Below are 144,179 nucleotides of genomic sequence, written 5' to 3'. Positions count from 1 at the left end.
GCCGGTTTAACAAAGAAAGACGCAAGGCGATTGGAGAAGAGGTAGCCAGGCTCTTAGCAGCTGGTTTTATTATTGAAGTTTTTCACCCTGAGTGGCTTGCCAATCCGGTGCTAGTCCTTAAGAAAAATGGCACCTGGCGCATGTGTGTGGATTACAAAGATCTTAATAAAGCTTGTCCAGCAGATCCTTTTGCCCTCCCCCGTATTGATCAAATCATTGATGCTACGGCGGGTTGTGAGCATTTAAGTTTTTTGGATGCATATTCTGGCTATCATCAGATCAAAATGGCAGTTAAGGACCAGGAGAAGACGGCATTCATAACTCCCTTTGGAGCCTTCTGCTATGTGTCTATGCCCTTTGGGCTACAAAGTGCCCAGGCAACTTATCAACGGTGTGTACAAAATTTTCTTCACAAGCAGATTGGCCGTAATGTACATGCTTACGTGGATGATATCGTGGTTAAGTCCAGGGAGAAGGAGACTCTGGTTGATGATTTGAAGGAAACCTTTGATAACCTAAGGACGTACAAGATGATGCTTAATCCGGACAAGTGTGTCTTTGGTGTACCGGCGGGCAAGTTATTGGGTTTTCTGGTGTCCAACAGGGGAATTGAGGCTAATCCGGAGAAGATCACAGCCATCACCTCCCTGGCTAAACCGAAGTGTATCAATGATGTTCAATGCGTGGCAGGCCGGATTGCCGCGTTAAGCCGGTTTATCAGCCGCCTTGGTGAGAAGGCAATCCCTTTGTATCAGATGTTAAAGAAGACGGATCAGTTCGTCTGGAGTTCTGCTGCTGATGAAGCATTTGAGGACTTGAAGCGGCAATTGGCCAATCCACCTGTGCTTGCCGCTCCCATTGACAAGGAGCCATTACTGCTATATGTTGCTGCTAATGCTCGTGCGGTCAGCGTGGCTATTGTGGTGGAGCGAAAGGAGGCAGGTAAGGAGCATCCGGTTCAACGTCCGGTCTATTATATCAGCGAGGTACTCATTGAGTCCAAGCAAAGGTATCCGCATTGGCAGAAGCTGGTGTACGAAGTTTTTATGGCAAGCCAGAAGCTTAAGCAATACTTCCATGGGCACCCAATTATGGTGGTCAGTTCTGCTCCTTTGGGGGATATCATCCAGAACCGGGAAGCGACTGGCCGGATTGCCAAGTGGGCTATAGAGCTTGGGCCGCACGGATTGAAGTATGTGCCTCGGACAGCGGTGAAGTCTCAAGCACTGGTTGATTTCATCAATGATTGGACGGAAATGCAAGCACCTGAGGAAAAGCCGGATCACACATATTGGACCATCCATTTTTACGGATCCAGGCAATTGGAAGGCTCGGGGGCTGGAGTCGTATTAACTTCCCCACGAGGTGATAAGTTTTGTTACATTCTCTGCTTAATGTTTCCTTGTACTAACAATGCAGCTGAATAGCCTTGCTCCATGTTCTCTGGATGGCTAAGGAGATGAACCTAAGTCGACTTAAGTGCTTCGGTGACTCGTACCTCGTGGCTCAACAAGTGTCTGGCACTTGGGACTCCAAGGACCCACTCATGGCAGCATATCGTGGTGAGGTGGATATTGTTGCAGGTCATTTTAAAGGATATCAGGTGGACCACGTGGACCGGCGGAAGAATGAAGCAGCGAACGCTTTAAGCCGGCTGGGCTCTCAGCGCAAACCGGTCCCGCCCAATGTTTTTCTGGATGTGCTGCACAACCCGTCGGTCAAGCTCCCTGGTGAAGCGGATTTGGCTATTCCTGATCCGGAGGCTCAATTGGTGGCAGCTCTTCATGTCATTCCGGATTGGACGCTTCCTACCTGGCGTACATGAACCGGGGCGAGTTACCAGAGGATGAGAGTCTGGCCCGACAGATAGTCCGGCGGTCCAAGTCCATGACTATTGTCAATGGCGAGTTGCATCATTGTAGTATATCAGGGGTGTTTCAACGCTGTGTGTCTCCTGAAGAAGGCTGAGAAATTTTGCATGAGATCCACGAAGGAGATTGTGGTCACCACGCTGGTTCAAAATCTTTGGTAGCTAAAGCATTTCGCCATGGCTTCTATTGGTTAACTGCTCATGCTGATGCGGAGGATCTGGTCAGATGATGTGACGGTTGCCAAAAGTTTTCAAGACGTGCTCATGTGCCGGCTCAAGAATTGAGAATGATTCCAATTACTTGGCTGTTTGCGACTTGGGGGCTGGATATGGTTGGGCCTTTCAAAAGGTCCAAAGATAAGAAGACCCACCTCCTGGTGGCGGTTGACAAGTTCACAAAGTGGGTGGAGGCAGAACCGGTTAGCAAGTGTGATGCGGCCACGGCGGTTCAGTTTATCAAAAAAGTGATTTTCCGGTTTGGCTTTCCACACAGTATCATCACAGATAATGGTACCAATTTGTCCAAGGGTGCCATGAAGGAGTTCTGCGAACGGGAGCACATCCGGCTTGACGTTTCATCAGTGGCACACCCACAGTCCAATGGTCAAGCAGAAAGGGCTAATCAAGAGATCTTGAGAGGCATCAAGCCCCGGCTCATGGTTCCTTTGCAGAGAACGTCGGGTTGTTGGGTAGAAGAATTACCATCTGTGTTATGGAGCATCAATACCACACCCAACAGATCAACAGGATACACACCGTTCTTCATGGTTTACGGAGCGGAGGCGGTTCTCCCCAGTGATATCCGTCATGATTCACCTCGTGTGACGGCTTATGTTGAAGCGGACAACGAGACAGCACGGCAAGATGCTTTGGACCGGTTGGATGAAGAGCGTGACATAGCAGCCGCCCGATCAGCGATTTACCAACAGGATCTTCGTCGTTATCACAGTCGCCGAGTCAGAACTAGAACCTTTCAGGAAGGAGATTTGGTGCTTCGGCTCATCCAAGATCAGACTGATATGCATAAGCTATCCCCACCTTGGGAGGGGCCTTTCATGGTCAACAAGAATCTGCACAATGGGTCGTACTATCTGATCGATATTCGAGAGAATAAAGACTCACGTACATCAGAGGAGGAGACCAACAGGCCATGGAACATAGCTCATCTTCGGCCTTACAATACCTGAGCCATTGGCTCTACTTATGTACATATTACGATGATGTATATATTATGATTAAATATAATAAACCGGAACCTCAGCTAAAGCGGGGTATCTGTTCTTTTACATCATGTGTGGTTACACGAAGTTGTTCTAAAGCAGCCTCCGGTTTACCTCTTGAGTCAGCTTTTCAAAAGCATCATATTATATCACTTGGGGGCTTGGTCATGTCTGAACCAATGCAATACCTCTTGATAGGCGAGAGCCACCAGATCACTTGGGGACTTGGTCACGTCTGAACCAGTCATGCCTCTTGATCGGCCTAAGGCCACAAAATCACTTGGGGGCTTGGTCGAACCCGAACCATTGTCATGCCACTTGATCGGCATAAATGCCATGGTTTCATTTGGGGACCTGGCTGACTTGAACCATAGCTACACCTATCGGGAGCTTGGTCATGTTCGACCATGGTAACGCCATCTGAGCAGCTCAAATAAGCCTCTTTTTGCAAACGGTTTTGTCATTGCCTTTGCTTTACACTTTTCTTTGAAAGATATTTCTTTCTTTTTATTGCGTTTTTAAACTGACAAAATTTTAAACCGGTTCACACTGTCTATTGACGGTACACGGTCCATTTTAATCCGGAGACTATTTGCTCGGTTTGATTTTTTGTTAACATCCTATTACGGAGTAACACGGTGTTTATTATAACCCGGCACAGTTTACATGGTAAACCGGCATCATATATATACAGGAGCTTCCATCTCCTCCAACAGTGTGGGTTTATAAAACTCTGCTTCAAGATTGGCCATGCCAACTTCACGTCCAATGATGGCAGGTATTATGTATCTCGAAATTTGGTCATATACTTAAATTTTTTGGATGTTTTGATTTCATGTATGCAGACATCATATTCCGCCTGACGGTACAACCGCGGTGGCACTTTAAGATTTTTATTGCAGAAAGTACTTTGGAAAGTTCATCACCCAAAGGAAGAGCAAGTTGCAGTAATTATGCACGAAGGCATATCAGCATCAAAAGTATCAGCTAGCCTATTACAAGGCAACACGGTGCCCACAATAAGATCATTGTTTTTCGCAAGGGAGAAGCAGTTTTAAACCGGCTTCCGGTTCAAGCTTGGTCACCAGCCCGGCCTGATGGTTTTGGGTCATCCCGCGCCGCTTCAGCTTCAGTTTCTCTACCCAGCGGCTGGAAATCAACAGTTGTCCAGTCGATTCCCATTAATGCTTGAAAGACAACTTCATCATGGATCAGCAACGACGGGTCAATATCAGGAGCATAAGTATGCTTACGGATTGGAAGGATAAGATTTTCCGCTTCATGAATTGGTGCAGCTACTCGCTTGTTTTGATTGTCATATTGGGCTTGATAATGAGACAAGTCTGCTTCTTCAGCCAATTGACAAGCTAGCGGACGCACCTCCCGGTTTATTGCTCGTAGATCCGCTTCACTAAACTCTGACCCGTCTTCCTTCAAGCTGGGATAGCCCTGAGCCGCTTCAATAGGGTCAAAATCCGGCACCCAAGCTTTTGCTCGAATTAAGGCATTGATCGCACCGGTTCGAGCAACAGATTTCTTCAGCTCTTCAACCCAGGCAGGAAGCACCGACAGTTTCATTAGAGTGTCCTAAATCAAAGTGGGCGCCGGCTTGTTGTGGGATGCAGTACAGATGATTCGTTGTGCACCAGTGTACAGTTGTTCCATCAACGTGTAGGCGGCTTTCAGTTTCTTCCGCACATCTGACCCCAAGTGACCAATATGTGTCCCTGAAATATCACCAAGGGTTAACAAACCGGTAGCTCTGTAACACGGCAGAATCAATTTAGAAGTCAAAGCGGCTTACCAAAGATAGCAGTGGTCATGGCATGCACGTGCCGCTTTATGCTGGTCAGTTCATCCGCCACCGGTTTTAGTGGAGCCTCGGCATCTTCGGCTCGTTTGATTAAAGAGGATTTTTCAGTGGCCCAATCCACCCGCTTCTTCTTGAAGATCTCCTTAAGTTGTTCCATGGCGCTTAAAGTGCTGGTTAATTCCTCTTTTGCTTTGGAGGTTTCAGCTTGTTGGGATTTCAGATTTTCTTGGAGATCGGCGACTTGGATTTCTTTCGTCTTCAGCTCAGCCTGCATGCAGACAGTTATATGATTCAGCAAAACGGTACAAGGATTGAAGTACCAACCACATAACAAGTTATGCACTTGGCACTTGGGGGCTAATGCATATTCGATCTTCATCTTTCAATTGCTTACAAAGTCCCAAGATCAATACAAGTATTCAACTTGGCACTTGGGGGCTAATGGCTATTTGCTCGTATATATTCTGATGCGGCGATCTCAATTACTTAAAGTCCCGGTTTAGCTATGCTAAGTTGAACCGGCCCTTGGGGACTACATCAACGAATTTCAAAGCATTAAGATTTATATTAGTAAGTCCCGGTTTGAAAGAAGATTACAAACCGGCCCTCGGGGGCTAGGAGCGTCAACAAGAATTGAAATATACAAGCAGGAAAGAGCATATGGAAGTTACCTCATATTTATCTTTCATCATGTTAACCAGACCGGCTTCATAGTCACGACTGGTATACAGCCGGTTCAGGTAGCCGGAATGGATATCTTGGGCGTTCAGAGCAGCGTAAGTCGCCAGATCAGCATTCCACTTGCCTTTGCCAAAGGCAGCAAATTCTTCCTTGGCAGTATGTTTGGACAAAGCGACAGGATTGCTTGGTTCTGTATGGCCAATGCCAGTAATGACAACCTCATCATCCTTGGCATCGCCGGTTTGCACTGGGGCTGTTGGCTTGTCAGTAGGCTTTGTCGGACCGGTGGATTTCTCAATCCGGATGGAGCTTGTGGGCTGATTGACAGGACTTGAGGTATCAATAGGTCTCTCTTCAGCAATAAGATCGTCGTCTTGCTGCGGTGGATCATTGGGTATATCCTCAGGAATAGCCGCCTCAAGATCTGGTGTTTTGCCCGGTTCAAGGACGGCATCCTCTTCGGCCGCTTTGTCCAGGCGAGCCTTCTTGCTTGGCCTAGGCTTGGCCCTGAAAGGAATAACAAAATCAAATACAGCATATGTTCCAAGGTGATGTACTACAAATATTATGATAAGTATAGCTTACCCAAGCACCGTTTTGAGCGGTGGCAGCTGAGTAGCCGATGACTCGCCAGAGGATGAGTGGGAAGTAACCTGGTAATCGGAGTCAGATGGATTAAGAGGTTGACGAAAGCAGCCCGCTTTAGGACAAGCACTAACAAGCAAATTAGAGACCTCTGAACGGCGTTTCCGAACCGGACTGTTCGGTAAACCGGCGGAGGTAACTACCTGGCCGCTGTGCCGGGTTGTGCAACGAGCTTCGTGCTGTTGGGTCTTCATAAGAAATTTGGGATCCAAATAATTAAGAGGATGAGAAAATTTAACTTTCCGGTTTGCCTGACGGATTTTTAGTGAAGGCAAAGGTTCTGAATCGGAGGAGAGAATAATTACCTCTGCAGCATCAGCATGGCTGGCTTCGGCATCATCCTAACAAATATCATCATCAATAAGACGCATGAAAAATAAGCCAAGTGAGTCAAGCCCTACCTCAAGGTACGGATTATCCACATCATCATCAGGGGCCGGATTAGAGGATGCAGTGGTTCTTTTCTTGTGGGCAGTCTTCTTCACAGCTTTAGTCTTTTGCCGGATTGCTCTTTCCGGTTTGTCTGGTTTTTCTGGTTTCTCCTGCGGCAGTTTCTTGCTCCAAAACGGATCATTGCCCTGGTTACATAGACACTGATATTAAACAATGACCAGATATATCAATAACAGATTCAGCAAAAAGAAAAATCAAACTCTTACAGCTGGCGGTTTGTTGGTGGCACAGAAGGGAAGCAGGCCGGTTTTAGCACAGATGTGTTCCGATTCATTCAACATCTTATTCACAGCCTCTGTGATTTCTTCATCGGTGAGCTGGATGTTGGCATGTCGCAGTGGGTCATCAACACTGCCAGTATACTCGCACATCAAACCGGAGCGCTGACTAAGGGGTAGTATGCTCCATGATATCCAACAGCGAGCGAGATCAACCCCTATTAAAACGTTGGCCATAAAGGCTCTGAGCTTGGACAGTTGAGGAGCGTATTTGCTTCTCTCTTTGGCAGTCAACCTTTGCAGAAAGGGGTGTGTATTGCTAAGCCGCTCCGGACGAAAGCCAGGCAAAGGATTTTCACCAACAGGTGAGGTGTCTTTGCAATAGAACCATGTTTGATTCCACTCTTTGGGGTGGCTATGCAGCTTGGCATGAGGGTATGTGACCTCTTTCCTTTTCTGAATCGCCACACCGCCCAATTCCGTATTGGAACCATCAGAAAACTCAGTACGGCAGTTTAGATGGAAACAGTCTCTGAACAACTCCACTGTGGGCTCCTCTTGAAAGAATGCCTCACAGAGCACTTGGAAGTGACACATGTTGGTAACAGAGTTGGGACTAGTGTCTTGTGGGTGGAGTTGAAAATCGGCTAAAACGTCCCGGTAAAATTTAGAACCGGGCGGCTTAAAGCCCCGGGCTAAGTGATCTACGAAAATGATGACCTCTCCTTCTTGAGGTGTGGGAGGGCATTCTTTGCCAGGAGCCCTCCAATGGATGGTATCTTTGCTGCCTAAGGCGCCGATCATGACTAAATCGTCCAGTTGAGCCTCTGTGACACGAGAAGGAACCCAGTTACACTCATATACTTGCTTGGCCATGATGAAATCTAGAAGGTGATGATCCCGGTTAAAAAATGCATTGATTAAGGTACATTGGTATGTGCAATGTTAAACCGGAGACAGATCTATCTAAAACGGAGTTTTATGAAGCAACAACATCTGGCGGTTCAACAAGGGGACTAATGGTATATACCGGTTTGGCAATTTTTTCTACAAAGTTAAACCGCCTGGTCTAACATTGAAGCAGATGAGTAAGTTTACAGAAACAGATTTCATAAGACTTCTCTACAGCGACGGATCTGAAGCAAGTTCAAAAAATAAGGAAAATATTCAAGGTTCAAAAAAGAACAGTACTGAATCAATGGGCAGAGATACATATAGATCTATGGTCTTGAGGCATGAAACTGAAGGCGGATGCTAAAAGCTACCGCTACATAGAGTAAGGATTCACAGATGCATCTAGGAGTTATCGTATGAACACAAAACAGGCGATGAACACTAGAAGAACATGAAACCCTAGAGCAGATCTGTGTTGAAAAGAACAGAAGACTTACTGGATTTGAGAAAGATGCGGAAGGTTGCCGTGGTGCTCTGGTGCGCCCAGGTTGATGCAGTGGCCAAGGTTGATGCAGAGGTTGACGGTGGCGGCGGAGCTCCGAAGCTAGGCAACGCGAGGAAGGCGGAGCACAAGGGCACGGAGGGGAAAAAGAAATGACCCTTCAGTCCTATTTATAAGGCAAGGGACAGGAGTCAGGCGTGAAAATCAAGGGACCATGGGTTTGGAAACGAAGATGTCGCCTTAATTGTCGCAGACCTATTAAGGTCCTTTATAACAGGTGACGTCATGCCGGTTTACAACGACCAGAGAAGATGACATCACGGCGGTTCAACAAACTACAAGAAGATATTGAAGATGAGGATTTTTGCTAAAGGATTGACATGAACATGTTCAAATCAATCTGGGGCCTAATGTTGGGGATATCACTACTGGGCGTAAACCGGCCTATCTGGGCCGGGTTAACTTCGTCAGTAGTTAAGTATGTTAAAGCCCAAGAAGGCAGATGAGGGTTCAAGGCCCATAGTCGGTTCAAGGCCTGTAGCCGTAAACCGGCGTTGGTATTTAACTTGTATTGTAAGTTAGGAATAAGTAGAGACCAAACCGGACACATCTATGAGCCGGTATTGGGACTCTGTGAACCGACGGGCGTCACCCATGTATATAAGGGGACGACCTGGCAGCGGTTCAAGGACAACAGACAACAACTCGAGACATAGGTGAAGCTTGTTTGCTCCCTGGTCATCGAAACCCCATCAATTCCATCACAACTAGACGTAGGCTTTTACCTTCATCGAAGGGGCCGAACTAGTATAAACTCTCTTGCGTCCATGTGTCCGCTTTAACCCCTTCAAGCTAACCCGTCGCGATGGCTCCACGACTAAGTCCTTTCTCTAGGACATCTGCCATGACAAAACCACGACAGCCTGTGTGACAGATACCGTGAGGGCATCAAACACAGCCAAAGACGAAGCACCGCCGAGCACGTCCGGTGCGGGAGCCGGTGCGGGAGCAGGTGCAAGAGCCGGTGCGGGAGCAGGTGCAGCTGCAACGCTAGTCGAGCTGCTCCCGAAGAAGTCAGCAAGGGGAAAGTTTGCAGCATTTTTTTTTCTGGATTTTGCCTGCTCCAATTGAAAACGGCTGGAACCAAGGTAGTAGACATATCTATAAGCACCTGTTTTGCGGTAGCTACAGCTGTTGTGACTGTCTCACATGATTTCTTCTCAACTACAATCTCAACCTTCCTGTCGATGTTTTCTTCAGTTAACCTCCGTCTTTCCTTTCTCTCCTCTGTGGTCTCACGGTAGTACTTCTTCCATGTGGCGCCGTCTCCGACACCGTGCACGCGTCCATACGACGGTTGAGTCTCCACCAGGAGTCCTTTCAATATGTTCAATGCTCGGTTGAATGGAGTGTCCCACTTGGGCCTCGCCAATGCCTCAGACGGCGAGTCACTTTTGGCCGCAATCCTGTGCTGCTCTCTGCAAAAGGCACAAGGATCATTTACAAGTATCACTAATGTGCAGTCGAATTGATCAGAAACTAAAATTACCAGCAGTCTCATGAACTCCATCGTGACCGTGTTCGTCTCGAAAACCTTCTTCACTGGGTCCCAATGCTGTCGGGCCCTGAGGACATCACGCTCCTGTGGGACGGTGAACTCCGCCAAGGGGTCTGGGATGCCCAGACTCGTGGCTTTTGCGTCCTCCTTGGCCCATATGGACCTCTTCCTGCCGTAACCACGGCTTCCGAGGTGGTGGCACCCAATGTTCCTCTATTGAAGCCCCTTCATGTACTTCAACTTTTTTTGGCAGCTTCGGCCTCGCAAGCCGCCTTGAATATTTGAAAGTGCTCTGCCATGATTGTCGGATTATCCTTTACAATCTCGGAGTAGGGTTCCTTTTTGTTGACGATCCGATATTTCACCCTTGATTTCCAAGCGGCCAACGCGTTGCTAAACTTGGTCATGGCGTGTTTGTTTATCTTCTTCATTGCCGGGTCCTTATCTGGATCCTTATAATCCTTTTCATTCCGGCCCGGGAACAAGAATATCTGGTGCAGCTTCTTTACGAGAGGGAGGGACTCATATTATCTATCTTCTTTAGTTTCTCATCATTGATGGTGGCGGTTGTCCGTATGATGCAGCCTATTTGATTGCCATAGCACGCGCACGCTTCCTCGGGCGCGTTTGGCTCAAAATTGTCGCCGTCCACCTCCGTGACCACCAGTCTAGTAGTCCTGAGCTTGTTAGGAAGCCGTTGCCTCTTTGCTTTCGGTTCTATACCGGCTCCGCTAGTCTCAGCGCCGGTCTCGATGCCGGTCTCACTCTCAGTGTCGGTCTCAGTCTCAGCGCCGGTCTCGATGTCGGTCTCAATCTCTGATGTGACAGGTGGACCCAGCAACATCAACTCTTGATCGTCGACTTCCCTCAAAAATTCTTCTGCCGCCAGGTAGACGTTGTCGCAGTCACCAGAACTCTGTCCTTCATCATTGCTATCCATGTTTCCTACGATTAAATCTAGTCAATTAGTTCTAGACCTAATAAAATGAATAATGACATGAAAAAGACTGATGCTTTGCAGGAACGTTGACTCCTTCCCGGTGCGGCAAACCCCAGGCACTCGATATGTCCTAGTTTGTAGCACAAGTCATGCCGAAATTCACGGAAAATTTCGGCATGACTTTTGCTAAGAAGTGGACAAATTGAGAACCTGAATTTTGCCAGAACAGAAATGAATCAACATTCCGGCAAAACATATACCACTCGACTTCATTCCATGGAAACAACAAAGCCACTTGGGCACAATCGAACCACTACAATGAAAAGATATAACATGAGCAAACACTATTGAGGAATTTGCATATAACATGGGCACTTCAATGAAAAGATATAATCAACAATAATGGAATATGCAAATGAACATCAATGACATATATCATATAACAACAATCTTGTTTTTTGTTTGCATAGCAACAATTAGTTTAACCAAGGTTTTGAAAAGAAAAACAATTCTGTTTTTTTATTTATAGCTAAATGCCATAGCTACTGTTTTTTATTTATAGCTAAATACTTTTGTTTTTTGTCTAAAGCTAAAAGTCTAGGAACTCCATTTTCTCTAACCCTTCTGACCTCACCAAAATTTCCACAGCAAGACCTTAGTACCTACACCCAATTTCTTCAAAAATATTCAGGTCCATAGTCCAAATAATTCAAATTTCATTTGAATGAAATTTGGAACAGATTCAGGTCCATAGACCAAATAATTTTTTATAGCTAAGTGTTTTTTTGTTTATAGCCTCTATTAATTTAAATCTAAATGCTACTATTATTTACATACCCTCTAATAATTTAAAGCTAAATGGAATTACTGTTTAGGCATTTTCATAAAAAAAATTCCCTAGCTAATTTCCTAAAAAAATTGCTAATCATTTTTCCTAAATGCTAAAAAATACCTACTGCCCTAAACAAATCTAGGGTTCATATGAACACCTAGGGTTCATATGAACATCAACACAGCATCAACATATATATGAATTGCCCTAGCAGAGAGAGAGAGGAGGGTAGGGGAGAGGAGAGGCAGAGCCTTACGGCCGGCGGCAAGGGCAGGCTCTGGCTCGGGCGGCGGAGGTCCTGGGCGGGCTCGGGTGGCGGTGGTGAGGTCGAGGGTGGCGGCGGTGAGCTCGAGGGAGGCGATGGTGAGGTCGACGACGGCCTCAGGCGGCGGCTATGAGGTCGAGGGCGGCTTCGGGCGGCGGCGGTGTGGTCGAAGGCGGCAGGGCGATGGCGACGATGGAGCAGTTGGGGAGAGGGAGGAGTTGAGGGGGAAGGACTTAGCGAAATTTTGAGCCCACGCGGCCAGGGGTTAAGTCAAACTAGTAGTAGCGCTTTTTGCCGAAACGCGCTATAGCTAAGTTAGCTATAGCGTTTTCCAGCGAAACGCGCTACATCTATTCCTTTCTGTTTTATTTTTCTTTTGTTTTCTCTACATTTTCTTTTACATTTCTCCTTTTTCTATTTCTTTCATTTTCATTTACTTTGCTACTTATTTTTCTATTTATTTTCTTTTTCATAGCAGTAGCGCTCTACAGCATAAACGCGCTGCTACAAAGTTATTAGCAGTAGCGTGCTTTTGGAAGAACCACTACTACTATTCCTAGCCTACCGGCACCAGCGAGGGAATTATAGTAGTAGCACTTTTCCGCGCAGACGCACTACTGCTACAACAATGGTTGTAGCGTGCTTTTGTAACAAGCGCTACTAATAAGTAGCAATAGCGTCGTGTTTTGACCAGCGCTACTGCTATACCTCTCTGTATAAGGTTTTCCCTAGTAGTGTCTCCTCAGGATGCTGTTCTTCCCTTGTAATTGTTCATCCTCAGCCCGAGAGGCAATCCACCACACCACACTGGAGTATGGTATTACACCACATCGATGGCCCGAACCAGTATAAACTCTTGTGTCTCTTGTTCTTTGGGTTCGTCGAGCTAGGTCGTGAGATCATGATGTGCACGAGCTAGCGGGGGGAGAGATCTTCACGCGCACCCCAGTGTTCGAACCTTGCTAGCTCTTGAGCACTTGCGTTAGTTTTCCCTTGAAGAGGAAAGGGTGATGCGGCAAAGTAGCATAAGTATTTCCCTCAGTTTTTGAGAACCAAGGTATCAATCCAGTAGGAGGCTACGCGCGAGTCCCTCGCACCTACACAAAACAAATAAGGGGTTGTCAATCCCTACACGGTCACTTACGAGAGTGAGATCTGATAGATATGATAAGATAATATTTTTGGTATTTTTATGATAAAGATGCAAAGTAAAATAAAAGCAATGAAAATAACAAAGTATTGGAAGATTTAATATGATGAAGATAGACCCGGGGGCCATAGGTTTCACTAGTGGCTTCTCTCAAGAGCATAAGTATTTTACGGTGGGTGAACAAATTACTGTTGAGCAATTGACAGAATTGAGGATAGTTATGAGAATATGTAGGTATGATCATGTATATAGGCATCACGTCCGAGACAAGTAGACCGACTCCTGCCTGCATCTACTACTATTACTCCACACATCAACCGCTATCCAGCATGCATCTAGAGTATTAAGTTCATAAGAACAGAGTAACGCTTTAAGCAAGATGACTTGATGTAGAGGGATAAACTCATGCAATATGATGAAAACCCCATCTTGTTATCCTCGATGGCAATAATACAATATGTGCCTTGCTGCCCCTACTGTCACTGGGAAAGGACACCGCAAGATTGAACCCAAAGCTAAACACTTCTCCCATTGCAAGAAAGATCAATCTAGTAGGCCAAACCAAACGGATAATTCGAAGAGACTTGGAAAGATAACCAATCATACATAAAAGAATTCAGAGAAGACTCAAATATTGTTCATAGATAAACTTGATCATAAACCCACAATTCATCGGTCTCAACAAACACACCGCAAAAGAAGATTACATCGAATAGATCTCCACAAGAGAGGGGAAGAACTTTGTATTGAGATCCAAAAAGAGAGAAGAAGCCATCTAGCTAATAACTATGGACCCGAAAGTCTGAGGTAAACTACTCACACTTCATCGGAGAGGCTATGGTATTGATGTAGAAGACCTCCGTGATCGATGCCCCCTCCGGCGGAGCTCCGGAACAGGCCCCAAGATGGGATCTCATGGATACATAAAGTTACGGCGGTGGAATTAGGGTTTTGGCTCCGTATCTGGTAGTTTGGGTGTACGTAGGTATATATAGGAGGAAGGAGTACGTTGGTGGAGCAACAGGGGGCCCACGAGGGTGGAGGGCACGCCCAGGGGGTAGGCGCGCCCACCTACCTCGTGCCCTCCTTGTTGATTGCTTGATGTGGGGTCCTAATCCTGTGGATCATGTTCGTTCCAAAAATCACGTTCCCGAAGGTTTCATTCTGTTTGGACTCCGTTTGATATTCTTTTTCTGCGAAACCCTAAAATAGGCAAAAACAGCAACTCTGGACTGGGCCTCCGGTTAATAGGTTAGTCCCGAAAACAATATAAAAGTGGAAAATAAAGCCCAATAATGTCCAAAACAGAATATAATATAGCATGGAACAATCAAAAATTATAGATACGTTGGAGACGTATCAAGCATCCCAAGCTTAATTCCTGCTCGTCCTCGAGTAGGTAAATGATAAAAACAGAATTTTTGATGTGGAATGCTACTTGGCATAATTTCAATGTAATTCTTCTTAATTGTGGTATGAATATTCAGATCTGAAAGATTCAAGACAAAAGTTCAATATTGACATAGAAATAATAATACTTCAAGCATACTAACTAAGCAATTATGTCTCTTCAAAATAACATGGCCAAAGAAAGTTATCCCTACAAAATCATATACTTTGTCTATGCTCTATGTTCACCACACATAGTATTTAAATCATGCACCACCCCGATGACAAGCCAAGAAATTGTTTCATACTTTTGGTGTTCTCAAACTTTTTCAATCTTCATGCAATACATGAGCGTGATCCATGGACATAGCACTTTAGGTGGAATAGAGTGGTGGTTGTGGAGGAGACAAAAAAAGGGGAAAGATAGTCTCACATCAACTAGGCGTATCAACGGGCTATGGAGATGCCCATCAATAAATATCAATGTGAGTGAGTTGGGATTGCCATGCAACGGATGCACTAGAGCTAGAAGTATATGAAAGCTCAACAAAAGAAACTAAGTGGGTGTGCATCCAACTCGCTTGCTCACGAAGACCTAGGTCATTTTGAGGAAGCCCATCATTGGAATATACAAGCCAAGTTCTATAATGAAAAATTCCCACTAGTATATGAAAGTGATAACATAGGAGACTCTCTATTATGAAGATCATGGTGCTACTTTGAAGCACAAGTGTGGTAAAAGAATAGTAGCATTGTCCCTTCTCTCTTTTTCTCTCATATTTTTTTTTATTTGGGCCTTTTTTATGGCCTCTTTTTTTTCGTCCGGAGTCTCATCCCGACTTGTGGAGGAATCATAGTCTCCATCATCCTTTCCTCACTGGGACAATGCTCTAATAATGATGATCATCACACTTTTATTTTCTTACAACTCAAGAATTACAACTCGATACTTAGAACAAAATATGACTCTATGTGAATGCCTCCGGTGGTGTATCGGGATATGCAATGACTCATGAGTGACATGTATGAAATAATTATGAACGGTGGCTTTGCCATAAATACAATGTCAACTACATGATCATGCAAAGCAATATGACAATGATGAAGTGTGTCATAATAAGCGGAACAGTGGAAAGTTGCATGGCAATATATCTCGGAATGGCTATGGAAATGCCATGATAGGTAGGTATGGTGGCTGTTTTGAGGAAGGTATATGGTGGGTGTATGATACCGGCGAAAGGTGCGCGGTATTAGAGAGGCTAGCAATGGTGGAAGGGTGAGAGTGCGTATAGTCCATGGACTCAACATTAGTCATAAAGAACTCATATACTTATTGCAAAAATCTACAAGTTATCAAAGCAAAGTATTACGTGCATGCTCCTAGGGGGATATATTGGTAGGAAAAGACCATCGCTCGTCCCCGACCACCACTCATAAGGAAGACAATCAATAAATAAATCATGCTCCGACTTCATCACATAACGGTTCACCATACGTGCATGCTACGGGAATCACAAACTTTAACACAAGTATTTCTCAAATTCACAACTACTCAACTAGCATGAGTCTAATATCACCATCTCCATATCTCAAAACAATTATCAAGTATCCAACTTCTCATAGTATTCAACACACTCATAAGAGAATTTTATTATTAATCTTGTATACCTAGCATATTAGGATTATTTAAGAAAATTACCATGCTATTTAAGACTCTCAAAATAATCTAAGTGAAGCATGAGAGATCAATAGTTTCTATAAAATAAATCCACCACCGTGCTCTAAAAGATATAAGTGAAGTACTAGAGCAAAACTATATAACTCAAAAGATATAAGTGAAGCACATAGAGTATTCTAATAATTTCCGAATCATGTGTGTCTCTCTCAAAAGGTGTGTACATCAAAGATGATTGTGGTAAACTAAAAAGCAAAGACTCAAATAATACAAGACGCTCCAAGTGAAACACATATCATGTGGTGAATAAAAATATAGCTCCAAGTAAAGTTACCGATGGAAGTAGACGAAAGAGGTGATGCCTTCCGGGGCATCCCCAAGCTTTGGCTTTTAGGTGTCCTTAGATTATCTTGCGAGTGCCATGGGCATCCCCGATCTTAGGCTCTTGCCACTCCTTGTTCCATAATCCATCAAATCTTTACCCAAAACTTGAAAACTTCACAACACAAAACTTAAAGTAGAAAATCTCGTGAGCTCCGTTAGCGAAAGGAAACAAAAGACCACTTCAAGGTACTGTAATGAACTCATTCTTTATTTATATTGGTGTTAAACCTACTGTATTCCAACTTCTCTATGGTTTTTAAACTATTTTATTAGCCATAGATTCATCAAAATAAGCAAACAACACACGAAAAACAGAATCTGTCAAAAACAGAACAGTCTGTAGTAATCTGTAGCTAGCGCAAGATCTGGAACCCCAAAAATTCTAAAATAAATTTTTGTACGTGAGGAATTTATCTATTAATCATCTTCAAAACAAATTAACTAAATATCACTTTCCAACTAAAAATGGCAGCAGTTCTCGTGAGCGCTAAAGTTTCTGTTTTTTACAGCAAGATTAACAAGACTCCCCCCAAGTCTTCCCAACGGTTCTACTTGGCACAAACATTAATTAAAAACAAAAACACAACCAAAACATAGGCTAGATAAATTATTTATTACTAAACAGGATCAAAAAGAAAGGAATAAAAATAAAATTGGGTTGCCTCACAACAAGCGCTATCGTTTAACGCCCCTAGCTAGGCATAAAAAGCAAGGATAGATCTGGGTATTGCCATCTTTGGTAGGAAATCCATAAGTGGCTCTCATAATAGATTAATAAGGTAATTTAATTTTATTTCTAGGAAAGTGTTCCATGCCTTTCCTTAATGGAAATTTGAATCTAATATATCCTTCCTTCATATCAATAATTGCACCAATCGTTCTAAGGAAAGGTCTACCAAGAATAATAGGACATGAAGGATTGCAATCTATATCAAGAACGATAAAATCTACGGGCACATAATTCCTATTTGCAACAATAATAACATCATTAATTCTTCCCATAGGTTTCTTAATTGTGGAATCCGCAAGGTGCAAGTTTAAAGAGCAATCATCAAAATCACGGAAACCTAACAAATGACACAAAGTCTTTGGAATCGTGGAAACACTAGCACCCAAATCACACAAAGCATAGCATTCATTATCTTTAGTTTTAATTTTAATAGTTGGTTCCCACTCATCATAAAGTTTTCTAGGGATATAAACTTCCAACTCAAGTTTTTCTTCATAAGATTGCATCAAAGCATCAACGATATATTTGGTAAAAGCTTTATTTTGACTATAAGCATGAAGAGAATTTAGCACGGATTGCAACAAGGAAATACAATCTATCAAAGAGAAATTATCATAATTAAATTCCTTGAAATCCAAAATAGTAGGTTCATTACTATTTAAAGTTTTGATTTCTTCAATCCCACTTTTATCAAATTTAGCATCAAGATCTAAAAACTCCGAATTTTTGGAACGCCTTCTAGGTAAAGGTGGATCATATTCAGTCCCATCATTATCAAGATTCATATTGCAAAACAAAGATTTAATAGGGGACACATCAATAACTTTTAGATCTTCATCTTTATTATCATGGTCTTTCGGTTTAGTGGCCATCTTATTAACTAAGGTAGCCTGCTTATCCGAAACTTCAACAATTAACTTCTCAAGACAAGCAATTTGGGATCTCAAACCATCAAATTCTTTAGACATATCATCGAGCTCTTTATTCATATAACTCATAAAGCTTTTTTGTTCTTTAAGCTCATTTCTAAAGAAACTATTATGCTCAAATTGCAAGACCATAAAACTCCTAATGTTGCTTTCGATTTCTTCCAACCTTTTAAGGTGAAGATCACCAAATTGGGGAAGAGCCATCGAGACAAGCAAGAAATCCAACACACAAGCAAACAAGCAATGGGCAAAAAGAGGCAAAAAGAGAAAGAGAGGGAGGATAGAGAGAGAGGGCGAATAAAACGGCAAGGGTGAAGTGGGGGGAGAGGAAAACGAGAGGCAAATGGAAAATAATGTAATGCGGGAGATAAGGGTTTGTGATGGGTACTTGGTATGTTGACTTTTGTGTAGACCTCCCCAGCAACGGCGCCAAAAATCCTTCTTGCTACCTCTTGAGCACTTGCATTGGTTTTCCCTTGAAGAGGAAAGGGTGGTGCAGCAAAGTAGCGTAAGTATTTCCCTCAGTTTTTGAGAACCAAGGTATCAATCCAGTAGGAGGCTACGCGCGAGTCCCTCGCACCTACACAAAATAAATAAATCCTAGCAACCAACGCGATAAGGGGTTGTCAATCCCTACATGGTCACTTACGAGAGTGAGATCTGATAGATATGATAAGATAATATTTTTGGTATTTTTATGATAAAGATGCAAAGTAAAAATAAAAGCAATGAAAATAACTAAGTATTGGAAGATTTAATATGATGAAGATAGACCCGGGGCCATAGGTTTCACTAGTGGCTTCTCTCAAGAGCATAAGTATTTTACGGTGGGTGAAAAAATTACTGTTGAGCAATTGACAGAATTGAGCATATTATGAGAATATCTAGGTAAGATCATGTATATAGGCATCACGTCCGAGACAAGTAGACCAACTCCTGCCTGCATCTACTACTAGTACTCCACACATCGACCGCTATCCAGCATGCATCTAGAGTATTAAGTTCATAAAAACAGAGTAACGCTCTAAGCAAGATGACATGATGTAGATGGATAAACTCGTGCAATATGATGAAAACCCCATCTTGTTATCCTCGATGGCAACAATACAATACGTGCCTTGCTGCCCCTACTGTCACTGGGAAAGGACACCGCAAGATTGAACCCAAAGCTAAACACTTCTCCCATTACAAGAAAGATCAATCTAGTAGGCCAAACCAAACTGATAATTCTAAGAGACTTGCAAAGATAACCAATCATACATAAAAGAATTCAGAGAAGATTCAAATATTGTTCATAGATAAAATTTGATCATAAACCCACAATTCATCGGTCTCAACAAACACACCACAAAAGAAGATTACATCGAATATATCTCCACAAGAGAGGGGGAGAACTTTGTATTGAGATTCAAAAAGAGAGAAGAAGACATCTAGCTAATAACTATGGACCCGAAGGTCTGAGGTAAACTACTCACACTTCATCGGAGAGGCTATGGTGTTGATGTAGAAGCCCTCTGTGATCGATGCCCCCTCCGGCGGAGCTCCGGAACAGGCCCCAAGATGGGATCTCGTGGATACAGAAAGTTACGTTGGTGGAATTAGGGTTTTGGCTCCGTATCTGGTAGTTTGGGGGTATGTAGGTATATATAGGAGGAATGAGTACGTCGGTGGAGCAACAGGGGGCCAACGAGGGTGGAAGGCGCGCCCCCCTACCTCGTGCCCTCCTCGTTGATTGCTTGACATAGGGTCCAAGTCCTTTGGATCATGTTCGTTCCAAAAATCACGTTCCCGAAGGTTTCATTCCGTTTGGACTCTGTTTGATATTCTTTTTCTGCGAAACCCTAAAATAGGCAAAAAAAACAGCAATTCTGGGTTGGGCCTTTGGTTAATAGGTTAGTCCCAAAAATAATATAAAAGTGTATAATAAAACCCAATAATGTCCAAAACAGAATATAATATAGCATGGAACAATAAAAAATTATAGATAAGTTGGAGACGTATCAAACCTCAAGGGTTTTGCCGGAACTCGAAATTCGACAGATACAGCCCGAGGGTTTTGTTGATCAGACTAGCACTAGTAAAGTATGCAAGCTCAAGAGATCCATTTATGGGTTGAGGCAAGCATCTCGGAGTTGGAACATTCATTTTGATGAGGTCGTCACTGGTCTCGGTTTCATCAAAAGCGATGAGGACGCTTGTTTATACACGCAGTTAAGTGGGAGCTCGATTGTGTTTTTGATCTTGTATGTAGATGACATACTACTGATCGGAAATGATGTTTCGATGCTGAACTCGGTTAAGGAATCATTGAATGGCAAGTTTTCAATGAAGGACCTTGGTGAGGCAGTTTACATTTTAGAAATCAAGATCTATAGAGATAGATCGAGGAGGCTGCTTGGCTTGAGCCAAAGCACGTACATAGATAAAGTGTTGAAGCGGTTCAACATGAGTGAGGCCAAGAAAGGGTTCTTGCCTGTCTCACATGGTATAAGGCTAAGCGATACTTAGAGTCCTAAGACATCTGATGAGCGAAGCAGGATGAGTCGAATTTTGTATGCCTCGGAAATTGGATCCATCATGTATGCCATGATATCTACATGACCTGATGTTGCTTTTGCAACAAGCCTAACAAGTAGATACCAGGCCAACCCAGGTGAGAGTCACTGGGCAACGGTAAATACTATTTTGAAGTATCTGAAAAGGACTAAAGAGATGTTCCTAGATTATGGAGGTGAGGAAAAGCTCGTTGTAAGGGGTTATTCCAATGCTAGTTTCCAAACCGACATAGATGATTGTCAATCACAATCCGGATTCGTGTATGTCAGGAACGAAGGAGCAGTGAGCTCGATGAGTTCCAAGCAAGATACGGTGGCCGATTCTACCACAGAAGCCGAATACATTGCAGCTTGTGAAGCTGCAAATGAAGGTGTTTGGATCCGGAACTTTCTGGATGATCTTGGTATTTTCCCAGCCTCGGTAAACCGTTGGACCTTTATTGTGATAATTCTAGTGCCATCGCACAAGCCAAGGAGCCGAGGGATCACCACAAGACCATACACATAGATCGGAAATATCACCTGATACGAAAGATCGTAAGGAATGGTGATGTTGAGTTATGCAAAATTCACACGGATGCAAATGTTGCAGATCCGTTGACTAAGCCGCTTCCACAAACCAAGCATCAGGGGCACGTTAGAGCTATGGGCATTCGATGTCTATTTGATTGACTCTAGTGCAAGTGGGAGACTGTTGGAGATATGCCCTAAAGGTAATCATGTATGATGGTATTTCCTATGTATTTATGAATAAAGATAGTCCTTGGACATTATCAATGATGTGTATTAGCAAGTACGTGACTTGTTTGTGGGACTATGCGTTGTATGATGAATGTCCTAAAAGGTCCCTAGTCGAAAGGGCTGTGTGGACGCGCGGCCGACTAGACTAGCATATGACACGGTCGATGGCTTGGTCTCACTAGCCATGGGGCATTGGATGCTAACCAGATAATATGGACATGGAAGGATCTGGTCGGATTTGACGCAGTCGGATCTGAGTCGAGATAAGGTCCGAGTCAGACAGATGTAACATCCCAAATTTCCAATTTGGAATGTTATACATAGGTCATCATATGCATATCATATTTCATTTGCATTTTTGCTTTGTGATCCCAAAATCCTAAGCAACACAAAGACCCACTGAGAGAGTTGGGGATTTTATTGTTTTCATTTTGAATTCTCTCAAATATTGAAAAGTGGATCATTTTGGTTTTAATTATTTTTCTCTCCAAATAATATTTCTAATCTTAAAAATATATGAGAGGAGATAATACGACTTCTCCAAAATAAATGAAATATTGGAGGAAAATTATTAAAACCAAATAAATTATTTTATTTGGTTTTTATTGCTATTTTATTTGCATTAGAAAAATATGCATTTTCAAAATTGCATTTTAGGCCAAGAAAATGTTCACTTTGTTCTAAATATTTTATTTAGATGGTGAAAATTTGTTTTGGCATTTTTAGATTTTATTTTTATTTTATTTAGGATTTTTCTCAGTAAAATCTATTTTAAAAAAATGTTCCGGACCGACTCGTCCGAAGCCCAGCCGGCCCACTCCCGCGCCGCCATCCCCGTCGTCCTCGAGACGGAATCCTGAAGGAGTCCGACGCCGCTACGCCGCCGCCCGCCCCCTCCCGCACACCAGCCCCCCTCTCGGGCCTTTAAAGGACAGAGTCGCCGCCCCTCCGCCCCACAACGCCCCACCACCTGGCCCGCACCGTGTCGTCGCCTTGCGCCGCACACCGCGCCGCCGCTGCCGCATCCCGGTGCCGTGCCCCACGCCGCCTGTCCGCCGGAATCGAGCCGCCGAAGCCTCCGGATCCGTCGCTGTTTTTTTGGTTTCGGTAAAAACCGCCCGATTTTTCTTCAAAACCCTAGATTGGTTTTTATTTAGATCGGTTCGGTTTTTCTTCAGTTTATGTTTTTAGGGGACGCTCGTCCGTTCGTTCATTTTAACGAATGTTGTTCGCCGGTTAGGTTCAGACAACAAACGTTCGTTTGTTAGTCCTTTCTTTTTTTTCGGCCAGGGACCTATCCATGATTATTTTTATCGTAGATTAGCCCCTGATCTTCAAACCCTCGTCGTTTCTTAACTCTTTGTCCAAATCCAGTGAAACCAATGCCAAAATCTTCTTCTCGAACCCCTCTTTCTGTTTAATCAACTTGAACAAGGTTTTCACAATTTAAAATTTGGTTCCAAGCAGATTTCTATTCGAAGTTCTTTTGACCGTAGTTTCAGTTCCGTACCTCCGTTTTGATCATTTCTTTTTGCAAATCGAACCTTTTCAGTTGAACTTTCAGTTTGGATCTTCTTATTTGAAGTTTTACCCTTGCATATTTGCTTGAGTGCTTATGTATGTTATTGTTCGTTTGCGATAGAATTCCTGGAGTCCGTAGCGTGCTACTACGAGTCACTAGGTTTTGCAGATCATCAGCAAGGCAAGTAACACATTGATCATACCCCTTTATTACCCAGTTTTTATGCATTAGTTACAACCCTCAGACATTGCATGACTAGGATCTCTTAACAAGTGGGTTTTGGGAAGTAGATGATGAGGTAGAACCTATTGCCCTTTTATTATCAAACCCTTGGGAGTTACTTCTATGTTATGCTTATACTGCCATGCTATGCTCGTAGACATAGATTGGGTTTGAGTGATCCATGACAGATGTGAGATTGTTAATTAATGGTTAACTTAAGGTCGATACTTAAATACACATCTGGGTGGATTGGTTGCGGGCACCTGGAGAATCTAGTGTTGTCCTAGGATATCCCGGAGTACCCGTGTGATCATCCTATGGTTCGCCACCCAGGCTCAAAGGGATCATAAGATTATTCATGCTAGAAACTTCCGTGTGCAGCCACAAGCTATTATGGGCTCTAGCATAGTTGAGTACGTTGCCTGACCTCTTTCAGTGGTGGGCTAGCAGATGTAGGGGAAAGTAGGTGCAACTGTCGACCCAGAGTAAAGAGTTAATGTTTCTGAAAGACTGTGTCTCGGTCATGCATTTATCAAACACCATGTAGTGCGAGAAATGCAACAGAGGAGATTGAGTCTTGTGGGGAAAAGTGTGCAAACCTCTGCACAGTGTACAAACTAATCATGGTTAGCCGTGTCCCCGGTTATGGACATCTTGAGTATCTGGTTCTTGGATTATCATGTTGATCTCATCACTCTAAATTAATTTGTTGGGTTGTTAATACTGCTTAATGGGGATTGCGTTGGAGGAACCTTCTCAATGTTTAACAACTACCATGATGGTTAAATAAAATATATTCCTTTGTTGTAGGGAAAAATTGGCTTTTCGCAAAAACACTGTAACCATAGAGCCTCCACCATCCATATATGCATGTAGTGATAGCTTTTATTCTGTTCATTACTTTACTGTGTTACATTGCCAGCATATTCCATGTGCTGACCCGTTTTCGAGCTGCAACGTATCATGTTGTGGACTTTTCAGATAAAGAGTAAGGTGCGCTAGGTCGTTGTCGAGCACTCAGTTATGCCGTTGGAGTTGATGGACTCACTTTATCTTCCAAGCCTTCCGTTGTTATCATAATTAGATAGCCTTAAGCCATATTTATTGTATTAAGTTCTCTCCTGAGACTATCGATGTAATAAGTGTGTGATTGCTACTCTGTTATAAATCCTTCGAAGTACATTGTGTGTCAGCATTACCGATCCAGGGACGACACTTATGCACAGAGATTCGACCGTTTGAGGTTGGATCGCTACAAGATGGTATCAGAGCACACGCTGATTGTAGGACACGACCACTAAGATGAGCCATAGGTCACTCTAATCTACTCATTTATGACTTCTCTCCATCTTCTACTCTATAGGATGGCGGACACAAGGAACAAGTTTGCACAGCCGGATGAAGACACATCTTTTGGATGACACTTGAAGGAAGTCACTAGGTACCTGAACATTAGAATACCAAGCTTCACCGGGACCTACACCGCCACTTTACCAGAAGAGGAGCGTTGGATGATTCGAGTTCAAGTTCCAGGAAGGACATTCACTCCAGTAACTGAGCCCATAGAATTTTCCTTTGATGCACCAACTTGGAGCCTAGGAAAGAGCATGGCAGCCCACATCGCTATAGGACGCATCGGCGAAGTCTATCACAAGGATCTTAAGGACACCATCTACCAGATATGTGGGCTCCGAGATGAGCAATGGGAGATGATCAGCACCAGGAAAGGCAGGTCCATTGCAGCTTACATCCAGGAGTTAAACCAGCACATTCATCGCCAGGAGAACCAGATGTGCACTAGCATGATAGACCTGAAGAAGTTGATGACTAGGTACATGGAGCTGGAAGAGGAACTCAAGTCTACCCATGATGGATACAAGGAGGAAATCACCGTACTAGTGAAGATGAATGACAACCTGACAAGGAAGCTACGAGTATTCATGGGAGACCCTGCGCCAGGAGGAGATGACGACCATCCCAAGGACTACATCATCATCGACGACATCGACTCCGGTCCCGATAGTAGTGATGATGATTATGAAGACAAAGACAAAGCTGGAGCAGATATCATGGAGTCTTCTACCGATCAAATTTTTTAGTAGACCACCATATTATTAGTAGTACCCCCCCCATGTATATATTAGTAGTCCGAGCACTGTAACGATAGTTAGATCGATTTTATGCCCTTGCTTGAAATTGATTTGGTGTGATATGATTGTGTTTGTCTCATGTTCATATGGGTAGTACTTTCTCACTAGACCTCATTCTATTCTAACCTATCCCCTCTATACCCATGTTCATATGGGTAGTACTCCGAGACGTGACCCCGGATTTGTCTTCCCACCGGAGCTCACTTAGTTGATCCAATAGCAGAATACACTAATGCAGTTGCTAGTTCAGAATCAAGGCAACAACAACAACAATAACAACAACAACGGACCGCCGCCACCTCCAATTGACAAATTAGCCCATTTTCTGAGGTTACAACAACTGGTGTTTTCCAGTAGCACCGAGCCCATAGTTGCTGATGACTGGCTACGCAGGATTGGAAGGGAGTTGACCACTGCAGGTTGCACAAATGCTGAGAAGGTGCGTTTTGCCGCACATCAATTGGATGGACCTGAGCCTCATGGTGGGAGAATTACACATCCACTTTCCCTATAGCCAATGTCACTTGGGAGCAGTATCAGCAAGCATTCCGCACTGCTCATGTCTCAACTAGAGCTATGAGCATGAAGAAGCATGAGTTTCGCAACATACGCCAGGGCAACCATACTATGGGGCAGTACGTGGATGAGTTCAGTAAGTTAGCCTGCTATGCCCCAGATGACGTGGCTAAAGATGTCGCAAAACAGGAGAAGTTTATGAAAGGGCTGAATGATGAGATGAGTATGCAGTTAATGGTGGCAACATTTAACAACTACCAGGAGTTGGTAGATAAGGCTCTTATGATTGAAGGGAAGAAGCGGTAGATTGAGAGCCGTAAAAGGAAGTATGGACAAGGGAAGTACAATTCTAGAGCTCAGCAGAAGCCTCGTTTTACCCCGAACTTGGGAGGATATACCCATAACCATGGAGGCCATACCCACAATGGAGGAAGTTCGCATAACCACAATGGCCCCAAGAATGGAAACGGGAATGGAGCAGGCAGCAACCAGAACCGCTCTAACCCAGCCACGACCGCCAAGAAGGATTTAAGTAACATTACGTGTTTCAAGTGCGGGAAGACTGGACACTAAGCCACCGATTGTTCTGAAGCAAAGAATGGAAATGGCAATGGAAGCTCTGGGAAGAAGCCCAACCCTTTCAATAGGGGACAAGTGAACCACGTGAACGTGGAGGAGGTTGAAGAGCAACCCGATGCAGTTATAGGTAAGTTTTTGGTTAAGTCGTTTACTGCAATCATTCTTTTTGATACTGGTGCATTGCATTCATACATTTCAAGGGGATTTGGGGATAAGTATAAGTTTCCCACCAAAGTTCTTAGGACACCTATGTTAGTAAGCTCGCCAGGAGCAGAGCATATGGCAAGCCAAGGATGTTTTCAGGTGCCATTAACCATAGGTAGGCATGTTTTCCCCTCAGACTTGATAATTTTGGAATCACAAGGATTGGATGTGATACTAGGAATGGATTGGCTATCGATGTATGGAGGAAACATCGATTGTGCCAGTAAGTCAATTCTGCTCACCACAACCAAGTAAAAAAGGACTAAGTATGTATCCAGGCATGCACCAAAGAGGACCCATGTAAATTCTCTCACGGGAGTTGTTCAGGAGGAAGTGTCTGTAGTGAAGGATTACTCGGATGTATTTCTAGAGGAACTACCAGGCATGCTGCCGGATCGAGACATTGAGTTTTTGATAGAGCTGTTGCCAGGCACCAGACCAATATCGAAGAGACCATATCGTATGCCCGCAAATGATTTGGAGGAGATTAAGAAACAAATTAAGGAGTTATTGGAGAAAGGTTACATTTGTCGAAGCTCGTCACCTTGGGGAGCCCCAGTGCTCTTAGTCGAGAAGAAGGATAAATCTTTGAGAATGGTTGTTGATTATCGTGCATTAAATGAAGTGACGATCAAGAACAAGTATCCACTACTGATGATCAATGATTTGTTTGACCAGCTACAAGGAGCTAAAGTATTTTCCAAGATCGATCTTCGATCAGGATACCACCAGCTGAAGATCTGAGAATAGGATATACCTAAGACAACCTTCACCACAAGGTACGGGCTATACGAGTACACTGTTATGTCATTTGGATTGACTAATGCCCCTGCCTATTTCATGAGTACAATGAATAAGGTGTTCATGGAGTTCTTGGATAAGTTTGTTGTAGTATTCATTGATGATATTTTGGTGTACTCAAAGACTGAAGAAGAACACAAGGAGCATTTGCGTTTAGTTCTCGAGAAGCTCAGGGAACATCAGCTATACGCCAAGTTCAGCAAATGTGAGTTTTGGTTGAAAGAAGTTGGATTTCTTGGACATGTTATATCAGGAGAAGGTAGCAGTAGACCATACTAAGGTTCAGTCAGTCACTGAGTGGTTGGCACCCACCTCAGTTGGAGAGATCCGTAGTTTTCTTGGACTCGCGGGATATTATCGGAGATTCATTGAGAATTTCTCTAAGATTGCGAAGCCCATGACGGAGTTGCTGAAGAAGGACACCAAGTTCAATTGGACAGATGAATGTGAGGCAAGTTTCCAGAAGTTGAAGAAACGTTTGGTTATAGCCCCAGTGCTGATTCTGCCGGATATACGCAAGGATTTCCAAGTGTATTGTGATGCATATCGCTTAGGACTTGGAGGCTTATTTATGCAGGACGGAAGAGTTGTTTCATATGCCTCACGGCAGCTTCGACCACATGAGTTGAATTATGCCACGCATGATTTGGAGTTAGCAGCCGTAGTGCATGCACTCAAGACATGGAGACATTTTCTTATTGGAAATCATTGTGATGTGTACACGGATCATAAGAGTTTGAAGTACATTTTCACGTAGAAGGAGCTGAATCTCAGGCAAAGGAGATGGTTGGAGCTTGTAAAGGATTATAATATGAAGCTGCACTATCATCCAAGAAAGGCCAATGTCGTAGCACCAATACCCTGGTAAGCGGAGGATTACCAAAGGAGTTAGCCGAAGATCTCAGGGAGCTTCGTTTGGAGATAGTCCCTAGAGGTTTTGTTGCCACAGTGAAAAATTTAGTCGACATTATTGGGAAAAATTCGAGAAGCTCAGAAGGATGATAAGGAAATTGCTGAGATAAAGGAGAAGATGGGCAAAGGAAAAGCCAAAGGTTTTCGTGAGGATGAGCACGACACCTTGTGGTTTGAGGACCGTGTTTATGTGCCCAATAATGCAGAGATCAGGAAGTTGATACTTCAGGAAGCTCATGACTCGCCGTACTCAATACACAATGGAAACACCAAGATGTATTTGGATTTGAAGGAGCATTTCTGGTGGACTGGTATGAAGACAATTTGCCTTACGCAGAGTTCTCTTACAACAACAGTTATCAAGCGAGTCTAAAGATGGCACCTTTCACAGCTTTGTATGGAAGAAGGTGCAGAACACCGTTGATGTGGGATGAAGTTGGAGACCGCCAGTTGTTTGGACTAGATTTGATCAAAGAGTCAGAAGAGAAGGTTAAATTGCTATGGGACAGACTGAAGGTAGCTCAGTCCAGGCAGAAGAGTTATGCAGACTCAAAATGCAAGGAGGTAGTATATGAAATCGGAGACAGAGCCTATCTTTGTGTGGCACCTCTGCGAGGAGTTAAACGTTTTGGAGTTAAGGGAAAGTTAGCCCCAAGATTTGTAGGACCATATCAAGTTTTGGAACGTATTGGAGAAGTGGCATACAAGTTGGAGTTACCCGAAGGACTGTCAGGAGTTCATGATGTGTTTCACGTTTCCCAGTTGAAGAAGTGTCATGCTGAGATGGCCGATATTCCTATAAGAGATACAGTGCCACTGGAAGCAATTCAGTTGGATAGTGATCTGAACTATGAGGAGAAACCAGTGAAGATTCTCGAGTCTGCCAGCCGAGTCACGCGTAGTAAGGTTATCAAGTTTTGCAAAGTTCAGTGGAGCCACCATACCGAGGATGAAGCCACCTGGGAACGGGAGGATGATCTACGAAAACACCACCCACACATATTTTCTAGCCAACCCAAATCTCGAGGGCGAGATTCACCATAAGGGGGATAGGTTTGTAACATCCCAAATTGCTAATTTGGAATGTTATACATAGGTCATCATATGCATATCACATTTCATTTGCATTTTGGCTTTGTGATCCCAACATTCTAAGCAACTCAAAGACCCACAGAGAGAGATGAGGATTTTATTGTTTTCATATTTGAATTTTCTCAAATATTGAAAAGTGGATCATTTTGGTTTTAATTATTTTTCTCTCCAAATAATATTTCCAATATTAAAAATATATGAGAGGAGATATATGACTTCTCCAAAATAAATAAAATATTGGAGGAAAATTATTAAAACCAAATAAATTATTTTATTTGGTTTTTCTTGTTATTTTAATTTCATTAGAAAAATATGCATTTTTTAGAATTGCATTTTTAGGCAAAGAAAATGTTCACTTTGTTCTAAATTTTTACTTAGACGGTGAAAATTTGATTTGGCATTTTTAGATTTTATTTTTATTTTATTTAGGATTTTTCTCGGCCGGAATCTATTTTAAAAAATGTTCCAGACCGACTGGGCCGAAGCCCAGCCAGCCCACTCCCGCGACGCCGTCCCCGTCGTCCCCGAGATGGACTCCCGAAGGAGTCCGACGCCGCTACGCCACCGGCCGCCCCCTCCTGCACGCCAGCACCCCCTCGGGCCTTTAAAGGCCGGAGCCGTCGCCCCTCCGCCCCACACCGCCCCGCCACCTGACCCGCACCGTGCCGCCGCCTCGCGCCGCACACCGCGCCACCGCCCTGCGCCGCTGCCACCACCGCTGCTGCCGCTAGCCGCCGCTGCCGCATCCCGCTGTCGCGCCACTGTCGCCTAGCCGCCGGAGCCGCCGCCCCACGCCGCCCGTCCGCCGGAATCGAGCCGCCGGATCCGTCGCCGGACTTTTTTTCGGTTTAGGTAAAAACCGCCCGGTTTTTCTTCAAAACCCTAGATTGGTTTTTTATTTAGATCGATTCGGTTTTTCTTTGGTTTCTTTTTTTAGCGGACGCTCTTCCGTTCGTTCGTTTTAACGAACGTTGTTCACCGGTTAGGTTCAGGCAGCAAATGTTCGTTTGTTAGTCCTTTCTTTTTATTTTATTTTTAGCCAGGGACATATCCATGATCTTCAAACCCTCGTCGTTTCTTAACCGTTTGTCCAAATTCAGTGAAACCAACGCCAAAATCTTCGTCTCGAACCCCTCTTTCTGTTTAGTCAACTTGAACAAGGTTTTCAAAATTTAAAATTTGGTTGCAAGCAGATTTGTATTCGAAGTTCTTTTGACCGTAGTTTCAGTTCCGTACCTCCGTTTTGATCGATTCTTTTTGCAAATCGAACCTTTTCAGTTGAACTTTCAGTTTGGATCTTTTTATTTGAAGTTTTACCCTAGCATCTTTGCTTGAGTGCTTATGTATGTTTTTGTTTGTTTGTGATAGAATTCCTGAAGTGCGCAACGTGCTACTACGAGTCACTAGGTTTTGCGGATTATCAACAAGTAACACATTGATCATACCCGTTTATTACCCAGTTTTTATGCATTAGTTACATCCCTCAAACATTGCATGAGTAGGATCTCTTAACATGTGGGTTTTGGGAAGTAGATGATCAGGTAGAACCTACTGCCCTTTTATTATCAAACCTTGGAAGTTACTTCTACGTTATGCTTATACTGCCATGCTATGCTCGTAGACGTAGGTTGGGTCTGAGTGATCCATGACAGATGTGAGATTGTTAATTAATGGTTAACTTAAGGTGGATACTTAAATACACATCTGGGTGGATTGGTTGCGGGCACCTGGAGAATCCAGTGTTGTCCTAGGATATCCCAGAGTACCAGTGTGATCATCCTATGGTTCGCCACCCAGGCTCAAAGGGATCATAAGATTATTCATGCTAGAAACTTCCGTGTGCAGCCACAAGCTATTATGGGCTCTAGCATAGTTGAGTACGTTGCATCACCTCTTTCACTGGTGGGTTAGCAGATGTAGGGGAAAGTAGGTGTAACTGTCCACCCAGAGTAAAGAGTTAATGTTTCTGAAAGACTGTGTCTCGGTCATCCATTTCTCAAACACCATATAGTGCAAGAAATCCAAGGGGGTTGATCGAGTCTTGTGGGGAAAAGTGCGCAAACCTCTACAGAGTGTACAAACTAATCATGGTTAGCCGTGTCCCCGGTTATGGACATCTTGAGTATCTGGTTCTTGGATTATCATGTTGACCTCATCACTCTAAATTAATTTGTTGGGTTGTTAATACTTCTTAATGGGGATTGAGTTGGAGGAACCTTCTCAATGTTTAACAAATACCATGATAGTTAAATAAAATATATTCCTTTGTTGTAGGGGAAAATTGGCTTTTCGCAAAAACACTGCAACCATAGAGCCTCCACCAGCCATATATGCATGTAGTGATAGCTTTTATTCTGTTCATTACTTTACTGTGTTACATTGTCAGCATATTCCATGTGCTGGCCCGTTTTTGGGCTGCAACGTATCATGTTGCAGACTTTTCAGATGAAGAGTAAGGTGTGCTAGGTCGTTGTCGTGCACTCAGCTATGCCGTTGGAGTTGATGGACTCACTTTATCTTCCAAGCCTTCCGTTGTTATCGTAATTAGATGGCCTTAAACCATATTTATTGTATTAAGTTCTCTCTTGAGACTATCGATGTAATAAGTGTGTGATTGCTACTCTGTTATAAATCCTTTGAAGTATTGTGTGTGTCAGCATTACCGATCCAGGGATGACACTTATGCACAGAGATTCGACCGTTTCAGGTTGGATCGCTACAACAGACCCAACTATGAGACGCAGCAATATGTCATCGGTGAGTCTCTAGTACAACATACATTCTATGTCCTAAGACCTGAGCTAGCGCATGTACTCGGGATGTTGACAGACTTGCTTTGGGCCAACCAAACGCTACTCCATGACTGGGTAGTTACAAAGGTAGGTTTCGGGCTTGTCCAGACCCATGATGTGGGACATGGTCGAGCAAGATGGGATTTGCCCCTCCGATCAAGATAGATATACTCTGGGCCCCTTGTGTGATCCGACCAGGATAAGCATGGCCATGCAACAAGGATTATGAGATAATCTGGTTTGTGGTCGGCATCACTGGAATGAGAACGAGGTCGGGCTAACACAAGGATGACAGACTCGCCTTCAGCCCGACAACATATATCATGTGGCAAAAGGAATGGAAGTATGATGTACAGGTTTGCCTAACCAGCTTCATAGTCTGCTTGGTGTTCGGCATGCCTTGCTAGGGGCCGCTACCAACCGTGCAGTTCGGAGGTGATCCAAACTGCGACCAAGCCGGCTTGAACCTAAGGGGTCGCGCACTTAAGGGAAGGAACCTACAAGGACGGATCCGAGGACACTAGTTGTATGTGATCCGAGCTGTGTTCGGATTCTGGCTGAGTAGACTTATGGGCTTTAGGGTCTGTGCGAGGCCCAAGTGTTGAGCCCGCGACAGACACCTATATAAAGTGGGGGTGCGGCATGATACGTCTCCAACGTATCTATAATTTTTGATTGTTCCATGCTATTATATTATCAACCTTGGATGTTTTATATGCATTTATATGCTATTTTATATGATTTTTGGGACTAACCTATTAACCTAGAGCTTAGTGCCAGTTTCTGTCTTTTTCCTTGTTTTAGAGTATCACAGAAAAGGAAAATCAAACGGAGTCCAAATTGACCTGAAACTTCACGCAACTTATTTTTGGAATGGAAGCAATCCAGGAGACTTGGAGTAGACGTCAGGGAAGCTTCGAGGGAGGCACAAGGCAGGGAGGCGCACCCTACCCCCCTGGGCGTGCCCCCACCCTCGTGGGCCCCTCGTGGCTCCCCTGACTGACTTCTTTCGCCTATATATGTCCATATACCCTAAAAACATCAGGGAGCAGAATAGATCGGGAGTTCCGCCGCCAGAAGCCTACGTAGCCACCGAAAACCAATCTAGACCCGTTTCGGCACCCTGCCGGAGGGGGGAATCCCTCTCCGGTGGCCATCTTCATCATCCTGGCGCTCTCCATGATGAGGAGGGAGTAGTTCTCCCTCAGGGCTGAGGGTATGTACCAGTAGTTGGCGACCGTATCTTTGGGGCGTATTCGCATGGATCACTACAGCATCAAGTTCTTGTTGGACCAGCGCCTCTTCACCGTGCCGCAACATCAGTGGATCATCAAGATCTTTGGCTTTGACTTCACCGTCGAGTACCGTCCGGGTTGCCTCAACATCGTGGCTGATGCACTGTCCCGCTGCGACACCGACCACGACATAGACGCCATCGACCCCCGCGGTTGCGGTCCTCCACATCCGCTCGGGGCCCTCCTTCGCCTTCATCGACGACATTCACCGGGCCACCGCGAGCACCACGGACCCGCAACACCTTCGTCAGCTCCTCGAGGCCAGTGACCTAGAGGAGCCGTGGCACCTGGATGATGTCCAGCTCCTACACGGGCGACGGCTCTTCGTGCCGGATCACGGTGACCTCCGTCACCAGGCCTTGCTGCTGGCCCACTCGATTGACCACGAGGGTGTGTAGAAGATCCTTCAGCGTCTCCAAGCTGATTTCTACATCCCCGGCGACTGAGCGCTGGTGCGAGACTGGGTGTGGTCTTGTGTGATGCTACCTCTTGAGCTTGCGTTGGTTTTTCCCTTGAAGAGAAAAGGGTTATGCAGCAAAGTAGAGTAACTATTTCCCTCAGCTTTTGAGAACCAAGGTATCAATCCAGTAGGAGACAATGCACAAGCCACTGAATACCTGCACAAACAAACACCAACTTGCACCCAACGCGATAAGGGGTTGTTAATCCCTTCATGTTTATTTGCAAAGTGAGATCTGATATAGATGGATAAATGGTAAAGTAATATTTTTGGTATTTTTGGCTTATGGAATGGAAAGTAAAAGATTTCAAAGAAAGTAAATAGGAAATAAAATTGTAGATCAAAAACTTATATGATGGAAAGTAGAAGATTATATGATGGAAAATAGACCCGGGGGCCATAGGTTTCACTAGAGGCTTCTCTCAAGATAGAAAATATCACGATGGGTGAACAAATTATTGCCGAGCAATTGAAAGAAAAGTGCAAAGTTATGATGATATCTAAGGCAATGATCATGAATATAGGCATCACATCCGTATCAAGTAGACCAACTCCTGCCTGCATCTACTACCATTACTCCACACATCGACCGACTCCTACCTACATCTAGAGTATTATGTTCATAGAACGGAGTAACGCATTAAGTAAGGTGACATGATGTAGCGGTATAAACTCATGCAATATGATGAAAACCCCATCTTGTTATCCTCGATGGCAACAATACAATACGTGTCGGTTCCCCTTCTATACTAGGATCGAACACTGCAAGATTGAACCCAAAGCTAACAACTTCTCCCATTGCAAGAAAAACCAATCTAGTTGGCCAAATCAAATCGATAGTTCGAAGAGACTTGCAAAGATATCAAATCATGCATATAAGAATTCAGACGAGATTCAAATAATATTCATAGATAAGTTGACCATAAATCCACAATTCATCGGATCTCGGCAAACACACCGCAAAAAAGTATTACATCAAATAGATCTCCAAGAACATCGAGGAGAAAATGGTATTGAGAATCAAAGAGGGAGAAGAAGCCATCTAGCTACTAGCCATCTAACTACTCACGCTTCATCGGAGAGGCAATGGTGTTGATGTAGAAGCCCTCCGTGATCGAATCCCCCTCCGTCAGGACGCCGGAAAAGGCCCCTAGATGGGATCTCATGGGTACAAAAGGTTGCGGCGGTGGAAAAGTGGTTTCATGGCTCCCCTTAAAGATTTTGGGACACTTGAGAATATATATAGGCAGAAGAAATAGGTCGGTGGAGCCACGAGGGGCCCACAAGGGTGGGGGCGTGCCCTACCCCTGGGCGCACCTCCCGACCTTGTGGCCGCCTCGTGGCTTTCCTGACATGCACTCCAAGCCCTCTGGATGTCTTTTAGTCCAAGAAAAATCACCGCGAAAGTTTCATTCCGTTTGGACTCCGTTTGGTATTCCTTTTCTGCGAAACTCTAAAACAAGGGAAAAAGAGGAACATGCACTGGGCTCTAGGTTAATATGTTAGTCCCAAAAATAATATAAAATAGCATATTAATGCATATAAAACATCCAAAACAGATAATATAATAGCATGGAACAATCAAAAACTATAGATACGTTGGAGACGTATCACGTGACGTGCCAGCACAACAAGACGGAGACATTGCGGCCGGTGGGGCTGCTATAGCCCCTTGAGGTGCCTTCTTAGGTTTGGGCCGACATTTCCATGGACTTCACCGAGGGCCTTCCCAAGGTGGTCGGCAAGTCCGTCATCCTTACCGTGGTCGACCGCTTCTCCAAGTATGCGCACTTCATCGCGCTCGGCCATCCCTACACCACCGCCTCTATGGCACGTGCCTTCTTCGACGACATCGTATGCCTCCACGGGTTTCCCTCTTTGATCGTCAGCGACCGTGACCCGGTGTTCATTGGTCATGTCTGGCGTGATCTTCTTCAGATGGCGGGCGTGAAACTGTGCCTGAGTACGGCATTCCACCCTTAAACGAACGGCCAATCTGAGGTGGTCAACAAGGTTATTGTTATGTATTTGCGATGTGTTAGAGGTGATCGTCCCTGGGCTTGGGTGGACTGGCTGGCTTGGGCGGAGTACTGCTACAACACCTGCTACCACTCCGCCCTGCGCGCCACAACCTTCGAGGTGGTCTACGGCTGTCCTCCACCACCCATCTTGCCGTTTCAGCTCGGGAGAGCTCGGATAGAGGCGGCACGCGACCTTCTCCGTGGTAGGGATGAGATCCTTGCCGAGGTGCGCCAGCGTCTTCTCCAGGCCCAGTAGTTGTCCAAGAAATACTATGACAGCCACCACTGCGAGGCATAGTTTGCGGTGGGCGACTGGGTGTGGCTGTGACTCCTTCACCGCCCCACATAGTCACCGGACCCGCACGCTAAGCGCAAGCTGGGCCCTCGCTACGCCGGACTGTTTTCCGTGTTGGAACACATCAGCAAGGTCGCATACCGCCGTCAGCTTCCACCTGGCGCCCGCATCCATAGCGTCTTCCATGTGGGCTTGTTGAAGCCTTTCCGCGGTGATCCGCCGGCAGCCGCGCCGGTGCTTCCTCTAGCCTCCGATGGACGTCTCCTTTCGGGTCCAGGGAAGGTGTTGAAGGCCCAGCAGAGCCGAGGAGTATGGCGTTTGTTGATCCAGTGGCAAGGCCTTCCGGAGGAGGACGCCACTTGGGAGCACCTCGAGGAGTTCCGCCAGCATTTTCCAGACTTCCAGCTCGAGGACGAGATGTTTGCGCAGGCGGGGAGAGATGTTATGACCGGCATCACTTATAGCCGGAGGAGGCACAATGCCGCATCTAGTTAGGGGCTTGGCCCAACTTATCTTTATTTTTATTAGCTCATCGAGGATTATATAAACACTTGTAAGGACACGTTTTGGAATTAAGCAATAAGTCATAACAATTACCCGGCTCCCTTCAGGATCGGAACCCTAAACCCTAGCCACCCCTTGCGCCCACCACCTCCCCATCCTCCCTTCCACCCGCACAACTTGAGGGCTAGGCTTGGTAGGATCCCAGCTCCTATCATGTGCTCTCATTTTCTTTTCATGTCTTGGATGAGTAGAAATGTCAAACACAATGAGTTCTTCAGCGACTCTAACATCACCAATGACAATATCGTTAGAATCCTTTGAACGCGTTTCACAAAAATATGATCTTGACCTTGATGCCTGACATGAGGTAAACACAATGTTAATTGATTGCTCCAATGATACATTTAAATTTCAGAAATACCATGTAAAAAATTGAAAATAATGATAATCCAAAGTTCCATATTTGTTATAAACCCATGTCTTTCGCAATATAGCTAGGACACATCATCTATCTATCTATTTATATATACTAAAAGCAAAACACGGTAGAAATAGAAAGGTAGACTTGAAATTCTCACAAAAATGCAAAAATCCCACCGTTTGTTGAACAGGCCGGCTTATTAATCAAATTTTGACACAAATTGTTCCGTTTAGAAAAGAAAGGAAAAAATTTGAGCACAAACTGCATGTTCCACATCCTACCATTGTTAATCCTCACATACCTGTCATTTTTATAATGCATGGCAACAACGCACCTAAAAAAATGGTGCTTCCACTTTTAGGAGAAGCAACATACACAAAGTCATCTATTCTTGACGATTTCTTCGACAACAATAGCTCACATGGGACGTAGGCTGTGATAGCCAAAAAAAGAATTCTTTTGGACAATTGTGACTGTAGAGGGATCACGATCTGATATAGCCATTATCCCTTAATATCTAAAAACATGAGTGATGGAATCCAGTAACTAGTATTGCAACAAGTAAAGACAATGCAAGCATCTTGACACTCTAGTTAGTGTCGCCCAACCCTTCTCTTCAACCAGAAATATAAACTAAATGTATATTGCATATACACAGGCAAAACATGGTAAGCATTGGACTAACTAAACTGTAGTACAGTCCTTAGATGTAGAAAAGTTTGTTTTAATTAGATCCATAAATTCCATATGGAAGGGTCCTAGTTCTATGTAGTCAACATTTGAAATAGTGGTTGTATCAACTGTGAAGATGGCATACTAATGCCCTATTATTTACCATAGCAAATTAAAAGAAGCAGTTCAAATGTTCAATATGTACTAAAATCTCCAGGTCTTCAAAGCTAAATGCTTAATTATGGCCATTGATCATTATAGAGGCAGTCCTTCATGCTGTTTTGTTCATAGAAATTAAATAGATTACCCAACAATCTTGAGTTGATGTTGAAATAAGCGCATGACATGACCGGTGCAAAGAATATGTTAGGGGGATCCATACAAGGAATGATGGGACAAATAGCTTGTGTAGGAAGAATCCAACAACTATAATTAGAGTGTATAATACAAATACATGATACTAAAATAATACATTTGGATTTCTTTTTATATCACACACGCACGGAAAATGGAAAAAAACTCGCTAGAAGGAGGGCTTGAACCTCCGACCTTGTGGTTAACAACCACACACTCTAGCCAACTAAGCTATTCCAGCTATTTGGATATAAAAAGTATTTAACTGTACGTAATATCACTAACGCAAGTTGTAACATACAAAAGTTATATGATATCTTCCATGGCGAATTCCATCTCAAGTAATTGCAAAAGTTATCTATTTTGTAAATATTGATGTCAATCCATGAGATTGGAGAAAGTCATAATACGCCCACCAAACATAAACCTTTACTTTTGTTAAACATTTGTAATAAAAAATCTTTGGATGCTCACAAAAAGTTTGAATGTTTGATCCACTGTCGCATACTGTCTTGTATGGGTCACGCAGATACATGATAAGTTACAATATGAAATAACAAACTAGAGCATCTCATACAACATGCAACTTATAATACCAATTCCACTTCTAATATAGGCTCATCATATCATATCAGGTAAGGCCCAAGAAACAATCAAGTTGTCCATTCTCGTTCATGAGGAAACAAAGGCAAAGGAAGCAGTTGCAAATTGAAGGTTTTGGATTGATATTGAAGAAACCAAAACCCACAAAGATGCATTAGTTGACCTCGAGCCAGCAAATAATTGAAGGACCAATTTGAGCGAATATTTGTCATGTATGCCAAACAAATAACCTGCAAAAAGAAGCATCCCATTTTGTTTGAAGCCCACAACTGAACAAGTGTCGACTTCATGCTATAGGCTCATATGTAAAAATATGTACTATAGTACGATAGTGAGTCACATACAAAGTATTGCACCAACAGTAGAAAGCCTGAAATTGACCATCTGGGGAACAAAATGTGATGTGCTAAAATACTAAGGAATGAAAAATAGTGGTAGCAATACGAGGCACTTGTCACAACATTTAGGTTAGAGCTATCTGCCAGATGTTGGATATCAAATGAATAAATTCATATAAGGAAAGATGTATGATACATAAAAAATTTAGTAAACACATAACCTACTGGAAGTGAAAGATGGCAGAAAAGAACATGGCAAATGGAGAGTTATTTACCCAAAACCACAACACTTGGGGCTAAGGTACCAACTTGGTACAACATTCAAGCCAGGGCACAAAAAACCACCAGGAATGTGCCTATGCATAACACGGAGCACTGATGTTGGAATTTAGTTGCGAAACCAGCAAAATAGACAGGTGGGGTCTGCCTGCCAGGCTGATGTGGCATGCTTATGTGGACAATTTGCGGAGGTGGACAAGGGTCCCACATGTCAATGACTTAGAGTGTTTATCTATTTTCCATTTTTTTCCTTTTTCTCCTGGGCATTTCAACAAACAGGTAATGGGCACTTACCTACACACTGCACGTTGCCGGCGCCGCTCGCTAGTTGATGGTCATCCGACCTGGCTGCCACTGTCAGGCCGCTGGAGCTCCCCTTGTCGCCCCTATCCTTTCCTTCCTCTCTGACCTCTCTCTCTCTCTCAAGCAGGAGCCACCTCCCACGCCCGCCGCCATGGATGAACTCGAGCTCACCGCGCTACCCCGTCGTCGCTGCACTGCCCTAGCCCTCTGCAGCACCTGGATCCGACGAGTTTTGGTCGCGAACTCGCGCGCGCCATGGTGGAGCGTCAGGGCCGCGCCTGCGGGGAGGCCCTGGTCGCGCGTGCTGTCACGGAGCGCCATGGTCGCGGTTGTGTTCACGGCCCCCGTCGGGAAACCCTGGCCGTGCGTGCCATCAGGGGCGCCATGGACATACCCGTGCTCGCCGCGAGAGCCATGGCCGCACCCGCCCGGAGTCCCTGGCCGCACGCGCCATCGTGGAATGCCATGGCCATGGCCATGCTCGCCGCACCCGCCAGGAGGCCCTGGTCACGCACGTGCTCAAGCAAGCAGCAAGTGGCGGCGGAGGCAAGAACACACGAGGAGACGTCCTCTTCGACTCGGCGCCGGCGCCAGGCAGCGGTGTGGGCGGCGGGGCGGATCCTCGCTGGATCCGAGCGGCCGCTGGTGCCCGATGATGCATCCACCTTCATGGAGGTAGACTGAGGTCCAGCGGGGTGGCACAGCGCGGATGGCAGGTAGCCGTGGCGGTGGGGCAGCTCACCAGTGGTGGGGTGGCTCGCCGGGGCTGGGCTCCGACAGTGGTGCAGGATATGGCAATGGTCGGGTCTTTTGCTTTTTTGACAGGAAGAGAGGGGAAGAGATGCATCCGACAAGTGGGGCCTTGGGCCACCTCAGCCAATTATCCACATAGGTACACCACGTCATCCCGATAGGTGGGGCCAACTTGTCAGTTTCACTGTTTTTGTGGGCAAATCAAACAATAGGTTCTCAGCGTTATGCATTAGGCACATTCCAGGTGGTTTTTTGAGCCCTGGCTTGAATGTGATACCAAGTTGTTACCCTACCCCGAAGTGTGGTGATTTTGGGTAAATAACTCGCAAATGGATGTATCGTGCATGCAGATTCTAGAATGTTAACTCTAGCTCAGTAAGAACACGAAAGTTATGCAACCAAATATTGAAACAACCAACAAGGATTGACAACTACCATAAGTACCTACATAAGAGTCACAATTTAGGCAAACAATGATATCGATGCAAAGGATGTGCAAACGATACTTCAAAAGATTTAGTGACATAAGTATTAAGTAGGATACTAGAATGTAGGAGACACAACTTAGATGACAAAAATGTTATAGTCACCTTGCAGAGACTTCATGACAGAAAACGCCAGGGCAGGAGTTTCTAAGAGAACATAAGCTATTATGTGTCTACTATTATATCCTCTTTGACCAGCCTTACTTCACATAACCCGGTAAAAGGGCGAAATATATGTAGAGAAGCAAGAATCAAGGAGCTGAAGCACTAAATGGTGAAAACAAAACAGAAAAGAAAAGATTGAGACATAGATTGGTAAGGACATAAACATAAAATATAGTTCAGTTATGAGCAAAATGACAAAAAATAATAATAGCAAGAGAATCATATGCATAAAGGGATACGTGCAAGCTCCTGTCAAGTACAGTTGGATGGGAGACTTTCAACATGTAGAGTGTTTGATGCATGTGAAGGAAGAGAAGGCCCATAAGAACCAATATAAGGTATCTGTAAAGATGTACCAAGTCAAGTATTTCCTCTTTCTTTTGGTTCTAGAGGAGCCTTACTTGACAATAATGACAATATCGAACGATCGGAAAGCCATATATACATGGTGTATGTACAGCAGCCAGCCTGCCTTCACCTTGCATACAAAAAGCCTTGATGTCCTAGCACATCGTCCTGTTGTCCAGCAGCTCATTCCCACTGTTGTTGATATCAATTTCGTTCAGCTGGAAGTCCTCCGATGTGCAGCGCTGCTCGCTCCGTTCAAACCACAGCTTTGGTATCACCTTCTTCAATGCAGTTTCATAGGTGTTCTCCAGAGAATCAGCTGCTATGAGCCAACACTTTCTTTTGCTTCCCAGGCCAGTACGCCGGACCGACTGCCTGATAGGTAACAGAGGGGTTCAAGTGAACATCTAGAATGATGACTCTTGATGCGCCCACCAGGGAGATGCCCTCCCCACATGCCTTGGTAGAGCCAAACAGGACTTTTGCATCAATAGAGTTGTTAAACTGATCCATTGTTAGTTCTCTATCTTCTGAAGTAGATTTATTATCACCATGGATCACAAAGAACTCTAATACTTGCCAGCCCCTTCTCTTAACCAATAGGCTTTCCAAAAAATTCATGGGAAGTAATGTGCTAACTAAATGCAATGACCTTCTCTGCCGCAGATTCCACAAGTGCCAGGATATTGGTGAAAAATCCGGCCATCACAACGTTGGACACGTTGATATACCAGACCAGACTATCAATAGTTACATTTGTCAAGCTTGAAGCCCTATCTATAGCATCAACTTGTAATATTTCTGACAGACATGGATGCATGTACAGGGCAGTTCCTACTGCGTATTTTTTTACTTCTTATAGTCTTCCAACTTATGAACGATTTCTTTCTTAAGACACTAAAGTCCACCAGGTGAGGTAGTTCATCCAAGATATCACCCTTGTAGTAAGCATGCCTTTTGTTATTTCTCTGAGCCTTCTAATGAGATGTGCTTTTCTCGTTTAGTTATCATCATGTAGTAGGCCCTCTTCTACTAACTTAGTGAATTTATTAGTGGCCCCTTTTCAAATCCTGCGACCTGATATTGAATTATTGATCTTGATTCATTATCAACAATAGGATATATGCTACTATTTTGAGAAACTTTGGGCATAAAAGGTTCAAGATGTTGAACACATCTGCGATGTGATTCTGGGAAAGTGTAAGGACTAATTACGTCGAGTATGTACTCTGTGCAGTGATTATAAGTAGGTTAGGCACCATTAGCAACATGTCCCAACATGCAGCTGCGAAGATGACAAACCCATCACTGTTAATGATCCAAGAGAACTGGGTGTATCCAACCAAGAGGATACTCCTATTGGTTTGCCAAGCGTTAAGGATTTCCAACTGGTCTCTCTATCACCCTTGACAGAGCACAAATCATACAGTGGTATGTCCTCCACTTGCCACCGTTGAAATTCCCGTTTCCATGTACTCCCTCCGTCCCAAAATTCTTCTCTTAGATTTGTCTAGATACAAATGTATCTAATACTAAAACGTGACTTGATACATTCGTATTTAGACAAATCTAAGACAAGAATTTTGGGACGGAGGGAGTACCTAGTATGCCTTTAGGGAGTACTACGAGAGGCCATCCAGAGGGATACTTTGCCAAGAAGCTCTGAATAAAACTAACCAGCATACATGTTTTCCCCGAACAGGGGCATAGCTAGAATGCAACCTCCTGGTTTGTCAGAGACTAAATTCTTAACCAGAAAGTGGAAACCTGCCAACTGATGTGGTCTCATTTGCTTTTCATGTCTTAGATGAATAACAATGTCTAATGCATTCAGTTCTTCAGCGATTCTAACATCCCCAGTGACAATCTCATCAGAATCATTTGAACGATTTTTAGAGAAATATGATCTTGACCTTGATGCCTAACATGAGGTAAACATAATGTCAATTGATTGTTCCAGTCATACATTTGAACTTCAATTCATTCCAAAGGTTATATTATGCCATCATGACATTTCTGAAAAATTATAATGCATAACAGTAGATATCGAATATCAGAAAATAACAACTACATGTGCTATACTAGAAAAGTTTCTTCATGCTTGAAATACAGGAATAACCAAAATAACAACCCACGAGGTCTAGCGTCAGGCTCTGCGGCATGAGCAAATGTGTCAATTTTGTGGGATAAGATGAGCAAATGTGTCAATTCTCAGGTATGATTGGCATATTGTGCCCCTTTAGGCACTTGGCTCTTACAAAAACAGATTTTTTTTCAAACAACGTAGTAGTGTAATACAAAATAAAAAATGTATTTCAAAGCAGTTTCAGCACACCAAATGGGAATCCCACACGTGCCTGTAGGTCACTTTGCTTGTTGCTAAAAAGGATATTCGCTAAGAACTTGCGAAAAAATAAAACTGCATATGTTGCTAAACGGCCTTGGAGTTATAGAAGCATCATCACATATCTTAAACAAATAACATACCTTTCTCCACTGGTAATCAATGATTGTTTCAGGCCTTCTCACAATCATACCGTGGACACGGCATACATGGCCCAGATCTTCATGAATCTGTATTTCATGATTGCAGACGTTGTTCACCTCTTTGTCATTGGCTGCCTCTTCAAGTGTGTCGAGCTGGCCAATAAATATAACTAAATCATTACGACAAACAACATAAATAAAAAAAAACAATTTACTAAAGATAAAGTTTGCAGATTTCTCTTATTGAGCTGAGCTCATCTATTCTCAAACTTAACAAGTTGAATAAATTTGCAGACAGAGCACGCTATTATAAGCACAACTATAAAATTACAAAATGATATGTTTCAAAATGCTGCAGCAGAGTACTCATTCCAAAAATCTTCAAGACCATGACTTTCCTTTTCTTGTATATGTTCTTCCTCCATAGGCTCGTCTTCCCCCACAGGATTGTAAGGTTCTGAGAGCAAATCAAATACTTCTGGATTTGCTTCATTATTTCTTTTTCTTTGCACAATTTCAACATCCCCATCTACTTGGGAATTTGGATCAACTTTTCGTTTATTTTTCTCTCCTTAGGAAGTGAAGGGAAAACTTGTGTTTCTGCTATTTTCTCCTTGAGTAGCGACCTACATTGCGCAGGAAGAGTTACGGCTCGAAGATGAGAACTTTCAGCATTGAATTGGAATAGATTTAGAAAATATCAAGCAATTATACTCCATTATTTTCAGTACAAGAGAAAGGGGTACTTGTGAACTAAGATGTGTCAAATAATTATGGATGAACATTAAAAAATTTAAAAACAAAGATAACAGTTTCGCAGTGCCCTTCAGAGATACTGATGAGGCAGTGCAAAGGTGATGCTACTAGTTTGTCATTACAAACATGTAGAACAAAAAACAACAATATAACTATCAGTAGCAAAATTCAAGTGAAAAGTACATACAGCCAGATCATGGATATGTTCCTCCTCGGGAATTATCTGCAATATAACTCTCTCAAACAGCAATGCTGATGGTTGACAGCTGGCCTAAGGATACTGATCATTCATTAAAGTTGCACTTGGACTATATGGAACAATATGACTGTTTTAGTCTCTATCAAGCATTGTCTCATTTACTTCATCAATTCCTTCGATTGCCACTCTCATGAGAGCACCAGCCTGTTCTGATGGTATCAGCTATTTATTTTGCTCAGGCGCCGGTTGTTTGTGTGCTCCTGTGCTTTCATCATCATCATCTGAATCAAGAACTATTATGTCACTCTTTTTCTGTTTCTCTTTGCTCCATAGAATTGGCCATATTAGTTTCAACACTCGGCCCATAACTCAGAGCAGGCTCGGGTAGAGTAGAAAGGAAAGTTAACAATTGGACCTTCTGAGCATACAAGATGTCCCACTCCTCGATAACACTGCCACATCCCCAACTGCGAATCGTATTTGCAGTAAGTGAAATATAATTGATGGGGTCGGAAGGCTTTCTTTTTCCGTGGTAATACATGCGTACAGAAACAGATGACTAATTAGTTATTATCATATACTCCCTCCATCAGGTGAAGAGTGTACATCTAGAAATTTTAGGACAAATTATGGAGTTAAGTAAAAAATGCATTGGAAAGATGCAAGTCACCATCTCTCTCCTCTTTAATCACCAACCCCCAATGAACTAAGTGCATGTAAAAACTAAGAAGACCATATGTAGATTGCTATTTGTCTTGATAACCGTGTGATGAGAGAGAAGTAATTTTTTTCTACTTTAAAGTGCATTGGTAAGGTAGAAGTACACTTTTCTGTGGACAAATTTTGAAGCTAGATGTACACTCTTCACCGGACGGAGCGAGTAAGAGAGAAGAAATAAATCTGCACCAGCAATGGAAGTAGCACTTCTGCTGATGTTGCATATAAGCCCCATGCAAGGTGGACAAGAAAAATGTGGGATGCGTACAATGCAATCATAAGTAGAAGCACATACAGTTACATGTGGAGAACTATAATGGTCATAAAATGTTGCGGCCATTATGTAGTAGTCAACCCACTAATTGTTTAACACAAGCATAGTATTTGATGAACAAATAGGCACCTTATTCATCAATTCTTCTCCTAGGTTTACTAGGTATCCTTACTTTTGGCATCAAGCTCTGTATTTCACCTGGTACAATCCAATTCAAGTAGTAATGAAACTTTATGCATATAAAGCTAGTAGCTAGTAGCTACTAGAGATACACTAGAAATATCACCTACAGTAAATTCAGTCCAAATTCAAATACTGTTCTTTGCTTCTAATCATGCACAGAATACCCAGAAAAGGAGTGTCTAAAGAAAAGAAAAACACAAAGGTGATGTGAGTGTACAGGGCAGTGGAAATACTTCAACTGGGCAAACTATATTCACACTAGCATTTCAAAGAGCAAAGTTGCTTCAATACCTACAAATATACAAGCTTGCAAACAACAATGTACTAGCAGGAAACAGATCACCACAATAACACCCATGACCTTATCCAGCACAGCAAAGAACAATACTCATGAAACAACCAGAAAAGTGGAAACCTGCTAACTGATGTGGTCTCATTTGCTTTTCATGTCTTGGATGAATAGCAATGTCTAACACAATGAGTTCTTCAGCGACTCTAACATCACCAACGGCAATATTGTCAGAATCCTTTCAACGCATTTCACAGAAATATGATCTTGACCTTGATGCCTGACATGAGGTAAACTCAATTCCAATGATACATTTAAATTTCATGAAAGCCATGAAAAACATTGAAAATAATGATAAGCCAAAGTTCCATATTTGTTACTAGACCCATGTCATGCGCAATATTGCAGGCAACATCATCTATCTATCTATTTATACTAAAAGCACAATATGGTAGAGATAGAAAAGTAGACTATAAATTATCACAAAAAGGCAAAACATCCAACCGTTGGTTGAATAGACCAGCTTATTGATCAAATTTTTGCACAAACTATTCCGTTTCAAAAAAAACATGTTTGAGCACAAACTGCATGAACCACATCCTACCATTGTTTATCCTCGCATACTTGACATTTTTATAATGCATGGCAACAATGCATCTAAAAAAAGTGGTGCTTCCACTTTTGGAGAAGCAGGAAATAATAATCTGCCATGATTCTCGTTAACAAATCCAAACATGTATTAGTCTACAAAACAATATCTCAAATATCCCCGTTAAGCTAGAAAGCAACCACAGAATTGACTATTAAGCTTCCCACAAATAATATTTGAAGATAGGGCTATACTGCTACTGTAGACCTATGTTTTTTGTAGACAAACAGAAAGCCAGGCATACACAAAGCCAACAAATAGACAATTGCATAAGCTACAATCATAAGCATTAACAAAATCTATTGTATTAACTACTAGCATAAGCATCAACAAAATCTATTGTATTAACTACTAGCATAAGCATCAACAAAATCTGATACGATTCCATTTATCTATGCTAAACTACCACATCTATTACCATTGTCCCTTACACTTTTATATGAATCTCAAGGAACAAAACAAACAATTAATCTACATAGGCAGAGAAATGAGGAGTAAACAAGCACAAACCAAATTCAAGAAGTCAAGATTAATGCACATACCTCAGTGAAACACAAGGGCCTTCATATTATGGTTTCCCATTAGCATACAGAACTACAAAAGGCAGCACATCAGCACTCCTCACTGTACACACAGGAGTCAGGCCAGGCAGAAGTTAGAATCGCATCACAATATCACATGGTCAAATTTGAGCACCAATATTTATCTTATTTTTTTAATCTTTTATGCATGGAAACACTACACCTAAAGAAGTGGTGCTTCCACTTTTGGACAAGCATCATACATGAAGTCGTTTATTCTTTACAATTTCTTCGACAAGAAACCCTAGCTGCCCTCTGCCTCCGACCGACGATCCGTTGTTGCGGCGTGGAGGGGAGAGGATTCTCTTTATCATCCTTTGTGCACTAGGTTCTGGTCCATGATGGCGGTGTCATCTCGAATAAAAGTCCTCTGGCTCCAATCCCATCTCGGTGATGCCTGTTGCGGCGTTGTTGAGGTGCCTGGAAGTTTTCATCTCCATTTTTCATTATGGACGATGGGCTGGTTATTTGTGTTGTCCGTCAACATGGATCCATGTGCATCGTCAAGGAAACATTGTGTTCTTTACCAACCTCTTCTCTCAAGCCTTTGCAAGCAAGAACGCCGACTTGGTCTGACGATGCTAGCCCCGATGGCATCTTGACACTGGTCTAGTTAGGGTCGCCCAGCCCTTCTCTTGAGCCCGAGATATAACTAAATGTGTATCGCCATGCAATTATATGCAGGCTAAATTAGAAGGTAAGCATTGGACTACCCGAACTACATGTCAACATGGTCCTTAGATGCAGAAAGACTGTTTTGATTTGATCCAGTAATTCCATACAAAAGGGTCCTAGTTCTATGTAGTCAAATCTGAATGGCAAAACAAACAACACTTTACTGGTTGTACCAACTACCAAGATAGCATACCAGTACTAATGAGGGTCCTATTGTTTACCATTGCAAATTAAAAGATGTACACATTAAATCTGCAGGTCTTCAAAGCTACTGTGTTTAACTGTGGACAGCCATTGGCCTTTATACAAAGTCTCCAGCATGATGTCTTGTCACACAAAATAAATAGATTGCCAAACAGTGTTCAGTTTATGTTGAAATAAGCGCATGACATGACCAGAGCGGAGAATACATTAGAGGCATCCAGATAAGGCATGATGGGAAAATAGCTCTGTGCAGAAAGAATCCAACAGCTAAATTAGTGTGTCTACTATAATGTATTAAGGCATATTCGAATAACCAGAGGATTGCACAAAACAATACACTAATATAATCACAATAGTAAACTGACAGGGAAATGTAAGTATGATATGGTAATGACTTGAATCAAACATACTGGTCTTTGTGTAGACAAACCAAACATCCATTTAACTACTATGTCATGCAATCTAATCCAATCCAATTCAAATTCATGGATAAATTTGAAAAACATTGCAAGGTCAAATTGATGGGCAAATAGGTTCATGTTTTTAGGGTCATGGCCAAATAATTTCCTCTGAACTAACGCACACTCAACATTTCTGCTTGAGTTGCACATTTGTACGGAGCAGTCGCAGTGTCGCACCATCTGAGAATAATTTTACAGAGCTAGCATCTCCTACTTTTGTTCTTTCTAGAATAAACATGGAAAGATGCATCATTTTCTTAGAAGAAGAGCCAAAGCGGCTGATACAATGTTTTTCGGCCTACTGTGCTAACCTGCGGGATTAGCAACCAAAATTGGCAATTTCTATTGACAAATGTAGTGACAGCTGACAAGAGAAGTATACAGAAACTAAGGGACGATTGCGGCTTGCCTCAGCTCCCTAGCGGCTGCTGCTTCACCCATGGTGCGGGTGCGGCCATGCGCCACGACGCTGCCTGTTGCTCAGCCTCCCAACCATCCTCCTACGCGGCGCGCTCTCGCCATCGCTGACCGCAAATACGATGCCACACCGCACCTGCCGCTGCCATCTCCCTCTTCGTCTCCTAGAGGGGCCCTCTGTGTGCGCCCACCCGTCAGACAGCAGTGGCTCTCAGTGGGCTTTCCCGACTAGGCCTCCATAATGTACATCTAACACAATTAAGAGGCCCAGTACCAACCTCAAACACCATCACCATTAAGGCTCATCATCTCGCCATCTTCCTCCTCAGCTCGAATCCTCCCATGCCCCATTCTAAACAAAAAATGACTCCTCGCCGTTTCCTCCTTCCTCGCCGGCGGCACGGTTAGATAGAGAGATCCCCTACTATCTGCCACGGGCGGCAGGTACACGCACCCGCCACCAATGAGGACACAGTACGACACAATACAACCAAAAAGATCTTCACAATTCCCAAGCATCCACTGGAAATCAGGACGCTCGGCGGGCAGTTCCATGCATCCCTCCCCTGCCAACGCGAGCCTCGCCCAAAACCGCAAGGAATCCTACCACCCCAACCCCGTGCAGCGCCCACACACAGAGGAACATGGATCGAGAGTCATGTCATATGGTTACTTGGTTGGCCGAAGTGTGATGGACAAAATTGTGGTAATTTAGCCAAAAGAGCATGACGGGTGGGCTAGGTGACTAAGTGATTATGAAGCGAACACAATCGATCTTGCCTGAGTAACCCAACAACAGAAAACATCATTGGACCAAACAGAACTTTGCTTATCTTCAAGATAAGCAGCGTAAAGAGCACCAGGCACATGCCATGTCATGGCCCTTGTGTAATCCACAATAAAACTATGTAATACGCCACCAAACAGAAACCTTTTACTTTTGTAAAATATTGGTGATATGAAACCTTCAGTTGCTCATAACTGTATTGTATGGGCCACGCAGATACATGATAAGTTACGGTACAAAATGACAAACTGGAGCATCTCATACAACATTTAATTTTAAATAACCAATTCCAGTTCTAATATAGGCTCGTCATAGTGTATCAGGTAAAGCCTGAAAAACAATTTAATCAAGTTGTCCATTCCCACCCATGAGGTAACATAAGCAAGGAAGAATTTGCAAATTGATGGTTTCAGATTGATATATAAGAAACTGAGACCCACAAGGTTTATCGCCTAGCACGAGCCATCAGTTTACCTTGGACGGACCAGGAAGGAACTGGAGGTCCAATTTGACTGATTATCGGTCATGCATGTCAAACAAATAACCTGCAAAAAGAAGCGCCATTGTTTGTTTCAAGCCCACAACCAAACAGGTGTCAATTTCGTGCTATAACATTGACAAATTTTGGGATAGTGAGACACAAACAAAATAAGGGATTATGCTAACTGTAGAAAGTATGAAATCAATCATCTAGGGAACAAAGTTGAAGCACTAAAATACTAAAAAAAAGGAAAAATAGTAGTAGCAATACAAGGCACTTATCTCAATATTCAGGTAAAAGTTATCTGGCAGATGCTGGATATGAAATGAATAAATGCTACACTTATATTTGCAAGATGTGTGATATATAAACAATAGTTAACACGCAACCTACTGGAAGTGAAACATAGCAGAAAAGAATAGAGCAAAGGGATGTATTCTCTATTCTGCATGCAGATTCTAGCATGTAAACTCTAGCTCAGTAAGAACAGGAAAGTTATGCAAAGAAAAAAATGAAACAATCAACAAGGGTTGACAACAGCTGTAAGTACTTATGTAAGAGTCACAACTTGGGAACACAATGATATTGATACAAAGGATGTGCAAACCAAAGCTCAAAAGAATTGGTAACATAAGTATCAGGTATAGAATACTAGTAGAATGTAAGGGACACATTTTCGGCTGACAATGATGTTATATTCACCTTGTAGAGACTTCTTGGCAGAGAAGGCTTGTGCAGGTGTTTCAAAGTCAACATAAGCTATTACATGTCGATTATTATATCCTGTGTTGACCAGCCTTACTGACAGAACCCAGTAAAAGGGAGAAATATATCTAGAGAAGCAAGAGTCAAGTAGGTGAAGCACTAAATGGTGCAAGCTAAAACACAAAAGGAAAGACTGAGACACAAGATTGGTAAGAACATAAACATACAACATAGTTCCCTTATTAATAAAATGACAAATAAACTCAAAATAATAATGGCAAAGGATGCGTGCAAGTTCCCGTCTAGTACAGTTGGGTGGGAAACCTTCAACATGTAGGGTGCTTGATGCGTCTAAAGGAAGATGTGGCTCATAAGAACCAACAGAAGGCATCTGTAAAGATGCACCAGGTCAAATAAAATAATCCACTACTTCACATTTACTGATGAAGCTGCTAGTCTTAATGAGGAACAAGGAATTATTGTGTTACCTCATTGTTTATGTAAGGCCCATAAGGCAGTCCCGTCGATTCATCAAATCCAGCCATTTCCAGCTCAAAACCAGTCATTCGCGGTCCAAAAGGCATGTCTACAGAAGGGTGTAATAACTAAATTATATGCATGTATATGTTACTGGGAATGAATGAACTTCTAAAAGCCATTGAGCGCCACGTGACTCATGATTGCTAACAATCAGGGCTAAAGGGGGATGGATCCCTCCCTTAACTGCCCACTGTTAGGTAGAAGTGAGACCACTCCACCAATAAACGCGGATAGCACCCAAGCAGATAGGTAGAAGTGGGACCGCTCCACGAATAAACATGGATAGCACCCAAGTGGAGTCCCCGCGGGGATTCAAACACAGATATGTAGGTTCAACAACCTGAACTCCTACCATTGGGCTAGCATTCAGTTCTCAACTCATGATTGCTTGAAATTATTAATTATACCTACCATTTAAAAAGCAAGCCCAATAAAAATAAATAGGACAACATTAACTAAAGTGTGGATCTAACTATATCACATATATCAAGAAATGAACATCTGGAGAGGGGGAAAAGGCAATCTCATTGTTACGGCATAAACAATGTGAAAGGGATTTAAATAAGTTTAAAAAATGACGAGCATGTCAACGTTTCAGTATCGTTTGCTAATGATGACCTCATTTGTCATCTATGAGGTTAAAATGGACATATGCACGCTGATTTTTCATAACACGCATTAATAGGATAGCATTAACTAAAGTGTGGATCTAACTATATCACAGATCAAGAAAGGGACATCTGGAGAGGGGGAAAGGCAATCTCACTATTATAGCATTACCAATGTGAAAACGGTTTAAATAAGTTAAAAATGACGAGCATATCAACGTTTCAGTATCGTTTGCTCATGATGACCTCATTTATCATCTATGAGGTTGAAATGGACATATGCACGCTGATTTTTCAAAACACGCGTTAACATGAGAGCATTAACTGAAGTGTGGATCTAACTATATCACATATCAAGAAAGGGACATCTGGAGAGGGGGAAAGGCAATCTCACTGTTACGGCGTTACCAATGTGAAAAGGGTTTAAACAAGTTAAAAAAAAGAGGAGCATATCATCTACGAGGTTGAAATGGACATATGCACGCTGATTTTTCATAACAAGCATTAAAGATATTCACACGCATTGATAAATGTAGGGGACTTTGTGAGATGACAAAAATCTAAGCTGCCAACTGAAGAGATGGTGATTTATTTAACCTATCATGCAACTCAGCGATGACAACAAATATACAACTAATGCCCAAATGGCAATTAGTAATACTCAATAAAATATTGGAAGGGTACTAATAGGAAAGAGGAACTAGCTTTATTAAACTATTAATTGCTGCATCAAAAGTAAGGGTGTGACCGAGCTACGACGCAGCAGCATGCAAAACCTAAGCTAGATCGACCAGATTGACATAAGCACTCTTGACCAATTCAAATTTTTAAAGATTTATAATATATTTGGTCATATGATGTCCATTTCAAAGCTCTTTAGAACAATAGTAGAAATATGTGCTGTCGGTTTTGCGCCAATGTTTTTAACATAGCAAAAGCTGGGCAACACTTAATCCACATGACAAAATGCTACCAACACCATAGAGAGAAAAACCCAGAACTGTATCCTATAACTATCCTACTTATGTCCTCAATTCTCATTAACAAATCCAAACCTTCAGTCTAGAAACCTGATGCCGTGATGCTTAAAAACAGGTGCAATCTAACAATCAACAACATCTCGATTATCGATGTTGAACCATGCATAAGAGAAACAACCGCAGCGTTGACCATTAAGCTTCCCAGAAAAAATCAAAGATATGTCTGTAGCCATATGCTTTTTACATAGACATAACCAAAAGCCTAACCGTACATATGGCCAACAAACAGACAATTGTATAAGCTACCAACATAATAATAATAATAATAATAATAATAATAATAATAATAAACTATTGTATAAACTACAACCATAAGCATCAACAAAATCTACTCGATAAACTACAACCATAAGCATCAAAAAATCCGATAAGGTTGTATTTCTCTTTGCTAAACTTTTATATGAATCTGCAGGAACAAAACAAAGAATTAATCTAACAGAGGCAGAGCATTGAGAAGTAAGCACAAACCAAAGTAGTCACTATGGTGATGCTTGAGAGGAGGGGGGCCAGCTGGCAAAGGCGGCTGTGCCACCATGTGTAAGGCCTGTGGGTGATGCAGCGCTGCCACCGGTGGAGGTCTGGCACACAACAACGGCTGGCCCATCATGTAATCGGCATGTGGAGGCTGCTGCACCGTCATTGGTGAAGCGACATCATAGAAGGACGGAGGTGCCATCATGGATGGAGGACCCCCGGGGAAAGGCAGAGGTGCCATCACAGGTCTGCCTTGTAGGGGCACGGTCATGAGCAGCTCCCGCAGGGGCATCGGCACCACCGTGTTTGCCCGTTGCATCACCGGGGTCCTTGCAGGGGCGTCGGAGCCATCATGTTCATGCGCTGGACCGTCTTCATCACAGGCGCGCCTTGTGGCAGCGGCGGGGGCGGGGGCGGTAGCACCGTCAAAGACCCTTGCTCGGTTGGGAGGGCCCCAGGAGTGCCATACAACCCCGTCGCCGCCGCCGCGCTGGCCTGGTGGACCGGGTTGGCGGCGAGCACCGGAGAGTTGGGGTTGGCCACGGCAGCCTGGTGGACTGGGTCGGCGGCGGGCGCGGGCGAGTTGGGGGCGGCGACGGAATCCTGGTGGACCGGATGTGCGGCGGACGCAGATGAATTGCGAGCGGCCATCTCTGGCGGCTGGTGGCAGAGAGAGCAGGACGTGCCGGATCTACTCGCCAGAGTGGGTTAGGGTTTCGGGGGCCGGCGGCGAGTGCGGGTCGGAGGAGGCGCGGGCTAGGGCTAGGAAAACGAGGCATCCTTATATACGACGGCGCGCGCTCTGGGTTGCCGATTTTGGCATCCGGTTGTGGCATCGGGGTCGCTGTTGAGGAAGGAAACGTGGAGACGGCGATGTGCCTGGCGAGTGTTGAGCGTGCGGTGGTGGCAGTGTGAAATGGGTGCAAGGGTTTCGCGTGCTGGGCGTGGGTGGGTTTCTGGTGCAAACTCTATGGGCCCAGAGTGCAGGTTTTTGACTGTCCATGGCACAGAATTGGATACCGACCCTCACAAAAATATGAGGGTAATGCTAGGCGCCGGGGCATCGGCCGAAAGTTTTGGCCGGTCTTGCCCAGCCCTTGGATGCGAGCCCGCGTGGCCATTGGATGCAGCAAAAAAACGATTCGTCCTAGGCTTCTTCTACTTCGGGTTAGATCTGCAGCTCCTGCTCGGTGTCCTCGTCGCCGCACCTCCAATCCCCTCTGGTGGTCGTCCTCGTCGCCGGTCTCCGTCCTCATCGCCGGCTCGTGGCCCTCGCCCCCTGTCGCCGTCCCTGTTGCCGCCAGGTCGCTGTCCTTGCCCCCGCTTGCCGATCTCCGTCCGTGTTGCCGCACGGTCGTCGTCCTCGCCCCCGGTCATCGTCCTCGTCGCCCCCGGTCGCTGTCCTTGCCGCCCCCGGTCGCCGGTCGCCATCCTCGTTGCCACCGGTCGTTCGGCCGGCTCCCCTGGTTGAAACTTTTTTGTCATTATTGCTTGAAGCTTTTTCTCCTGGCGGTTGAAGCTTTTTCATTGCCGTTTGAAGCTTTTTCCACCATTGAAGCTTTTTCCCGCGGTGGTTGATTTTTTCTCATGCCACTCTTGAAACTTTTCCTCTAGCTGGATGAAGCTTTTCCACAAAAGGTTTAAGTATTTTATTCCTTGGTGGAAGCTAGACACTTGACTAGTTCCAGCAAAAATCGATGTCGGCTGTAGCAAAAAACAATACCGGATGTAGTGAAATCTGTTGGTCCAGCAAAAAACAGATGTCGTTGTAGCAAAAAAGCCCGCGAGATGCAGCTCCGATGCATGTCACCGCTTGTTGTAGCATCTGTCACCGCATCTGTTGTAGCAAAAAACGAGGCTGTTGCAACAAAAATGTCGTCCTCGTCGTCGCCGGTGACACCTCTGTTGTAAAAAAGCGTCATGACCACGTGAATGGATGTAGCAAAACACACAGATGGTAGTAGCAAAAAATTGACATGATTGTAGCTTTTCTCTCAATGGTTGAAGCTTTCCCCTCTATGGTGGAAGCTTTTCTGTAAACAATTGAAACTTTTTTCGTTTTGAGCAGCGTTTGGGTGAAATCTTCCTCTATCATTCCGTTGCAGCAAAATCACAGAGAGACGCCATGGCCATCGTCGAGGAAGATTTGTCAATCTCTGGTTGAAGCTTTTTCATCTGCGGGTTGAAGCTTTTTGTCAAACGGTTGTAACTTTTCCTGTATTTTGTTGTCTGGTTGAAGCTTTTTTATCTACTGGATGTAGCTTTTTGTGTCCATGGTTGTAGCACGGGAAAACGCCGTTTGCAACTCTCCCATTACCACGGTTGTAGCTCCTCCCTATGGCCATGGTTGTAGCATGGGCATCTCGGACCTCCCGACGTTTTGCCTGACGCCGGTTGCAACAAAAGGGGAAGAGAGGAGGAGGAAAAGGGAAGAGAGGGAGAAGGAAGAAAAAAGAGGTGGGAATGCGAGCGGGGCTGCAACCTCTATATCCATGGCCAACGGCGAGATGCTCTACGCGCTACAATGAAGGAGGCGAGATAAGATCAAACGGAGGCAGAAGGAAGAAGAAGCAAATAAAAAGAAAAAAAAGTAAAAAACGTTTGGGTCAACTAAGCGCGCGTGTGCCAGCGTGTCCCGCGCGTGAAAAAAAGGAAGCGATCGGCCGAGCGCTTCGGCCGGTGCACCATCCCCAAACACTTACCAAAAAAATTGAATACCGAGGGACAGCTAAAACGACCAATTGTATCCACTGTCCAAACCCCGCCCACTCGTGTATACCAAGGGAGCTCATCGAGAGTGCTACGGCGTCATGGAGGGAGGAACTTGTTCGCTCGATTTTTCACCCCTTTTGACGCAGAACATCTACTCAGAATTCCACTATGCACTAGTAGAATCTCAGACTTTTGGGCGCGGAACAAAAAACATCGAGGCATATTTACAGTCTGCTCGGCCTACCGCATGATTGTGAGAACAATTCTTAACATAGAAGAATGGCTTGAAGAAAGGGTAGGCTCATCTCACACTACTTCAGAAAACAGTGAGTGGAATTCGATATGGAATGTTTAGGTTTCATCAAAACTTCAAGTGTTCATTTGGTGACTAGCGCAACACTCAATTTCATCTGGCGAAGTGCTTCATCGCAGGAACATGGCTACCGCGGGAGCATGAGCTCTGTGTGGGGCGCATGATACTTGGCGGCATGCTGTTTTAAGTTGTCCCATGTCCCATTGTACCTAGGCCCTATCTTTGGATCCCGTGGTCGAACAGTTGAGTATGAACCAGAAGGAGAATGCAAGGCATTGTAGATTCACCATGCATGCCACTCTTCAGACTAACGATTTTGTTCGGCTTATGGTCACATTATGGGTGATTGGGGGGGCTCGAAGGTAAGCTCGACAGAAAGGTATATTTCAAAGCCCCCGTGCTATCAATGGTTTCATCACATTTTACCTGGAGGAAATTCAAAGGTTGGCAAAACCTACGCGAACTGCCTCTACTTGGGTTGCACCAACTAATAACAAGTGGTTATCCTCTCTAGTAAGCTTTTTGAAAGTGAACGTTGATGCCACAGTGGGACAGAGTGGAACTCATATGGCAGTGACGACAATGAGCAAAGATTAAAATGGGGTGTTCAAAGGAGCCTCGACAATTGTCTTCCCTACTATTTCAGACCCAACTACACTTGAAACTATGGCGGTGAGAGAGGCATTGGCTCTTTCAGAAGATCTTTACAATCAACGCATACATGTGGCCTCCTATTGCAAGATTGTGGTGGATGAAGTCAGGAGTGGAAGTTGCGCATAATATGGTGCAATCATTCGGGAAATCAAATAACGTGCTAGTGATGTTATTTCATGTAATATGGTCCATGAATATAGGAGTTCAAACTATGAAACTCACAGTCTAGCGAAGCATCAAGCATGCATTAACTTTAGGGGTTGGCCACCATGTTTGGTTAGGTTAGCCCAGTAAATTTCCTTTCATCCTTGTAAACGTTGTGATGAATTAATAAAGCTTCGCGAGATTTTCTCAAAAAAATTAACTTGTGTAAAAAAAGTAGATTTGGCTAAAAAAAGTAAAATTGCCTCAAAAATAGAAAATGTTCTTAAAAATGGGAACATGGTACCCCGCAGTCGATTGAACGTCGGTCGTGACCTGGTGGTTTTTTCTGATGTTGCATGCATTCGTCCAACACGTTACAATCTCATATTTGTTTGCTCCAAGCATACAATGATCTGCTGCTCTAGGTGTCAGCTTCAAATGTTGCATTCATGTTGCAGTTTGTTTTTTGCATTGATGCAAGCATTAGCTTGTGTGTTGAATACGTGCACCAATAGAGATTTGTGAACTTTTGGCTTTTCGTGAGACAGGATGAAACCTCTCGATGGGACTGAACGATGATGACCTAAGCACTTTCACACTTCGGTGTCACCAATTGAAACCACTTGAAAATTTTGATTGAATTTCAATTGGCAATAGAAGGTTGGCAGGTGCTCTTCGGTGGGACCGAAGGGCCATCTCGGTGAGACCGAGGCGCTATGGTTTAAAAATTGTATCTCGATGGGTCCGGCTACATGTGCTTCAGTGGGACCGAGAATGACTTTAGATTTAGGAGATAGATGAATGTGAGGGTGTGATTGAGAATTTTGGAGTAATATCTCTAAGCACTTAAGCAGTTACACCATAATAATCCTACATCTACGTAAGGCTTACAAAGACTAACGTAACCTTCCTAACTAATTAACTTTGCCCCCTGATTTTCGGGTGGGTGGGGCCCCTTCCTCCCCTTTCTCCAACACTAGTTACCCACGTTGCACTTAACATAAAACATGTAACATTTTTTACTTAAGTGTAGCATTACCCATTACACCATGATCAAAACCTCATCCTCTTTTAATAATATTGGCTTTCCTATGGGCTCAATGTGATCTTAGATCACTAAACCATAAATTTAGAGTCTTGAAGTTTTGTCAATATCATTCCTTAGCATTTTGTTGGTCCACATTCACATCACATTGACATACCTAAATTGAACTTTCCTGAAATATTCTTTGAGTAGGCATTAGTTCAGTGATGTTGTTATGAATTACCAAAATCATCCGGGGATTAGTTGCACTTTCACTTGCGACCCGCGCTGCCGTGCACCACCTCAACACTGCCATACGCACGAATGAGGCACCACATCTGGCCACCTCACGCCTCAGAGCATGCGATGGCGAGACGATGGAGGCTTGGGTGGAAAGGTGTGGCAACGAATAGGGTTTTCGCCCCTGAGTCGGTAGGGAGAGAGACACGGGTGGGGGAGGGCATAAATTAGTGCGTGTTACATGGACAAAATGATAAGAGGACAATAGATAGACAAAAGCAACCCCCTTGTGGTTCCCTCCTCATTTTGTACCACCATGGATCATTGTTTATGTTCTTCAAGACTAGGGATTGTTTTTTTAGCACCAAATCTAGCTCACCCAATTACATGAGAGAGACATGCCACTTCTGAACCTTTACAGTTCAGCTAAAGAACTCTAGTGTCCAAACATTCTCTTCAACACCCTCTCGATGGACAGCAACAACCGCGTTGTTGAACTTGAGCAACTTTTTGGCCCTGCACAACCTCATGACGCCATTCCAACCGACACCGAGCGCTGACAGCCCAGCAGCAACGCCGAACGCCCTCCACCCGGCCACCACACAGACATAGGCCAGGAAAGCCGACGGCACGGCACACATGGCCACAAGCACACACAGCAATAGTGGCACATGGTAGGGGCGCTTCAGCATCAGGTGCTTGGCACGGAGCCAGAAGGAGGTGAAGTCGAGCAACGTGCCCAAGCTATATAGGAAGTTGGCGACATAATCGAAGCCAAGGAAGGAGACGGTGATCATGACAACGGTCGATGCGGCGATGGCGACCCACGGGATCCCGGTGTAGGAGGTGCGGCGAGCAAAAACAGCCGGGAGGAGGCTGAGTTCCGCCATCCCGAGGAGCTAGAATGAGCCACTGCTCATCTGGGCTTTAAACATGCCGATGGAGGAGATTGCCACCTTCCAATACTTGAGCCATGGGCCCCCTATGATGCTTGCCAGAATAGACAAAATTATATTTCCTTTGAAGGAGCAAAAAAAAGATAGTCAGATCATAAACTGCCTTGGTTGTATTCAGCACGGCTTGATTCTAGAACAAGCATCTCTACAGTTTTATTATGTCCCCTAAAATAACATATCGACGGTTTTATGTCTCAAGAAGGCATTAAAATATTGGTTTTCTAATACTAAGTTGCCGAAGTTTTTCTTATGTCTCCAAAAAAAGGGCAACTAGGTGGAAATGTATGTGGTGCTCTTTTCACTAAACTAAACTCAAATAGTACAAAGTTGTACTAAAGCAGTATCAATTAATATTGATCGAAGGGAGTATCACATTTTAGAATTGCAGGCATAGAAAAACCTAGTCAACTTTGATATAGAATCCAATACTCCAAAGTGGACTTACATGCAAAATCCATATATCGCCCTCTTTGCGCTCACTCTTCAAAGTCATGATATTTTTAAAACATATTAAATAGTGTTCGTCGTGATTTAACATGTACACTTGCAACATTTGGTGGAACAACATACTACGTGTCTCAGATGGAAAAACAATAAACCTAGAATTTGAGTAGTCAATATATATAAGTTATTCAGGCACGCAAAATAAGTGTTTTTTACTATGCAAGTGTACATTTTATATCATGGGAACATCGATGAAACTTTGCAAATTAACATCTTTTCGGAGTAAGCAAAGAGAAGAAACTATGGATTTTGTGTAAAACCCTCTGCAAACTCCGAGAGCATATATTTTATACATTTTTTGCATAAACCCATTAATATAAAATAGTATAATCACTAAAGTTAAGCTAGATGCACATCATAAAAGTAGAATTTCCCTGATTAGCAATTTCACAGAAGAAAAACATGTTTCAGAAATGTGACGTATACCCTAATGTAAGGAGACCGTTGTATAAGCCCAACAATATCGACCAAGAAAAAAACTAGGCACAGATACAAAGGAATATGAGCGGCGGCAGCAAGTATATATATTTATTTGCAAGGAGGCGGAAGTACGTATATTGATACATAGATATCCTATGTTTTTGTCTCTAATGTATAAGATAGATGATTGCTATTACCTTCGTCTCAAGATATAAGACGTTTGTGTCGGCACATGATAAAAAACAAAGGAAGCAAAGGAGAATGAGAACAAACAAAATGATGAAAAACTTTTGCCCCACAACGATAAGAACAACCTGTAATAATTCTGATACTAAGCGGCATTTGTACGTGCCTGCGGCGTCGGCCAAGTAGCCATTGACCCAGGTATCCGGCGGTGCGTCCGGCAGCAGGTAACTGATAGCGATCAGAACAACCGCTACTGCCAGCGCCCGGGTGAGCGTCCGCTCCGGCCGCTCCACCTTGCCGGCCATGGTGCTTGCGCTATCCCACTAGTCGAGGTTCCAGAACATTATGGGACGGGGGAAGTACATGGCAGTTCCTACTGCGGGTTTTTTGAACTTCTCAAAGGCTTTCAACTTATGAACGATTTCTTTTTGCTTGGGACTGAGTTTCAAGAAGACACTGAAGTCTACTAGGCCAGGTAGTTTATCCAAGATATCACCCTTGTAGTAGTGAAGCACGTATTTTGTTAGTTCTCCGAGACTTCTAATAACATGTGCTTTCCTTGTGAAGTTATCGTCATTGCAGCAGGGTCTCTTTGACTAACTTGGTGAATTTATCAGTGACTCCTTTTGAAATCCTGCGAGCTGATATTGATACTTGACTCATTATACAGTCAAGCTGATACTATCTTAAAAAACTTTGGGCATACAAGGTTCAAGATGTTGAACACTTCTGCGACGTGATTCTGAGAAAGTGTATCAGATAGGACTAACATGGAGTATGTACTCTGCGTAGTGATTCTAGCACATTAGTCGACTCATTCCAAGCTGTATGGCCCTCATCCATTATAAGTAGGTTAGGGAACATAAGCAACATGTTCCAGAAGCTGCAACGGTGCCACCCCCATCACTGTCAATGATCCAAGAGAACCGAGTGGATCCAACCATGAGGATACTCCTATTGGCTTGCCAAGAGTTAAGGATTTCCAACTGATCTGCTTTGTCACCCTTGACAAATACAAATCATATAGTAGTATGTCCTCCACTTGCCACCGTTGAAATTCCCTTTTCCATGTACCTAATATGCCTTTAGGAAGTACAACAGGAGGCCTTCCAGAGGGATACTTTGCCAGGAAGCTCGGAATGAAACTAATCAGCATAAATGTTTTCCCCGAACCAGGGGCATGAGCTAGAATGGTACCTCCTGATTTGTCAGAGACTAAATTTTTAAACAGAAAGTGGAAACCTGCCAACTGATGTGCTCTCATCTGCTTTTCATGTCTTGGATGAATAGAAATGTCTAACGCAATGAGTTCTTCAGCGACTCTAACATCACTAATGACAATATCATCAGAATCCTTTGAATGCATTTCACAAAAATATGATCTTGACCTTGATGCCTGACATGAGGTAAACACAATGTTAATTGATTGTTCCAATGATACATTTAAATTTCATGAATACCATGTAAAAAAATGAAATAATGATAATCCAAAGTTCCATATTTGTTACTAAACCCATGTCTTGCACAATGTAGCCAAGCCACGTCATCTATCTATCTATTATTTGTACTAAAAGCAAGACACGGTAAAAATAGAAAGGTAGACTTGAAAAACTGCAAAACATCCCACCGTTCATTGAATAGAACAGCTTATTGATCAAATTTTGGCACAAACTTTTCCGTCTCAAAAAGGAAAGTAAAAATTTGAGCGCAAATTGCATGTTCCACATCCTACCATTGTTTATCCTCACATACCTGTCATTTGTAAAATGCACGGCAACAACGCACCTTAAAAGAGTAGTGCTTCCACTTTTGGGAGAAGAAACATACACTAAATCATATATTCTTGACGATTTCTTCAACAACTCTAGCTCACGAGGAACGTAGGAGCCAAATAAAGAATTCTTTTGGACAAATACGACTGTAAAGGGATCACGATCTGATATAGCCATCATTCCATAATATCTAAAAACATGAGTGATGGAATCCGGTAACTAGTATTGTACTAACATGTAAAGTAAGTTAAAGACAATGCAAGCATCTTGACACTGTAGTTAGTGTCGCCCAACCCTTCTCTTCAACCAGAAATATAACTAAATGTATTTTGCATATACACAGGCAAAACATGGTAAGCACTGGACTAATTAAACTGTAGTACAGTCCTTAGATGTAGAAAAGTTTATTTTAATTAGATCCAGAAATTCCGGACAGAAGGGTCCTAGTTCTATGTAGTCATATTTGAATGGCAAAAGCAAGAACACTTGAGTGGTTGTACCAACTGTCAAGATGGCATACTAATACCCTATTATTTACCATCGCAAATTAAAAGAAGCAGTTGAAATGTTCAATATGTACTAAAATCTCCAGGTCTTCAAAGCTACATGCTTAATTATGGCCATTGATCATTATACAGGCAGTCCTTCACGCTGTTTTGTTCATAGAAACTAAAAAAATTACCGAACATTATTGAGTTCATATTTAAATAAGCACATGACATGACCGACGCAAAGAATATGTTAGGGGGTCCATACAAGGAATGATGGGATAAATAGCTATGTGTAGGAAGAATCCAACAACTATAATTAGAGTGTATAGTACAAATACATGATACTAAAAGAATACATTTAGTTTTCTTTTTGTATCGGACATGCACGAAAAGTAGAAAAAAACTCGCTAGAAGGAGGGCTTGAACCTCCGACCTTGTGGTTAACAGCCACACGCTCTGGCCAACTGAGCTATTCCAGCTATTTTGATACAAAAAGTATTTAACCATACATATAAAAGCTACATGATCTCTTTCATGGCAAATTCCATCTCAAGTGATTGCAAAAGGCATCAATTTTCCAAATATTGATGTCAATCCATGAGACTGGAGACAGGCATAATACGCTCACCAGACATAAACCTTTACTTTTGGTAATAAAAAAACCTTTCGATGCTCGCAAAAGTTTGAATGTTTGGTCCACTGTCGCATACTATTTTGTATGGGTCACGCAGATACATGATAAGTTACAATACGAAATAACAAACTAGAGCATCTCATACAACATGCAACTTATAATACCAATTCCATTTCAAATATAGGCTCATCATAGCATATCAGGTAAGGCCGAAGAAACAATCAAGTTGTCCATTCTCGTTCATGAGGAAACAAAAGCAAAGGAAGCAGTTGCAAATTGAAGGTTTTAGATTGATATTAAAGAAACCGAAACCCACAAAGATGCTTCAGTTTACCTCAGACCAGCAAAAAATTGAAGGTCCAATTTGAGCGAGTACTTGTAATGTATGTCAAACAAATAACATGCAAAAGGAAGCATCACATTTTTTTTGAAGCCCACAACTCAACAAGTATCAACTTCATGCTATACGCTCATATTTGAAAATATGTACTATAGTACGATAGTGAGTCACATATAAAGTATTACGCTAACAGTAGAAAGCCTGAAATTGATCATCTAGGGAACAAAGTTTGATGTGCTAAAATACTAAAGAAACGAAAAATAGTGGTAGCAATACGAGGCACTTGTCACAACATTTAGGTTAAAGTTATCTGCCAGATGTTGGGTATCACATGAATAAATTCATATAAGGAAAGATGTATGATACATAAAAAATAGTAGACACATAACTTATTGGAAGTGAAACATAGAAGAAAAGAACATGGCAATTGGATGTATCATGCATGCAGATTCTAGAATGTTAACTCTAGCTCAGTAACAACATGAAAGTTGTGCAACCAAATATTGAAACAACCAACAAGGATTGACAACTACCATAAGTACTTACATAAGAGTCACAATTTAGGCACACAATGATATCGATGCAAAGGATGTACAAACAACACTTCAAAAGATTGAGTGACATTAGTATTAAGTAGGATACTAGAATGTAGGAGACACACCTTAGGATGACAAAAATGTTATAGTCACCTAGCAGAGACTTCATGGCAGAAAACGCTGGGGCAAGAGTTTCTAAGCAACATAAGCTATTAGGTGTCTACTATTATATCCTCTTTGATCAGCCTTACTTCACAGAACCCGGTAAAAGGGCAAAATATATGTAGAGAAGCAAGAATCAAGGAGCTGAAGCACTAAATGGTGAAAACAAAAACAGAAAGTTAAAGATTGAGACATAGATTGGTAAGGACATAAACATAAAATATTGTTTAGTTATCTACAAAATGACAAAAAAAATAGCAAGAGAATCATATACATAAAGGGATACGTGCAAGCTCCTGTCTAGTACAGTTGGATGGGAGACTTTCAACATGTAGAGTGTTTGATGCATGTGAAGGAAGAGAAGGCCCATAAGAACCAATATAAGGTATCTGTAAAGATGTACCAAGTCAAGTAGGTTTCCTCTTACTTTTGGTTCTAGAGGAGCCTTACTTGACAACAATGACAATCTCGAACGATCGAAAAGCTATATATACATGGTGTACGTACAACAGCCTGCCTGCCTTCACCTTGCATACAAAAAGCCTTGATGTCCTAGCACATCGTCCTGTTGTCCAGCAGCTCATCCCCACTGTTGTGGATATCAACTTCTTCAGCTGGAAGTCCTTCAATGTGCAGCACTGCTCGCTCCATTCAAACCACAGCTTTGGTATCACCTTCTTGAATGCAGTTTCATAGGTGTTCTCCAGAGAATCAGCTGCTACGAGCCAACACTTTCTTTTGTTGCCCAGGCCAGTATGCCGACCCGATTGCTTGACATGTAACAGAGGGGTTCAAGTGAACATCTAGAATGACGACTCTTGATGCACCCACCAGGGAGATGCCCTCCGGGCATGCCTTGGTAGAGCCAAACAAGACTTTTGCATCAATAGAGTTGTTAAACTGATCCATTGTCAGTTCTCTATCTTCTGAAGTAGATTTATTATCAGCACGGATCACAAAGAACTCTAATACTTGCCAGCCACTTGTCTTAACCAACAGACTTTCCAAAAAATTCATGGGAAGTAATGTACTGAATAAATGCAATGACCTTCTCTACCGCAGATTCCACAAGTGCCAGGATATTGATGAAAAATCCGGCCTTCACACCATCGGTCACGTTGATAGACCGGACCAGACTATCAACAGTCACTACTGGAATCGCCCTATATGCCGAGTGCCACAGACACTCGGCAAACGCCCAAAAACCGCCGGCAATGCCTTTGCCGAGTGTCACCTTCGGCAAAAGCCACCCGGTGTAAACCTCTTCGGCAAACAGGAATTTGCCGAGAGCCATAACACGGGCACTCGACAAAGCCTTTGCCGAGAGCTAAACAGCCCGTCTCGGCAAAATAAAGCAGCTAACGGATAAGTCCGTTAGCTCCAGACATGTGGGACCACGTAAACTTTGCCGAGAGCCACTCTCGGCAAAAAGAAATACTAGGCACGTGTCGTGTCCTGACATGTGGGTCCACGACAACAGGCCGAGCCCCGACTTTGCCGAGAGCCACTCTCGGCAAAGGGAACCATTAGGAGGCTGACACATGTCGCCTCCTAACATGTGGCCCCACGACCACAGGCCGAGGGACAACTTTGCCGAGAGCAACTCTCGCCAAAGAAAACCAGTAGGAGGCTGACACGTGTAGCCTCGTGGCATGTGGTTTCACGACAACAGGCCAAGGGCCAACTTTGCTGAGAGCCACTCTCGGCAAAGAGAACCAATAGGAGGCTGACACGTGTCCACTCCTGACACGTGGGACCACGAGAGCAGGTCGAGGGCCAACTTTGCCGAGAGGCCCTCTCGGCAAAGGGTACTAGTAGGAGGCTGACTTGTGTCACCTCCTGACATGTGGGACCACGAGAACAGGACGAGGGCCAACTTTGCCCAGAGCCCCTCTCGGCAAAGAGAACCACTAGGAGGCTGACACGTGTCAATTCCTGACATGTGGGACCACGAGAACAGACCGAGGGCCAACTTTGCCAGGAGCCCCTCTCGGCAAAGAGAACCACTAGGAGGCCGAGGGCCAACTTTGCCGAGAGCCAACCTCGACAATCCTTTTCCCTTTATCAAGCGCCCCTCTCAGTAAAGTTTTCACGGGCACCATAGGTTATTATCGTTTACCGAGAGGCCTCTCGGTAAAGGTGTCAGGTTCTACTGGTTGGTACACGTTTACCGAGAGGCCTCTCAGTAAAGGGTGCATTCTGGTCCAGTTTCACAATCATTGCCGAGAGCCACCCTCGGTAATGGTGTGCCCAGGAGCCTTTTTTCCTGTTTCTGTTTCTTTCCTATAGCGAAACATATACAACAGCAGCATATAGTTCATCACACATAGAACATGTCACATATAGGCATTATTGAACAAAAGAAGCAATGATTGATTCTGAAAAACATTCCACATAAAAGCAATAGTGCATAAAAGGTGAAATAGTAGTGAAGTCACTCGACTACCACAAGTTTACAAGTCTCAAGATGCAAGAGTTCTCAACATACAAGGAAAAGTTTCAAATATAACATAACATGAAGTTCACGCGATTTTGGAGATCGGAGTGATAACATCAACATTAGAAGGCATCATTCCGTTTGCTGCCCCAACTCCATCAATCGGAGTGATAACATCAACATTAGAAGGCATCATTCCATTTGCTACCCTCCACCAACTTGAGGTGGAACTACCGGAACATTGTTCGACCCTTGTGATGGGTTAAGCTATGATGGATTGACCCAATAGTGAGATGAATGCATATGGTAATGCCGAAAATGGTGATAGAAATAGTTTTAAGGAAACTCACAATGTTCCACTCTGGCGTCAGTGGCATCTCTGGCACTGGTTGGCCTTGGATGGAATAAAGATTGGCCACCATATGTTGTAAGGACTTCACTAGATCATCTTGTGCCTTCAGCTTGGCCCGGTTTTCATCTTGTTCTTTCTTGGTGTCAATCAGTCGAGTCTACAATATGGCAATGCAAATGTCATTCATGTTGAAATGCAAATATGCAGGACCATGAAGGATCAATGAAGAATCACTGACCTGAATATCCTCAATAATGCTCATGGAATGTGGTACGTGATGCTCTACGGTAGGAGTAGAGCCAGTACTCATAACACGGAGCGTGTTGACTCTCGGAAGGGAGGAGGTTATGACAGAATTGAGGTGAACCGCCATCCGGCCATTCCGTCTATCGCCTGCCACGACAATGGCCACAAGAGGGTCAAGCGGTAGCACGTGAGGATCAGCATCAAGCCCGTACGTCTCCTTCAATTTTTTGGTGTAGTTCTCTCCATCTGACCGGGCTTTAGAGCTGATCCAGTCCCTCTCTGGGTGGAAGAGGGTCCTTCTCCTTGTCATCTTTGGTACGTTTGATGGTCCATGCCTCGAAGTAAGTGATATCCTTGCCAGTGTCTTCTTTTTGCAAAAGAAAGCGATCCAAACAATCAAGGGAATTCTCACAAATTAAAGAGAACATGATGAAAAGAAAAGGATGTGGTTGCCTACATGTTTTGAGATGACACCTGGGATGGTGAGGTTGCCTTTACGGTGTCCTCGACCCCTCATCAAATTACGCCGTTCAGATATTGCTTTGTGCTCATCCTGCCACCTTGGATCTGTCCACCGTTCGACGATCTTCTCCCAGCACGGACGTTTGTCAGCGCACCACCGAGGAATCACCTGTAAATTAAACAAATACATCTTAGTAAGGATTCTAATTTTGCGGTAATGTAGTGAATAGCAAGCATCCATCGTCAATTGCCTTGAAGTAATTGTCCCGTCAAAGATGCGTCCCTCGAGCCTCCTGTTTGGAAATCCTATGGTTGAGATAGTCCGCGTGATACTTGACCACTAACCGGACGCGCTCCTCATAGTGCATGTCATGGACTAGTTTCTTGGCAATATTATGAACCACCACATTTGCACGATCCTTCTGACCCTCAATGCATGTATAGAAATCCTACAAACATGCATACATGTGAGAAGGGTTAAATCATGACTATGGCAAATTTAAACCTTTTGGTATTGACATGTAGGTATTTGAAAGGACTTACCCAGAAATCGTTGACCACTCGCATGGCTCTGTTATCATAAACCCTCTGACGCATATCCAGGAAATCCGGTGCAAGTTTTTAGTGATCCCATGACCAAGCTGGCTCAATGATACCGTTTGGTAAAGTGAGCAGTCCAGGGTAATTTAACCTACAAAGACCCCCAATGATGCCACTCGGTGACCGTGGCAGACGCCTCTCACCACCTTTTACTAAGCTTCTGCATTACAAAGAGTGAAGTCATATTATATGTGAGGAAATGACAAAAGGTACAATTTATATGGGATGAGTCAAGATAACCACTTACTTCTCTCCCATTGGTTTAATCAACACGTCTCTATGCACATATGGACATCTTGGAATCTTTGAAGGACCACATAGCCACACTTTCCATCTGGAAGTAGTGCTGATAGTCGAACCACTCGGTTGCGAACCGCTCACCTCGTGGTGCTCTGTCACCCGTGAGGGTCCATCCCCACCCTCAGAAATCTGACGACCAACCAGCCTCCTCTCGGCGGCGGCGTCCTCCAGCACCTCCTCCTCCTCCTCCTCCATCGCCTCCTCCACAAAATCCTCCTCGTCCTCCTCCTCCCACGCCTAATCCCCATCCTCTGTTTCCTCCTCCTGAGCACGGTGAAGCACTGCATCAGAGGGGCAAGGAGAAGAAAGAGGTGCTCTACTCCGGGATGCTTTACGTACTCCTCGTCCGCCTCCTCCTCCTGCCTCACCTACTCCCCCTCCTCGTCCCCCTACTTCCCCTCCTACTCCCCCTCGTCCCCCTCCTCGTCCGCCTCCTCCTCCTGCCTCACCTACTCCCCATCCTCATCTGCCTCCTCCTCCTGCCTCACCCACTCCCCCTCCTTGTCCTCCTGCCTCACCTACTCCCCCTCCTCATCGGCCTTCTCATCCGCCTCCTCCTCCTGCCTCACCTACTCCCCCTCCCCATCCGCCTCCTCGTCCGCCTCCTCCTCCTGCCTCACCTACTCCCCCTCCTCGTCCGCCTCCTCCTCCTGCCTCACCTACTCCCCCTCCTTGTCTGCCTCCTCCTCCTGCCTCACCTACTCCCCCTCCTCGTCCGCCTCCACCTCGTCTGCCTTCTACTCCTCCCCCGCGTGGTACTCGACCTTATTTCGCACGTTTTGTCGGACGGGTGTCTAGACCCGCCAATCCTTTGGCCTTCTTGGCGGTTGTGGCAACCAATGAAGGAGCGGCCACCGCTTTCACCGGTCGAGCAAGTTGATCATTGTACAGATCATTCACTTTTTTCAAACTTTCCTTTGGAATCTTGTTGCTACATGTCATGTTTCAATCACCTGATACGAAGAAGAACAAACCAGTTAGTACAGATGATACAACTTGATGTAAATACAATAAATATATCACTTATGAAGAATAAATGGAATTGTCACAATAATACATATAGTTGTTAGACACACAAATACATAGAGTTGTTGCACACACGAATACATAGAGTTGTTACACACACGAATACATAGAGTTGTGAAATATATACATAGAGTTCTCACACGATTACATGGAGTTGTTAGAAATAAGGGTCAATATTAGGTGCAACATTTGGATCAGGGCTTTCATCATCGCTATCACGCCCGTTCATACATTCATCCTCGAAGTCTTCAGGGGGGCCCTCATCCTCATCTAGCCCCATGTGCCATCGCATAAGTAATGCCAAATCTCGAGGGTCAGAAACATCCTCGTATTCATCCTCTGCATTATCTACTTCCATGTAATCCATGGCCTCATGTTCCATAGCATCATGTTCGTGATGCATGCCATCATCTTCCTCTGCATCATCTTCGTCTTCGTCAATGTCTGCTTCTTGAAAGAACTCTCCCTCGTATGTGTTAGGGTTTATATGGTAATCGTCCTTGTTTGGGGTAGGTACCTTGATACGTGGGGGTACCTTGTACACGACATCCCACTTCAGGAGATCGATGTATTCCGTAGATGTGCACGCGTATGGGAGAAAAACACTTGTGTAGCCTGTTGAGCCATAATATAGACATCATTTCCTGCATATTTCGATGCTCGTTCAACTTCGACAAAGCCAATACTAGGGGTTCGTCTCACTTTCTCAGGATTGAGCCAGCTGCATCTGAATATGATGGGCTTCACTCCTTGTAAACCACAATACTGCAGCTCATAAATTTCTTCGATGGTTCCATAGTAGTGACGTCCATCTGTCCCTAGACAATAGACCGCACTATTTATTGACCTTCGGTTGGTCCTCTCACGCGTGTGTTTATCAGTGTGGAAGTGATACCCATTCATGCCGTAAGCCTTAAATGACTTGGCCTCGTATTCAAAACATTTGGCTACTTCTCTAACTTTGGCGTCCATATCAACCTCCTGATATGCCTACAAGATTAATAGGAGATTGTCTGGTTCATTAGTGGAAGCATTACCGGCAAGTAAGATCAACTTGAATGAACATAAAGTTAGAAAAGTTACTTTTCTTGAGAACCAAGAAATGAAACCGCCATCAGCATTGGTATCTTCAAGAAGGTCTGCTGATTCTTCGTTGCTAGGAGGTCGTGGTAGCTTCCAGGATTCATACTGGAATTCCCTAGCAATGGGATGAATTCGAGTTAGAACTCAAGACTAGTGAGTAGTTGCCAATAGAGGTGTTCTACACTTACTTTATGTATTGCACTTCTTCCATGTTGGTCAAGACATAGATCATAATAGTCGACCACTCAGTAGGTGAAAAGTTCTTGGGCTTCGGTCCACTTGCTTTGCCACCTTGGCCTTCGAAGAGGCTAAGGTCGGAAACATTACTGGTGGGTTCTTCATTGTAATGAGGAGCTGGATTTAACCTAGTCTGAATACTGTCATGATAGTACTTTGTCGTGGTCGTGGCCACCTCCTCATTCAGGTATGCCTCGGCTATGGAGGCTTCAATGCGGGCTTTATTCTTACATTTCCCATGAAGATGCTTGAACTCCCGTTCAGGTGCATACTGCCATCGGAACTGCACAGGTCCTCCCATTCTAGCCTCATACGCGAGATGTAAGATCATATGTTGCATCCGATTAAAGAAACCTGGTAGAAATATCATCTCTAATTTGCATAGCAACTCAGGTGCTTGTTCCTCCAACTTTGCAACCACTTCATAATCTAGTTCTTTGGCACAAAGCTGACGGAAGAAGTAGCTCAACTCCGCCAGCACTCGCCAAATATCCTCTCTGACATACCCTCGAATCATCACATGCATTATCTGAAGGAAATATGCCCTAGAGGCAATAATGAAGTTATTATTTATTTCCTTATATCATGATAAATGTTTATTATTCATGCTAGAATTGTATTAAACGGAAACGTAATACTTATGTGAATACATAGACAAACAAAGTGTTACTAGTATGCCTCTACTTGACTAGCTTGTTAATCGAAGATGGTTATGTTTCCTAACTATAGACATTAGTTGTCATTTGATTAATGGGATCACATCATTAGGCGAATGATGTGATTGACATGACCCATTCCATTAGTTTAGCACCCGATCATTTAGTATGTTGCTATTGCTTTCTTCATGACTTATACATGTTCCTATGACTATGAGATTATGCAACTCCCGTTTACCGGAGGAACACTTTGTGTGCTACCAAACGTCACAACATAACTGGGTGATTATAAATGTGCTCTACAGGTGTCTCCAAAGGTACATGTTGGCTTGGCGTATTTCGAGATTAGGATTTGTCGCTCCGATTGTCGGAGAGGTATCTCTGGGCCCTCTCGGTAATACACATCACTTAAGCCTTGCAAGCAATGCAACTAATAAGTTAGTTGCAAGATGATGTATTACGGAACGAGTAAAGAGACTTGCCAGTAACGAGATTGAACTAGGTATTGAGATACCGACGATCGAATCTTGGGCAAGTAACATACCGATGACAAAGTGAACAACGTATGTTGTTATGCGGTCTAACCGATAAAAATCTTCGTAGAATATGTAGGAGCCAATATGAGCATCCAGGTTCCGCTATTGGTTATTGACCAGAGACATGTCTCGGTCATGTCTACATTTTTCTCGAACCCGTAGGGTCCGCACGCTTAATGTTACAATGACAGTTTCATTATGAGTTTATATATTTTGATGTACCGAAGGTTGTTCGCAGTCCCGGATGTGATCACGGACTTGACGAGGAGTCTCGAAATGGTCGAGACATAAAGATCGATATAGTGGACGACTATATTTGGACACCGGAAAGGTTCCGGGTAAGATTGGGACAATACCGGATCACCGAGAGGTTATCGGAACCCCCCGGGAGGTATATGGGCCTTATTGGGCCTTAGTGGAAAGGAGGGGAAAGGAGCAAGGGAGGGGGCGCGCCAAGCCCAATCCGAATTGGGAGGGGGGCCGGCCCCCCTTTCCTTCCTCCCTCCTTACTCTTTCTTCCCTCTCCTACTCCTAATAGGAAAAAGGGGAGTCCAACTCCCGGTGGGAGTTGGACTCCCCCCTTGGGCGCGCCACCCTCCTTGGCCGGCCCCCTCCTCCACTCCTTTATATACGGGGGCAGGGGGGCACCCCAGAGACACAACAATTGATCATTGATCTCTTAGCCGTGTGCGGTGCCCCCCTCCATCATAATCCTCGATAATATTGTAGCGGTGCTTAGGCGAAGCCCTATGACGGTAGAACATCAAGATCGTCACCACGCCGTCGTGCTGACGGAACTCATCCCCGACACTTTGCTGGATCGGAGTCTGGGGATCGTCATCGAGATGAACGTGTGCAAAAACTCGGAGGAGCCGTAGTTTCAGTGCTTGATCGGTCGGGCCGTGAAGACGTACGACTACATCAACCGCGTTGTTATAACGCTTCTGCTTCTGGTCTATGAGGGTACGTAGACAACACTCTCCCCTCTTGTTGTTGTGCATCACCATGATCTTGCATGTGCGTAGGAATTTTGTTGAAATTACTACGTTCCCAAAAAGTGGCATCCAAGCCTAGGTTTTATGTGTTGATGTTATATGCACGAGTAGAACACAAGTGAGTTGTGGGCAATATAAGTCATACTGCTTACCAGCATGCCATACTTTGGTTCAGTGGTATTGTTGGATGAAGCGGCCCGGACCGACATTACGCGTACGCTTACGCGAGACTGGTTCTACCGACGTGCTTTGCAAACATGTGGCTGGCGGGTGTCAGTTTCTCCAACTTTAGTTGAACCGAGTGTGGCTACGCCCGGTCCTTGCGAAGGTTAAAACAGCACCAACTTGACAAACTATCGTTGTGGTTTTTGATGCGTAGGTAAGATTGGTTCTTGCTAAGCCTGTAGCAGCCACGTAAAACTTGCAACAAACAAAGTAGAGGACGTCTAACTTGTTTTTGCAGGGCATGTTGTGATGTGATATGGTCAAGGCATGATGCTAAATTTTATTGTATGAGATGATCATGTTTTGTAACCAAGTTATCGGCAACTAGCAGGAGCCATATGGTTGTCGCTTTATTGTATGCAATGCAATCGCCCTGTAATGCTTTACTTTATCACTAAGCGGTAGTGATGGTCGTAGAAGCATAAGATTGGTGAGACGACAACGATGCTACGATGGAGATCAAGGTGTCGCGCTGGTGATGATGGTGATCATGATGATGCTTCGGAGATGGAGATCACAAGCACAAGATGATGATGGCAATATCATATCACTTATATTGATTGCATGTGATGTTTATCTTTTATGCATCTTATCTTGCTTTGATTGACGGTAGCATTATAAGATGATCTCTCACTAAATTTCAAGATAAAAATGTTCTCTCTGAGTATGCACCGTTGCCAAAGTTCGTCGTGCCAAGACACCACGTGATGATCGGGTGTGATAAGCTCTACGTCCATCTACAACGGGTGCAAGCCAGTTTTGCACACGCAGAATACTCAGGTTAAACTTGACGAGCCTAGCATATGCAGATATGGCCTCGGAACACTGAGACCGAAAGGTCGAGCGTGAATCATATAGTAGATATGATCAACATAGTGATGTTCACCATTGAAAACTACTCCATTTCACGTGATGATCGGTTATGGTTTAGTTGATTTGGATCACGTGATCACTTAGAAGATTAGAGGGATGTATTTCTAAGTGGGAGTTCTTAAATAATATGATTAGTTGAACTTAAATTTATCATGAACTTAGTACCTGATAGTATCTTGCTTGTTTATGTTTGATTGTAGATAGATGGCCCGTGCTGTTGTTCCGTTGAATTTTAATGCGTTCCTTGAGAAAGCAAAGTTGAAAGATGATGGTAGCAATTATACGGACTGGGTCTGTAACTTGAGGATTATCCTCATTGCTGCACAGAAGAATTACGTCCTGGAAGCACCGCTGGGTGCCAGGCCTGCTGCTGATGCAACTGACGAGGTTAAGAACGTCTGACAGAGCAAAGCTGATGACTACTCGATAGTTCAATGTGCCATGCTTTACGACTTAGAACCGGGTCTTCAACGACGTTTTGAACGTCATGGAGCATATGAGATGTTCCAGGAGTTGAAGCTAATATTTCAAGCAAATGCCCGGATTGAGAGATATGAAGTCTCCAATAAGTTCTATAGCCGCAAGATGGAGGAGAACAGTTCTGTCAGTGAGCATATACTCAAAATGTCTGGGGTATAATAATCACTTGATTCAACTAGGAGTTAATCTTCCGGATGATTGCGTCATTGACAGAATTCTCCAATCACTTCCACCTAGCTACAAGAGCTTCGTGATGAACTATAATATGCAAGGGATGGATAAGACAATTCCCAAGCTCTTCGCAATGCTAAAAGCTGCGGAGGTAGAAATCAAGAAGGAGCATCAAGTGTTGATGGTCAACAAGACCACTAGTTTCAAGAAAAAGGGCAAGGGGAAGAAGAAGGGGAACTTCAATAAGAACAGCAAGCAAGTTGCTGCTCAGGAGAAGAAACCCAAGTCTGGACCTAAGCCTGAAACTGAGTGCTTCTACTGCAAGCAGACTGGTCACTGGAAGCGGAACTGCCCCAAGTATTTGGCGGATAAGAAGGATGGCAAGGTGAACAAAGGTATATGTGATATACATGTTATTGATGTGTACATTACTAGAGCTCGCAGTAGCACCTGGGTATTTGATACTGGTTCTATTGCTAATATTTGCAACTCGAAACAGGGACTACGGATTAAGCAAACACTGGCGAAGGACGAGGTGACGATGCGCGTGGGAAATGGTTCCAAAGTCGATGTGATCGCGGTCGGCACGCTACCTCTACATCTACCATCGGGATTAGTATTAGACCTAAATAATTGTAATTTGGTGCCAGCGTTGAGCATGAAAATTATATCTGGATCTTGTTTGATGCGAGACGGTTATTCATTTAAATTAGAGAATAATGGTTGTTCTATTTATATGAGTAATATCTTTTATGGTCATGCACCCTTGAAGAGTGGTCTATTTTTGATGAATGTCGATAGTAGTGATACACATATTCATAATGTTGAAGCCAAAAGATGCAGAGTTGATAATGATAGTGCAACTTATTTGTGGCACTGCCGTTTAGGTCATATCGATGTAAAGCGCATGAAGAAACTCCAAACTGATGGACTTTTGGAACCACTTGATTATGAATCACTTGGTACTTGCGAACCGTGCCTCATGGGCATGACTAAAATGCCGTTCTCTGGTACTATGGAGAGAGCAACAGATTTGCTGGAAATCATACATATAGATGTATGTGGTCCAATGAATGTTGAAGCTCGTGGCGGATATCGTTATTTTCTCACCTTCACAGATGATTTAAGCAGATATGGGTATATCTACTTAATGAAACATAAGTTTGAAACATTTGAAAAGTTCAATGAATTTCAGAGTGAAGTTGAAAATCATCGTAACAAGAAAATAAAGTTTCTACGATCTCATCGTGGAGGAGAATATTTGAGTTATGAGTTTGGTTTACATTTGAAACAATGCGGAATAGTTTCACAACTCACGCCACCCGGAACACCACAGCGTAATGGTGTGTCCGAATGTTGTAATCGTACTTTAATTGATATGGTGCGATCTATGATGTCTCTTACAGATTTACCACTATCGTTTTGGGGTTATGCTTTAGAGACGGCCACATTCATGTTAAATAGGGCACCATCAAAATCTGTTGAGACGACGCCTTATGAACTATGGTTTGGCAAGAAACCAAAGTTGTCGTTTCTGAAAGTTTGGGGCTGCGATGCTTATGTGAAAAAGCTTCAACCTGATAAGCTCAAACCCAAATCGGAGAAATGTGTCTTCGTAGGATACCCAAAGGAGACTGTTGGGTACACCTTCTATCACAGATCCGAAGGCAAGACATTTGTTGCTAAGAATGGATCCTTTCTAGAGAAGGAGTTTCTCTCGAAAGAAGTGAGTGGGAGGAAAGTAGAACTTGATGAGGTAACTGTACCTGCTCCCTTATTGGAAAGTAGTACATCACAGAAACCGGTTTCTGTGACACCTACACCAATTAGTGAGGAAGCTAATGATGATGATCATGAAACTTCAGAACAAGTTACTACTGAACCTCGTAGATCAACCAGAGTAAGATCCGCACGAGAGTGGTACGGTAATCCTGTTCTGAAAGTCATGCTACTAGATCATGATGAACCTACAAACTATGAAGAAGCAATGGTGAGCCCAGATTCCGCAAAATGGCTTGAATCCATGAAATCTGAGATGGGATCCATGTATGAGAACAAAGTGTGGACTTTGGTTGACTTGCCCAATGATCGGCAAGCAATTGAAAATAAATGGATCTTCAAGAAGAAGACTGATGCTGACGGTAATGTTACTGTCTACAAAGCTCGACTTGTCGCAAAAGGTTTTCGACAAGTTCAAGGAATTGACTACGATGAGACCTTCTCACCCGTAGCGATGCTTAAGTCTGTCCGAATCATGTTAGCAATTGCCGCATTTTATGATTATGAAATTTGGCATATGGATGTCAAAACTGCATATCTGAATGGATTTCTGGAAGAAGAGTTGTATATGATGTAGCCGGAAGGTTTTGTCGATCCAAAAGGAGCTAACAAAGTGTGCAAGCTCTAGCGGTCCATTTATGGACTGGTGCAAGCATCTCAGAGTTGGAATAAACGCTTTGATAGTGTGATCAAAGCATTTGGTTTTGTACAGACTTTTGGAGAAGCCTGTATTTACAAGAAAGTGAGTGGGAGCTCTGTAGCATTTCTGATATTATATGTGGATGACATATTGCTAATCGGAAATGATATAGAATTTCTAGATAGCATAAAGGGATACTTGAATAAGAGTTTTTCAATGAAAGACCTCGGTGAAGCTGCTTACATATTGGGCATTAAGATCTATAGAGATAGATCAAGACGCTTAATTGGACTTTCACAAAGCACATACCTTGACAAAGTTTTGAAGAAGTTCAAAATGGATCAAGCAAAGAAAGGATTCTGGCCTGTGTTACAAGGTGTGAAGTTGAGTAAGACTCAATGCCCGACCACTGCAGAAGATAGAGAGAAAATGAAAGATGTTGCCTATGCTTCAGCCATAGGTTCTATCATGTATGCAATGCTGCGTACCAGACCTGATGTGTGCCTTGCTATAAGTCTAGCAGGGAGGTACCAAAGTAATCAAGGAGTGGATCACTGGACAGCGGTCAAGAACATCCTGAAATACCTGAAAAGGACTAAGGATATGTTTCTCGTATATGGAGGTGACAAAGAGCTCATCGTAAATGGTTAAGTTCATGCAAGCTTTGACACTAATCCGGGTGATTCTAAATCGCAAACCGGATACGTATTTACATTAAACGGTGGAGCTGTCAGTTGATGCAGTTCTAAACAAAGCGTCGTGGCGGGATCTACGTGTGAAGCGGAGTACATAGCTGCTCCAGAAGCAGCAAATGAAGGAGTCTGAATGAAGGAGTTCATATCCGATCTAGGTGTCATACCTAGTGCATTGGGTCCAATGAAAATCTTTTGTGACAATACTGGTGCAATTTCCTTGGCAAAGGAGTCCAGATTTCACAAGAGAACCAAGCACATCAAGAGACGCTTCAATTTCATCCGGGATCTAGTCCAGGTGGGAGACATAGAGATTTGCAAGATACATACGGATCTGAATGTAGCAGACCCATTGACTAAGCCTCTTCCACGAGCAAAACATGATCAACACCAAGGCTCCATGGGTGTTAGAATCATTACTGTGTAATCTAGATTATTGACTCTAGTGCAAGTGGGAGACTGAAGTAAATATGCCCCAGAGGCAATAATAAAGTTATTATTTATTTCCTTATATCATGATAAATGTTTATTATTCATGCTAGAATTGTATTAACCGGAAACGTAATACTTGTGTGAATACATAGACAAACAAAGTGTCACTAGTATGCCTCTACTTGACTAGCTCGCTAATCGAAGATGGTTATGTTTCCTAACCATAGACATGAGTTGTCATTTGATTAACAGGATCACATCATTAGGAGAATGATGTGATTGACATGACCCATTCCGTTAGCTTAGCACCCGATTGTTTAGTATGTTGCTATTGCTTTCTTCATGACTTATACATGTTCCTATGACTATGATATTATGCAACTCCCGTTTACCGGAGGAACACTTTGTGTGCTACCAAACGTCACAAGTAACTGGGTGATTATAAAGGTGCTCTACAGGTGTCTCCAAAGGTACATGTTGGGTTGGCGTATTTCAAGATTAGGATTTGTCGCTCCAATTGTTGGAGAGGTATCTCTGGGCCCTCTCAGTAATACACATCACTTAAGCCTTGCAAGCAATGCAACTAATAAGTTAGTTGCAAGATGATGTATTACGGAATGAGTAAAGAGACTTGCCGGTAATGAGATTGAACTAGGTATTGAGATACCGACGATCGAATCTCGGGCAAGTAACATACCGATGACAAAGGGAACAACGTATGTTGTTATGCAGTCTGACCGATAAAGATCTTCGTAGAATATGTAGGAGCCAATATGAGCATCCAGGTTCCGCTATTGGTTATTGACTGGAGACATGTCTCGGTCATGTCTACATTGTTCTCGAACCCGTAGGGTCCGCACACTTAACGTTACGATGATAGTTTCATTATGAGTTTATATATTTTGATGTACCGAAGGTTGTTCGGAGTCCCTGATGTGACCACGGACTTGACGAGGAGTCTCGAAATGGTCGAGACATAAAGATCGATATATTGGACGACTATATTTGGACACCGGAAAGGTTCCGGGTAAGATTGGGACAATACCGGATCACCGAGAGGTTATCGGAACCCCCCGGGAGGTATATGGGCCTTATTAGGCCTTAGTGGAAAGGAGGGGAAAGGAGCAAGGGAGGGGGAGCCCCCCCCAAGCCCAATCTGAATTGGGAGGGGGCCGCCCCCCTTTCCTTCCTCCCTCCTTCCTCTTTATTCCCTCTCCTACTCCTAATAGGAAAAAGGGGAGTCCTACTCCCGGTGGGAGTTGGACTCCCCCCCTTGGGTGCGCCACCCTCCTTGGCCGGCCCCCTCCTCCACTCCTTTATATACGGGGGCAGGGGCCACCCCAGAGACGCAATAATTGATCATCGATCTCTTAGCCGTGTGCGGTGCCCCCCTCCACCATAATCCTCGATAATATTGTAGCGGTGCTTAGGCGAAGCCCTACGACGGTAGAACATCAAGATCGTCACCACGCCGTCGTGCTGACGGAACTCATCCCTGACACTTTGCTGGATCGGAGTCCGGGGATCGTCATCGAGCTGAACGTGTGCAAAAACTCGGAGGTGCCCTAGTTTCGGTGCTTGATCGGTCGGGCCGTGAAGACGTACGACTACATCTACCGCGTTGTTATAACGCTTCCGCTTCCGGTCTACGAGGGTACGTAGACAACACTCTCCCCTCTCATTGCTGTGCATCACCATGATCTTGCGTGTGCGTAGGAAATTGTTTGAAATTACTACGTTCCCAAAAATTATCCGCTCAAGCTATACATTGTAGTCATGACTCTTGAGGCATCCTATTCGCTTTGTAGCCATATTCACTCCCCTCGTGATATTAGTTGCATATCCATCTGGGAAGTACAAGTTGTTCACAATCCATTGGAGAATTTCCTTCCTTTGGGGCATTGAAGGGGTGAAAGGGATGGTGAAGCATGGAAGATATCTGTGAAGCATGGATGACTGTGAATGAAAGATCTGGATCCTTCGGCGGCCCATCTTCCCTTCGGCGGCCCATCTCATATATTGGGCAGTTTCCTCGGTCATATAAAGCCTCTGGATCCTTTCTGTGAATGAAAGATATCGAAGGATATTGACGGCAATTGTGAGCTGCCTCTTGCTACCATGATCATCTATTACCTCAATATACCTAGAGGATTTGCACTTGACACAATAATTCATATCTTTATGTTCATTTCTAAGTAACATGCATCCATTTGGACAAGCATGTATTTGCTCATACGGCATATTAAGTGAATCGAGGATTTTGTTCAACTCGTACATGTTCTTTGGAAATATATTTTCTTTAGGCAACAGGCTAGCAATAACTGACAAAAACTCACTGAAACAAATTATGCTCATGTTATGGTTTGCCTTCAGGGCCATTAGGCATGCAATGCCATCTAGTTGAGTAACCTTTGTATGGGCGTGAAGGGGTTTTTGTGCCGCAAACAAAGCTGCATGATACTCTTCAGGGCTTTCCGGTGGCTCCTCGGAGTTCGGGTCCTCCCAGGGATCCGCACGGCGGATGTCATCTAATAGGTTTTCAATCCGAGTATCATATTCGCCGGTGCATTGTCGCACCACCTCCGCCCTAGACTTCTCTGTCTCCCCGTGAAAGATCCACCGGTAATAGCCTGGCGTAAACCCATATTTGCCTAAGTGTTTACTCATAGTAATCTTATCTCTTTCAGTCTGGTTATCACACTCCATGCATGGGCACCAAATTCCACGAACTGGCGTTTCTCCAGCAAATACTAATTCCAGGAAATCATTGGTCTTCGACCTCCACTCAGGGGTCATACCCTTCATGCTGGGATGTCTGGTGTACATCCACTCACGTTCTTCCATCCTCTGATATAAAGTGAAACACACACATAATTTTTTTATGTAACAAGTGGTTCCATCAAGTTTTACGACATGCACTGAGCTATGTAATAGGTAAAGATAGGTCCTAATTCCACTCGAGAATGTGTAGGCTGGGTTCGCTTTCATGACGTACTCCGATCCGAGACAAAATTTCAGCAGCACCTCCCTGCTGTTCTCCAAATACACGTCTCAGCAATAAGCCAAGAGGATGTGTATCTAGAGAACAACAAGGATACACTGTCAAAATTCTATCTCTGATCTAAGTACATCATGAAAACGACCCACCTACTGATACGTCTCCGTCGTATCTACTTTTCCAAACACTTTTGCCCTTGTTTTGGACTCTAACTTGCATGATTTGAATGGAACTAACCCAGACTGACGCGGTTTTCAGCAGAATTGCCATGGTGTTATTTATGTGCAGAAACAAAAGTTCTCGGAATGACCTCCATGGAGCGTATTTTTGGAAATAATAAAAAATACTGGCAAAAGATCAAGACCAAGGGGCCCACACCCTAGCCACGAGGGTGGGGGGTGCGCCTGCCCCCCTGGGCATGCCCCCTACCTCGTTGACCCCCTGGAGCTCCTCCGACCTCAACTCCAACTCTATATATTCGTGTTCGGAGAGAAAAAATCAGGGAGAAGGATTCATTACGTTTTACGATACGGAGCCGCCGCCAAGCCCTAAACTCTCTTAGGAGGGCTGATCTGGAGTCCGTTCGGGGCTCCGGAGAGGGGAATCCATCGCCATCGTCATCATCAACCATCCTCCATCACCAATTTCATGATGCTCACCGCGTGTGTGAGTAATTCCATCGTAGGCTTGCTGGACGGTGATTGGTTGGATGAGATTTATCATGTAATCAAGTTAGTTTTGTTAGGGTTTGATCCCTAGTATCCACTATGTTCTGAGATTGATGTTGCTATAACTTTGCTATGCTTAATGCTTGTCACTAGGGCCCGAGTGCCATGATTTCAGATCTGAACCTATTATATTTTCATGAATATATGAGAGTACTTGATCCTATCTTGCAATTCTATAGTCACCAACTATGTGTTATGGACCGGCAACCCCGAAGTGACAATAATCGGGACCACTCCCGGTGATGACCGTAGTTTGAGTAGTTCATGTATTCATTATGTGTTAATGCTTTGGTCCCGTACTCTATTAAAAGGAGGCCTTAATATCCCTTAGTTTCCACTAGGACCCCATGATACGTCTCCAACGTATCTATAATTTTTTATTGCTCCATGCTATATTATCTACTGTTTTGGACATTATTGGGCTTTATTATCCACTTTTATATTATTTTTGGGACTAACCTATTAACCGGAGGCCCAACCCAGAATTGCTGTTTTTTGCCTGTTTTATGGTTTCGAAAAAAGGAATATCAAACGGAGTCCAAACGGAATGAAACCTTCGGGAATGTGATTTTCTCAACGAACAAGACCCAGGAGACTTGGACCCTACGTCAAGACACAAAAGAGGAGGCCACGAGGAAGGGGGCGCGCCCTCCACCCTCGTGGGCCCCCTGTTGCTCCACCGACGTACTCCTTCCTCCTATATATACGTACGTACCCCCAAACAATTAGATACGGAGCGAAAACCCTAATTCCACCGCCGTAACTTTCTGTATCCACAAGATCCCATCTTGGGGCTTGTTCTGGAGCTCCGCCGGAGGGGGCATCGATCATGGAGGGCTTCTACATCAACACCATAGCCCCTCTGATGAAGTGTAAGTAGTTCACCTCAGACCTATGGGTCCATAGTTATTAGCTAGATGGCTTCTTCTCTCTTTTTGGATCTCAATACAATGTTATCCCCCTCTCTTGTGGAGAACTATTCGATGTAATCTTCTTTTTGCGGTGTGTTTGTTGAGACCGATGAATTGTGGGTTTATGATCAAGTCTATCTATGAACAATATTTGAATCTTCTCTAAATTCTTTTATGTATGATTGGTTATCTTTGCAGCACTCTTCGAATTATCAGTTTGGATTGGCCTACTAGATTGATCTTTCTTGCAATGGGAGAAGTGCTTAGCTTTGGGTTCAATCTTGCGGTGTCCTTTCCCAGTGACTTAGTGGCAGCCAGGCACGTATTGTATTGTTGCCATCGAGGATAACAAGATGTGGTTTTCATCATATTGCATGAGTTTATCCCTCTACATCATGTCATCTTGCTTAAGGCGTTACTCTGTTTTTAACTTAATACTCTAGATGCATGCTGGATAGCGGTCGATGAGTGGAGTAATAGTAGTAGATGCAGGCAGGAGTCGGTCTACTTGTCTCGGACGTGATGCCTATATACATGATCATGCCTAGATATTCTCATAACTATGCTCAATTCTGCCAATTGCTCAACAGTAATTTGTTTACCCACCATAGAATACTTATGCTCTCGAGAGAAGCCACTAGTGAAACCTATGGCCCCCGGGTCTATCTTCATCATATTAATCTCCTACTACTTAGTTATTTCCTTTGCTTTTTTACTTTCCTTTTACTTTACTTTGCATCTTTATCACAAAAATACCAAAAATATTATCTTATCATATATATCAGATCTCACTCTCGTAAGTGGCTGTGTAGGGATTGACAACCCCTTATCGCGTTGGTTGCAAGGATTTATTTGTTTTGTGCAGGTGCAAGGGACTGGCGCGTAGCCTCCTACTGGATTGATACCTTGGTTCTCAAAAACTGAGGGAAATACTTACGCTACTTTGCTACATCATCCCTTCCTCTTCGGGGAAAACCAACGCAGTGTTCAAGAGGTAGCAAGATTTCTGGCACCGTTGCCGGGGAGGTCTATGCAAAATTCAATATACCAAGTACCCATCACATACCCTTATCTCCCGCATTACATTATTTGCCATTTGCCTCTCGTTTTCCTCTCCCCCACTTCACCCTTGCCGTTTTATTCGCCCCCTCTCTCTCTATCCTCCCTCTCTTTCTCTATTTGCCTCCTTTTGCCCATTTACTTTTTGGTTTGCTTGTGCGTTAGTTCGTTTGCTTGTCGTTATGGCTAGTCCCTTATCTTCTTTGTTATCTCCCGAGAATGAAATTCTAAACTTTAAGCAAAGGGAGGGGGAAATCTAAAAGACGCTTGGTATAGAATTTGCAATGCTCAAAATAGATCCACCAGGAAGCAATCTACTTCCATTATTCTTTGCAATTTTTATGTAGGCATTAATCCTTGGCACAGATATGTCCTTGATACTATTACTGGAGGGAACTTCTTGGGTAGCCATACTTTTGATTCTTATAATGCTATGATAGATTTGTTTGGCTCACCCCCTCTTTTGGTTAATGGAACTGTATTAACTTTGGAGCATGTAATGCAAAGGCTTGAAATTATTGAAAATAAGGTTGCTACCGTAAAGTTAATTGAAAATTTGGATAAAAAGATCCACAACCGAATCTCTCAATATGGATCTAAAGTAGGAGTCACTTTGAAAAATATTAAAGAGAAGGAACCCATAGTTAATGAGAAAATAAATCACGATTCCACTAGAATTGATAAACTTGAGGATATTATTACCAACTTGGGAACCACTTTTTCTTCTGTAAAGAATACTCCAAGTCCTCCCGCTAAAATTGCCAAGCTTATGTATGTTCCTAAAAATAAGGGTGAATCCTCTAGTAAGGAAACTGCGGATCTCAAATCTATAAGTGTTCATCCCAATCTTTTTGCTATCATTAAGGAACCATTTGTTACAAATGATTTTTTCAATCTTGTGCCTAAAAGTTTGATAATCAATAAAAAGAAAGAAATTCCTAAATATGGTAGATTCCTCATTGAAGAATTTCCTACCAAAGATGGCAATACCTAGATCTATCCTTGCTTGTTATCACTAGCTAGGGGCGTTAAACGATAGCGCTTGTTGGGAGGCAACCCAATTTTATTTTTATTCCTTGCTTTTTGCTCCTGTTTAGTAATAAATAATTTATCTAGCCTCTGTTTTTGTTGTGTTTTTTGTGTTTAATTAGTGTTTGTGCCAAGTAGAACCGTTGGGAAGACTTGGGGAAATTCTTGTTACACTTGCTGTAAAAAACAGAAACATTAGTGCTCACAAGAACTGCTGCCATTTTTATTTGGAAAGTGATATTTAGTTAATTCTTTTTCAGATGATTAATAGATAAATTCCTCACGTCCAGAAATTTATTTTAGAATTTTTGGGGTTCCAGATCTTGCGCTAGCTACAGATTACTACAGACTGTTCTGTTTTTGACAGATTCTGTTTTTCGTGTGTTGTTTGCTTATTTTGATGAATCTATGGCTAGTAAAATAGTTTATAAACCATAGAGAAGTTGGAATACAGTAGGTTTAACACCAATATAAATAAATAATGAGTTCATTACAGTACCTTGAAGTGGTCTTTTGTTTTCTTTCGCTAACGGAGCTCACGAGATTTTCTACTTTGAGTTTTGTGTTGTGAAGTTTTCAAGTTTTGGGTAAAGATTTGATGGATTATGGAACAAGGAGTGGCAAGAGCCTAAGCTTGGGGATGCCCATGGCACCCCCAAGATAATCTAAGGACACCTAAAAGCCAAAGCTTGGGGATGCCCCGGAAGGCATCCCCTCTTTCGTCTACTTCTATCGGTAACTTTACTTGGAGCTATATTTTTATTCGCCACATGATATGTGTTTTGCTTGGAGCGTCTTGTATGATTTGAGTCTTTACTTTTTAGTTTACCACAATCATCCTTGCTGTACACACCTTTTGAGAGAGCCATACATGATTTGGAATTTGTTAGAATACTCTATGTGCTTCGCTTATATCTTTTGAGTTATATAGTTTTGCTCTAGTACTTCACTTATATCTTTTAGAGCACGGTGGTGGATTTGTTTTATAGAAACTATTGATCTCTCATGCTTCACTTAGATTATTTTGAGAGTCTTAAATAGCATGGTAATTTGCTTAAAATCCTAATATGCTTGGTACACAAGATTAATAATAAAACTTTCTTATGAGTGTGTTGAATACTATGAGAAGTTTGATGCTTGATAATTGTTTTGAGATATGAAGATGGTGATATTAAAGTTGTGCTAGTTGAATAGTTGTGAATTTGAAGAATACTTGTGTTAAAGTTTGTGATTCCCGTATCATGCACGTATGGTGAACCGTTATGTGATGAAGTCGGAGCATGATTTATTTATTGATTGTCTTCCTTATGAGTGGCAGACGGGGACGAGCGATGGTCTTTTCCTACCAATCTATCCCCCTAGGACCATGCACGTAATACTTTGCTTTGATAACTTGTAGATTTTTGCAATAAGTATATGAGTTCTTTATGACTAATGTTGAGTCCATGGATTATACGCACTCTCACCCTTCCACCATTGCTAGCCTCTCTAATACCGCGCACCTTTTGCCGGTATCATACACCCACCATATAATTTTCTCAAAACAGCCACCATACCTACCTATTATGGCATTTCCATAGCCATTCCGAGATATAATGCCATGCAACTTTCCACCATTTCGTTTATTATGACACACTCCATCATTGTCATATTGCTTAGCATGATCATGTAGCTGACATCGTATTTGTGGCAAAGCCACCGTTCATAATTCTTTCATACATGTCACTCATGAGTCATTGCATGCCAGTACACCGCCGGAGGCATTCATATAGAGTCATATTTTGTTCTAAGTATCGAGTTGTAAATGTTGAGTTGTAAGAAAATAAAAGTGTGATGATCATCATTATTAGAGCATTGTCCCAGTGAGGAAAGGATGATGGAGACTATGATTCCCCCACAAGTCGGGATGAGACTCCAGACGAAAAATAAAAAAAAAAGAGAAAGAAAATAGGCCATAAAAAAGAGAGAAAAGGCCCAAATAAAAAAATGAGAGAAAAAGAGAGAAGGGACAATGCTACTATCCTTTTACCACACTTGTGCTTCAAAGTAGCATCATGATATTCATAGTAGAGAGTCTCTCATTTCGTCACTTTCATATACTAGTGGGGATTTTTCATTATAGAACTTGTCTTGTATATTCCAATGATGGGCTTCCTCAAAATGCCCTAGGTCTTCATGAGCAAGCAAGTTGGATGCACACCCACTTAGTTTCTTTTTGAGCTTTCATATACTTATAGCTCTAGTGCATCTGTTGCATGGCAATCCCTACTCACTCACATTGATATCTATTGATGGGCATCTCCATAGCCCGTTGATACGCCTAGTTTATGTGTGACTATCTTCTCCCTTTTTGTCTTCTCCACAGCCACCATTCTATTCCACATATAGTGCTATATCCATGGCTCACGCTCATGTATTGCGGGAAGATTGAAAAAGTTTTGAGAATGTCAAAAGTATGAAACAATTGCTTGGCTTGTCATCGGGGTTGTGCATGATTTAAATACTTTGTGTGGTGAAGATAGAGCATAGCCAGACTATATAATTTTGTAGGGATAACTTTCTTTGTCCATGTTATTTTGAGAAGACATAATTGCTTTGTTAGTATGCTTGAAGTATTATTATTTTTATGTCAATATGATCTTTTGTCTTGAATCTTTCGGATCTGAGTATTCATACCACAATTAAGAAGAATTACATTAAAATTTTGCCAAGTAGCACTCCGCATCAAAAATTCTGCTTTTATCATTTACCTACTCGAGGACCAGTAGGAATTAAGCTTGGGGATGCTTGATACGTCTCCAACATATCTATAATTTTTGATTGCTCCATGCTATATTATCTACTGTTTTGGACATTATTGGGCTTTATTATCCACTTTTATATTATTTTTGGGACTAACCTATTAACCAGAGGCCCAACCCAGAATTGCTGTTTTTTGCCTGTTTTATGGTTTCGAAGAAAAGGAATATCAAACGGAGTCCAAACGGAATGAAACCTTCGGGAACGTGATTTTCTCAACGAACAAGACCCAAGAGACTTGGACCCTACGTCAAGACACAAAAGAGGAGGCCACGAGGTAGGGGGCCCGCCCTCCACCCTCATGGGCCCCCTGTTGCTCCACCGACGTACTCCTTCCTCCTATATATACCTATGTACCCCCAAACAATTAGATACGGAGCCAAAACCCTAATTCCACCGCCGTAACTTTCTGTATCCACAAGATCCCATCTTGGGGCTTGTTCCAGAGCTCCGCCGGAGGGGGCATCGATCACGGAGGGCTTCTACATCAACACCATAGCCCCTCCGATGAAGTGTGAGTAGTTCACCTCAGACCTACGGGTCCATAGTTATTAGCTAGATGGCTTCTTCTCTCTTTTTGGATCTCAATACAATGTTCTCCCCCTCTCTTGTGGAGAACTATTCGATGTAATCTTCTTTTTGTGGTGTGTTTGTTAAGACTGATGAATTGTGGGTTTATGATCAAGTCTATCTATGAACAATATTTGAATCTTCTCTGAATTCTTTTATGTATGATTGGTTATCTTTGCAAATCTCTTCAAATTATCAGTTTGGTTTGGCCTACTAGATTGATCTTTCTTGCAATGGGAGAAGTGCTTAGCTTTGGGTTCAATCTTGCGGTGTCCTTTCCCAGTGACAGTAGGGGCAGCAAGGCACGTATTGTATTGTTGCCATCGAGGATAACAAGAAGTGGTTTTCATCATATTGCATGAGTTTATCCCTCTACATCATGTCATCTTGCTTAAGGCGTTACTCTGTTTTTAACTTAATACTCTAGATGCATGCTGGATAGCGGTCGATGAGTGGAGTAATAGTAGTAGATGCAGGCAGGAGTCGGTCTACTTGTCTCGGACGTGATGCCTATATACATGATCATGCCTAGATATTCTCATAACTATGCTCAATTCTATCAATTGCTCAACAGTAATTTGTTCACCCACCGTAGAATACTTATGCTCTCGAGAGAAGCCACTAGTGAAACCTATGGCCCCCGGGTCTATCTTCATCATATTAATCTCCTACTAATTAGTTATTTCCTTTGCTTTTTTACTTTGATTTTACTTTACTTTGCATCTTTGTCACAAAAATACCAAAAATATTATCTTATCATATCTATTGGATCTCACTCTCGTATGTGGTCGTGTAGGGATTGACAACCCCTTATCGCATTGGTTGCGTGGGTTTATTTGTTTTGTGCTGGTGCGAGGGACTGGCGCGTAGCCTCCTACTCGATTGATACCTTGGTTCTCAAAAACTGAGGCAAATACTTACGCTACTTTTGCATCATCCCTTCCTCTTCGGGGAAAACCAACGCAGTGCTCAAGAGGTAGCACCCCGCTGCCACGGGAGGGTAGGATAAAAGATGTCATGCAAGTTCTTTTCCATAAGCATGTATGACTATATTCGGAATACATGCCTACATTACATTGGTGAATTGGAGCTAGTTCCGTGTCACCCTAGATTATGACTGTTACATGATGAACCGCATCCGGCATAATTCTCCATCACTGATCCACTTCCTACGAGCTTTCCTTATATTGTTCTTTGCTTATTTACTTTTCCGTTGCTATTGTTATCATCACTACAAAACCCCCAAAATATTACTTTTGCTACCATTGCCACTACTGTCATATTACTTTGCTACTAAACACTTTGCTATAGATATTAAGTTATCCAGGTGTGGTTGAATTGATAACTTATCTGCTAATACTTGAGAATATTCTTTGGCTACCTTTGTGTCAAATCAATAAATTTGGGTTGAATACTCTACCCTCGAAAACTGTTGCGATCCCCTATACTTGTGGGTTATCAAGACTATTTTCTGGCGCCATTGCCGGGGAGCATAGCCCTATTCTTTGAGTCACTTGGGATTTATTTGCTTATCATTATGAAGAACTTGAGAGATCCAAAAACCAAGATTTATCCCTCAACTACGAGGGGAGGTAAGGAACTGTCATCTAGCTCTACACTTGATTCACCTTCTGTTTTGAGTAAGCTTGCGACACCTAAACCTGCTTTTGCTATTGATTTTGATATGTCGCATATTATTGATGATGCCACTTCTGCTATGCATGATACTTATGATGAAACTACTTCTATGCCTGATACTACTGTGCCACTTGGTGAATTTCTTGATGAACAGCTTGCTAGGGCTAGAGAGAATGAAATCATTGAAACTGATAATACTGATGAAAGTGATTATGAAGGCTCTCCTAATAAATATGAACTACCTATTGTGCCTGAGGGCTATGTTATGGATGAAGAAACTAAAAGAGACTTTCCTGCTTGCAATGATAGAAGTGATCTTAAGAAATCATTAGGTAAGCTTAAACAAAAAACTTTGAATGCTAGAATGAAACATGATCCTGCTTATGCTACTTCACCTATCTTTGTTACTGATAAGGACTATGAATTCTCTATTGATCCTGATATAATTACTTTGGTTGAATCTGATCCTTTTTATGGCTATGAATCTGAAACTTTTGTGGCACATCTTACTAAATTAAATGATATAGCCACCCCGTTCACTAATGATGAGAGAACTCGCTACTTTAATATTCTTAAAATATTTCCATTCTCATTAAAGGGTGATGCTAAGATATTGTTTAATTCTCTTGATCCTGGTTGTGTGCGTAGTCCCCAGGATATGATTTATTACTTCTCTGCTAAATATTTCCCTGCTCATAAGAAACAAGTTGCCTTAAGGGATATATATAATTTTGTGCAAATTGAAGAAGAGAGTCTCCCACAAGCTTGGGCGAGGCTTCTCCAATTACTTAATGCTTTGCCTTATCATCCTCTTAAGAAGAATGAAATACTTAATATCTTTTATAATGGACTAACCGATGCTTCCAGAGATTACCTAGATAGTTGTGTTAGTTCTGTTTTCACGGAAAGAACACCGGATGAAGCTGAAATTCTATTGAATAATATGTTGTCAAATGAAAATAATTGGACACTTCCTGAGCCAACTACTAAGCCTATTCCTAAACCAACTCCGAAGAAAAGGGATGTTAAGAATTTACCTCCTATTGAAGAAATACATGGTCTTAATTTACCGTCTATTGAAGAAATATATGGTTTTAATCCATCACCTATTGAAGAAACACATGGTCTTGATAACCCGACACAGGTAGTAAAGGTAAATTCTCTCTATAGATATGATAAAGCTGAAATCCCATTTACCAAGTTTGCTAGCCCATGCTTAGATGAGTTTGATAAATTTATGGTTAAGCAAGAAGACTTCAATGCTTATTTTGGTAGAGAATTAAAACGCAATGCTGATATGCTTGAACACTTGGGTGATTATATGGCTAATGTCAAAGGTGAACTTAAACTTATTAGTAAACATGCTTCTATGGTTACCACTCAAGTAGAACAAGTACTTAAAGCTCAAAATGATTTGCTCAATGAATTGAATAGTAAGAATAATGACTATGCTGTTAGAGTTGCTACTAGAACTGGTAAAATGACTCAGGAACCTTTGTATCCTGAAGGCCACCCTAAGAGAATTGAGCAAGATTCTCAGAGAAATAATATATATGCACCTAGTCCTTCTAAAAGGAAGAAAAAGAAAAATGATAGGACTTTGCATGCTTCTAGTGAACCTATTGCTGAAACACCTGAGAATCCAAATGATATCTCTATTTTTGATGCTGAAACACAATCTGGTAATGAACCTAAAACTAGTGATAACGTTAATGATAATGTTCATGATGATGCTCAACCTAGTAATGATAATGATATAGAAATTGAACCTGATGTTGATCTTGATAACCCACAATCAAAGAATCAACATTATGATAAGGAAGACTTTGTTCCTAGGAAACACGGTAAAGAAAGAGAACCATGGGTTCAAAAACCCATCCCTTTTCCTAACAAGCCATCCAAGAAAAAGGATGATGAGGATTTTGAGCGCTTTGCTGAAATGATTAGACCTATCTTTTTGCGTATGCGATTAACTGATATGCTCAAAATGAATCCTTATGCTAAGTATATGAAAGATATTGTTACTAATAAAAGAAAGATACTGGAAGCTGAAATTTCCACCATGCTTGCTAATTATACTTTTAAAGGTGGAATACCAAAGAAACTTGGAGATCCAGGAATACCCACTATACCATGCACCATTAAAATAAACTATGTTAAAACTGCTTTATGTGATCTTGGAGCCGGTGTTAGTGTTATGCCTCTCTCTTTATATCGTAGACTTGATTTGAATAAGTTGACACCTACGAAAATATCTTTGCAAATGGCTGATAAAACAACTTCTATACCTGTCGGTATTTGTGAGGATGTGCTTGTTGTGGTTGCAAACATTACTATCTTAACGGACTTTGTTATTCTTGATATTCCCGAGGACGATAGTATGTCTATTATTCTTGGAAGACCCTTTTTGAATACTGCAGGGGCTGTTATTGATTGCACCAAAGGCAATGTCACGTTTCATGTATGTGGTAATGAGCATACGGTACACTTTTTGAGGAAACAACCTCAAGTCCACAGTATCAATTCTATTGGAAAAATTTCATTGATTATTTTTGGAGGTTTTGAATTTCCTCTTCCTACTGTCAAGAAGAAATATGATATTCTTGTTATTGGGGATGTGCATATCCCCGTTGAGGTAACCTAGTGTTATTCGAAAATTCTCCAGTTCCATGTTATTCGGAATGAGTTTGTTAACAAGACTTGATCAACCTTGTCAGTGGATTCCTTTTGATGATCATGAGATGGATGAATTTAGAAAACACAACTCTCTGTACCCTCTTTCTACTTTCTGTTATTTATATTAAATAAAGCAAAAATAGTAATTTCTGTCTGTTTTCTGATTTTCTGTGCAATATAAAAATACCCTGAAAATAAAAGTTCTCCAAATGCCCTGAAATTTAAATATGATTTTTTTCTGGAATATTTGAGAATATTTGACACTGAGAACACAGCAGGGGGGCATCCACCTGGCCACGAGGGTGGAGGGCGCGCCCTACCCCCCTGGGCGCGCCCCCTGCCTCGTGGGCCCACGGTGGCCCTCCTCCACTTATTCCTGCACCCACACACTCCTTCTTCCTCCCACAAACACCATTATCTAGCTCAAGAACGAGTTCTACCTCATTTTGCTGTAATTTTCGATCTCCTTTCTCAAAGCACCTCTCACAAAACTGCTTTGGGGGATTGTTCCTTGGTATGTGACTCCTCCATTGGTCCAATTAGTTTTTGTTCTAGTGCTTTATTCATTGCAAATTTGTGCTGCCTAGGTGACCCTGTTCTTGAGCTTGCATGTCAAATTTATGTGGTTCCAAGTAGTTTTGATGCATGATATAGGCTCTAGGCACTTGTAGGAGTAGTTGCTATCAATTTTGTTGAGTTTGGTTCACTTTTATTTGAAGTTACTAAAAATTTCAGAATTTTTCAGAAAATAATGAAGAGATTTTTGAGGGGCTCATCGAGCCGAAGCTCGAAGGAAAAGCAAAATGAAGAAGCAAAGAAGCCCAAATATAATTTGCCTCACATCGCGGAGGTTCGGCCGTGTGAATGGCCTTGTGATGATTTCTTGAGAGCAGCCGGGATTTATGATGATTTCCATGAATTGGCTGAGAATGCAGGCCTCACCACCTTCCTCCACGACCAGCGTGAACAGTATCTCTTACTCACCAATATCTTTGTGCAAAACTTTCATTTCCATGCTAGGAGCTCACCACCTACGGTGTTGTTTCATTTATATGATGAGCATAAGGAGATGTCACTTCGTGATTTTTGTCGGGTTTGTTTGATCCCTTTTGAGGGCATAATAGCGGAACCGCATCGCGGCGATGTGGATGGGTTTCTTGACACCATCACTGTAGGGGAAACGAGGAAGGTTTCCGATGCACGAACTACTAGCATACACTTTCCCGTTCTACGTTACTTTGCTATATTTGCTAGTAGATGCATGATTGGGCACGGAAACTGTGGAAACCTGAGTGCCCCTGATATTGTTATTTTGTGCCACACCTTATTTCGTGATGATACATTCGGCATGGGTGCTATTATTGCAAAGCGGTTAAATCTTAACATTACTAAGGGCCCCGTCTTTGGAGGCATCTTCGCCTCGCGCCTAGCTGCACATTTTAACATACCTATTAGGCATTATGAGAAGGAAGAAAAATTGTTGCCTCCTATTTATTTAGATTATAAGAGTATGGTAGCACACGATTTTATTGTTAAGAATAGGGGAAATGAGCTCAAATACAAATTGTTCTTTGATAAACATCATCCTGAGACTATTACCCTGCCTACTCCTTACTTGTTTGATTTATCTGCAGGCAAGTACCTTGTTCCGTTGGAGGCTATTCAAGCCTACCGGAACCCTACATCAGCCACAGAGCCAGAGTCGGAACTACAAGTTGATCCTCGACGACAGTCTAATTACCAGTGGGATCCGGAGATGATTGCCAACCAGTGGCAATCAGAGTCTTCTTCTTTGCAGTACGACCCCAACTATTACTATGGATATCCGCCAGGCCAACCGTGGCCATAGACCAACTTAGGCTAAAAGCCTAAGCTTGGGGGAGTACGTATTTCTCACCGACATTACATTCATGTTCACACACTCATTGCTAGATGTCGGTCCTCATACTTTTTCATTGTATCATCCATGCTAGTTTATTTCCTTTTTATGCTTTCTTCTTGTGTGTTTAATAAACCTTAAGAAAAACCAAAAAAAAATAGTTGTCGCTTTTAATTAGTTTACTTTCCATGCTTGTAATAGTAATTAAAAAGAAAACCCAAAAATATTTCCTGTTCTTCTTTTTTCTTGTTGGGAGCTTTCCCGTGTAAATAGTTTTATTTCTTTTCTTTGGGGGTCGATAGGACAAAACCATAATGAAAATGTTGAGTGGCTCTTATATGCATTATTGTTGATCTAACAAAGATCCCATATTACCTTGTCTTCTCTCTTGAATTGAATGCTTGCAGATTATAGCTTAGTCCAATACACGTGGACTATTATTATTATTCACAGCATTCGGTCGTGCAAGTGAAAGGCAATTATGACGATATATGATGGACTGATTGAGATGGGAGAAGCAGGTATGAGCTGGACCTCTCTTGTTTTTGTAAATATGATTAGTTCATCATTCCTGATTCAGCCTATTATGAATAAACATGTTTGCAATGACAATTAGAGATCATAGTTACTTATGTCGTGCTTAATTAGCTAGGAGCTTATAATGGTTTACCTTGCATGCCAACATGCTATTAAAATGGTTGTGATGTGGTAAGATAGGGTGGTATCCTCTTTTGAACGATTCGAGTGGCTTGACTTGGCACATGTTCACGCATGTAGTTGAAACAAAATAAACATAGCCTCTACAATATTTATGTTCATGGTGCATTATATCCTACTCATGCTTGCATTCAGTGTTGATTATTTTAATGCATGTTCATGACTGTTGTCGCTCTCTAGCTGGTCGCTTCCCAGTCTTTTTCTAGCCTTCACCTGTACTAAGCGGGAATACTGCTTGTGCATCCAATCCCATAAACCCCAAAGTTATTCCATATGAGTCCACCATACCTACCTATATACAGTATCTACCTGCCGTTCCAAGTAAATTTGTATGTGCCAAACTCTAAACCTTCAAATAAATATCCTGTTTTGTATGCTCGAATAGCTCATGTATCAACTAGGGTTGTCTGTATCTTCCATGTTAGGCGGGTTATTCTCAAGAGGAGTGGACTCTGCTCCTCACTCACAAGAAAATGGCTGGTCACCGGGATGCCCAGTCCCATGCTTTATGCAAATCAAATCAAAATAATTGCAAACAAAACTCCCCCTAGGAATCTTGTTAGTTGGAGGCACTCGTTGTTTCGAGCAAGCCATGGATTGATGCTTGTTGGTGGATGGGGAGTATAAACTTTACCATTCTGTTTGGGAACCGCCTATAATGTGTGTAGCATGGAAGATATCGCCATCTCTTGGTTGTTATGTTGACAATGAAAGTATACCGCTCAAAATATTATTCATCTCTATTTAAAAGTCGAGCTCTGGCACCTCTACAAATCCCTGCTTCCCTCTACGAAGGTCCTATCTATTTACTTTTATGTTGAGTCATCATCCTCTTATTAAAAAGCACCGGTTGGAGAGCACCACTATCATTTGCATTCATTACTATTAGTTTACATTGAGTATGACTTGACTGGATCTCTTTTACCATGAATTACACTGTCTAGTCAGTCCTTAATCTTTAAAGGTGCTTTGCATTTATGTTTTGCGGTCTCAGAAAGGGCCGGCGAGATACCATCTTGTTATATCATATTATGATTGTTTTGAGAAAGTGTTGTCATCCGAGATTTATTATTAGTGCTTGCTAGTTGATTATGTCATTGATATGAGTAAACATGAGACCTAAGAGTTATTGTGAATATGGTTAGTTCATAATCTTTGCTGAAAACTTGAATGATGGCTTTACATATTTACAACAACAAGAGCAAACAGAGTTTGTAAAAGTTTTTCTTTATCACTTTTAGTTTGTCAACTGAATTGCTTGAGGACAAGCAAAGGTTTAAGCTTGGGGGAGTTGATACGTCTCTGTCGTATCTACTTTTCCAAACACTTTTGCGCTTGTTTTGGACTCTAACTTGCATGATTTGATTGGAACTAACCTGGACTGACGTTGTTTTAAGCAGAATTGCCATGGTGTTATTTATGTGTAGAAACAAAAGTTCTCGGAATGACCTGAAACTCCACGGAGCGTATTTTTGGAAATAATAAAAAATATTGGCAAAAGATCAAGACCAGGGGTCCCACACCCTAGCCACGAGGGTAGGGGCGCGCCCCCCTACCTCGTGGCCCCCCTGGAGCTCCTCCGACCTGAACTCCAACTCTATATATTCGTGTTCGGAGAGAAAAAAATCAGGGAGAAGGATTCATCGCGTTTTACGATACGGAGCCGCCGCCAAGCCTTAAACTCTCTCAGGAGGGCTGATCTGGAGTACATTCGGGGCTCCGGAGAGGGGAATCCGTCGCCATTGTCATCGTCAACCATCCTCCATCACCAATTTCATGATGCTCACCGCCGTGCGTGAGTAATTCCATCGTAGGCTTGCTAGACGGTGATGGGTTGGATGAGATTTATCATGTAATCGAGTTAGTTTTGTTAGGGTTTGATCCCTAGTATCCACTATGTTCTGAGATTGATGTTGCTATGACTTTGCTATGCTTAATGCTTGTCACTAGGGCCCGAGTGCCATGATTTCAGATCTGAACCTATTATGTTTTCATGAATATGTGAGAGTTCTTGATCCTATCTTGCAAGTCTATAGTCACCTACAATGTGTTATGATCCGGCAACCCCGAAGTGAGAATAATCGGGACCACTCCCGATGATGACCGTAGTTTGAGGAGTTCATGTACTCACTATGCATTAATGCTTTGGTCCAGTACTCTATTAAAAGCAGGCTTTAATATCCCTTAGTTTCCACTAGGACCCCGCTGCCACAGGAGGGTAGGACAAAATGTGTCATGCAAGTTCTTTTCCATAAGCACGTATGACTATATTCGGAATACATGCCTACATTACATTGATGAATTGGAGCTAGTTCTGTGTCACCCTAGGTTATGACTGTTACATGATGAACCACATCCGACATAATTCTCCATCACTGATCCATTGCCTACGAGCTTTCCATATAATGTTCTTTGCTTATTTACTTTTCCGTTGCTATTGTTATCATCACTACAAAACCCCAAAAATATTACTTTTGCTATCGTTACCTTTTGCTACCGTTACCACTACTATCATATTACTTTGCTACCAAACACTTTGCTGCAAATATTAAGTTATCCAGGTGTGGTTGAATTGACAACTCAGCTGCTAATACTTGAGAATATTCTTTGGCTCCCCTTGTCTGGAATCAATAAATTTGGGTTGAATACTCTACCCTCGAAAACTGTTGCGATCCCCTATACTTGTGGGTTATCACCTACACATCCTCGGGTTGTCCATGGAAAACGTGGACAATTCGAAAGAGTTGAGGTTATAAATATGCAAAGACTTGCATATTTATAGATACAGCCCTTCCGAACGGGAGACACCTAGGTTATGCGACTATTTAGGTGATTGAAGGAGTCCTGGATTAGGGGGTGTCCGGATAGACGGAGTATACCTTCGGCCGGACTCCTGGAGTATGAAGATACAAGATTGAAGACTTCGTCCCGTGTCTGGAAGGGACTTTCCTTGGCATGGAAGGCAAGCTTGGCGATACGGATATGTAGATCTCCTACCATTGTAACCGACTCTGTGTAACCCTAGCCCTCTCCGGTGTCTATATAAACCGGAGAGTTTTAGTCCGTAGGACGAACAACAATCATACCATAGGCTAGCTTCTAGGGTTTAGCCTCTCTGATCTCGTGGTAGATCTACTATTGTACTACGCATATCATCAATATTAATCAAGCAGGACGTAGGGTTTTACCTCCATCAAGAGGGCCCGAACCTGGGTAAAACATCGTGTCCCTGCCTCCTGTTACCATCTGGCCTAGACGCACAGTTTGGGACCCCCTACCCGAGATCCGCCGGTTTTGACACCGACATTGGTGCTTTCATTGAGAGTTCCTCTGTGTCGTCACTTTTAGGCCCAATGGCTTCTCCGATCATCAACGACGATGCGATCCAGGGTGAGACTTTTCTCCCCGGACAGATCTTCGTATTCGGCGGCTTTGCACTGCGGGCCAATTCGCTTGCTCATCTGGAGCAGATCGAAAGCTACGCCCCTGGCCATCAGGTTAGATTTGGAAGTTTGAACTACATGGCCGACATCCGCGGAGACTTGATCTTCGACGGATTCGAGCCACAGCCGAGTGCGCCGCACTGTCATGATGGGCATGATTTAGCTCTGCCGCCGAACAGTGCCCTAGAGGCTGCACCTGTGTCCGCTCCGACCCCTAGCTCGGAGCCGATCATACCAACCGAGGATGGGTGGTTAGACACCGCCTCGGGGGCTGCAATCTCTATGGTGGTCGAGCCGAACACCAGCCCTATTCTCTGCGAAGCCCGTGACTCCAAGGAGCCGGACTCCTCTCCAGACTTCGAGCCCTCCGTGCCCCGACCGATCGAACCCGATTGGGCGCCGATCATGGAGTTCACCGCCGCGGACATCTTTCAGCACTCGCCCTTCGGCGATATTCTGAATTCACTAAAGTCTCTCTCTTTGTCAGGAGAGCCCTGGTCGGACTATGGTCAGCAAGGTTGGGATGCGGATGATGAAGAAATTCAAAGCCCACCCACCACCCACTTCATAGCCACTGTCGATGATTTAACCGACATGCTCGACTTCGACTCCGAAGACATCGACGGTATGGACGCTGATGCAGGAGACGATCAAGAACCAGCGCCTATAGGGCACTAGAAAGCCACCACGTCGTATGATATATACATGGTGGACACCCCAAAAGAAGGCAATGGTGATGGAACAGCGGAGGATGACCCCTCCAAGAAGCAGCCTAAGCGCCGGCGTCAGTGGCGCCGCTCTAAATCCCGCCAAAACAAAAACGGTGATTCTGGCATGGGGGATAATAACACCCCGGACAGTGCCGAAGACAACCACCTCCAGCAAGATTCAGCACATGAGGATAGAGAAGCCAGCCCTCATGAGAGAGCGGCGGACAGAGAGGTCGAGGACGATAATTATATGCCTCCCTCCGAAGATGAGGCAAGCCTCGACGACGATGAATTTGTCGTGCCAGAGGATCCCGTCGAACAAGAGTGTTTCAAACGTAGGCTTATGGCCACGGCAAGCAGCCTCAAGAAAAAACAGCAACAACTTAGAGCTGATCAAGATTTTCTAGTCGACAGATGGACTGAAGTCCTTGCGGCCGAAGAGTATGAACTCGAACGCCCCTCCAAGAGCTACCCAAAGCGTAGGTTGCTACCCCAATTAGAGGAGGAAGCACCTAAACCTACATCACCAACGCATGATGCGGCCGACCGGCCACCCCATGGCCGCGATAGAGAGGCCTCTCGGCCCTCCACTCAAGCCGCACCCCTGCGCCGCTCAAAAACTACCAAGGCATGGGAAAATGCACCAGACCTGCGAGATATATTGAAGGACAAGGCAAGGCAAACAAGATCGATCTACGGATCACGTGGGCGCCCCACGGCACGAGACGGTACTCGTCACGCGGGATACAGTAAATCCGGCCGGGCCGAACATAGTAGACAAAGCTCGTTTGAGCCGTGTCATGATGTAGCCCAATATAGAGGCGCCGCACACCCACTATGCTTCACAGATGAAGTAATGGATCATCAAATCCCCGAGGGTTTCAAACCCATGAACATCGAATCATACGATGGCACAACAGATCCTGCACTATGGATCGAGGACTATCTCCTTCATATCCACATGGCCCGCGGTGATGAATTGCACGCCATCAAATACCTCCCACTCAAGCTTAAAGGACCAGCCCGGCATTGGCTTAACAGCTTGCCAGCAGAATCAATTGGTTGTTGGGAGGACCTGGAAGCCGCATTCCTCGACAATTTCCAGGGCACTTATGTGCGACCACCAGACGCCGATGACCTAAGCCACATAATTCAGCAGCCAAAGGAATCGGCCACACAATTCTGGACACGGTTCCTAACCAAGAAAAATCAAATCGTCGACTGTCCGGACACAGAGGCCGTAGCAGCCTTCAAGCATAACATCCGCAACGAGTGGCTTGCACGGCACCTAGGACAGGAAAAGCCGAAATATATGGCAGCCCTCACAACACTTATGACCCGCTTATGCGCGGGAGAAGACAGCTGGCTAGCTCGCAACAATAACATGACCAAGAGCCCTGGTAATTCGGATACCAAGGACAGCAATGGCAGGTCGCGTCGCAACAAGCAAAAGCGCCGCATTAATGGCGACAATGCTGAGGATACGACAGTTAATGCTGGATTCAAAGGCTCTAAACCCGGTCAGCAGAAAATTCCATTCCAAAGAAATACTCCAGGCCCGTCCAGTTTGGACCGAATACTCGACCGCTCAATCCAGATACATGGCACCCCCGAAAAACCAGCCAATCACACCAACAGGGATTGTTGGGTGTTCAAGCAGGCAGGCAAGTTAAATGCCGAAAGCAGAGACAAGGGGCTGCATAGCAATGACGAGGAGGAGCCCCGACCGCCGAACAACAGTGGATAGAAAGGTTTTCCCCCACAAGTGTGGACGGTGAACATGATATACGCAACCCACGTCCCCAAGAGGGAGCGGAAGCATGTGCTAAGGGACGTATACGCGATGGAGCCAGTCGCCCCAAAGTTCAACCCATGGTCTTCCCGCCCAATCACTTTTGATTGAAGGGACCACCCCACTAGCATCCGTCATGTAGGATTCGCCGCATTGGTTCTAGACCAAATTATTGATGGATTTCACCTCACTAGAGTCCTTATGGACGGCGGCAGCAGCCTGAACCTGCTTTATCAGGATACAGTGTGGAAAATGGGCATCGATCCCTCGAGGATTAAACCCACCAGAACGACCTTTAAAGCCAACTGTACAGGCTCAGTTACACTCGAAGTGGTCTTCGGATCTCCGGATAATTTCCAAAGCGAGGAGTTAATCTTCGACATAGTCTCGTTCCGCAGTGGCTATCACGCACTGCTCGGGCGAACCACATTTGCCAAGTTCAATGCGGTGCCGCACTACGCATACCTCAAGCTCAAGATGTCAGGCCCTCAAGGCGTCATCACGGTCAATGGAAATACCGAACGCTCTCTTTGAACGGAGGAGCACACGACGGCTATCGCAGCGGAAGTACAAAGCAGCCTCTCAAGGAAATTCTCCATTCCGGCCATTAAACATCCAGACACCGTCAAGCGCGCCCGGAGTAACCTACACCAAGACCGCCCGACACATTCAGAGCAAGCGTAACAATGCGGCCCCAACCCCAGCCCTCGCGAACTTGCGAAACCAGTGCTGCGTGTACATAACTACGCTCTAGAAATACCATGGGCACAGGGGGAGGGGCACCATCACGGCACGCCCGAAATGCGGCTTAAACCGCACTACGGGCTGCCGATTTCTTAATTTTCTCTTATTTTCAGGACTCCATTCTTCGGAAGGCTTGTCCGGCAGTACAATTGCCGCACAAACGATACAACCAGGGAAGCAGAAAGCTATGCCGCACTACGGAACTCTAAGGTGGTCTCTATAACGAGCAGTATACCTATTTCGCATAACATTCCGCAGCTCGCCCCTGGAAAGGACATATTTAATAGTCCCATCTTTTGCTTATCGCACTATTTGTATCGTTCTGGTTTGATTGCAGCTTTTTTAAATAAACAATGCATAGCTTCCATCTATTATTGCATTACCTCTTTTTTATGAATATATGTTCATTAATGACATGTTGCACCCGTACACTTTGGTACGGCCAATACGACAGGGGCTTAAGTACCCAACAACATGGTGTGAGAAGTCCGAACACTTTCACAAGTGCGGCACCCCGGACTTATAGCATTATATGCATCGGCTCCGAATCATGTCTTGGGTCAATAGTTGGGTTTGCCCAGCTCCTATGTTTTGGTACCTTACGTTCCGTTATATCGGCTAAGGTAGCACTAGGAGAACTACTGCGATTGTGCCCCAGTTGAGCTGGGCTAAGGACCTTAGTAGAGAAAGCTAAAACTGACCGTCATGATGAGGCGAGAGCTGGTCGCTGTTCGAGAGGTTTTCGAGTCCCTAAATACTTATGCCGCTTAGAGCGAGGAGTCGGCTTTGTCCGACCTAGGCGTGGATAGCGCCCCAAACTCGGTCTTCCGAACACTAGGGGCTTCAGCAAAATTTAAAATTATAGAATTCTATGGCTAAGTGAGAGTGTTCAAGCATTATAGTCCGATTGCCTTGTTCTTTGTGTTGAGCGCCTCCCTCGAAGGACCCAAGAATGGGAAAAAGAGCGCTCATGTTTATCCCAAACACCCCAGCACTCGTGCCATGGGGGCAGAAGCCGACGACTTGCCATCTCTCAAATTTGATAAATGGCCGTACAGAAGGTAATATTTTAAATTCAAAAAGCATTGCTTAGTGCACATGAACAAGTTTTCAGCGCACAGGACAAAACGAGCGAGTTCACTGAAAAATTACATTCATGGAACATTCATCCCCCACAAGGCGGGCACCCTTCAGAACGCCCTCATAATACATCTCGGGCTTGCGATGCTCCTTGCCCGGCGGAGGCCCGTCCTTCACAAGCTTCTCAGCATCCAGCTAGCCCCAGTGCACCTTCACACAGGCAAGCGCCCTATGGGCACCCTCGATGCATATGGAGCGCTTGATGACTTCGAGCCTTGGACAGGCCTCCACTAGCCACCTCACCAACCCGAAGTAGCTCCCAGGCATGGCCTCTCCAGGGCACAGCCAGACTATGAGGCCCTTCATGGTCTATTCGGCCACCTTATGGAGCTCGACCAGCTGTTTCATCTGGTCACTTAAGGGCACCGGGTGTTCGGCCTCAGCATACTGAGACCAGAACACCTTCTCTATCAAGCTTCCCTCCTCGGCTTGGTAGAAGGCGGCGGCATCCGACACGCTACGGGGCAAGTCTGCGAATGCTCCTGGAGAGCTCCGGATTCGGGCAAGTGACAAGTAATTAACTTTTACGTGCTTGCTTTGCATAAAGAATGCCTTACCCGCCGCTATCTTTTTTATTGCCTCAACCTCCTAGAGGGCCTTCTGGCTTCGGCCTTGGCAGACTTGGCATCTTCAATGGCCGCCGCGAGCTCAGACTCTCACGTCTTCAAGTCAAGCTCCATACTCTCATGTTTTTTCATGAGAGCCCGGAGCTCTTGCCGCACCTCGCCAACCTGTGTCTCATGCTTCTCCCGCTCGGTGCGCTCCGTGGCCGCCCTCTTTTCGGCCTCGGACAATGCTTGCTTAAGGGTCACCACCTCAGTTGTGGCCCCTACAATAGCCGCGTTAATCCTGTCACTTTTTGCAATTGCACCTTTCACATATTTCAATAAGGTACTTCTTACCTTCCTTCTCATCGAGCTGCTGCTTGGCTAGGCCGAGCTCTTGCTCGGACCGCTCGAGGTTCTGCTTCAGCGTATCCACCTCCACAGTCAGTGCGGCGGAGGCCAGCAGCGAAGCCTGCATACGCATATTGACTTGATCATGTTAGACTCGTGCGAATGTTATTAGATCCTCTATTCGGCTTTTCTTTCCGAACACCGAACAGAGCATCAGGGGCTCCTGTCTATGCAGTAATATTTTTACATATTCTTTACTTACCTCAAAGCCTGTTAGAAGGCTGGCACAGGCTTCAGTCAGTCCGCTCTTGGCGGACTGAACCTTCTGGATCACCGCACTCATAATAGTGCGGTGCTCCTCATCGATGGAGGCGCTGTTAAGCGTCTCCAGCAAATTGTCCGGTGCCTCCGGTTGGACGGAGGTCACCGGCTCGGTAGGCTCGCTCCTCTTGGAAGGATGCTGCCTACTGGAGTCCGGAGCCATTGAAGGTTCCGACGCGGTGTCCGGCTCAAGGCTAGACTCGGAGCCCTTGGGGGGTTTTATCCCCTTTACGCCTGGAGTCCGGGAGGTTGCCTTGCGGCGCCTCCAGGACCACCTCCTCCTGGCTTGGAACCTATTGGGATGCCACCTCGGCGCCGTCCGTAGGGTGGGGGGAGGAAGCCGTCGGAAGAGAATTCACATCCGACGAATCCAGGGAGCCGCTCGACGACTCATCGAGCCCGGCCTTGGGCGGACTGCACAATAACGTTCGACGTAAGGAAAAACTGTGCAATGGGGGAATACTATGAATCACTCTGGTATCCGGATACTTACGATCTCGCCAGGGGCTTGGCCCTGTGTGGCCACTCCTCTTCGCCATCGTCGGCGTTGGTGGAGTAGTCCGGAGGAGGGGTCTTCCCCCTCTTGGACCCTTCGGCCTCCCCGGTTGGGACGGCTTCCTTTTCTTCCCTCCCCCCGCTGGAGGGGGAGAGGTATCTTCTTCTTCCTCCTCGTCTTCATGGGAGGAGTGCGCCTTGGAGTCGTCGGATGATGAATCCGACACCTCCTGGCGCCGGGCACTCTTTCGATTCCCCGTGGCCTTCTTCTTGGCCTTCTTCTCCGGCACCACGTAGGGTGCCGGAACCAGCGGCTTTGCCAAGCGAGCGTCCGCTGGGCCTTAGGGCAAAGGAGCCGGATAGTTGATCTGCCGGATGTCTCCTGCCAATCCTGTCAAAGGTAAGGGAGCTTAGATCCCGCATGGAGTCAAACTATAAAAAACTAATACCCTGTAAAAGGTAAAAACAGCTTACCGCATGAGCGTGACGCTGCGTGCTGAATCTGCGATCCTCGGTAGCAGATGCGGGGGCCTTGGCGCCCTTGAAAAGCACCCTCCAGGCATCTTCGTACGTCATGTCGAAGAGCCTGCTCAGAGTTTGGTGCCGCGCCAGCTCGAACTCCCACAGGTTGAAAGCTCATTGTTGACACGGGAGGATCCGACGGCTGAGCATAACCTGGACTACGTTGACAAGTTTGAGCTTCCTGTCCACCAGGCTTTGGACGCATGTTTGGAGACCGGTCAGCTCTCCTTTTTTTACCCCATGACAGGCCCGTCTCTTTCCAGGAGGCGAGCCGCGTAGGGGGTCCGGATCGGAACTCTGGGGCTGCGACCCATTCAGGGTCGTGTGGCTCGGTGATCTAAAACCACCCCGACTGCCACCCCTTTAGGGACTCCACAAAGGAGCCCTCAAACCATAGGACGTTGGGCATCTTGCCCACCATGGCGCCTCCGCACTTCGCTTGGGTGCCGCGCACCACCTTCGGCTTGACATTGAAAGTCTTGAGCCATAGGCCGAAATGGGGGCGGATGCGGAAGAAAGCCTCGCACACGACGATAAACGCCGAGATGTTGAGGACAAAGTTCGGGGCCAGATCGTGGAAATCCAGGCCATAGTAGAACATGAGCCCCCGGACAAATGGGTGGAGAGGGAAGCCCAGTCCGCGGAGGAAATGGGGGAGGAACACCACCCTCTCATGGGGCCTAGGGGTGGGGATGAGCTGCCCCTCTTCGGGAAGCCGGTGCGCAATGTCGTTAGACAAGTATCCGGCCTTCCTCAGTCTTTTGATGTGTCCCTCCGTGACGGAGGAGACCATCCACTTGCCTCCTGCTCCGGACATGGCTGGAGAAGGTTGAGGTGGGGTGTGCGGACTTGGGCGCTGGAGCTCGAGTGCGCGGAAATGGATAGGCAAAGGAGGAAGAAGGCGTGGATGAAAAGGCGGATCCTTATCCCCTTATATGGGCGGACGACTATGCGCCCCCACCTTCCTGGTAAAACTCACTTATCTCCCAAGCGCCATAGTCAATGGCGCGGTTGGGTTACCCACGCCCATATTGATGAGAATCCCGGAATAAGGGGACACGATCTCTGCTTTAACAAGACATGCCAAGGAAACCGCCTCGCTACCCGCAATGAGGTGGGACAGTAAAACGATTCGAATAAAGACTTGGCCGTGGTGTGATGTCACACTATGGAATACGTCAACAGATTAGATTTGTGTAAATATTGTTCTCTCTATGGCAATATGTGGAAACTTATTTTGCAGAGCCGGACACTACCTTTGTGTTCGGAATCTTCTATGAAGTACTTGGAGGAGGAACCCGCCTTGCAATGCCGAAGACAATCTGCGCGCTGGACTCGTCGTCATTGAAGCCTGGTTCAGGGGCTACTAAGGGAGTCCTGGATTAGGGGGTGTCCGGATAGTCAGACTATACCTTCGGTCGGACTCCTGGACTGCGAAGATACAAGATTGAAGACTTTGTCCCGTGTCCGGAAGGGACTTTCCTTGGCGTGGAAGGCAAGCTTGGCGATATGGATATGTAGATCCCCTACCATTGTAACCGACTCTGTGTAACCCTAGCCCTCTCCGGTGTCTATATAAACCCGAGAGTTTTAGTCCGCAGGACGAACAACAATCATACCATAGGCTAGCTTCTAGGGTTTAGCCTCTCTGATCTCATGGTAGATCTACTCTTGTACTACCCATATCATCAATATTAATCAAGCAGGACGTAGGGTTTTACCTCCATCAAGAGGGCCCGAACCTGGGTAAAACATCGTGTCCCCTGCCTCCTGTTACCATCCGGCCTAGACGCACAATTCGGGACCCCCTACCCGAGATCCGCCGGTTTTGACACCGACAGTGATCTACAAATAATGAAAACCTACACATGAACGGGAAGAGATTACCCTTGAAGCGTGCAACGGAATTCACTCTCTCTATTGTCAAAATAGATGCATGTCCTGCATGAAAGAATGAAGTTGTGTCAAGCATATGTCAAACACACAAACATCAATTACACTCACTCACACACCACCACACACAAACACACTCACATATCCATACAAACACATCACACACTCACTCACACATGCACACACACACATCAATAGCACCCCTCTCCCACAAACGCACTCACATACACCATTCATTATATATGCACATATATACACACCTAAATATAAAAACCATTCATTATATATGCACACATACACCAACATCACTCACTGACACACACACATACAAAGCACACACTCACACACATTATTCACTATGCATATATATTCACCTTTTGTTGTAATGGAGAGGGGGGAAACCCCTTTTATTTCAAAAAAACGAGATTGAGTAGGGGCTCACCAATGGGGCAGGGGGGTGGTGGGGGAGGTGGATGCCGGGCGTGGTAGAGCTCAGTGGAGGGGATGTCGCGCCGGTGGTGCTCGGTGAAGCTTGCTCGAGATGGTGGCGGTGGACGAGCTTGGTGGAGGTGGCAGTGGGGGAGGGGGGCTCGGTGGAGGTGGAGGGGTCGGGGGAGGCACTCCCGGTGGCGGCGACGGCGGAGGCGACAGAGCTCGCCGGATGAGGCGGCAGCACTAAGGGGCGGCGGCGAATAGAGGGGGCGGGGGTGAGAGAAACAGAGAGAGAAGAGAGGAGTGAGCGTGCGCGAGGGGAAATTTTGCATAAGTCCCCACGGGAAACATTTCCGAGAGCCAACTTTTAGCGACACTCGGTAAAAGTCTTAACCTAGATCTTGGGGGCTTTTCCGAGAGCCGCACAGACAGTGGTTATCGAGGGTCGTCCAGTAGCACTCGGTAATGGCCGCATTTTCCAAGAGGAACTCTCGGTAAAGCATCCTTCTTGTGCATTCTCCATAATATGCATTATACTTTTTTTGTTGTTATCTTCCATGCTTGGAAAACAACCTTAGCACATCATAATTATCGTCTTGTGTTTTCTTTTTCAAATGATGGGCCTCGCCCGGTTATAGAGACCGGCACCCCTCCGGTGGCCCCGACGGTCTAGGGCGTTGATCGGCACCAAGATGGTGTAGTCCACGGTGAATAAATGCTTCTCCGTGTTACTGCTTGTCATTGTGAGATGACAGACCAAGTCTAGGCTAAAGCCACAGCAAGATCTCATCCGTGTAGACCCGACGCGTCCGTTTCCCCCCTCCAGGTGCCGGCGGCGGCGCCGTCCGTGAGGGGGGCCACACCCCAGGGACACGTGCCGCCTCTTCGGACATGCCACCACACCGTACGACATGTATGAGGGCCCGATGCAATGCTCCGGTGGCATTGCTACCCCCCCCCCCCAAGGCCCCCGTCCTGCCTAACCCTGTAGCGTTTGACCACGGGACTAGCCCTTTGACTTTGCACGGACGGGCTTTGACCAGTGGAACTCTCCACCCGGTTGTGTTAGGTCAGCCCATAGGAACACTTTGGAGCAACTTCTGGGCCGAAGCCATAGCAAGATCCCATCCGTGTAGACCCGACACATCCGTTTCCCCGTGTGTGTGGTTTGTGAGGCACGTGCCACGTCAAGGATGTGCCTTGCTTATTCAAATAGCACACCACCCCCGCATGCATATGCATGGGCCACACGCATGTAGGGGTGCCCTCCCCCCTCGGGCGGTCTCTATATCGAGCACCCATCCGAGGGCCCCGGCGGTCTAGGGCATTGTTTGGCACCAAGAGGGTGTACTCCACGGTGAATAACTGCTTCTCCGTGTTAGTGCATGTCATCACGAGATGACATACCAAGTCTAGGCTCGTTCTGTCACGGGATCACCCACCGAAGACTCTGTCTCGGGGACGGACGCACCCGGTCCTTGACGTTCCCGCCCGTGTGTGTGGTTTGTGAGGCATGTGCCACGTCAAGGACGGGCGTTGCTTATCGAAATAGCACACCACCCCTGCATGCATATGCATGGGCCGCACGCATGTAGGGGTGCCCTTCCCCCTCGGGCGGTCTCTATATCGAGCACCCATCCGGTGGCCCCGTCGGTCTAGGGCATTGTTCGGCACCGAGAGGGTGTAGTCCATGATGAATAACTGCTTCTCCGTGTTAGTGCATGTCATCGCAAGATGACAGACCGAGTCCAGTCTCCTTCTATCACGGGATCACCCACCGAAGATTCTATCTCGGGGACGGACGCAGCCGGTCCTTGACGTTCCCGCCCGTGTGTGTGTGTTTTGTGAGGCACGTGCCACGTCAAGGACGTGCATTGCCTATTCAAATAGCACACCACCCCTGCATGCATATGCATGGGCCACACATATGTAGGGGTGCCCTCCCCCTGGGTGGACTCCATATCGAGCACCCATTCGGTGGCCCCGGCGGTCTAGGGCGTTATTCGACACCGAGAGGGTGTAGTCCACGGTGAATAACTGCTTCTCCGTGTTAGTGCATGTCATCGCGAGATGACAGGCCAAGTCTAGGCTCGTTCTGTCACGGGATCACCCATCGAAGATACTATCTCGAGGACGGATGCAGCCGGTCCTCGACGTTCCCGCCCGTGTGTGTGGTTTGTGAGGCACGTGTCATGTCAAGGACGTGCGTTGCTTATTCAAATAGCACACCACCCCTGCATGCATATGCATGGGCCACACACATGTAGGGGTGCCCCCCCTCGGGCGGTCTCTATATCGACCACCCATCTGGTGGCCCCGGTGGTCTAGGGCACTGTTCGGCACCGAGAGTGTGTAGTCCAAAGTGAATAACTTCTTCTCCGTGTTAGTGCATGTCATCGCGAGATGACAGACCAAGTCTAGGCCCGTTCTTCGAGATAGTCTATGGGTATCGAGTGGGCATGTGTCCGGTTTGTGCAGGAAGTGCGGGTCCTGTTGCTCCGTTGGCCTCGAAACTTCTTGTGCTCTCAAAGGAGGCCATCGCATGTATATATATGCATGGGCTATCCGGTGGCCCGTGCGGTCTAGGAAGTTGACCGGCACCGAGAGAGGGGGTAGGCCATGGTCAACAACTACTTCTTCTCATGTTTTTTTACTTTACACTCTTTAAAGTTCTCTCTCGGTGTCGGTCTAGAAAGTTGACCGGCACCGAGAGAGGGGGTAGGCCACGGTCAACAACTGCTTCTTCTCATGTTTTTTACTTTACACTATTTAAAGCAAAAAAGAAAAAACTATATAAAAAACTACTCAGAAATAAATAGAAGAAAGTAAATAAAGCAGAAAAGAAAAAAACTATATAAAAGAACTACTCAGAAATAAATAGAAGAAAATAAATAAAGTAGAAAAGAAAAAACTATTCAGAAATAAATAGAAGAAAATAAATAAAGTAGAAAAGGAAAAAACTACTAGAAATAAACAGAAGAAAATAAATAAAGCATAAAAGAAAAAAACTGTATAAAAAAGCTACTGAGAAATAAATAGAAGAAAATAAATAAATCAGAAAAGAAAAAAAACTACTCAAAAATAAATAGAAGAAAATAAATAAAGTAGAAAAGAAAAAACTATATAAAAACTACCCAGAAATAAATAGAAGAAAATAATTAAAGCAGAAAAGAAAAAACTATATAAAAATTGTTGGGGCACTGTCCAGTGGGCCTGCTAGGCCTTGGGCGTGAAATTCAGGCCCACCAGGGCCAGCAGGCTCACAGGACAGCGCGCCATAGTTAGGCCCAGAAACCTGCTTTATAGAGGAGTTCGATAGAGCAGCCGCGGCTGGATTTATAAACCAATGCGGCTGCCCTTCGCCCGACGAGGTGGGACTAAATTAGAGTAGTGGTTACCGACGGTCGGCTATCGGTAAAGGCCACCTTTCCGAGAGTTACTCTCGGTAAAAGTGTAACCTAGATCTAGGGGGCATATTTTTTGAGAGTTACTCTCGGTAAAAGTGTAACCTAGATCTAGAGTTGATTTCTTTTCCGAGAGCCGCATCGACAAGCACTCGGTAAAGGTGACGTCGACTACTTAATAAGCACATTCCCCCTGTTGTTTCTTCTCTCTGCTCCCCACCGACCGGCGCCCCTCCACTCCTCTCCTCTGCTCCCCACCGACTAGCACCCCTCCACCGGCCGGCGCCCCTTCCACCGCCCCCCCCCCCACACCACACCGAGCTCCTCCCTCCGGTGAGCCCCCCTCCTCTCCATGTGTGCATAGATAGATGGATTAATAGATGGATGCATATATAGATGGATGGATTGATAGATGGATGCATAGATAGATGGATGGATTGATAGATGGATGGATGCCATGTAGATACATTTTTTTTATATCAAAAGAAAAAATGTAGATAATTGTTGATAATGTTGTATGCATGGATGCTATGTGTGGATGTGACCGATGAGATACATGAGAGAGTGTTGATGAGAGTTGTTCTTTGGAGGAAGAAAAATCAAGTTTTGAACGATGATGGTGATCTGTGTGAGCTCCTCCTCATGTAATATCTTGATAACGCACGAGGGGCTCACCCAGCTAAACCATCACCGAAAGTTGAAATACCCGTGAAAGAGTGTACACCATATATACCATCACCAGCGAGAGTGTCCACCGTATATATGTGAGAGAGTGTCATTGAGAGTTGTTCTTGGAGGAAGAAAATCGACTTTTGACGATGGCGGTGGATCTACGTGAGATCTTCATGTCATATCTTTCATGTTTGATTCTTATGTTATTTTCCATTGTGTGATGAAAGGTGTTAGCATCGATTGATTTTTTTGGCTATGGCTTCCTCCAACGGCAAAGCTTCCATTAGGGTCGACTCCACGGACACAGAGAAGAGCGCCGATGAATGCTTGGAGGAACTGCTTGAGAAGAACCCACAGCTGATCATAATGAAGTTTTTTGTGGATCTGGCCAAGAAGAATCCCCCAGCTAAGGAGGGCAGGGTTCCACCATGTTAGGAGCCATTGAGTCCACCGACCATCATTCCCGACGACGCTTGGTCCTCCACTATGGGGGATGCCCCCACGTGCTCTGACTCGACGATCACTGGTTTCACCAACTACACCTCGGAGTAGTCACCTAGATAGTTTGACGTTGATTTAGTTGTATCCTTAAGTACCTACTGATATGGACTTGGATGGCCACTTGCTATGCTTTTGATTGTACGAGTGATGAATGCTTATGTTGATTATGTATGATGTGCATTATTTCTTGTTCTTTTGTAGATGAAGTGTTATGTGGTGTCCAGAGGACGGTGTCCAGGAGTCTACAATTCATGGTCGGAATGCAATGAACAAATACTTCGTTATGAAGGCAACTCCCACGAATCATCCGACAATAAAGAGACGACAGATTATCATTACAATCAGTATTTGCTTAAGCAAAAGATAAAAACTAATGAACGCAATGGTGCAAGCCAAACAAGGCTTAGCTGGTTCAGTGGATTGAAGAACTTCATAATTCTCTTTTAGTTTGTCATAATTGTGGTGTTGCTTTTTATCATATGGTGCATGCATGTAGACCACTTTGTTGTTTAATTAGTAAGTAGGCAATTGTACTAAAGAGCTACTTTGTGATTTGAAATGAAGCTTGTGTGAACTATTTATGGATTAACGCTTATGTGAGTTTGTTGTTAACCTGTGTGACTTGAAATGCAAGTTTGAGTATTGTAAAAATGTTTTTGCTGCACCAACTCGAGCAAAAAACAGTATGAACAGAACTGGGAACAAAATTTTACCGAGGGCAGTACTCAGCAAAGAGGCATGCGCTGGGAGCTGAAGGCACTTGGCTGTTGCAGTTATGCCGAGAGGACTCTCGGTAGAGCAGTGGTTACCGAGGGTCAATTCTCGGCCCTCGGTAATGGCCACCTTTTCCGAGAGGCGCTCTCGGTAAAGCATCTACCCTAGATCTCTTTCCTTCTTGTGCATTCTCGATAATATGTATTGTACTTTTTTTTGTTTTCCATGCTTGGAAAACAACCTTAGCACATCATAATTACCGTATTGTGTTTTCTTCTTCAGATGGGCCTCGTCCGGTTCTAGAGACCGGCACCCCTCCAGTGGCCCCGGGGAATAACTACTTATTCATGTTAGTGCATGTAATCGCGATATGACAAACCAAGTCTAGGCCCGTTCGGTCACGGGATCACCCACCGAAGACTCTGTCTCGGGGACGAACGCACACGGTCCTCGACATTCCCGCCCATGTGTGTGGTTTGTGAGGCATCTGCCACGTCAAGGACGTGCGTTGCTTATTCAAATAGCACACCACCCCTGCATGCATATGCATGGGTCACACGCATGTAGGGGTGCCCTCCCCCCACTCGGGCGGCCTCCATATCGAGCACCCATCTGGTGGCCCCGGTGGTCTAGGGTGTTATTCGGCACCGATAGGGTGTAGTCCACGGTGAATAACTACTTCTCCATGATAGTGAATGTCATCGCAAGACGACAGACCAAGTCTAGGCTCGTTCTGTCACGGGATCACCCATCGAATATTCTGTCTCTGGGACGGACGCAGCCGGTCCTCGACGTTCCCGTCCGTGTGTGTGGTTTATGAGGCACGTGTCACGTCAAGGACGTGCGTTGCTTATTCAAATAGCACACCACCCCTGCATGCATATGCATGGGCCACACACATGTAGGGGTGCCCTCCCCCCTCGGGCGGTCTATATATGGAGCACCCATCTGGTGGCCCCGACGGTCTAGGGCATTGTTCGACACCGAGAGGGTGTAGTCCATGGTGAATAACTGCTTCTCCATGTTTGTGCATGTCATCGTGAGATGACAGACCAAGTCTAGACCCGTTCTTTGAGATAGTCTATGGGTATCGAGAGGGAATGTGTCCGGTTTGTGTAGGAAATGCGGGTCCTGTTGCTCCGTTGGCCTCGAAACTTATTATGCTCTCAAAGGAGGCCATCGCATGTATATGCATGGGCTATACGGTGGCCTCGGCGGTCTAGGAAGTTGACCGGCACCGAGAGAGGGGGTAGGCCACGGTTAACAACTGCTTCTTCTCATGTTTATTACTTTACAATCTTTAAAGTTCTCTCTCGGTGCCAGTCTAGGAAGTTGACCGACACCGCGAGAGGGGGTAGGCCACGTTCAACAACTTCTTCTTCTCATGTTTATTACTTTACATTCTTTAAAGTTCTCCCTTAGTGCCGGTCAAGGAAGTTGACCGGCACTGAGAGAGGGGGTAGGCCATGGTCAACAACTGCTTCTTCTCATGTTTTTTAATTTACACTCTTTAAAGTTCTCTCTCGGTGCCATTCTAGGAAGTTGGCTGGCACCGAGAGAGGAGGTAGGCCACGGTCAACAACTGCCTCTTCTCATGTTTTTTTACTTTACACTCTTTAAAGTTCTCTCTCGGTGCCGGTCTAGAAAGTTGACCGGCACCGAGAGAGGGGGTAGGCCACGGTCAACAACTGCATCTTCTCATGTTTTTTACTTTACACTCTTGAAAGTTGAGTTTTGAACAAATCTAACCCAAAAAGCATATATATATGAGTGCATAAAAAGTCTTTTATCGAAAAAATTCATCAAAAGTCATGGAATTTCCAAACTCTGGTTGTAAAAGCATATGAAATATGAGATACAAAAAATATAGTGCAAAACAAAAACCAAAAGAGAATGGGAAAAAATTAGAGCAGTGGTTACCGTGGGTCGATTCTCGGCTCTTGGCAATGGCCACCTTTTCCGAGAGGCACTCTCAGTAAAGCATCTAACCTAGATTTCTTTCCTTCTTGTGCATTCTCGATAATATGTATTATACTTTTTTTTGTTGTTGTCTTCCATGCTTGGCAAACAACCTTAGCACATCCTAATTACCACCTTGTGTTTTCTTCTTCAGATGGGCCTTGTCCGGTTCTAGAGACTGGCACCCCTCCGGTGGCCCCGACGGCCTAGGGGAATAACTGCTTCTTCGTGTTAGTGCATGTCATCGCGAGATGACAGACCAAGTCTAGGCCCATTCTGTGATGGGATCACCCACCGAAGACTCTGTCTCGGGGACGAACGCAGCCGGTCCTCGACGTTCCCGCCCGTGTGTGTGGTTTGTGAGGCAGGTGCCACGTCAAGGATGTGCGTTGCTTATTCAAATAGCACACCTCCCCTGCATGCATATGCATGGGCCACACTGAAAGGATCGATATGGTTGACTAGAGGGGGGTGAATAGGCAACTAACAATTTTTAACTTTTCTTTACCGAATTAAACTTTGCATCAAAGTAGGTTGTCTAGATGTGCAACTAGGTGAGCAACCTATATGATGCAACAACAACAAACAAACAAGCAAGCGAGAGAAGTAACACTAATGAGCTTGCACAAGTAAAGGTAAGAGATAACCAAGAGTGGATCAGATGAAGACGAGGATTTGTTACCGAAGTTCCTTCCTTTTGAGGGGAAGTACGTCTCCGTTAGAGCAGTGTGGAGGCACAATGCTCCCCAAGAAGCCACTAGGGCCACCGTATTATCCTCACACCCTCACACAATGCGAGATGCCGTGATTCCACTATTGGTGGCCTTGAAGGCAGCAACCGGACCTTTACAAACAAGGTTGGGGCAATCTCCACAACTTAATCGGAGGCTCCCAACAATACCACGAAGCTTCACCACAATGGACTATGGCTCCGTGGTGACCTCAACTGTCTAGGGTGCTCAAACACCCAAGAGTAACAAGATCCGCTAGGGATAGGTGGGGGAATCGAAAATATCTTGGTGGAAGTGTAGATCGGGCCCTTCTCAACCACTCCTGAGCAAATCAACAAGTTTGATTGGCTAGAGAGATAGATCGGGCGAAAATGGAGCTTGGAGCATTAATAGAGCTTAAGGGGGAAGAGGTGAGTCAACGGGGAAGAAGGGGACCCCCTTTTATAGTGGGGGCAACAATCCAACTGTTGCCTCACTACACAGCCCCGCAGAGGGCGGTACTACCGGAGGAGACAGCAGTACTGCTGCTGGGTTAAGCGTACTACCGCTCCCTTCGGCGCTACTGCCGCGCAGAATGAAGGGTAAAGGGAAAGAGGGAATCGGGCGGTGCTGCCGTGGAGGAAGGGCGGTACTGCCGCTAATGAGCGGTACTGCCGCACTACTGCCGCAGCGAGGTACCGCATAATCCGACACAGAAAAAGACCCCTCGAATAGACGCGGTAGGGACCTGGCAAGCCAGTGGTAGTACTGCTACGGAGTCACCGGCGGTACTACCGCTGCGGAGCGGTACCGCCGCTTGTGACCCCTCAGCGGTACTACCGCTGGGTACCATGGTACTACCGCTGGGACCCAGACAAAACCCACAAGAAGAGAGAAGGTCTCTCCATAGAAGCGGAAGGGCTCGGAGGGTGAGAAGTGGATGTGTACGTGTTGATTCCACCCAAGTAATACTAAGGCAGACCCCCTCTTGATAGTACGGTGCCCTCTACACAACTACTCCACCAAGAAAGAAACGAAAGAGGTACACCGTCTTGAATGACACTCCGAGGGGAAAAAATCGTCTCGTGCCAAGGATGAATCTTTAAAATGCTCAAAGCACACAATTAGTCCGCAAACACATTGTCATCAATCACCAAAACCACATCGAGAGAGATATGCCTCAACAATCTCCCCCTTTTTGGTGGATTGATGACAACTAGGGATTTGCACAAGGAAAAGACGGGCTCCCCCTGAATGTGTGCACCTAGTTAGTGGAGCCTTTGGAACGCAAGACACACACATTCGGATCAATATTCCCCCTATATTTTGTAGTCCAACAATTCTAAGCACAGGATATATGAGAGCAGGGTATAAAACAGGATAAGCATGCAACTCATAAGATACTATAGTACTGAATAAACATAAGTAATAAGGTAGCGATAGGGTAGCATATATCTCACACCGTATGTCTAGAATTTAGGTCTCACTGGCACCAAACCAAACCAAGCAAAGACAACAAGAAAACACACGAGAAAACACAAGACAACACAAAGACACACTTGCAACACGGCAACAACACAAATCCCTAAACTCTCTTGCCCTTTGGCATCGAGACACCAAAAGGGAAAAGAGCGACGCTACGGCTCCAGGTGATGGCAAGCTGAGGATCTCGAACATCACATCTCAGCGTGATCGTCTGCATCTTCGTCATTGGTCGGAAACTGCTCGGCGTCTGAATCGGTCCAAGGGCAATGCTGGTGAATCCTTTCCTCCTCTTCAGTGATCTATCCCTCAGAACCACAAACAACGGTTGCACCCAACTGACGCATGAGCTCCTTGTGACGCCCCCTGGCCTTCTTCTCCGCCACATGAGTCATGTATTGGCAATGTGACTCCATGCAAAAGAGCTTCCTCATCTTGTGCTTGAGTTTCTTTGCCCAAGAGGGCTCTGTCCCAGACGGCTCATAGTCCTCATCGTCAGCATCAGCCTCAGCCTTAGTCTCAGTCTCCATGGCTGCGGCAGCAGTAGATGGGCCCCCGGGTTTAGGCACTGGGGTGCCCCAATTGTCCTTCTTCCTTGAGAAACCAAGTCTCCAGTTTCCAACATCACTCTGGGATAGACACGTGCCCAGGCCTTCTCAATGAGCCTCATGATGAATGGACCATATATCGGGCACTTGCGCTCAGAAATGGTAGAGAGAAGTTCAGACCACATAACATGAGAAATGTCCAGGCTCTCTCCAGTGTTTGCTTCCTTCTCATGCTAGCAGAAAATAAGCATGTCCACGAGATAGGAGTGGACCATATCCAGATTCCCGATGCAAGGGAAGAGAGTCTCACGGAAGACACGATGAAGAATATCCAGATAGGCAGACAACTCATAGGTTTCCTTCTTAGTCACTGGGTTAACCTTCACGGTACAGTAGGGCCAAAGGGCTTGCTTGTGAGTGGATGTAGCATTGCAGTGAGCACGGAAGCCGACTGGAATCTCAAGCATGTGATATTCCACATCAAGTAACTCCATGAAGGCCTGCCACTTGACGGAAAGCTATTTGCCATTGGTCATCCAAGTCAGAGTCCTGTCGGCATCAGTTCCAAGATGAATGGTAGCAAAGAATTGAGCCACCAAATCTGCATCAAAATCCTTGTTGAACTGCATGATCCTGAGAATGTTTAGCTAAGAACACATCTGAAGGGCTTCGCCAAAGTACTCAGGGTCCTTCTCCATAGCATCCGCATCGATGGAGCATACATCAACATAGAGATTCTTCTTGGCCTTGATCACATCAAAATAGATGGCAAACTGAAAGCGGTTCCAGAATGGGCGGTTGACCAAAGAGGGATCTTGGTCTTCCTCATAGGGGTTGCGGCGACGCTTTGCCCAAAACTCCTTGGCAGTCATCTCAGTCACAGTCTTTCCTTTTGGCTTGTTGGCGGATCTCTTCGACTGTTGAGGTGGTGGTGGAGCACTTGAGGATGCACCTGCTGGTGGCGGTTGAGTACTAGAAGAACCACCTGCTGGCTCAGAGGTGCGGTAGCACTTTGACGTTGCACGCCCGGGGTTGTCACGGCGGACCTGCTACTCAGGATGATCATCACTTGGAACCAAACACACGACCAGAAGAAACACAAGAAAGAAAAGAGCATAAGCCACCAAGCGAAACAAAAAGGATTAAGGTGAGGTAGAAAATATTGGAACTGGGCATCCGACAGTAGTACCGCAATCTACCCGCGGCAGTACCGCTCAGGCGGCAGTACCGCTCACAGTGAGCGGCAGTACCGCTCATGCGGCAGTACTGCTCAAGGTGAGCGGTAGTACCGCCCAAAATGGGGAACATCGGTTTTCTACTGCCGTGGTCAGATCCGGCACTACCGGGATGCCAAATTCAAAAATTTATACTACCAAACATCAATCCAAAGAGCCTAGAAGCAATCTCCATCCACCACAAGCCTCTTCATAGCCAAAAAACTAGAGAACAATGCCTATTGCCCCTAAGAACTAGATGCAAGATCTAGGCAAAGAGAAACCGAGAACGGAGGCAATACCAACATCCCTGGCTGGAGGACAAGATGGAGAATGACTCCACCAGAGGGAATGGAGAGAAGCGGCCGGAAAACGGCGGCCAGCCGGTGCCCTCCCGCGACGAGGCGTCGCTGGAGCGACAAGGTAGACGAGTGACTGGGGACGAATGGGTATGGGGAGAAAATAACTCCCCCGCCCCGATATAACCCCCAGTGCCTGCCCCTCAGCGGCAGTACCACTGGTGAGGGCGGTAGGACTGGGCAAAAAGGGGCTTAACACTCGAAAAAGAACAAAAAGAAAACGGGAACAAAACACACACACAAAAACGACAAAGAGAACGAGAAACACACACATCTTTAAGAGAGGGCGGTGGCCGAGTCCACCTATGTTTGAGTTTAGAGGTATGGCGCCGCATATTTTAACCTTGGGCCCATGACCAACACTCATCATTGAAGCACAACTGCCAAAGAAATGGCTAATGTGAAAGAGTTTGGTTAGTTTATGCATTATGAGGGGAGGGAAAGTTCATTGAGAGAACAACACTCCCCCTATGTCCATGCCTACACCTAAACTAGACAACACGTTGAGTGAGGTGGGGTGTGCAGGGGTTCAAGTCACATTGCTCGAATCAATGATATTTAGCTCATGCCTTAACTCGCGAAATCTTGCTTCATCCAAAGGCTTCGTGAAGATATCTGCAAGGTTATCATGAGTGTTGACATAGTTGAGCTCGATCTCCCCTCGCCTAATGTGATCCCGGATGAAGTGATACCTAATCTCAATATGCTTTGTCTTGAAGTGTTGCACCGGGTTGAGGGAAATCTTGATGGCACTTTCATTGTCACACCAAAGAGGCACTTTGTCACAAGTGACACCGTAATCCTTTAAAGTTTGCCTCATCCATAAAAGTTGTGCACAACAACTACCGGCAGCCACATACTCCGCTTTCGTGGACGAGAGAGACACACAACTTTGCTTCTTGGAAGACCAACTTACCAAAGAGCAACCAAGAAACTGGCACCCTCCGGAAGTTGACTTCCTATCCACTTTGTCTCCCGCCCAATCCGAGTCCAAATAACCTACAAGCTTGAAATTTTCTTCTCTTGGGTACCATAAGCCAAAGTTTGGGGTATGAGCCAAATATCGAAAGATTCATTTGACCGCCACATAGTGACTTTCCTTGGGTGCGGCTTGAAACCATGCACAAATTCCCACACTCAACATGATATCCGGTCTAGATGCACAAAGGTAAAGCAAGGAGCCAATCATGGAGCGATATACCTTTTGATCCACCGCTTTACCATTGGGATCAATGTCAAGTTGGCACCTGGTGGGAATGGGAGTGGACGCTGGCTTGACATCACTTAGCTTGAATCTCTTAAGCATGTCTTAAGTGTATTTCTCTTGATTGATGAAAGTTCCTTCTCTCCTTTGCTTCACTTTGAACCCTAGAAAGAACTTCAACTCTCCCATGGAAGACATCTCGAACTTTCAGGTCATGACAGCGGCAAATTCCTCATTGAAAGCTTTGTTAGGGGAACCAAAGATAATATCGTCAACATATAATTGGCACACAAACAACTCCCCTTTGACCTTCTTAGTAAAAAGAGTGGGGTTGATTAGCCCCACTTCAAAACCATGTTCTTCTAACAACTCGGTAAGGTGGTCATACCACGCACGAGGGGCTTGTTTAAGGCCATAGAGTGCCTTATCGAGTTAATACACATGATCAGGAAAGTAGGGATCCTCGAACCCGGGGGGTTGCTTGACATAAACCAATTCATTAATAGGACCATTAAGAAAAGCACTCTTCACATCCACTTGTTGTAACTTAAAGTTATGATGAGAAGCATATGCAATCAACATGCGAATGGATTCAAAACGAGCAACAGGAGCAAAGGTTTCATCATAGTCGATACCCTCGACTTGGGAGTAGCCTTGTCCTACAAAACGAGCCTTGTTTCGAATGATAATCCCATGGGCATCTTTCTTGTTCTTAAATATCCACTTGGTTCCAATGACATTGTGGTTCCCCGTCGGTCTTGGCACCAATCTCCACACTTTGTTGCGCTCGAAGTTGTTGAGTTCTTCATGCATGGCATTGATCCAATCCAGATCCTCGAGCGCCTCATAGACCTTGTGGGGTTCGACACAAGAGACAAACGTGTTATGTTCACAATAGTTTGCTAATTGTCCACGAGTGCTTACCCCCTTTCTTAAGCTTCCAAACACAATCGTCATGCGATGATCCTTGGTGGAGAGCTTGGAAGCAACCTTGGCGGCACGACGCTCCAATTCCTCCTCGGGGGTGAGATGAGGAGTGGTCACTTGATCATCTTGAGCATCGTCTTGAGCTTGTTCTTGATCACGTGGGACTTGATCTTGAACTTGCTCGGAGGAGGGAGCTTGACCTTGGGCATCACTTGATGTTACAACACCATCTTGAGATTAATCTTGCCCTTTGTCTTGTCCTTGAGTTTGAGGGCCCTCACTTTGTTCTTCGGAAGCGTGTGGGTCTTGGGTTGGTGAAGGTTCCACTTGAGTAGAACATTGTCATTCTCCTTCGGCCACAAGGGGTTCCTCAATGGGTAGGATATGACCAATACCCATTCTTCTTATAGCTTGGGGAGGAATTTCATCACCTACATCACAAGGACCACTTTGCTCCACTTGGGAGCCGTTATTCTCATCAAACTCCACGTTACACGTTTCCTCAATAAGTCCCGTGGACTTATTGAGAACACGGTAAGCATGAGAGTTTGTAGAATAACCAACAAATATGCCCTCATAAGCTCTAGCCTCAAATTTAGACAAACAGACACCTTTCTTGAGAATGAAGCACTTGCACCCGAACACTCTGAAGTACTTGAGGTTGGGCTTGTTACCGGTGAGTATCTCATATGGAGTCTTGTTCAAGCCCTTGCGGAGGTAGAGCCGATTAGATGCATGGCACGTGGTGTTGATGGCTTCGGCCCAAAAGTTGTAGGGAGACTTGAACTCCGCCATCATGGTCCGTGCCGCATCCATCAACGTTCGGTTCTTCCACTCCGCTACACCATTTTGTTGAGGGGTATAAGGTGCGGAATATTGATGCTTGATTCCCTCATCACTCAAAACCTCATCCAAGGTGTAGTTATTGAACTCGGAGCCGTTGTCACTTCTTATTGTCAAAATCTTTGCATTGTGTTGTCGTTGAGCTTCATTTGTAAAGTCGATGACGGTTTGTTGGGTCTCGCTCTTCCTCTTGAAGAAATATACCCAAGTGTATCTTGAATAGTCATCCACAATCACCAAGCAATACTTTCTACCCCCAAGACTATCAAAGGATGGAGGTCCAAAGAGATCCAAGTGAAGGAGCTCCAAAGGCCTCTTCGAGTAGATGATAGTCGTGGGAGGGTGAGCCTTCTCATGTAGATTTCCTTCAATGCAAGCACTGCAAGCATGATCTTTGGCAAAACTAACATTTGTTAGTCCACGGACATGGTCCCCCTTGAGAAGACTTTGCAAAGATCTCATATTGACGTGGGCTAAATGGCGATTCCAAAGCCATCCCACGTCAACTTTAGCCATTAGGCATGTCGCGGTCTTAGTGGGTCGCTTTGAAAAGTTAATCACATAGAGATCGTTCTCGACATGCCCAACAGAGGCTACTTTAAGAGTCTTGCTCCACAATAGGGCCACGGAATCAATATCAAAGAAAGTGGCAATGCCCATGAGGGCTAGTTGATGAATGGAAAGTAAATTGTATGCAAGGGACTCAACAAGCATGATCTTCTCGATCGTAAGATCATGAGAAATGACAACTTTGCCGAGTCCCAATACCTTAGAAGACGAGGCATCACCCCACTCAACATTGGTGGGCATGGATGGAATCTTTTGCACTTCCACCACCAAGTCCTTGCTTCCGGTCATATGATTAGTAGCTCCACTATCGAGCAACCATGATCCCCCACCGGAAGCAAACACCTACAAGAGATCAATGCTTGGTTTTAGGTACCCATTTTGTAATGGGTCCTTTGATGTTAGTAACAAGGTTCTTAGGAACCCAAATAGACCATTCAATGTACTCATAAGGAGAACCAACAAATTTGGCATAAACATGCCCATCTCTAGCGCGGCACAACACATAAGAAGGGTTAAAGTCGCCGGCCTTGTTGGGAAGGGGAGTGTTTCCCTTCTTGGCATCACTACCCTTCATGGAGTTTTTCTCCTTCTCCTTAGTAGCACCCTCACCCTCCCTCACAAAGGTTTGCTTGAGAGGAGGAGGTCGTTTGGCCTTGTCATTCTTCTTCTCGTTCTTGGACTTGGACACGTACCCAATCCCTTCCTTGGCCACAACTCCCTTTTGGTTGGTCAAGAGGTCATTGAGGCTCTTCTCACCTTGTATGCAAGACACAAGACCTTTCTCAAGTTGCACCTTTTGCTTAGCGTTCTCCTCAACAAGTTGCACATACTCACAACATGGGTTAGTAGCATTTGCATTATCAATTAACATCATACGAGGAAAGGTGGCTTTCTGCTTGGTTAGCTTTACTTGGAGTTGATCATGAGACTCTTTGAGGCTAGCATGAGCACCCTTCAAGACCTTGTGAGCCTTGTCAAGTAGATCAAACTCCTCTTTGAGTCTAGCAAGATCAACCCCAAGTTTGGCTTTCTCGGAGTTTAGCGCACGAGAAACCATGAGAGCATGATCAAAATCTTTCTTTAACTTAACATGATGATCGTTGTGTGACTCCTCAAGAGCCAAACGAAGACCACACTCTTCCTCAAGAGCATTGGAAAGATCCGAAATCTCATCGGCATAATCACGACTATGCCCCTCCATCTTGGAGATGGTATCTTCATGAGACTCGATCACGCATTGCTTCACCAAGTTGTTCCAAGAGAGCAACAAAATGCTTCTTGGATTTACCCTTGAGTTTACCCATAAAGGACTCAAACTCATTTTCCTCCACATTAGATCCCTCACATTCATCAATGCAATCCGTAAAGGAAGGATTATTAATGATGGTAGTTTTGATGTTGGGAGTTACCTTGTTGGTGGCTTTAGCCATGAGGCACTTGGCGGTGATGTTCTCATTGGGTGAGTCGAAGAGAGATAGTCGTGGAGTTTTTGCAATGGCAACGGAGGCCATGGCAACCGACTCACCATCTTCTTCATCATAATCATCATGGTACTCTTCTTGAACCACCAATGCCTTGTGAGCGGTTTTCTTGATGAAGTTGCTCTTGTTGGGGAAAGACTTGGATTTGTCCTTTCGAATGAGCTTGCCACCATTGTCTTCCCTCTTCTCATACGGGCACTCTGCAACAAAATGACTCACATTGCCACAATTGTAGCAAGTCCTTACACATTGCTTTCTCTTCGTGCCACTTGAGTTGTTCTTGTTGAAGTTTGGCCTTGAGTTTTTCTTACTCCAAAATTGCCTTGAAGCAAGTGTCATGTCTTCATGATAGACATACTTTGTATCTTCGGGGTTGCTTTCCTCTTCTTCCTCTTCTTCTTCTTCAACGCAAACCTTGTCCTTCAATGCAAGGTTGGGCTTCTTTGCCCTTTGAGAACGAAGCACCGCATTGTCGGCGGTCTTGTCCAAGATGTTCATCGCCACAAACTCATCCAACACTTCACTTGAGGTCAAAGTGTGGAAGTCCGGCCTTTGACGAATGACAAAGGACATGGCCTTGTGGTAAGGCATCATTGCCTTGAGGAATTTGTGCTTGATCCAATTGTCATCCATGTCCTTGCTCCCGTGATCTCGGAGTGAGACCGCGAGCTTGGTTCCTCTCCGATAAAGCTCACGAGGTTCTTCATCTTCTTTCATTGCAAACTCATCGACTTCATCTTGCACCACTTCATAGTTGGAGCATTGAATGCTTGCGCTTCCCTGGTAGAGAGAGACAACACAAAGCCATGCATCTTTGGCCAAGGCGAAGGGTCGAAGGTGAGGTAGATCTTTAGGTGGAATTGCATCTTGAATGATGAAGAGAGCATTCTCATTGAATTGATTATCCGTGGCTTCTCGAGGAGTGAAGTTGCTTGGATCATGCGGATTGAAACCTTCTTCAATGATTCTCCAAAGATTAGTGTTCACATGATTTAAATGACGCTTAAAGCGATAAACCCAAGAATCAAAGTCCTAATTTTTCATAAGTGGTGGTTCCACATGAGCAAAGATGTCGGTGCCATTTTTACCAGTAGAAGAAGGAGCCTTTTCACTACTAGCTTCCCCCTTGTCGGAGATAGCATCCATCACCTTGTCAGTGGGAACACCCACTTTCAACGGTGCGGTGGATAGTTTAAGCCCTTCAATGAATTTAGTAAACATGCTTTCAACCTCGGTTGTCATGGAGGTTTTCAATGTCTCCAAGGCCACATTGAACTCCTGACGAGAGACCGAGGTTCCCCCATCGCCCGTAGATGAGATCGGATTCACACCGGAGTGTTCCTCCACACCATCTACGGTATCAACCATACTCTTCGGACGGCAAAGTCCGACTAGAGGGGGTTGAATAGGCAACTAACAATTTTTAACTTTTCTTTACCGAATTAAACTTTGCATCAAAGTAGGTTGTCTAGATGTGCAACTAGGTGAGCACCTATATGATGCAACAATAACAAACAAACAAGCAAGCGAGAGAAATAACACTAATGAGCTTGCACAAGTAAAGGTAAGAGATAACCAAGAGTGGATCCGATGAAGACGAGGATGTGTTACCAAAGTTCCTTCCTTTTGAGGGGAAGTACGTCTCTATTAGAGCGGTGTGGAGGCACAATGCTCCCCAAGAAGCCACTAGGGCCACTGTATTCTCCTCACGCCCTCACACAATGCGAGATGCCGTGATTCCACTATTGGTGCCCTTGAAGGCGGCAACCGGACATTTACAAACAAGGTTGGGGCAATCTCCACAACTTAATCGGAGGCTCCCAACAATACCACGAAGCTTCACCACAATGGACTATCGCTCCATGGTGACCTCAACCGTCTAGGGTGCTCAAACACCCAAGAGTAACAAGATCCTCTAGGGATAGGTGGGGGAATCGAAAATCTCTTGGTGGAAGTGTAGATCGGGCCCTTCTCAACCACTCGCGAGCAAATCAACAAGTTTGATTGGCTAGAGAGATAGATCGGGCGAAAATGGAGCTTGGAGCATTAATGGAGCTTAAGGGGGAAGAGGTGAGTCAACGGGGAAGAAGGGGACTCCCTTTTATAGTGGGGGCAACAATCCAACTGTTGCCTCACTAAACAGCCCCGCAGAGGGCGGTACTACCGCGGGAGATAGCGGTACTGCCGCTGGGTTAAGCGGTACTACCGCTCCCTTTGGCGGTACTGCCGCACAAAACGAAGGGTAAAGGGAAAGAGGGAACCGGGCGGTACTGCCGCGGAGGAAGGGCGGTACTACCGCTAATGAGCGGTACTGTCGCACTACTGCCGCAGCGAGGTACCGCACAATTCGACACACAAAAAGACCCCTCGAATCAACGCGGTAGGGACCTAGCAAGCCAGCGGTAGTACTACTGCGGAGTCACCGGCGGTACTACCGCTGCGGAGCAGTACTGCCGCTTGTGACCCCATAGTGGTACTACCGTTGGGTACCACAGTACTAGTGTTGGGACCCAGACAAAACCCACAAGAAGATAGAAGATCTCTCCATAGAAGCGGAAGGGCTCGGAGGGTGAGAAGCGGATGTGTACGTGTTGATTCCACCCAAGCAATGCCAAGGCGGACCCCCTCTTTATAGTATTGTGCCCTCTACGCAATTAGTCCACCGAGAAATAAACAAAAGAGCTACACCGTCTTGAATGACACTCCGAGGGGAAGAAATTGTCTCGTGCCAAGGATGAATCTCTGAAATGCTCAAAGCACACGATTAGTCCACAAACACATTGCCATCAATCACCAAAACCACATCAAGATAGATATGCCTCAACACACACGCATGTAGGGGTGCCCTCCCCCCCCCTCGGGCGGTCTCCATATCGAGCACCCATCCGGTGGCCCCGGCGGTCTAGGGCGTTATTCGGCACCAAGAGGGTGTAGTCCACGGTGAATAACTTCTTCTCCGTGTTAGTGCATGTCATCGCGAGATGACAGACCAAGTCTAGGCTCGTTTTGTCATGGGATCACCCACCGAAGATTCTGTCTTGGGGACGGACACAGCCGGTCCTCAATGTTCCCGCCTATGTGTGTGGTTTGTGAGGCACGTGTCATGTCAAGGACGTGTGTTGCTTATTCAAATAGCACACCAACCCTGCATGCATATGCATGGGCCACACGCATGTAGGGGTGCCCTCCCCCCTTGGGCGATCTCTATATCAAGCACCCATCTAGTGGCCCCGGCGATCTAGGGCATTGTTCGACACCGAGAGGGTGTCGTCCATGGTGAATAACGGCTTCTCTGTGTTAGTGCATGTCATCGCGAGATGACAGACCAAGTCTAGGCCCGTTCTTCGAGATAGTCTATGGGTATCGAGAGGGAATGTGTCCGGTTTGTGCAGGAAGTGCGGGTCCTGTTGCTCCGTTGGCCTCAAAACTTCTTATGCTCTCAAATGAGGCAATCGCACGTATATGCATGGGCTATCCGGTGGCCTCGGCAGTCTAGGAAGTTGACCGGCACCGAGAGAGGGGGTAGGCCACGATCGACAACTGCTTCTTCTCATGTTTATTACTTTACACTCTTTAAAGTTCTCTCTCGGTGCCGGTCTAGGAAGTTGGCCGGCACCGAGAGAGGGGGTAGACCACGGTCAACAACTACTTCTTCTCATGTTTTTACTTTACACTCTTTAAAGTTGGGTTTTGAACAAATCTAACCCAAAAAGCATATATATATATATATATATATATATATATATATATATATATATATATGAGTGCATCAAAAGTCTTTCATCGAAAAAATTCATCAGAAGTCATAGAATTTCCAAACTTTGGTCGTAAAAGCATATGAAATATGAGATACAAAAAAGATAGTGCAAAACAAAAACAAAAAGAGAAGGGGAAAATTAGAGCAGTGGTTACCGAGGCTCGATTCTCGGCTCTCGACAATGGCCACCTTTTTCGAGAGGCGCTCTCGGTAAAGCATCTAACCTAGATCTCTTTCCTTATTGTGCATTCTCGATAATATGTATTATACTTTTTTGTTGTTGTCTTCCATGCTTGGCAAACAACCTTAGCACATCATAATTACCGTCTTGTGTTTTCTTCTTCAGATAGGCCTCGGCCGGTTCTAGAGATCGGCACCCCTCTGGTGGCTCCGACGGTCTAGGGCGTTGTTCGGCACCTAGAGGGGGCAGGCCACGGGGAATAACTGCTTCTTCTTGTTAGTGCATGTCATCGCAAGATGACAGACCAAGTCTAGGCCCATTCTGTCATGGGATCACCCACCGAAGACTCTGTCTCGGGGACGAACGCAGCCGGTCCTCGACGTTCCCGCTGTGTGTGTGGTTTGTGAGGCACGTGCCACGTCAAGGACGTGTGTTGCTTATTCAAATAGCACACTACCCCTGCATGCATATGCATGGGGAGCATGCATGTAGGGGTGCCCTTCCCCCTCGGGCGGTCTCTATATCGAGCACCCATCCGGTGGCCCCGTCGGTCTAGGGCATTGTTCGGCACCGAGAGGGTGTAGTCCATGATGAATAACTGCTTCTCCATGTTAGTGCATGTCATCGCGAGATGACAGACCAAGTCTAGGCTCGTTCTGTCACGGGATCACCCACCGAAGATTCTGTCTCGGGGACGGACGCAGCCGGTCCTCGATGTTACTGCCCGTGTGTGTGGTTTGTGAGGCACGTGTCATGTCAAGGATGTGCGTTGCTTATTCAAATAGCACACCACCCCTGCATGCATATGCATGGGCCACACGCATGTAGGGGTGTCCTCACCCCCTCGGGCGGTCTCTATATCGAGCACCCATCCGGTGGCCCCAGCGGTTTAGGGCATTGTTCGGCACCGAGAGGGTGTAGTCCATGGTGAATAACTACTTCTCCATGTTAGTGCATGTCATGGCGAGATGAGACCAAGTCTAGGCCCCTTCTTCGAGATAGTCTATGGGTATCGAGAGGGAATGTGTCCGGTTTGTGCAGGAAGTGCGGGTCCTGTTGCTCCGTTGGCCTCGAAACTTCTTGTGCTCTCAAAGGAGTCCACTGCATGTATATGCATGGGCTATCCGGTGGCCTCGGCGGTCTAGGAAGTTGACCGGCACCGAGAGAGGGGGTAGGCCACGATCAACAACTACTTCGTCTCATGTTTATTACTTTACACTCTTTAAAGTTCTCTCTCAGTGCCAGTCTAGGAAGTTGACCGGCATCGACAGAGTGGGTAGGCCACGGTCAACAACTTCTTCTTCTCATGTTTTTTAATTTACACTCTTTAAAGTTCTCTCTCGGTGCCGTTCTAGGAAGTTGGCCAGCACCGAGAGAGGGTGTAGGCCACAGTCAACAACTGCCTCTTCTCATGTTTTTTACTTCACACTCTTTAAAGTTCTCTCTCAGTGCTGGTCTAGAAAGTTGACCGGCACCGAGAGAGGGGGTAGGCCACGGTCAACAACTGCTTCTTCTCATGTTTTTTACTTTACACTCTTTAAAGTTGAGTTTTGAACAAATCTAACCCAAAAAAGCATATATATATATATATATATATATATATATATATATATATATATATATATATATATGAGTGCATCGAAAGTCTTTTATCCAAAAAAACATCAAAAGTCATGGAATTTCCAAATTTTGGTCGTAAAAGCATATGAAATATGAGATACAAAAAAGATAGTGCAAAACAAAAACAAAAAGAGAAGGGAAAAAAATTAGAGCAGTGGTAACGAGGGTCGATTCTCGGCTCTCGATAATGGCCACCTTTTCTGAGAGGCGCTCTCGGTCTAACCTAGATCTTTAACTTTTCCCCTTTCTTTTGTATCTTCATTCCCCTCCTCTCTGTTCCCTGCGCTACCGCCACCGCTGACGCCGAAATCGCCACCGCTGCCGCCACCGCCACCCCTCCTCCACCACCCCCAATTGCGTCCACCGCCGCCAACTGGCGCCGCCACGGTGCTTCTTGGCCGGCGGCTGACGTGGCGGCTCTTCGATGTGACCCAACGACGGCCGCCGCAGCGGAGCTCCTCCGGTAGCTCGGCAGCTGGACATGCCCTCGGGTGTGTACACCCATATGCAATTTTTGCTGAAGAAGATGAGAATTGGGAAAATTCAGTTCATAGGTGCTCCACTAGGGGATAGTAATTCAGTTCATAGGGTATTTTTAGGTGCTCCACTAGGTCCATGTTGATCTAGTTCTAGGTAGTTTTAGGTGCTCCACTAGGATGTTTGAGTTGCACAACATGTTGTGAGTTGCACATGTTTTTTTTCTTTCATTTTGAAAATGACCCCCTCTTGGATGCTTGTCACGCTCCGCCACTGCCACTAGGGGCTAGTAATTGCAAGTAGGCACCATCTTGATGGGGAATTTAATACCATGGCAAAACTGGCTACAAAACAACCAAACCTGATATTGTGGGTCAAGTTCATCATAATATGCTGCTGTATACTACTGTAATGTACAGTTTTTAGCCTATTTTTCATGTTTTTGAGGAGTTGATAGTGTCCAGTGCATGATAATATGCTCATGTTGCTTATGTATATTTTTCAGCAATTGTAATGTATAGTTTTCCGCCTATTTTTTCATATATTTGAATAGTTCATATTGTCTAGTGCATGATAATATGCTCCTGTTGCCTATGTACTCTTTTCAGTCAATTTTTCATGTATTTTGGACAAGTGGTACGGTTAATATTCACTATATATTTTTTGTTTTTCAGATTCTGATGGGAGAACTGGTAGTAAGTACCGGAGAGTCCCGACTGGTACGACCAAGTCGTCCACCTCCCATCAGGCCACAACCAAGGCATCGTCATCATCATATGGCGATGTCGGATTGGACTTAGATGCACCAGATCCGCTCGCTACCGAGTCGGGCGACATGGAGGCCTCGGACGGCTCGGGGTATACCTCGAGCAACACTTCCAAGAGGAAGAAATCCGGGCGTGGTCCGGGGAAGGTCCCGGAACCAACTACTGCCAGCAACCGTCGTGTCATTTTCCCGACAGGAGAGGGGTAAGCAAGCATTTCATTTGCATCATATTTTGGATGCCACAGCTTTCACACTCACATATGGTTTCCTTTTATATCATGTAGTTAGTGGGAATTTATCCCTACACAACCTAAGGGGGCACGCCCGCCAAACCACGTCATCGGCTCCCTCTTGAGGAAGCACTTCCCTGGATTGTCCAAGCCGGGTGATGACGATCCGCCGTCGCCAGGTTTAACCTGGGAGCATTACGTACACAACAAGGATGAGCACGATGTTACCATGGCCACTCGGGTCATCAATGCTTTTTTTCTAAGTATCTTGCTCCGACCACTGCATTTTTTCATATCCAAATCCTTGCTTGTGTGGATGGTGAGAAGATGCCATATGCTTTCTTGTAGGAAACATTTGCTTGCATGGATGGTGAGCAGCAGAAGGCAATCAAAGGCATTGTGAAATATGCCCGAAAGATACTCTCTGACCTCAAGCACACGCTGTGGTACAAAGCCGTGATGCAGTGTCGGCCGCTCGATGAGAAGGGAGAGAAGATGACAAGGAAGACTGCTTGCCAGACCAACCTGTCGCGAGAAGAATACCTGTCAATGGTAAGTGACTACATCGGTTGCTAGTACTTTGATTCACCCCTCTTGTTCCTCAATTATTCGATTTTGTCTGATTAGGTGACGTAACCCTGGATGAAGGACGATTGTTGGGAGGTCCTGGTTGACATGTGGTGCGACCCAGCATGGCAGGCGCAACATGTGGAGAAGGGAAACGATCAAGCCAAAATGACAGGCCCGGCTCATGTCCAGGGGAGCCGGAACCTAACCACTCTCAAGCAACACATGGTATGTGGATTAAGATGTTAACTTTTTTGCACGGTGCATCTTGGTTCATTAAATTTGATGGTTAATTTTGCAGGAGGCGAAGGTTGGTTGCCCGGTCCACATCATGGAAACCTGGAAAGAAGGCCACAAGGGGAAGGATGGCACCGAGTTCTGCTGTGAGTCGGTGGAGGAGAAGTGGGGGACCTTCAAAGAGGTCTTCCAAGAGGTGCACGAGCAGGAAGCCGAACCTACGTCCAAGCCCCTTGATCCTGAGCTTCTCATCATTGCTGGCGAGGGGAAGGGTCATGGCTGCCACCTCCTTTGCAATGGGGCGATCGCCACCTCCTCGCATCGCAAGCTTCATGAGATACGTGCGTCGAGCACCAGCTCAACTCTGTCCATACGGAGTCACCCAACCGCCGCATCACATGAGATAGCGCGTCTCAAGGTTAGCATCCTAATCTTTCATTTATGGCCATGCCTCGAAATAGCACCGCTCCAACCTATATGAGCCTAATGCCATGTTACATGATTTAATGGCACAGCAGGCTGTTGAAGAGGACCAAAGGCGGCAGGCTGAGCAGGAGTCCGGAGAAAAGGAACGGGAAGACATGAACAAGAGGTTGAAGCTACTTGAGGATCAACTACAGGTAGAACATTATCTAAACTAGAGTAGAAGATTCATTACATAGGGACGAACCGCTCTCACATGACTCTACTCTTATAGGTTCTTATGCAATCTCAAAGTAGTGCAAGTGATGCCCCTCCTCCTCCTCTAGAATGTTAACCCGATGGCCTCTCCTCCTCAAGATGATCTATATATGAACAAGTGTACTTCTATTGTGACGTGCACGTGTTTTGCAAGTAGTGACAATATGTATGAATTTGCGACTTGTGTGTGATGTCTACTAGGATAATACATTCGACTTGTGTGTGACAATATGTGGACTATCCCTAATTATGCCTATATATGTGTGGACTAGATCAAATTATGCCTATATATGATCAAATTATGCCTATATATGTGTGGAATAGATCAAATTATGCCTATATATGATCCTTCTGCCAAGTAGTTGTTTTTATCTGCAGGGATTAGAAAATAAATAGCTTAAACATCAGAATAGATGGGAAAGATTTCCGAGAGCAACACTCGAAAAACTACATATTACCGAGAGCCCCTCTCGAAAACATGGTCGTTTGGGAGACCTACTATTGTGCCACAACTTTTCCGAGAGCTGCTCTCGGAAAGGAAGACGACATTGCCGAGACCAGCTCTCGGCAAAGCTATGTAAACTGTCAGCTCCCATGTGGGCCACGCCGTCCTACTGGTCAGGAGGATTGCCGAGAGCAGCTCTCGGCAAAGATATCATCATTTTTTCAAGAATATTTAGGAAGTTATTTAAAACTTTTACTGATAAATGTAATCAGTGGGACCACATGTCAGTTAGAAAGAACACACACAAAAAAAGAAAATAGGATGTTGCATATGGTTTGCTGAGTGTCGTGCTGCAGCTCTCGGTAAAGGACGCAGTAACTGACGGAGCCGTCTGTTATGGACGGCCATGCCGTGTGGCTCCTCTTTCCCGTGAGCGGCTCTCAGCGTCTACAGGTTTTGCCGTGCGGTGCCTGTTTGTCGTGAGGCAATGACGGCAAAGATGGCAGTTTGCCGTGAAGCTGGCCGGTTTTCCGAGAGTGACACTCGGCAAAGTTTGCTTTGCCGAGTGTCCGTGTTTTAGCACTCGACAAAGAGCATTACACCCGGTGTACATGAAAATTCCAGTAGTGAGTGACATCTATCAAGCTGAAAGCCCTATCTGCAGCATCAACATCTAATATTTCTAACAGACATGGATGCATGTACAGGGCAGTTCCTACTACATTTTTTTACTTCTTATAGTCTTCCAACTTATGAACGATTTCTGACACTGAAGTCTACTAGGTTAGGTAGTTCATCCAAGATATCACCCTTCTAGTAGTGAAGCACGCCTTTTGTTAGTTCTCTGAGACTTCTAATGACATGTGCTTTTCTTGTTTAATTATCATCATGCAGTAGGGCCTCTTCTACTGTCTCAGTGAATTTATTAGCGGCCCCTTTTCAAATCCTACGACCTGATATTGATACTTGATTCATTATCAACAATAGGATATATGCTACTATCTTGAGAAACTTTGGGCATAAAAGGATCAAGATGTTGAACACTTCTGCGACGTGATTCTGGAAAAGTGTAAGGACCAATTACGTGGAGTATGTACTCTGTGCAGTGATTATAAGTAGGTTAGGCACCATAAGCAACATGTCCCAGCATGCAGCTGCGATGGTGACACACCCATCACTGTTAATGATCCAAGAGAACTGGATGTATCCAACCAAGAGGATACTCCTATTGGTTTGCCAAGCATTAAGGAATTACCCTTGACAGAACACAAATCATACAGTGGTATGTCCTCCACTTGCCACCGTTGAAATTTCTATTTCCATGTACCTAATATGCCCTTAGGGAGTACAACGAGAGGCCTTCCAGAGGGATACTTTGCCAAGAAGCTTTGAATAAAACTAACCAGAATAAATGTCTTCCCCGAACCAGGGGCATGAGCTAGAATGCAACCTCGTGGTTTGTCAGAGACTAAATTCTTAACCAGAAAGTGGAAACCTGCCAACTGATGTGGTCTCATTTGCTTTTCATGTTTTAGATGAATAACAATGTCTAACGCATTCAGTTCTTCAGTGATTCTAACATCACCAGTGATAATATCATCAGAATCCTTTGAACGCTTTTCAGAGTAATATTATCTTGACCTTGATGCCTGACATGAGGTAAACATAATGTCAATTGATTGTTCCAGTCATACATTTAAACTTCAATTCATTCCAAAGTTTATATTATGCCATCATGACATTTCTAAAAAATTATAATGCATAACAGTAGATACCGAATATCAGAAAATAACAACTACATGTGCTATACTAGGAAAGTTTCTTCATGCTCGAAATACAGGAATGACCAAAATAACAACCCACAAGGTCTAGCGTCAGGCTCTGCGGCATGAGAAAATGTGTCAATTTTGTCAGATAAGATGAGCAAATGTGTCAATTCTCAGGTATGATTGGCATATTGTGCCCCTTTAGGCACTTGGCTCTTATAAAAACAGACTGTGTTCAAACAACGTAATAGTGTAATAAAAAATAAAAAATGTATTTTCAAAGCAGTTTCAGCACACCAAATGGGAATACCACACATGCCTGTGGGCCACTTTGCTTGTTGCTAAAAAGGATATTCGCCAAGAACTTGTGAAAAAATAAAACTACATATGTTGCTAAACAGCCTCAGAGTTATAGAAGCATCATCACATATCTTAAACAAATAATGTACCTTTCTGCACTGATAATCAATGATTGTGTCAGGCCTTCTCACAATCATACGGCGAACACGGTGTACATGGCCCAGATCTTCATGAATCTGTATTTCATGATTGCAGACGTTGTTCACCTCTTTCTCATTGGCTGCCTCTTCAAGTGTGTCGAGCTGGCCAATAAATATAACTAAATCATTACGACAAACAACATAAATCCAAATAAACAATTTATTGAAGATAAAGTTTACAGATTTCTCTTATTAAGTTGAGCTCATCTATTCTCAAACTTTACAAGTTGAATCAATTTGTAGACAGAGCACGGGATCATAAGCACAACCATAAAATTACAAAATGATATGTTTCAAAATGCTGAAGCAACAAAAGTCATAAGTCTGTGATTATAATTTGTACCTTAGAGCTTTCAAGTGCCACTGAGTGCTCATTCCAAAAATATTCAAGACCATCACTTTTCTTTTCTTGTATATGTTCTTCCTCCATAGGATCATCTTCCCCCATAGGCTCATCTTCCTCCATAGGCTCGTCTTACCCTAGAGGATTGTAAGGTTTTGAGGGCAAATCAAATACTGCTGGATTTGCTTCACTTTTTTCTTTTTCTTTTCTTGGCACAATTTCAACATCCCCATCTACTTGGTAGCTTGGATCAACTTATTGTTTTTTTCTCTCCTTAGGAAGTGGAGGGGAAACTTGTGTTTCTGCCATTTTCTCCTTATGGGTAGCAACATACATTGAGCAGGAAGAGTTACGGCTGGAAGATGAAAATTTCAGCTTTGAATTGGAATAAATTCAGCAAATATCAAACAATTATACTCCATTATTTTCAGTACAAGAGAAAGGGGTACTTGTTAACTAAGATGCGTCAAATAATTATGGATGAACATTAAAAATTTTGAAAACAAAGATAACAGTTTCGCAGTGCCCTTCAGAGATACTGATGAGGCAGTGCAAAGTTGATGCTACTAGTTTGTCATTACGAACATGTAGAACAAAATCAACAATATAACTCAGTAAAAAATTGCAAGTGAAAAGCACATACAGCCAGATCATGGATATGTTCTGCAATATAACTCTCTCAAACATAACTGCTGATGGTTGATAGCTGGCCGAAGGATACTGATTCATTAAAATTGCACTTGGACTATATGGAACAATTTGACAGTTTTGGTCTCTATCCGAAAAAGACTGTTTTTGTCTCTATCATGCATTATCTCATTTACTTCATCAATTCCTTCGATTACCACTCTCATGAGAGCACCAGCCTGTTCTGATGGTATCAGCTATTTATTTTTCTCAGGCATCAGTTGTTTATGTGCTCCTGTGCTTTCATCATCATCATCCGAATCAAGAACTATTATGTCACTCTTTTTCTGTTCTCTTTGCTCGATAGAATTGGCCATATTAGTTTCAACACTCGGCCCATAACTCAGAGCGGGCTCGGGCAGAGTAGAAAGGAATGTTAACAATTGGACCTTCTGAGCATACAAGCTATCCCACTCCTCGGTAACACTGCCACATCCCCAACTGTGAATCGTATTTGCAGTAAGTGAAAGATTATTGATGGGGTCGGAAGGCTTTCTTTTTCTGTGGTAATACATGCCTACAGAAACAGATGACTAATTAGTTATTATCATATAAGAGAGAAGAAATAAATTAGCACCAGCAATGGAAGTAGCACTTCTGCTGATGTTGCATATAAGTCCCATGCAAGGTGGACAAGAAAAATGTGGGATACGTACATGGCAATCATAAGTAAACTCTAGCTCAGTAAGAGCAGGAAAGTTATGCAAACCAACAATGAAACAATCAACAAGGGTTGACAACTGCCGTAAGTACTTATGTAAGAGTCAACCAGAGGATTGCACAAAGAATCGAGGTCAAGAAACTAGGTGAACATCCAAAACCTGCTGCAATTATTACTACTTACACTGTGAAGTTACACAAGATAAGACTGGGTAGGCTCAATCATGTCAGGCCAACCTCAAACACCTTCACCATTAAGGCTCATCATCTTTCCGTCTTCCTCCTCCGCTCGAGTCCTCCCATGCCCCATTCTAAAAAAATGACTCCTTGCCGTTTCCTCCTTCCTTGCCGGCGGCGTGGTTGGACAGAGAGACCCCTACTATCTGCCACGGGCGGCGGGTACACACACCCGCCACTGATTAGGACAGCGTATAGCACAATGCAACCAAAAAGATCTTTACAATACCCAAGCATCCACCGGAAATCAGGACGCCTGGCGGGCAGTTCCGCGCATCCCTCCCCTGCCAACGTGAGCCTCGCCCGAAACCGCAAGGAATCCTACCACCCCAACCCCGTACAGCGCCCACACACAAAGGAACATGGATCAAGAGTCATGGCATATGGTTACTTGGTTGGCCAAAGTGTGATGGACACAATTGTGGCAATTTAGCTAAAAGAGCATGCAGGTGGGCTAGGTGACTAAGTGATTATGAACCGAACACAATCGATCTTGCCTGAGTAACCCAACAACAGAAAACATCATTGGACCGAACAGAACTTTGCTTATCTTCAAGATAAGCAGCTTAAAGACCACCAGGCACATGCCATGTCATGGCCCTTGTGTAATCCACAGTAAAACTATATTGACGTAATATGCCCACCAAACAGAAATCTTTTACTTTTGTAAATCATTGGTAATATGAAACCTTGAGTTGCTCACAACTGTATTGTATGGGCCACACCGATACATGATAAGTTACGGTACAAAATGACAAACTAGAGCATCTCATACAACATTTAACTTCAAAAAAAACCAATTCCAGTTCTAATATAGGCTCATCATAGTGTATCAGGTAAAGCCTGAGAAACAATCAAGTTGTCCATTCTCACCCATGAGGTAACATAAGCAAGGAAGAATTTGCAAATTGATGGTTTCAGATTGATATATAAGAAACTGAGCCCCACAAGATTTATTGCCTAGCACGAGACATCAGTTTACCTTGGACGGACCAGGAAGGAACTGGAGGTCCAATTTGACTGAGTATCGGTCATGCATGTCAAACAAATAACCTGGAAAAAGAAGCGTCATTGTTTATTTCAAGCCCAAAACCAAACAAGTGTCAATTTCGTGCTATAACACTGACATATTTTGGATAGTGAGACACAAACAAAATAAAGGGATTATGCTAACTGTAGAAAGTCTGAAACAAATCATCTAGGGAACAAAGTGGATGCACTAAAATACTAAAAAAAGGAAAAATAGTAGTAGCAATACGAGGCACTTATCTCAATATTCAGGTAAAAGTTATCTGGCAGATGCTGGATATGAAATGAATAAATGCTACACTTATATTTGCAAGATGTGTGATATATAAACAATGGTAAACACGCAACCTACTGGAAGTGAAACATGGCAGAAAATAATACAGCAAAGGGGTGTATTATCTATTCTGCATGCAGATTCTAGCATGTAAACTCTAGCTCAGTAAGAGCAGGAAAGTTATGCAAACAAACAATGAAACAATCAACAAGGGTTGACAAATGCAGTAATTACTTATGTAAGAGTCACAACTTGGGAACACAACGATATTGATACAAAGGATGTGCAGACGAAAGCTCAAAAGAATTGGTAACGTAAGTATCAAGTATAGAATAGTAGAATGTAAGGGACACAGTTTCGTCTGACAATGATGTTATATTCACCTTGCAGAGACTTCATGGCAGAGAAGGCTTGGGCAGGAGTTTCAAAGTCAGCATAAGCTATTACATGTCGACTATTATATCCTGTCTTTACCAGTCTTACTGCACAGAACCCAGTAAAAGGGCGAAATATATCTACAGAAGGAAGAGTCAAGGAGCCGAAGCACTAAATGGTGCAAGCTAAAACACAAAAGAAAAGACTGAGACATAAGATTGGTAAGAACATAAACATACAACATAGTTCCCTTATTAATAAAATGAAAAATAAACTCAAAATAATAATAGCAAAGGATACGTGCAAGTTCTCGTCTAGTATAGTTGGGTGGGAAACCTTCAACATGTAGGGTGTTTGATGCGTCTGAAGGAAGATGTGGCTCATAAGAAACAACAGAAGGCATCTGTAAACATGCACCAGGTCAAATAAAATAATCCAGTACTTCACATTTACTGATGAAGCTGCTAGTCTTAATGAGGAAAAAGGAATTATTGTGTTACCTCATTGTTCATGTAAGGCCCATAAGGCAGTCCCATTGATTTATCAAATCCAGCCATTTCCAGCTCAAAACCAGTCATCCGCGGTCCAAAAGGCATGTCTACAGAAGGGTGTAATAACTAAATTATATGCATGTATATGTTACTGGGAATGAATGAACTTCTGAAAGACATTGAGTGGCACGTGACTCATGATTGCTAACAAACAGGGCTAAAGGGGGACGGATCCCTCCCTTAACTGCCCATTGTTAGGTAGAAGTGAGACCAGTCCACCAATAAACGCGGATAGCACCCAAGCGGATAGGTAGAAGTGGGACCGCTCCATGAATAAACATGGATAGCACCCAAGTGGAGTCCCCGTGGGGATTCAAACACAGATATGTAGGTTCAACAACCTGAACTCCTACCATTGGGCTAGCGCTCAGTTCTCAACTCATGATTGCTTGAAATTATTAATTATACCTACCATTTAAAAAGCAAGCCCGATAAAAATAAACAGGACAGCATTAACTAAAGTGTGGATCTAACTATATCACATATATCAAGAAATGGACATCTGGAGAGGGGGAAAAGGCAATCTTGGTGTTACGGCGTTACCAATGTGAAAGGGATTTAAATAAGTTTAAAAAATGACGAGCATGTCAACGTTTCAGTATCGTTTGCTAATGATGACCTCATTTGTCATCTATGAGGTTAAAATGGACATATGCACGCTGATTTTTCATAACACGCATTAATAGGACAGCATTAATTAAAGTGTGGATCTAACTATATCACAGATCAAGAAAAGGGACATCTGGAGAGGGGGAAAAGGCAATCTCACTATTACAGCATTACCAATGTGAAAACGGTTCAAATAAGTTAAAATTGACGACCATATCAATGTTTCAGTATCGTTTGCCAATGATGACCTCATTTGTCATCTATGAGGTTGAAATGGACATATGCACGCTGATTTTTCAAAACACGCGTTAACATGAGAGCATTAACTGAAGTGTGGATCTAACTATATCACATATCAAGAAAGGGACAATCTGGAGAGGGGGAAAAGGCAATCTCACTGTTACGGCGTTACCAATGTGAAAAGGGTTTAAACAAGTTAAAAAATGAGGAGCATATCATCTACGAGGTTGAAATGGACATATGCACGCTGATTTTTCATAACAAGCATTAAAGATATTCACACGCATTGATAAATGTAGGGGACTTTGTGAGATGACAAAAATCTAAGCTGCCAACTGAAGAGATGGTGATTTATTAAACCTATCATGCAGCTCAGAAATGACAACAAATATACAACTAATGCCCAAATGGCAATTAGTCATACTCAATAAAATATTGGGAGGGTACTAATAGGAAAGAGGAACTAGCTTTATGAAACTATTAATTGCTGCGTCAAAAGTAAGGGTGCGTCCATGCTACGACGCAGCAGCATGCAAAACCTAAGCTAGATCGACCAGATTGACATAAGCACTCTTGACCAATTCAAGTTTTTAAAGATTTATAATATATTTGGTCATATGATGTCCATTTCAAAGCTCTTTAGAACAATAGTAGAAATATGTGATGTCGGTTTTGCGCCAATGTTTTTAACATAGCAAAAGCTGGGCAACACTTAATCCACATGGCAAAATGCTACCAACACCATAGAGAGAAAAATCCCAGAACTGTATCCTATAACTATCCTACTTATGTTCTCAATTCTCATTAACAAATCCAAACCTTCAGTCTAGAAACCTGATGCCGTGATGCTTAAAAACAGGTGCAATCTAACAATCAACAACATCTCGATTATCGATGTTGAACCATGCATAAGAGAAACAACCGCAGCGTTGACCATTAAGCTTCCCAGAAAAAATCAAAGATATGTCTGTAGCCATATGCTTTTTACATATACATAACCAAAAGCCTAACCGTACATATGGCCAACAAACAGACAATTGTATAAGCTACCAACATAATAATAATAATAATCATAATAATAAACTATTATATAAACTACAACCATAAGCATCAACAAAATCTACTCGATAAACTACAACCATAAGCATCAAAAAATCTGATAAGGTTGCATTTCTCTTTGCTAAACTTTTATATGAATCTGTAGGAAAAAAACAAAGAATTAATCTAACAGAGGCAGAGCATTGAGCAGTAAGCACAAACCAAAGTAGTCACTATGGTGACGCTTGAGAGGAGGGGGGCCAGCTGGCAAAGGCGGCTGTGCCACCATGTGTACGGCCTATGGGTGATGCAGCGCCACCACCGGTGGAGGTCTGGCACACAACAGCAGCTGGCCCACCATGTAATCGGCATGTGGAGGCTGTTGCACCGTCATTGGTGAAGCGACATCATAGAAGGACACAGGTGCCATCATGGATGGAGGACCCCCGGGGAAAGGCAGAGGTGCCATCATAGGTCTGCCTTGTAGGGGCACGGTCATGAGCAGCTCCCGCAGGGGCATCGGCACCACCGTGTTTGCCCGTTGCATCACCGGGGGGTCCTTGCAGGGGCGTCGGAGCCATCATGTTCACGCCCTAGACCATCTTCATCACAGGCGCACCTTGTGGCGGCGGCGGCGGGGGCGACCGCACCGTCAAAGACCCTTGCTCGGTTGGGAGGGCCCCAGGAGCGCCATACAACCCCGCCGCCGCCGCCGCGCTGGCCTGGTGGACCGGGTTGGCGGCGAGCACCGGAGAGTTGGGGTTGGCCACGGCAGCCTGGTGGACCGGGTCGGCGGCGGGCGCGAGTGAGTTGGGGGTGGCAACGGAATCCTGGTGGACCGGATGTGCGGCGGACGCAGATGAATTGTGAGCGGCCATCTCTGGCGGCTGGTGGCGGAGAGAGCAGGATGTGCCGGATATACTCGCCGGAGTGGGTTAGGGTTTCGGGGGCCGGCGGCGGGTGCGGGTCGGAGGAGGCGCGGGCTAGGGCTAGGAAAACGAGGCATCCTTATATACGACGGCGCGCGCTCCGGGTTGCCGATTTTGGCATCCGGCCGTGGCATCGGGGTCGCCGTTGAGGAAGGAAACGCGGAGACGGCGATGTACCTGGCGAGTGTTGAGAGCGCGGTTGCGGCAGTGCGAAATGGGTGCGAGGGTTTCGCGTGCTGGGCCTGGGTGGGTTTCTGCTACAAACTCTGTGGGCCCAGAGTGCAGGTTTTTGACTGTCCATGGCACAGAATTGGATACCGACCCTCACAAAAATAGGAGGATGATGCTAGGCACCGGGGCATCGGCCGAAAGTTTCGGCCGGTCTTGCCCAGCCCTTGGATGCGAGCCCGTGTGGCCATTGGATGCAGCAAAAAACGATTCGTCCTAGGCTTCTTCTACTTCGGGTTAGATCTGCAGCTCCTGCTCGGTGTCCTCGTCGCCGCGCCTTCAATCCCTTCTAGTGGTCGTCCTCGTCGCCGGCTCGTGGCCCTCGCCCCCGGTCGCCGGTCGCCGTCCCTGTTGCCGCCAGGTCGCCATCCTTGCCCCCGCTTGCCGATCTCCGTCTGTGTTGCC

At 44.5% G+C, this 144,179-nt stretch overlaps 2 non-coding genes and 1 pseudogene across 2 annotated transcripts; all 3 read right to left on the bottom strand.

The window, feature by feature from the left end:
* Positions 1-38,423: 38,423 nt before the first annotated feature.
* Positions 38,424-38,497, bottom strand: TRNAN-GUU (transfer RNA asparagine (anticodon GUU)). The gene has a single exon. It is a non-coding gene; the product is annotated as a tRNA-Asn (tRNA).
* A 25,381-nt stretch (positions 38,498-63,878) lies between these two features.
* TRNAN-GUU (transfer RNA asparagine (anticodon GUU)) lies at positions 63,879-63,952 on the bottom strand. Its single transcript has one exon. It is a non-coding gene; the product is annotated as a tRNA-Asn (tRNA).
* Positions 63,953-65,195: 1,243 nt separating this feature from the next.
* Positions 65,196-143,794, bottom strand: LOC123101484 (protein CHROMATIN REMODELING 35-like; annotated as a pseudogene).
* Positions 143,795-144,179: the final 385 nt, after the last annotated feature.

Source organism: Triticum aestivum, chromosome 5A (genome assembly GCF_018294505.1).
Source record: "Triticum aestivum cultivar Chinese Spring chromosome 5A, IWGSC CS RefSeq v2.1, whole genome shotgun sequence".
NCBI lineage: Eukaryota > Viridiplantae > Streptophyta > Magnoliopsida > Poales > Poaceae > Triticum > Triticum aestivum.
Note: the sequence above shows the minus strand (reverse complement) of the source record. Positions and strands in the feature narration are given on the sequence as shown.